Source organism: Myripristis murdjan, chromosome 12 (genome assembly GCF_902150065.1).
Source record: "Myripristis murdjan chromosome 12, fMyrMur1.1, whole genome shotgun sequence".
Lineage (NCBI taxonomy): Eukaryota > Metazoa > Chordata > Actinopteri > Holocentriformes > Holocentridae > Myripristis > Myripristis murdjan.
The window spans coordinates 15482945-15619863 of record NC_043991.1 but is presented as its reverse complement, the minus strand read 5'-3'; the positions used below and the strand labels follow the sequence as shown (position 1 = coordinate 15619863).

Here is a 136919-nt window from a genome sequence, read left to right as displayed (position 1 = left end):
GGCTCCTGGTGTTTGACCTCCCATGGGCAGCCGCATGCAGACTACCACAGGAAATGCCCCCTGCGGAGAAGGGACTGCCCTGTCCTAATGTGGGCTGTGACCTCTGACCTGTCATGTGACTTGATTGACAGCTGAGCAAGGCAAACAACAATGTTGGTTACTAGGGAGAACATCAGAGCTGTGCGACCATTTGACGTTAGCCAGTTCCTAATGTGAATTAATCAGTTTTCCTTAAAAGTGTACTTCTTGGCATGGTTGCCAAAGGGATTTTTTTTTTCATGGAAAAAAAAAAAACTCAAAATATGTCATACTGATGAGCAGAGATTATTTTCAGGGGCTTTTTATGGGCTTATTAAATGACTGGTGGGGGATGTAGAGGTGATATTTCATTTTGGCAAATTATGCAGTAATCCTTAATCCAGGAAGAATAGCTGATGCTCTGCAAAAGCTAATGGGGATCTTAATAAACTCAAACTCAAACTCATGCCCTGGGCGACTTTAGTGATGCCACACAATTTTGTAAGCCTAATTTACACTCAAGACTGCTAATATATGTACAAATGGAATGTGCTTATAGTTTTATTTTGATTTTGATACATCTTTACAATTAATTTTGTGACAAAGTGACACTTCTTGAAGAGATGCTGTGTGATACAGAGGAGTTTAAAAGGGAATTGTGGTTGTAGAGAACTGCCAGAATACCACATGATTATTTTACATTTCTGAGAAAATACTTTGCTGAGGCTATAAATTGTCTGTAGCTTGTACTGTTAGTTTACTCTACAATCAAAGCTCTGCATTTCAACATGATGGGATAGTTTATCTAATTAGATGTTGACAGTATTTCCCATTCATTTGAAACCGAGGGCTGCAAGTTTCTCAGCTCAGCTGCAAACCACTTTTTGAGGCACGACGGCACTTCACAAACCCCGTCTGTGGTGAACTAACCCCTGACAAGTTATTCCATCCTGTCCTTGTGATTACGAGCAGCCAACCTCAGCGGTGTCACAACTCGTCTCCTCCTCATACTTTTCAAAGTGGTTTTGGTGTGTCTTTCACACTTAATCCTGCACTTTGACTTAGCCCTGTGAAGTCTGCCTCGTGGTGTCACAAACACACTCCACTCTGATTTGGCTCTGCTGAATCAACACTGTGATTGGCCGGGCTGTGACGCAGATCCACCCCTCACGTTTGTTTTTTCAGCTGTGACAAAGCTAAATCTGCCATCAAACTGCCTGTTGGCTGATGCCCCTGAAAGATATGACAAAGTGAAGATATGACTAGCCAGGATGAGGCTCAGATGTTTCTATGGTGAGCACATGTGGGATACAATGCGGGCCACCCTTGATTCCTCTCTGGTATGTCCACAAGGAGACTCTGTAACAGTGAAGGTCTCCACTCTCTGCTGCTCTCAGTTTAAAAAAAAAAAAAAGGAATTCCAAACAAGATTGTGTCTGTCTGTGCCGCCTGCCTGTGAAAACAGATTAAAATCATACTGACCAGTGCAGCCAGGAATGTGTTGAACCTTGAGCCTTGAAGGGGGAAAATCCAACAGCTCATCACACCTAACACAAAAAAAAAAAAAAAAAAAAAAATTCAGGGAGCCTCCCACAACCGCTTTGCAATCAGACACTCTATGCCAGTGGTCTTCAAACTAGGGTTCAGAGCCCTTCAGGGTTCTCTGAGCATCTTCCAGGGGGTCCTCAGCAAAATGTAGAACACTTTAAATTCATTATAATTTAAAAGCTTGTGAAAAGCTCATGTCACAACCTTTTAAACACAAAAAACTGATCCAGCATCACTTTTTTTTTCTTTTTTTTTTTTTTTTCTAATTTTCAGGTATTTTTTTGCTATTTGCTTTTTCTTGTAAATCTAATTTTCAAACTGAATAATCAAAATTTTAAAATGACGTAGCAATCATTCTGCGATGTCTGAAACGCATCACTGTGATGCACCAAAAATGATTTTCCATAAAGATTTCCTTTTGCAGTAAAAAAGACAATTTTAACAATGAACATATGCACACAATATTAAAATATGACATGTAATAATTCAGTAATGATTTTATCTACTGTAGGTTACCATGCAAATGATTATTTATTAGCCTATATATGTGACTTTCATGTTGCTGTTACACCTTCTCACATAGGTGAGATCTATTCATCCACCAGTATGCACACCGTATAATCATTTTTAAGGGTAATTACAGTCAGTAACCTTTAGAAAAGACATGTGCTCAGAGCTAAGCCATGCCCCCCATGTTTGCAGTCATAATAAAGGCACTTTGGCGCAAACTGGTTTCTAAGTACATCCATGAAATATGAGACTGCCCTTTTCCCTTATCTTATCCTGTAACAGAGACTGACGAATGCCTGTGATGTTTGTCTATCTCTGTACTCATTACATCAAAACATTGACAAAAAAAGATGTGAGACTTTAGATGACCTACATTTGTCATTATATTTACAGTCTGAATATGTGGATTCATTCATTCAGTTGTCAGTGAGGTTTCTGACCTTGTAGCTCCGTGAAAACTAAATTTGTTGGAGGAATCAGTCATGTAGCATGGATAATTGTTGTACATCTGGTGTGGAGTGTTGTTATTTTGCTCCTCTGAAGGTCAGTGGGAGTATTTCCACAATGACCTCAAGAGCTGGATGGATAACATCAGGGTTGTTATTATTGCCAATAACCACAGACTAGTTTAGCCACGGCAAAGCTCCCTAACTAAGTCATGAGACTTTCCTTGTGTTTTCACTTCATTCAAGACTCACTGGACTGACCAGGGAGCACAAATAAGAGGGCACGGAGACCCTGGCACCAGTTGTTCCCCTCCTAGTCACAACAGTCTCAGAATAGTCCATTCACACTCGTCTCTTGCCGTGCAAAGCATACATGAATATACAAAAGTTGTTGTTTCATACCATTCCTGTTTTTCAATGGGGCACCAGCACACCCTTGCATTATGCCTTCTATGAATGGGGCGCCATATCTTTCTATTGAACTTGCCAAGAATAGAGGACTGGAGCTTCTGAATGGGAGATGGCACATGCATTAACACATGTCTGGAAGTAATGCTAAACACGTCTTTCTGTGCCATGCAACACAGACGGACATGTTAGCCCTGAATAGTTTGTGTCTTCAGAATGTGAGCAATCTGCGTTGGATGACATTTGTCGTGGGGCTTCGCTCAGCTGTTGGCCTCCCAATAAAGCCTATGACTAAGATTAAGATGGAGATTGACCCAAAGGCCTCCCAAATGTCAGCCAGGGCTGTGAAGTAACAGACTACATGTAATTGCAGTAATCTGCTTTTAAAAAATGCAATGTCCTGCATATGCACTATATACGCCTGTCATAATACAGCCACCTTTGAAAAAGAGTGATTACCACTTGCGTTACTCAAACCTGCATATAAAGATGGAAATCAAGGAGCATTTTGCGATTATGAGCAGACAGCCCCATTTTTTTTAACAACTTCAAATAGTGCTCAGTCTTTGCTGTAGAGTCTCTCCATGATTCAGCATGCAAGCTGGGGCAAATTATCAGTTTAAAGTTTAAAGGAATATCCCACGTTGTTTGAACAAGTTCACCTTTTAGCATTCTTTCCTTTTAAAGGAGTTCATGACCTGTCAACCAAAAAAAAAACAAAAAAACAAGGCGACTCAGACTGAGAGACTGCTGGTCGCCACTTCTCCTTTTTTATGAGTTTTGAAACCCTTATTTATCTAAGTTGTAAAATTTACCTTATTTTAACCTTAGTTTTGAAACCTTATTCTATGACTTAGATGAAACAAGACAATTTGGTGTCCTTTTCAGACAGCAGGCCTGTATTTTGTATGTTTGTATGCATCATTTGTGTATTATACCAAAGTGAAACATCACTGCAGTGCCATGTGCAGTGTAAAACATGAGGACACAGCACTTCCATAAATAATATTATTTAATCACTGAGCTGAGTAATGGCGTCCATAATCATACCTGTGGCCCCAGCAGTGATATGGGACACTTTGGAGCAGGGTTTCCCCCTTTCCCCTTTCACCACACACACACCAAACAGCTCTCACTTTCCTGCACGAGGAGGGACCTCATTCTGCTCTTATACAGCCTCAGTGGCCAAAACCACCCAAAACAATGCAAAGGCCACACACGGTCCATTAAAAGCCATGTATTTATTTACAGCAGTCATATTGGACTTGCTTTGAGGCAGTGATTGGTAGATGGGGGGAGGGAGCAACGGGGTAGAGTCACTCCCATCCCAAATGCAGACAGGGCAGAGGGACGGAGCCATTCACTCGCCCGCGATCCCGGAGCAAACGTGGGGGAAGACACACTGAGTAAAGAGAAAAGACAGGGAAAAAAACAGAGAGGACTGAACCCAAAAGATAAAGTTGTGCAAACCGAAAAAGAAAAGAAGAAGATCCGTGAGCCGGCTGGATTTCCAGAGGCATCGCTTCAAGTTGTACAGCCAGCAATAACGCGTAAGTCCGTGATCAAGACTGAAAAGACGCTCCTCTGAACTCATTACAGACTAAAATGATCCCTTTAGCAAATAAATGTTACAGATAGCAATGCTTTCTTTATAGAGACTTCTGTTGGAGAATCGTCTTGAAAGTGTGAAATGAAAGCTGAGAGTGTCCCCACACGCACATTTCTAGGTCGTGTAGCTGTGGCATTTTCTCTGCTGAAGGGGAAACTCGTGGCAGGAAAGCCGACCAGACTGATGCTTTGCCAGGCAATGCGGCTCATGGGACTCCAAAGAGCCCAGTACCATTTATTACAGCCTCATCAGCGAGTCTCCTCCCTTTTATTCTGTGATCTTTATTCTGTTTCAAAATAAAACAGCTTCCTAGTTTAATAACACAGCTCGATCTGGCTCATTGTATTCATTCATTTTGAGGCTAAAAAAAGATACAAACAGATGACAAGGGGCTCAAATTGGAGTTTTTCATTCACCTACTTTTCATTTTTCATACAAGCCCCGTCAAGAACATCACTCTCCAGGAGCTGATGCTGGTTTTAGTGAGTGTTACCTGTGCAATGGACAAATTGGTCATAATCTGTTCTGCTGCAAGAGGAAAGTGGTCTCAATGTTTTGTTTTGTTTTTTTTTCCTGTTCTCTGTTAATCCCTGAAAACCTGTCCCGAGTCCACCTGTATTCCAGCCTCTGTTGGTAAAAGAGAGAGAGAGAGTTGAGCTCCTTCTAATTTGAGTGAAGGTGTCTTTGTCTACTTCTACTGTAGGAACTGTCTCTGTTGCATAATTATGTTACCCAGCCATCACTGATTTCCTTTTCACCTGCGCTCTTAACTCTAGACAACTGTCACAATGCTCACTAGGTGGTCTGAGATATAATGAGTGAGTATGTATTGTAAATGTCAGTCTGTGGTGGAACATCACTGACCACTTTTAACTGTCCTATACCATGTGATTTTTTTTTTGTGGATTTAACTATATAGATGCATGTAATCACCACTTTTTGTACTTTTATAGCATCAGTTTGGATGCACTGTTGTATACTGTACAACTGGCACATTATGGCCAGCTCTGAACTTGTTGCAGCACAGCTACTGTGTGGTCTAGATCACCGGTCCACGCTACATTCTGTAATTAGAGTGAGCCATTTCTTTTTCATTTTCCATATTTTAAAGTCACACAGCTGAGGTTTTAGATGTTTAATGATGCTTAGGTCATCACCGAGTGAGTGACTTTAACATTAGAGATGGCAGTCGGTTACAGCCCGCCCGCCTTTGACTGCTGGCAATGGTTTGAGATTATGTGCCAATGCACGTGGTTCCTCAGGGTTTCTGTGTTTGGCCTATTAAAAAGCTGAAGCAAACTGGGCTTCACTCATTATGACCCTGGTGCACGCTCCTCTCCTCATTTTTGGCCACAAGAAAAGCAAAAAAGTACATGCGTTTTTCTCTCTTGGCAGGCTAGCAGCACAGTTGCTTCGGAAAAGTTCTCTAATGTTTTTTTTTTCTTCTTCTTCTTCTTCTTCCTTTGCCCAAATAGAACGGTAAACTTTCAAAGCATGGAAAAAAAATATTACCAGCCTCCTTTTGCCTGGTGCACACACTGGTGCAGTCGGCGATTCTTCCAACATCACATAAAGAAACAAGTTTAACTGCTAACCAATTCATAGAGACCACATCATCTGCCCTTCAAACTTTGGCTTTTCTGGGCTTTGATGGTATTGCTTTCGTCATTAGCTGAGGATGCCGGAGACTATTTATGTGACTCTCAGTTGCACGAGTTTCTGCGCACCTTCCCCACACATGCCATGGTGCAGAAATAAACACTTGCTCTTATGATCATGTGAGGGTAAATATTCTTGAATTAGACCCAGGCACTATCAGTGAGTGCTTGAAACCGAGCCCAGGCCCAGTGCGTTACCATGACAAGAGTGTGAAATCCACTAATTAAATGGCTGCCCCTGTGTCAGAGGTTAGACCAGATGATTCAGGCAGGCCAGGCTCAACATCTGGAATACAGTTTTGGTGCGGCAAGGCCCCACTGTGGATATCCTACAGTAGATAGCCATGATAACAAGGCTGTTTTATTTGCATCGTGTTCCCTCGCACCAAGGGTCACAGTTCTAAATAGAGCAAGTACATATAAGAGAGAATATTCACTTGTCTCAGCAGCATCTGTTTTTGACATATGGCAATCAAAACGTTTCTGCGCATTATGTCACTCCACAGTGTTCCTCAGTTCCTGTGTGAGGGCGGCCAACACGACTTTGAACAGGAGAGTGGCAGGAAGTGCTTTAATCAAACCAGCAAATGACATGATGTGTCGTGTTGCCTAAGGATTGCCAATAAAGCTGATTTAGTGTGAGGGAGCCTGTTGTAAGATATAGGCAAATTTTAACTAGGTCAAATTACGTTATAGGGTTTTCTGTTCCAGGGCTTTCTAAAAGGAGCCTTTTTGATTGAATTAAAAGCAGCCGTGTGTCCGAGTTTTTTCATAGGCTCAGTTCAGAGATGGCCTGTTTCATTGGTTCTGGAAAAGTCTCTCTCATAGTCTGCGCACAGCACGGAGGAAAAAGAAAGGCAGCTGCAAGTCTTTGTCATCTGACGTTTTCCATTGTCGCCTCTCTTCCTCCTCGTCTCTCCTCACTCACACCATATGTGCATTGTTAGTGTGCATGCATTTATGTACATCTGCTTGCAGAATCCCCTTTTCTAAACTTTCCATACCACCTGTGGCGAGTTAGTTGTTTTATGACTTGTCGAAAAGCAAAACAGGGGCTCAGGGCATGCCATGTCCACGTGAAATGTGACAATGTCCAGCAGCCTTCACTTGATGACCTTTCCCATGTGGCCTCCTGTTCCTGCTCTGAAACAACTGATTCAGCTTTCACAACCCTCCATATTTCTCTGAATGATACTTAACATTAGACCAACTCTCTCTCTCTTTCTCTCTCTCTCTCTGTGTTTCTCTTTGTCTCTCTCCCCCTTCCATGCTCCACTGTAGGGCAGTCATGCACACTGATTAGATTAGGCAGCGTTGGAGCTAATCACCCTTCTCTCTTCTCTCTCCTGCTATTCTGTGGAGCTGTGTACTTTCCTGGTCGCTCTTTTCACTCTGACACATTCTTCCTCCCTCCATCTTCTGTCCCCTGTGGCTCCCAGAGATGAGGCTCTACCGGGGGTACATCTGCCTCCAGGACTTTCCAGCCTGCTGTTTACTGGGAAGCCAGCAGGGTGGGGTCCTCACAATAACAAAAGACTTAGCCCCTCTACCCCCACACCCCACACACCCTTGTTCCTCCATCAATGGAGGGCTGTCTGTAAGGCTGTATAGGCCCCCCTCCCATCCTAGAAAGAGACATCGAAAGAACTGACTGACAGAGGGAGGTGAGGGGGCAGGACAAGGGAGGGTCCCTTCTGTCTGGTGAAACAAGCAAAGCTGCGCTGGGTTTTGTTCCTTTGTGGCAAACTGGGGGTCAGTCTCAGGGGAATGTTCGGCAGACGGACGGCGAGCTTTGCAGCTGGCCTTCAGCACGTTATCTAGTCTCGGAGTAACTTTATGATGTTCTGTAGTATTCAGTGTTCTCTCGCCTGCATTTCTCTTGCAACCCAACATTGCTTTTTCCAGTGCTCCTCTCTGCCAGCTGTTCATTCTCTTTGTGGTTTGGCGCTGTGGCAGATGTTAACTTCTCATGTTTAAATATTGATTAGTTGGAACTGGAGTGACCTGGCTGCATGCAGCTGTATGCTAATCCTGAAAGGTTATGGCGTGTCACAATAGTAAGCGCCTTGGGTAAAACAGCAATATCATGTACGGGTGTTGTAGGTTATTTCTTTGTGCGCTTTATGTAGGTCTTGAACAATATTAAAGGCTTAGGTTACACAAGATTGTGCTTTGTGTGTCTGTCGCAGCTGAAAGACATGATTAGTATGCTTCTTGTCGCTGTTGGTTTCCAAGTCCTGCTTGAAAGAGGAGGCACTGAGTGCAATTATGCAGATTGAGAGATTATGAATTGACCAACCTATCAACATAGGCTTAATGCTGTAGTGAGCATGCTCTTTATATGCAAAGGAGTCCTTGTGGGTAGCCACTTAAATGTCTGCAGAGTGAAATCATCCCGTTGGAGTACACTCAGCTGTTGTCATATACATTAAATGAGCAAGGATGAACAGTCTTTGTGCTTTTGACTCCCCTTTGCATCCGTGGGTTTGAAATTTGCCTCATAAAATGTAGATTTTGTGCACATGTGTTCAGTAACAGGGCAACTCCAAAATGTACAGCCTCAATCTTTTGCTGTATTCTTTTAACTTCCTCTAACTAAACTAAACTGTGATATTGCCATTTCATCTACACAGGATGAAATGCTAGTTGCAGTTTGTTTTCTGATATAATCATCCATTTACATAGTAATTCTTTTCCTGAATGGATCTTCAAAGGGGTAGTCCAGGCCCTTCAACCAGATGGGAGTTTCAACACGGATAAGGCTGCTCGGGTTACTGTAGTCAGACAAGTGTTTATGTGAGGTTGTTTCGTTTGGACTGCAGCACCATCAGCCCCATTAACAGATTTCTGTGCTACATGTAAACACTGTAACTCACTGTGGTGCCTGATAAGCCCTGTCCTGTAGCAGCAAAGCTCTCCAACTGTATCTGAGTCCTTGCACTGAGCTGTGACTTTTAGAGCTGGAGATGACTGAGAGCCTCCAGCTGGGTTGAGCCTGTGCTGCTCACAAAGAGAGGTCTGATCCCTCTGTTTGGGACCTGGTTTCACCAGCACCATGGAAACCCTATTTTAGTTTAGATTGGCAGGCTGTCACTGGTCATTATCACTACGCTGCACCCTGGTAGCCAGGGCACACCAGTAGGACCAACGGCCATAACGGTTGCTCTGTCTTTCTCAGCATCCTCCCCCCTGGCAGAGTACGTTTTACTAGCAGTGACTCATACAAACTACAAGGCTGTTCACTGAGGTGTTGTATTTCCTGTTCTCTAAGTTAATCTCCTTTAAGCTGTGTTGGTGAATTCAACTATAGGCCAGGAATAATCAGAGGTGTTACAGATGTTATACGTTTCTGGGTTAAATGCCTTGTGTTTTGCCATAATATGATACAAAGACTGTTGGGGACCTCAGGATTGTCATTTTGATTGGAAGGTTCCACCAATCTTCACTTTTCCTGGGAGCCAAAGGCCCTGGTCTCTGGGCAAAGGTCTGCCTAATGGTCTGTGCAGCTGTGAATTGATTTGTAGCATTAGGACTCTGGAGGGTAGATCCAGGTGAGTGTGTCCACTCCACTAGACTCAGTTGGGATAATGTTACTGCACCTGTGGGACCACACACACACGCGTCTATCTCATTTGCAAAGACGCCTCTTAGTTAGGTAGCAGTTTTAGGGAATAGAGCCAGTCAGGATGGTCTTATTGCAATAAGAAGTATAGGACAGTGGTTTTTGAAGTGAGGTCCTCAGCAAAATGAGAAACTTTAGTTTCACTTATACTTTAATTCACTAGAATTCAACCATCCAAAAAATGCATGACTGCTTATTTTAACATTATGTTTTAATCTCACCACTTTGAATAATTTTAGTTCAAGAGTGACATCAAAACTATTTATTATGTGACAAAAACAAAGTGCCTTTTCATATCAGCATCCCTGTGGGGTAGAATCACTCTAACTTGGGCATCTACAGGTGATTCAAAATCAACATTGGGTCCAGGACATGAAAAAGTTTGAAAACCCCTGGCATTTGGCAAAATTCCAGGGAAACATCAAGTATGTCATTCTCAGTCCCACAATGCCGCATGGCGAGCTGAGGACACTACTATTTTAACTGTCGCTTTAGTCCAAGGTGCAGTAACTTTGAAAGTAAAGTTTAGTAAATGTAAGTACATGAAACCAGTTCTTGGATATTTGTAAGCTCATCGAGAGGAGACTGACTCTCACATCAGTTAAAGCCCTTTACACGCCTCTTCACTGAATGTTAATGGGTTTTACTTGCTCATGCTGTAACTTCACCCGCATACCTGACGTATAAATATCTTTCTCTCTGTCTAATATCTTATTTCCATGTGTGTGTTAGTCACCTGCCTGGCTTCACCTGTTGCTCATGACACTAGATTAGGTTACCATGGACAGACCTAATCACACGCACACAAGAGTAAGACTTATTAAACCAATAGAAGACCATTTTTTACTAAAGTTTTCAGGATTAATTCTGGTCTCCGTCTTTCAATGAGATTATACATCGTGAAATAATCCACTCAAATGCTCCGGTCCTTACACCCCATGGATAAGAACTGAGCGTATTGAATTTAACAGGAATTTGCCAGTCCAGTTAACGCAGCCACTGGCTAGTCAACAGATCCCTCCTGTTTAATTCAGTTTCAGGTATGATCCGCACTGACATGGACTGACACAGTTTCAGATTCACCTCAAACTCAACTCCCTGACCTTCTCCCTCGAGCTCACTTCATAACCCCTCCTTTCTGTATTTGCTTTACTCTAATTCTGTTAGTAAGTCAAGTCATTCCTGTGCAACAATAATTCACTGCGGTCGTGGAGCTATCTGTGCCCGCCAAAGTGCTCACATTTTTTCATGAGAAACAGCACCGCTGATGTGTGTTCCAAGCAATATTTCTAATATCAGCATTTCCGTGTGGTTATCTCTCTCTCTCTGCACATTACAAAGCTGTGCTCACTTGCTTTTGGTTAGCTTTTGAAAAGAGAATGCAGGGAATGAGGCATTTCTTTGTTTGCTGTTGTCATTTGGGCTGCCCTCAGCAACCCTAAGTGGTATTTGCCGAGTTAAGGCAGTGAGGATTACACTGTCCTTTGCTGCATGGAGAAGGAGAAAAGGAGAGTAAACATGAGCATGAGAAAAGGGAATCATATAAAGAGGAGTAATAATAGTGGAGAGAGACGGAGAGCAGGCATGAGGGAAAAAGAGATTCAGAGGAAAAGAGAAAGGGGGGATGAAAAGGAACCGAGTAAAGCAGAAAATGAGAGAAAGACAGAGGGAGAGACAGAGAGAGAGAGAGGGTAATGCTTTGTTTCACAATTAACTGGAGCAGCCCAGGGTCAGACATCTGTGATCCATCTCCCAGGGGCAGGCGTCTGGAGCTGCCTTTGTACCCCCCCGTCCCCTTCCCTCCCTCGCTCTCTCTCAATCCCTGTCTGCTCCTGCATGCTCAGCCGCTCTCTTCCTCTGACAGCCCACCAGCTACTGCACCTCTTGTTTATAGCTGCCTGTGCCATCGTCTGCATCCATTCAGGCTTTCCATCCACTCCTCAAACAATTTACAAGTAGGGGAGAGTTGTAATTCTTCCTCCGAGTCAGGTGGTTTAGTCGCTCGTCCGCAGGTCATGTAAACACTATCTTATCCTCGGCTCTCTAGATGGTTAGGCACATTAAAGGAGCCATTATGGCCTTGTTACTCCAGAGCCATCAAATTCCTGTGGGGAAATGGTCTGTGCTACTGGGAGGGAACGAGCATCACCAAAGGCTTACAAGTGCAGGGGACGCGCAGAATGGAAGCGTTTCTGACATTTACACATGACGGCGGAGTTTAATGAACACAAGAGACTGTGCGGCACATGAGCAGTTTTGAAAAGCTGAGCGCTCACGTGAGGAACGCTTAGATCCATTATGTTTGTCATCATGTCTGGGGGAAGCTTGGCTCACATCCAATCCAGAGAAATTACCCACCTATCCACTGCCCTTTGTCATAACAGAGACCATAAGGATGCAATTGTAGCGGCTGTTAGGTATTACGAACCCATCTGAAATGACAAGAAAATAGTAGGAAAAAAATGAACGAGTTTACCAGACATTTTAGATACATAAAGCTGCAAAAATATCCGATTTTGTTTAATTAAACAACACTAACTAAAGGTTCTAATTAAAGACTGCAAAAAATAAATTTAAACAATAGCCATCAGTCTTTTAACTGTGAGTAATAACACGTTGAATATCCTCTGCATTTTCAAACATACCCAGTGAGCACCAACCAGAATTTCAATGTTGATTTCTAGTTGGCAACTGGGTGATATTCGGTCTGCGTGTCTTAAGACCTCTTTTCGCCCTCTGTTCAGCCAGCTAAAATGTGGTTATGACATCAACATGTCACAGAACACAAATCTGTTAAATAACAATTACATGATTTGTTTAGTTGTGGCTTAAAAAAAACAGGTGATATTGATCTGCAAAAGAGTCTACAAAAGAATTTGAATGCATTAAATGTTTCATATAAAACGTCGTGTATGAAATTCCAGCCTCCCGAACATGGTAATGGGAGCAGTTCTATACATTCATCTAAAAAAAGAGAGACTACTGTAGTACTATGATACTCGTTGAAAAACAGTACCTTTATGCCATATATGCACATATACATGTAAATTATTTTCCTGCCTCATCTTTTTAAGCCTGTGGTGTTTGCAGGAGACACATCCTTATCTCCACTGTCTTTGATATTGTGATATACATAGTACAAATGACAACATATAACCTAAAATGGGATCAGCACATAATAGTTAGAGCAGTAGCATGGTGGTTGAATGCTTATGGTTTATGTTAACAACTGAAAGATAGAAGTACTTCAAATCCCATGGTCTAAAAAAATGGTCTAAATGTGAATATTTAATCAATGTCTGCAAGTGCTTGATGAAAAAACTTTCACTTTTGAACCCATTTTTAACGTCTTTTCAACTGTGACCCTGGAAAGTTTTAACTGTAAATCGCTCTGAGAAACTCGCTCATGGTCTGTCTAACTCTCTCTATATTGTCTGCTGACATTTTAGGACATTTATATATTAATGCCAGGTTTATTTGCGGTGAATCAGTGACGTGATGATATTGGGTTGCCTTATTATCGGCCCAAACACACTGAAAAATATTTAAAAGTTCCACTCATCCCTCTCCATGTCGCTCTGTATTCTGTTTCTCATGTGTTTGCTACACAACACCGTTTTATTTTTGGTCAGTAATTACAATTACAAACCGGACCTGGCTGAATGATGCACTGTGGCCATATGCCATGCTTCACATTGAGCTATTACAGTAATCACTGCAAAGTGATGTCATCTCTGTGTGCTGTGTGCGGTCTGTGGTTCACAGGCAACACACACACACACACACGTGCACAAGAGGAAATTGGATAGAGCGTGGATAATCATTGCATTAGTACAGAGTGTGTAATCAGCGTACGCCTAAGGGAGTAAAACACACCTTGTGTTTTTACTTTACAGATGGTGTCCTTTCTTAATGGCTCAGCTTGTGCTGCAGTGTTAAATGTTTATCGTGAAAGTGGAAAGGGATGTGTGTTTGTGTCAGAGCGAATTATGGGCCAACTGAGCAGCTACAGTCGGACGTTAGTGGTATGATGTCATCAAAAAGGGACGTCTTCTTGCTGAATCTTATTTTCCATTTACAAACCAATGTTAAAAGTAAACCAGCAACAACAAATCTCTTTTACTAACAGATCTGATGAAAAGCATATTTTCTTACTCTATCAGGGTGGTTGTTTGCTTTCCCTCACTTAAACTGAAAGTTCTCAGTTTAAAGTTCACCACGTACTCCAGTTGTGCGAAACATTATGAGACTCATCTTTTCAGTTTCAGTGTTGTCTGGGTTTCCCCGCTCACAGCTTTTCTCTATCAGACGGATCCAGCTCGCGCCCAAACCCAAACGGAAGCTGCAGAGGCACCAGAAACCAAAAAGGTTTTTCCTCTTCTCTTTGAAGAGCTCCTGGCAAGGCTTTCAAAGCTCCTCTGTCTCAGCACTGGCTCCTAAAATAATGTGTGGTAAATGTAATACAGCTGCCCAGCTGAGTGGGAACAGGCCACGGTTATTATTCTCAACAACAATAATTAGTTGTATTGGTACTTTGTATGTTTCAGCATTTTAGTTTGGTTTGGTTTGGTTTGTTTATGTACACATACAAGACACTTTATACAAGATACACAATAAACCCAGGCAGCATATCACTGGAAGTAAGCACACAAATTACACACAAATTATATGTATCACACCAATAATTAAAAAAAAAAGTAATAGAAAAGTAAAAGAACCATAATATAGCATAGCACTTGACAACAGTGCAGGCCATAGATACCTGTCTTTCACACATGTAATGAATGAAGTGATGGTCATAAGACACCCACTATTAACCTATCATTAACAGATGGACAACACACACTAATGTGATATGGCTTATAGATCCATAAGACAAGAAAGATAAAAGAAAGTAATCTCAAAAAAAGAAAAAAAAAACAGTATTCATAAGGGCTTACAGTTTCTCTCTGTACATTTATGCCGATGTTTAGTATCTTTTACTTCCACTTTCATTTTGATTCATCCCTCTTTGTTGAAAAGGTTTACATGTGCATGAAAAAGTCCTACATGTATTAAAAATGGAGCTGCTGCTGAATGGTCCTGAGGATCAGACAGAACACACCAGCTACACAGAGTACAGTGACAAGGTCACCACTGGTCAAGTCTGTTTTATATAGAATAAATAGACACCAGCTGTAATGCTCACTTACTTTCAGCCTTAAGACATGGGCTTTCTTAACACAGCTTACACTGACAGTATGCATTGTGTTTCTATAAACTTAGAAACAGATGTTCCCTCAAGGTTAACAATGGTAAATCCAGTTTTTTTTTTTTACTGTCCGCTCGTCCTTTAGAAGCTTCGGTTTTATAGGTGACCTCTACGATGACAAGGGCACTCTTTCCCAGGTGCGAGAGCAAAAGGCTTAGGAGTGGCTGCACATTTCTGAGTCAGACTGTGGAGCACTTACCACTAACCCTCCTCATGAGAAATCTGTTTCTATGTGTAGGCTAGTACTTTCTGGAGCATCCACTATGTCACTTAATCTATCACCATTACTGTTAGATAGCACTGTAGTGGTGTGCCGTTGGAAGCATGCTGCATCGGAAGCTGGAGACCGGATGCTTCCCAGCACCTGAGTTGTGTGTGTTAGCTCCAGGGATGTGGATCGTGAGCCGGTCGCTCTCATGTGAATGCTTGTTTCTCAATTTCACAGGCTTCTCATTACAATCCAGAGAGAAAATAAATAAAGAGGGAGAGAAAAAGAGAAAAAGGGATTTGATGATGGAAGATAGGACATTTTCTGCAGAAGCTCCTCTCCTCACCTTCTAGTCCGCCCTCCGCTTTTTCATTTATGTGTGTGTATCCAAACCTTTTTTGTGCTCCTTTTGTTTTCATCCCTGTCTGATTAACATATCAGCCCTATGGGATGTTGATGGATCTCACAGTCATACGCTACTGAGCAACCATTTGTGATGTTCGTGTAATGAGTACGATAACCTTGGTCAGGTTAAACGGAATACACACCTTGCTACTTGACTCGCCCCGGTGCAGCTTGAGGCACAGTTGAAGCTGGATGGGAGGAGGAGGGTGGGGGGGGTCCATCGTTAACTGTGTAACTTTAGCTCTTATCCCATCCCCAAAGCCCTTAAATGTTATAAGAAAGACCTCTTTGTGGTTGGGTTGGCCACAGGGAACATGCCTACAAACGCCCCCCCGGTTCCCACATAATGCCTTGCCTCAGTCCCTGTGGAACAGTTTCATCAGCACGGCTCCAAACATCAGCATCCCACATTGCTTTAGCTAAAAAAAAAGGACAGTGCTTCATCAGGGTTGGCTCTCTGTGGGTGTATTCAGTGTTCCCAGATGAAATGCACTGAAGGATTTTGTCTTGGCAGTGTTTTAAAGGGGCAACTAGGTGACTAGATTTTAACACTTAAGGAAGACAGTCCAGACCATGGAAATTTGCTGAACTGCTGAGGTTCATCTGAGGGTTACAGCAGACGCCAGCCCTCCAGGCCTAAACACAAAACATCACTAATCAGACAGTGAGTGGAAGGCCATACCTAATTTTGTACCGACAAATTACAGTCATGTCATTCCCAAAGGACCTCACCCTTCTTATTACAGAACCTAATGGAACTTGAAAATGAAAATAACATATTGAGATTATTATCAACGACCCCACCTTGTCATTGGACTGACGTAGCAAAAACAACTGGGAGGAATGTACGGACGTGTGATGCATTCACTCGAGGAAAAAAAAATCTAATGCGATAATTATCTCAGGATTCTGTGAGACGTTTTAAAGGGGAAAAAGTCAGTCCTGTTTTTCTGAATTAACGAGATATTGTCTGACTGTGTCTTGAGTCATGGCATAGTAGCCGGAAAGCATTTAAGACGCGTAATCTGGTATTTGGGAAGCAGCCGTGAAATCCGGCTCTAAATCCACTTTATCTCTGCTGGGATTCTGAGACCAGTCAGAATTTGTAGCCTAAAAAAAGTCAGATTTGTGAGAAAGGCTAATTATCTCAGTAATTCAGAAAAACAGGGGAGATTTTGTTTTCAGAGGTGAATGCCTTACAATTCTTTGACTAAATCTTAATCAGCGGTCATCACATCTCTACATGCTCACACGCAGAGACACACACTAAATCACACTACATCCACTGCGAATATCAGATCCTCCAAACCCAATATGCAGCTTTAAATCCTATCTGCATGAACATTACACATAACTTCAAGATAAGGTTTTTAGTTACAGTGTCAGGGTGTTTATTATTGTAGCAGCATGATGGAAATGATCCTGGTGAAGCTGCTGCAGGACTGACAGATTTGACTAAAGCAGCTTTGCAAGCTACTGTTTAATAGCCATATCAGTGTGTGTTACGCTATGTTTATTATTCCAAAGCTTTTGTCTCAGACTGCTGCTTGTTTTCCGTTGCTCATAAAATTGACGCTAAGTTTCTATATTTCAAACAAAACAGGATTCCCCCCTTCTCTCAGAGTATCACTTTGCACAAGCGTACGTAACAGAAACAACCTCAGGGCTGTTTGTCTCTACCTGCACCTGCGGGTCAGCCTCATAATGATGTCAGTGTTGGGACGGTGGGTGTTTCGGGCACTCAGGCAGGTGTCATGAGATCCTAGCTGGTGCCTCAGTGAGAAGATCCCCTTTCGTCAGGCCTGAAAAAGCTTTATGTGCACTTGATGCCCTTCTAGTGATAAGTCAGAGGGGTTACTGCAGATAAACTGAGAGCATTGTCGGTCAAATGTTAACACAGGAGCAGCTGGATTCAGGTACTGATGATAATCTTGCCGTTCTCTCTTTCAGTGTCATTTCATCTTCCTGCATAGAACTGCATAGTGGTGTCAAATCAGATATACACACAGAAAAATTATGGTTATGAAATGGTTCTTGTAAGGTTCCATGAAAAACCTGTGAACATGTGAAGAACCACTTTATTTAGTGGATGGTTCCTTGTTTGAAAAACAAAAACAAAAACAAAAACAAAAAAAACAAGGAATCAATTGGCTCCAACAAGATGTATTTTGAAATAGGTTTTTTAGAGTTAAAGTTCTTTGAAAGCACTTTTGGGGACTTTTTTGAAGAATTATCTAAAGACTAAGGCCTGTATCTTTCTTTGTGCAATCAGAAGCGGTTCTCCTGTAGCACCACTATGAAGAATCTTCAGTTCCTGTCGGCACGTGAATTATTTTTTTGTTAAGAAATGAGAGTTAACTGCTATTGCTGTAAAGCTTTTCTCTTGTCTCTGCTTTGACAAACCATCGCCAGTTCATCAAAGAGATGTTTATGGCTCTTTTAGGCACCTTTGAATTATTTAAAGAAATGAACCGTGGTCTGAAAGGTTCATTGTGGAAGCAGAAAAGATTCTCCTTTGACATTGAACTGGAACCTTTTTGGTTGCATTTGGCACCTTTATTTTTCTGTGGTGTACCTTTTAAAGTTTTATGGTGAGCTACAAGTTACAGTCATCCATTCTGGTCCCTCTATTTTCTGGGAAATGGTTTGTGAGCTGTAATTGCCCAAAGGCAGCAGGAGGTTTTGCAGTCATTTTAACATTACGTCTATTGAACTTAAAGAATATTGGATTGGCCATTAACAGAGCTGAGTGCTTCTCTGTCAGTATCCACTAAAAGGCCTGAATATACCAGTGGAAAGGAAGCCGGGTCAGCCATTAGTTAATGGTCTACAGCCTGATGAAGCTGTCTCGAGAGTGAGAAGGGGGCAGAGTTTAAGTGTCCTTGATTTCCTGCACTGAAAGGAGGAAGCTGCCAAATTGGATGAGTATCAGTGGTCCTGTTTCATTTTCATTAGTTAATTCTAAAGGCATTGAGTGATATTGATTCGTTTCTTACTACAGTTGCTGTATTTTCATTATGATAACTACTAATGTTAGAAGAAGTAGTAGTAGTAGGAGGAGGAGGAGGAGGAGTATTGCTAGTGCTATTGTGCTATTACTTTTTGTGCTGTATTCAACAGTATGTGATAGCAAGTACCAAATTAATATTCATTCATTCAGTCATCACCTTTATTTATTAAGGGGTGGCCAATTGAGAGCAAGCTTTCTTTTTCAGTGGCACCCTGGCTTAAAACAGGCTTTCACACACACACACACACACACATGCACGCACGCACGCACGCACGCACACACACACACACACACACGTCAGGATGATGCCACATAAACCTCAAGTGATAAATAAGCAAGGTGATGCAGTCCTAGGCCATCAGAAGTCATCTTACAGGTCCTGCAAGCATTAAAAACTGCATATTTAAATGAATCCGTTTTTTTAGTTTTATCTGCATCTATTGACAAATCTGATTGTGGGGAATAAGTACTAGTACTCTGTAATCAGGTAACTTTTTAAGTAAAGCTGTGTAGATAAATAAAATGCAATCCTAATATATGACAAAGGTCCTGACTGGGACTTGAACTTGCCATGCACACATGGTATATGACTTTACCCATTATGTCACTAGGCCACCCCTGACACGTTTGCTTTAGTGAAATGAAATACAGCCTGCATGCCACATTTGGATTACATAATGCATGTACAGTGTATTATATTTTGCCAAACATTATGCAACATTGCCCCAGAGACTAAGCTCAAATGAGGGATGCAGACATTAATGTTTCCTTTTTTCTCTTTTCATACGCACGCTCTGTGAAACAGTTAAGAAATTTCCACAGGTGCCCCTCTCCAGCTCTCTCAAGTCTCAAGCTTAGTTGGAAAATCTCATCAGCTAAGAGAAATTTTGTAGTGGAGCCAACAGCGACTGTTGTTTAGTTATCCAGTGTGCTCTCTGGAGATGGTATGGTTCCATGATTTAGGTGTGTCATCCCTTCTGCTTTTCCAGATTGTCAAGACAGAGCTCTCTCTCACGTCACCCGACTGAAGGACTCTGCCACAAGATTCCACACAAGAGGTTGGTATTGTATTTTTTGTGTGCACTGTAGACCCACAGCATAGTGACTCATACAGAAAACCACAAGACACAAGCAGATGTTTCTTTTTTTCCCTTTTTGCATCATTTAATTGACATGTGCCTCCCATATAGCAAATGTAATCAGGAAACCTATGACTCTCTTAGCTTGAAAGGAGTCGTGCAGACAAACAATTCAAACAGGCACATGCTTTCCTGCTTTTCTTGTTATGGTGTTGGGTTCCTGGCACCTGTCTGTAACTAGTGGAAAGGCAGGCCTTTCCCATGGTTCTATTGTTCTGGGCAGGTGTTATCTGACAGGATTTTTTTTCAGCAGTTTGCACTAGTGCTACTGTATCAGTGCACTGTAACATGGGCCTGCGAAAGCAGAGTTAACTAAAGGTGAACGACGACAGCAACTACGCCAACCTCAACCCTTTTACCCTCCAGTTCACTTACTGTTTTTATTGTCTGTCACCCTGACACTGGGAAGTTCGCCTAGTTTATTTATCTGGACGCAGCAGGAAACGGGGGAGATATATTTTTCCAATATGGAGGAAAACAATGGAGTGAGAGATATTGAACCGGGACCACCTGTGAAGGTCATTTCAAAGAGGAAACCCCCTAAGATAATAAACAGAATAATAGCTGGTCACTTTGCTCCAAAAATAGGCAGACCTCATGTCAGGGGTTCCACTTCCTGTTATCTGGGTCTTGTTTTCGACCTAGCCTCCTGTGTCTGTATATTCTGCATCAGACACATCCATCTGTAGCGCCACTGAAATGTAATTTCTGACTCTAACCAAGTTCAAAATCACTCATATCTTATCATGAAACAGGCAGTTTGGATAAAAACATCAACCGACTATCATGATTTTTTTTTTTTTTTTTTTTTTTACTGCTTTCACTGAGGAGCTTTTGGGTCTTTGCTCTGAAAATAAGAGACATGAATATTTTTATGTATCTTGATCTGTCAGCTTTTTCACACAGATGATTTTCCATGTGTGTTAGTGTCAGGAGCTATTGTGTCCACAGTGTTTCGGTATAATGTCACACTGTGTGACTGTCAGACACTACAATGAGATCATGAGAGGTACACAATATGAAAAGAAATCTCTTTGTCTGCCAGTGAAAGCACTTACATCTCACTTGCTCCCCGAAACCAGTCCGACAATACCAACACACTTGTCCATTTCTCATTTTCCCACCGCCTCTTTCTGTCTCCACTTTCTCCTTTTTACTCCGCTTCTCCCCTCATTTGTCTCCATCTCTCGTCTCCGCACCTCCCACGCACGCTGCTAATGTGTTTTGCCAAGAGCAGAAAGAAGTTTGGATGATATCACTTGATACTTTTATTATCCGAAACTGGAGATTCCGGTGCCAACTTACAGCCCCCCCACACCTCAGGAGTGCTTACTTTTGATGTGAGCAGAGTATCAGGTTAACCTCGGAGTGGCTGGCTGGAGTGCCCACACCGCTCAGGGTCTGTCCCCGGGGGCGTTTGCGTAAAGCAGCCAGCGAGGTCTCAGTTTGCAGGGGAGCTTGTGTTATATTGTGCTATAGTGGGAACCTCAGTGGGAGCAACAGGTCAGAGCCGGAGGGAAGTTTGGATTAAACTGCACTCGTCCCCAAGCGCAAAACTCAGGCAAAACAATGCTCAGACCTCCAGAGAAAGCCCAAATACCATTCACTGAGCTCAGCTGAGTGAGACTGGCTTATTTCCTGAGTCCTGGCAGGCAAACAGAAGTATATCTTAGGCCAGTGAGGGGGGATTTGAGGTGGAAGGACTTTTCTCCTGCAACCTCCTGCATTTGAGGACCCTGTGGCTATTTGCGAGGCTAAGGCGGGGCTGGAAATGGTTAAGTATAATGGAGACTGTGTTAGGCCTGAGGGCCCCCAAATCTGCTGGTCTAACAGTGGGAAACAGAGGAGAAGTATTGGGGCTCCCTTGGCTCCCATTCCATTCCCATTCCTGACACAAGAGGTGTAAAGAATTTGGTTTCTTAAAGGACCATACCAGTGATTTTTTTTTTTTTTTTTAAAGCATAATTCAGTTTAAAATCTATATATTTCATGTTTCTGCTCACATTTTCCCAAAGTAAGCAGTTGTGTTTTAGAACCCTGATATCATTTTTCCTACCTTTTATTCAGCCATTTGCCTCCATTCATTCCACTGAGATATGAAAATGAACTTTCAAGGACTTCAAACTTTATGCACATCAGTTTTCCATCAATTAAATAAAGTCATCCAGTTTTCCCAAAAGCAGCAGCACTGTGGTGTTTTGATGACCTGAAATTGAGTGACACAGACCCCCCTCCAGAACATAATTCCCAGGGAAACATTTGCTTTACACAGCCAATTATCAGTTCTGTGGTGTATGAATGGCAACAACTTTGTAAGGTGGGTGTTTCAGCCAAAAATTCAAATTTGAAAATTTTGTTGTGATATAAAATGTGGAACAGTTGTAGTAAATGGGCCAAACATTCAAAATCACTGGCATGGTCCTCTAAAGTTTCATTTCCCTTTGTAGAATGTTTTCACTTTCTAACACGATGAAGCTCGTGAAAAGAGATCTGCAACATCAGGCTGGCCAGAAATCTGTAGTCACCAGTGTTCAGGCGGCAGATACTATTTGAACCAGGACTGGAAAATACAAGGAAATTAGCAACACCACTTTGGATATCCAAGTACTGTAGCGGTGTTTGGCTTTTCTTTAACTTTGCATGTTAAAAAGGGAAAATTTTCTGCTCAAGTGAAATACGATAGGAACCAAGAGACAGAGTGCCGAGTGGTTAGTTTTGGAGTTGTGATTTGCTTGGTCAGTTACTCTGGTTTTTCACAAATGCACGGTGAACAGCGGTGTGGTCATGTTTGTGCTGTTACCTTGCTGGTATTTCTTTATAAGAGCACCGTGCCGCTGGGGTGGATGTTATCTCCGTCTGTTTGTTTCTGTTCCTCAGCCTCTTAAATCCTCATGTCAAATAGCCCATTGCGTTACAGCACGGGCTGAGATCTAACTGCACCGAGATGCCCCACAGATGGAGTCAAACCAGGAGAAAGAAACTTCCTTTTGTGGTGAACAGCAGAGAGAGATCTTTTCACAAGATGGCTATCCAATGAAACCCTGCTGTCCTTATCCTGGTCGGCCACCCACTTTGAGCCCAGGCTGCAATATGTCAGGTGGTCTTTGTTTTCCATCACCCTCTTAACCTTCATGGCATGGGCTCAACATTCGGACAGTGCTGGATGGTCAATATCAATATCAGGGATTGGTGACCGCCTCTCCCTCCCCAGCCTCACAGCTGAAGTACGATCCAGTGTTTCCTACCGAAGTCTCTTCTTCACCATTGAGAGAGCGAGATGGGAAAGAAGAGCCTGACACACAGTGCCCTGAGATTGTATAAACAGATGTTTCCAGGGGAAAATAGTTGACCATTCACACAGAGATCAAATGGAGGTGTGTATACATGTGTGTACACATATGTGTGTCTGTTTTTGTGTGTGCAGGAACGCACAAATCCACTTGTGTATATCAGTATACTGTGTTTTTATTGTGTTTTATGTACGTATTTCTACTACGGAAAGACTCATGGGATAGGTGAAATTGTTTTCTTTTTTCCATACGCCGCCTGTTTCTTCATGACCCCACCGTCCTTCCCTTGCAGTTTGAGGTATTATTAGTCTTCAGAGCCCCCGTGGCAGACATGTTAGCTCCTCATCTCTCACAGGTGTATTCTCTATTGGCCGTGAGCACTGGGATTTGTTCAACACAGAGGCCTCAACACTGCTCTGCTTATTCTTCATGTTCCTTTTCCCTCCATCTCACTTTCCCACGCTCCTGTCTCTTTTCCAGCGGAAAGCTGTGGAGGGATTTCCTCACCTTCAACACATCCGTGTGTTTATGCTCCAGCAGCACTCCCCGCAAAGTTCATAAATTAGCAGATATGCTGCGTAAATGATATTCCCACACTAAGACATGGTGAACCGCAAGCATGGCTGACAAGAGCTTTAATGAACATAAATGATGTGGCATGACCTCTTTGGGGAAGTTTGTCATTCTCCTGACCTCCAAAGCTGCTATTACATTAATGGATAGATGTGACTATATACTTATATATATATATATATATATATGTGTGTGTGTGTGTGTGTGTGTGTGTGTGTGCATAAAATGTGAGGTTGTCAGGTAAGATATGAGCAAACCCAAGAGAAAAAAGCCGTTGAACATTATCCTCTGGAAGTACCCAGTGATTTTATATATTTACAGCTCTGGCATTTGCCTTTTGATGATTTTTACAGGCCATTCAGATAAAAATTCACATTACTGAAAGCATGAAAAGAGATGGCACAGGGTACAGCTGCAGACTGAGCTGCATATGGTGCTCAGCAGAATCACGTCTTTCCCCTGTGCATGTTTAACATCTGTCTCCATCTGCCTGTTGACGGGCTCATGCAGGCGTGGCCTTGAAAGGGCCAGATAGTCATAGCTGCTCCCTCTGGACTAAGATTCAAACTGAGCTCAGCCTTCTCTGATTACATGGACCAGCAAATGTATAGTACTGTAGCAAAGACTCCGCAAGATCCATTTATCATTGTAGATTTGCTTTCCGTGTAGATATTGGTTTTGAAATTGTTCCAGGTTACTGATATCTGTGTGTCAGTATGCGAGTCTCTGTAAAGAGAAATCTCAATAAGATCAAATGTATATGGTAGGTGTACACCATCTACAGGCATGTATATGCTATATGCCATGATATACTCTGCCGGTTTAGGCATACATTTGTTTGGCACCCTCCACAGTCCACATGGTAATCTGCATCTAATTGCTTTGCACAGTGAGCTGTCATTATTTCCCCAACTGGAAACTCCATAGGCGTTCGTGAGAGCCTTCTAGACCAATCTTTCCATCTGTCCATCCATCACCTCCATCTTTCCATATGTCTGTCCTCCGCTCCCATCACTTTCCACAGGGGCTTTTAAAAAGGGAGCCCTGGTTAGCCTCATGAGGCTGGCTGAATGGCGAAGTGACGTAACACGTGCAGGCACAGCGCTGATCTAAAACACATGTGGATTCGATAAAACCTTATTGAGATATCTGAAGCACGTCCGGGAATCATGTGTTGACACAAGCCAAAATAGACTATTTAGTTTCTGTAGTATGAAATCAGTTCCTTCCTGCCTTGGCCTCAACCGCTACATCAAACAATAGCGCTTTGGCACACCTGAATATTCTGGGGTCACAGGTGACAAAAGTGGAAAAAAAATCCCTCCTCTGGTGGCATTACTGTACAACTTTCCTTTACATTCTCAAGATGAATGCTCCAGGCCCATAAGGCTACTTCTTGACAGATAACAAATTATTTATATGTACCCTTTCACCTCTGTTGCACCGTGTCTGTCCAGTTTCATTTTCTAACTCTGGGTGGTGAGTCTGTATATGATGGCTCTTTGGTGTGGCCTGTGAAATGTTTCATGCCCAAATCTTGGCTATCTGCACTGTAAAGACCTTGTTCTGCGGTTTGAGAGAAGATTCCAGATGCAATATGGAAAATATCTCATCGTATTGTAACTGAACAGTGGAGTCTGCAACAAAGGGATGGAAAACAGACACAGTGTTTTCAAATGTGTCGAGGCCAACCTGTAAAATTTCCTCCCTCGGACCTTTGTTAAATTGATTAGACTTGATTGATTTTGCCCTCGCTCCTATCTGACAAGCACTTTACTTTCTTTACCTTCTCCCTGCTTTGCTCAGAGCCCATCCTCTCTCTTTAGATCTATACGATACTATTGATTGTAGTCCGACAAGGAAAGATGAATGGCCGGGCTCTTGCTGGGTGCTCTGCTGAATCTGTCTCAATGGAGCTTTAGCGTGTATGTCTGTGCATGTACATATGTGCATGCGTGCTGCTAAGTTTAGGGCAGCTGAGGATATTTCCGTGCCGTCTCCTGTGATCTCTCTGACTTTGATGTGAGGGCCTGTGCTGTGTGTGAGATCCCGAGGCATGCCAAGAGAAATCACCCGGAGCATCTTTTTGCTGCAGCCTCAGCAGCACCCCCAGCTTTCCATCATCCTCCCCAACCTGTAAGACGATACGTTGTCAGTGTCTGTCTGATCTGTATCTTTTTCTGTGCCGGCGCACCCAGCCTCCACTATGCACCAGACCTCCCCCACAAATCACAAGTCAGATCGCTGAAAACATAACACCAGCAAGTAAAAAATAGTTAACTGAGGGGGAATTTAGAGGCGGTGTTGTTTTGCTGAGAAATGCAATAAAAAAGCTTAGGTTTTTTTTTTGTGATAGTCTAGACATTATAGGGAGACATGTATGGCTTTTAAAATGGTCTATTAACCTTTCTCATCCAATTCGCAGCCATAGGTTGAGGACAACTTGCCAGAATTTATTGGATCTGGGTCAAAGGAGAGGTTTTATTAGGCCTGGGATATGAACAGCTGTGTTGTACAAACTACATCAAACTGTTCATAGAGCGAGCCTATCTCCCCGTGCAAGCCGATAAGAAAGGCGTCTTCCTCAGGCTCAGGCTTCCTCCAAGCTGGGTTCAAGTGTCTGGCCTATTGGCTTCTCTTCCTGTTTGAGCCGGCTTCTTTTTCCTTCTTCATATGGAACTAATTTGACTCCCCTGTGAGAGTGAACACAGAGTCAGACGACTGGTGGAGCTGACTATAGTGTTGGCTGAAAGCACACAGTGCTGCTGTAAGCAACCCTGGGATACTTTGCTCCCATCAGACAGAAAGGTAGTCGGTTACTAAACCATTCTCGTGCATCTAGGAAGCTGTCTAATCCCCTGGCCGGACGGTTAATCAGATGTCTGATGTTGACTAAGGCAATGTAACAGCGTCCGTTTTTGGCCCCTATTTTACCCATTAGTCACCAGGTCAGTCTGGTTTATGTGCATGTGACTCTGAGGTGGAGTTTTCGTGTTCCGAGTGAAAATGCAATTCTGGTTTAAAGCTAATGAGATTAGCTGATTGAGGGAGTGTAGAGAGAGAGAGAGAGCAATGAAAAGGTAAGCAGAGAGAGTGAGACAAACTGATTGAGCAAGTGTGTGTGAAAAAACAGTGGGAGACACGAGAGACAGGAAGAGAGGGAGAAATAGACCAGCGGACAGAGAGACAGAGAAAGAGAGAGCGAGAGAGAGAGACCCTCTGCAGATCGAGCTCTTGTTATTTTAACCCAGATTCGGCGCTGAAATATGGCCGCCATGTGGACCCTCTCAAGAAGTGTGGGCTCAATGTCAGCCGAACCAATCAGAGCAGACGTGCAGTCCAGGAGGAGGGCTAAGGGGGGGCGGGTCCACGAGCCTGAGTCTGACTGAGGCATTAAGTGCACGAGCGCAGGAGGAGAGTCAGAGCAAAGTGGCCCAATCTCCAAGAGAGTCGGACTAACCGCAGATGAATGGAGGCAGGTTGGAATACTTTCTTCTCGCTTTCATACAAACGAGAGAACATGGAGTAGCTGTGCATCACTTTCCCACCCGTCTGTTTAGGTGAGTCACTGAGTGAACCCTCATCGTGCTGCTCAGTTTCTTACTCATATGGACTGCCAGCTGGTTTCCTATCTACATTCACCACAGCAGTAATAGGATGTAAATATTATGTTCCCCTCATGAATCACAGCCTTGAGGGAACGTTACAGCTCCATGATGCAAAGTGTTTACACAGTCATGTTAGGAAAGTCTGGTACCTTTGTTGTGGAAAGACTGACTATGGAGTCCTTTGTTATTGGCGCCTATTGTTACTATAAAGGTCTACAATGCTCCTTGACTAATGCCAAGACTAATAACAAAACTGAACTCTAAAGCTGACACAGATTAAGAAAAAAAAAAAGTATTTCTCTCTTTTTTTGGTTCTTACTTGACTTTATTGATATTAATTCATTTTCCAAGCATCGTTGATTTCACATGATTGTCACTGACACTTCACAGGTGACACTTAACCAGACCGCTGCAGAGTTTCTGCATGGACTTTATCTTATCTTCTCATTCAGACACAACCGCACAGATTACAAATATAAGTACATAAGCACTCACTCAAAAAAAAAAAAATGCTGCTTTATATGATAAGATTGTTATTATCGCTGTTTTTGAAAATGTAATGATTACCCAGTATTGCTTTGCTGGAGACCTTTTTCACAGCAGCCATGTTTACCCTGCATGAAATTGCTGGGTAAATTTGGACGTAAATTGAGGTTCTGTTTATGTCAGTCTATTAGAGCCTTTCCAGTGAACCAGCATGCACAATAACAAGACCCTGGCTCTGTTAAACTTAAAGGAATACTCCAACATTTTGGGTAAAATACCCCTTTTTCAAACTTCCCCAGACTGAGACAAGATGTTCAATGCCATTTTTACCTCTGTACATCCAGAGGTTTGATTCCTATGGGTAGCATTTTGTGTTAGCTTTGGGATTTGAAAAAACAAAACAAAAACAAGAGTAGTTTTAGGAGAAGTTAGATGGTTGGAACTATAACCACTGAACACATTTATCCCTCCATCGATTAGAGTGAAGGTATAGGAAGATTTTTAATTTGAAGAAGTGTATTTAAAATCCAGACGCTACATTGTGTAAATAAGACAGCTTCAGAGATGCTGTGAGGTTTGTTTTTTCACTTTGACAGAGATAGGCTAATGACTCCCATAGACTTCAAGTCTTTATGCTAAGCTAACACAAAATGCTACCCACAGGAACCAAACCTCTGGACATACAGAAGTGAATATGGTATCGAACATGTTGTCTCAGTCTGGGGAGGTCGATAAAAGGATATTTTGCCCAAAAAGTTAAATGGAACAGAACTTTAATTCGTGTCAGTAGTCGTGTGTTTACTTGCTGTTTGATGTCAGAATGGCTGCTGAGAAAACAGGCCGTTGGCTTTCAGAGGGGTTAAAAAGGCGCAGGTTGGGGATCCAAAAAGCTGCAGCTTCCTGAGTTTTGTCGTCAGAAAATGGTTGGTGAAATAATGTGGATGCACCTGCTGGTGTCGTGCTCCCTCTTAGCCCTGATGGTTCAGCTCGGCCCGCACAGCGATCTTCACCTGATCCTTGTCTCCTGATGCTCCTACGGCGTGAGCGCCGGCCTCGTGTTGACCTCACAGCCGCTCCCCCAGCCTTCGCCTACAGCACAGCTCTTAACAAGCGCTCTCCATGGTGACGCTTACTCTAGCTGTGGTATTTCCATAGATATGTAGATTGTTTCCTGTCAGTGGCAGCGTGGAAAGGCGTTTCCTGCTGTTTTGTTGCTTTGATAAGGGAAAGGCTGAGTGGACACTTTAAACAGGGGGTGGTGGACCTAAAGGATTTTTCTTTTTTTTTTTTTTTTTCATTTGTGTTTGCATTTGCGTAAACAGCATGTTGGACGGTGTTGACTCTGAGACTCTTTGAGGCCTCGGGAATATAACAGACCACTGATCATGGGTTAGCCCTGACCTTCAGCCTCTCAGCAAAAAACACTGACCCTTTCCACTCAGTCCACCCAGGCCAGTGAGTAAACGTGACAGAGGGAGGTGAAGGTCCATCTGTGCAAATTCCCCATTCACTTTTCAATACAGTGTAGAATTTAGAGTTTATTATACCTTTAAATTACTTGTTCTCCACTAAATCCTGCTGTTCTGAAGCCAAACATCCTTCTTCCCCTTGAGAGAGGAGAGACACATCAGTACTCAAGACTTCACACATCTTATTCACTCAGGAAAATGAATTATAAATTAAAAATGAATTAAATGAAATGTTGTTATGCCTGTGGATGAGTGCTCTTACGGATACTCTGCAAATTATTCACTGTTATATTTGTCTGAGTCTGGTCTTTACCTAATTCTCTCGCAGACTATCCACACAATCCAGAATGATTTTTGTTTTGGGGTCAGTTTTTGTTGTTGTTATTGTTATTCTTGACTAGAAAGCACTTGAAAAAGCACAATGTTATTCCCCACAACATTTGAAGGTAATATCTGCTTGCTGAAGTAGTGACCGCTGAAGTGTGGAAAATCTTGGAGATGGTGAGGTAAATATTGGAGGTCTGGAGCAACAGTGCCATCAGCTAGCTTCACAGCACTTGGATGATGTTTGGAATATTTTTTCGGTGTCTTTTTTCCTTTTTGGAGCGCTAAAGAAGAAATTTCCATCCACTCCAGTTGTTTTGGAGAAGGCTGCTACTGAGCAGTACAAGTGAAATCTGAAGTTGCATTGACAGTACAAGCTGCAGCGCTGTTTCAGCTGACATTGTTGACCATTTTTTGGGTGTACTATTTCGTTAAGGCCTGGGTTACTGGCTCACACTCTGGGGTGCTTGCTTGCGCAGGTGTCAGGGAGTCGTGTGTGTGTGTGTGTGTGTTTGTGTATGTGTGTGTTGTGTGTTTGGTACAGGGAGGTTGGTGATGGGGGTTGGGAGGTGGGCACAAACTTTACCATGTATGTAATCTGAGCCTTAAATAATCCTTGGTCTTCCCCCTGGTTCTGAGAGAGCATAGTAGACGTCGTAACCCCCCACCCCTCCACCCCAGTCCCACACATATTTTTAGGCCGCCCCGCTCTGTTCAGTCTTGGGAAACTTCTGCTTGTGATAAAAACCCAAATCTGGTCTGGCAACAGTGAACAGGACTCTGTATGTGCAGAGGAATGTACAGCAAATAAAAGTAACAGACACGGAAGTGGATGTAGATTATTGTCCAGACCTGTCCTTGACATACCACCCCCGCATTAAGCACACACACACACAAACACACACACAAACACACTGCAATCAAGCTCCCCTGCCAGTGTAGGTCAGAGGTCAAGTGTCCAGGTCTTCAAAGCAGCTCACTCAACCCTGTATCTCCCCAGCTGGTTCAAATTGTGCTCTGCTCCAAAGTGTTTTCCAGCAATATTCCTGCCAGGGAAGAATTAGCCTTTGCAACTGGCCAACAAATGTTGGACCCTAACTCTTCTGAACACCCTTGTCTCATGCCCATGAGCCATTCCTCCTAAATCCTAAACAGGCGTTGTCACACATCACTTTCGTCAAACGACCTTTGGGATTCGGCTCCTCATCCGGTGGTCGATGGTCTGTAATTTCTCCAAAAGCTCTGTCAGTGAATGTGTATCTGTGTGTGTGTGTGTGTGTGTGTGTGTGTGTGTGTGTGTGTGTGTGTGTGTGTGTGTGTTCCCGCATCTGTTCCTGCATCTGTTCATGCTGAGGCAATGAGGACATTTGTGATTTGTAAAATTAATTTTGATCCAAATCCGCAGAGGCAGCTGTGTGTGCCGGCCCCTGTGATCTCACCCGTTTTACACAGTCCAAATATACAGTGCTACATCTCTGTCACGCACACACACACACGCGCACACACACACGCGCACACACTAAAACACACCACCCCACAGGAGATCACAGATATGGGTAATTTTCCCCGCTGGAAGAGAACAAAAAAAAAAGAGGGAGAGAGAGAACCCTTGTTATCTCAACAGGATGACAAGGATCAAAGTTTGTGTAATGCTCTTACTCATTCATTCACTACGTAGGGCTTACACACACACACACACATACACACAAACATACACATTCTGTCCCGCTTGCTGGGATGTGACCTCAGCGGGACAGCCGTATCCTCCAGCCCTCGCTGTGAGAGCGGACTAGGGGCCGAGTGATGGAAACCTTGCCGTGTGGGCGGCACACGTGTCAGCGGCGGCCCCAGCTCCCTCTGCTCCCTTGCCAGAGACTCCGGTCAGCGAATGACTAACTGACTCCCAGGAGGGAGCGGGGAAACCAGGGTAGGAAAAAAAAAAGATTCAGGGAAAAGAAACAACTGTCATCCTTGGCTCGGAGCCGTGTTTATAACATGAGCACACTAACCCATAAAGCACAGCCCTAATGCTCTCTGGCCTGTTAGCTTCTGTGTTAAAACGTCTGGCCTCCCCAAATCTGTTAATGTTTCTCACAGCTAAACTCCTTTTCTGCATTTTCCATCCCTTCAATTATGTCAAATGTGACAGTTTTATATGCACGCTCCATGATTGAAGAATATTAAATCAGGTTTACCATGAATCCCAGGTTCGTTCAGTCCCAAAAAAGACATAAAAAACAACCCCAGAGATGCAAAAGTGACCGAGACGCCAGAAAAGTTGCATCACAACTCTAATATCAGAGTGTAAACTTTGAATCTTTCAACCAGTCACCCCGTGCAACCCTTAGAAACCTAGGAGCTTTTTTTGAATGGTTTTATTTCACTCACTTAACCAAATTTCACTATTTCTTTCTGTTTTTCGTATTGTGTTTTGCTATTTTTATTTTTGGGTTGAATTTGTAGTAATTATCTTTATCAGGGTTACTTAAATTGTAAATATATTATATATACACAATTATAAATAGTGCTCTTGTAATTTTCCAGGAATATTTTGCTAGTTTTGGTATTTTATTATTGGTACTTTTTGTACTTTAACTAATTTCTTGCTGATTTTTCTGATCTCCTCACTAATTTGCCTCTTGCCTTTTCGCCATGTTTTTGAAAGAAATCAAGTCCATTTCCTCAGCTTTTAGGTTAAATAGCTTGTGACTGGCATTTGAACATGGCCATAAAAACTAAACATGGACTAAACATAACAGTTTACAGGTGGAAGAAAGTACAGAAGACAGAAGGGACATTTTCCAGAAGTGAGGGGGGGACGCTCCTGCCCCTCTATACCTGCTACGCCCCTGCTTTAGACAGTTTATTTCAAAATACTGGCTTTGAAAAACAACTATATGACAAGGGATCATAATGTGATTAAAAAGGTGGGAGAATGTACAGCTTGAATTGTCCTTTCATTCTTGGGAGTGTTCTCAGGATGCAGAGTGTGTTAGCAGAGAGATTTTGCTTGCTCCTCCGTTGGGACAGAAATTGAAATCTAAACCTCCAGTTCGGAGTTTACTGTCGCCCTTGTTGCTCAGGTAGTTGGAGTGCATGAAAATAGAAACCAGCCACACTACGCTTGTCTCACTGTCAGTCTTCTCGATGTTTCCTATCTCTGCTGTGGGTCCTGAAGGTTTTCAGAGAAGTGGCCACATGCTGAAATGGCCTAAATTCTCCAGATGTGTATTTGTTAGACTATGATCTCACTGTCTCGCCTGTTTACTGCAGTCTGTGGTTTCTATCAACAGGACAAGTACGTTTTATTAAGTTACCCAAGAGCGTTGCCTAATCCTCTGCTTACTTGAGTTACCTTTTGTGGGTAAAATGCATGTCTAATATAATACTTTCATATGAGGTGTAGTGAAATTTTTGCCAATGATTCTGATCAATATTATATTAGAGATGCAGTCAAACAGACCTAAAGGGGATATTAACTCTGGGCGTAGCTTGACATACAGTAAATCCAGTTAATCCTTTATTAATAAAGCTTGGTGGGATGTTGTCAAGGACCACAAAGGAACTAATAAAAAGTGATATTTTCATTTACCTCAGAGTGTGGGAGTGGTAGTGGCCTAAATGAAATATTTCTGCACTGACACTAACCTGTGGTTTTTCTTTTTAGTAGTGGGCATAATGACTAAACATCTGCGAAATGGTTTTTACTAGATGAGGCCCAAAGTTAAGTTTGATGCCAATAAGTGTGGTATTGGTGTCTGAAAAGTGCATAGAAATTGTGATATCTGTGACTATAGCTTAACTGTAACTGAATCTGCTATTTTTAGGCCACAGAGTAAAAGATACTGTGGTTATGGTGCCGCAGAACCGACTAAATATTAATTAAAGTGGTAATATTCAGGATCTTTATTTTTGTATTTTTAGTTTTCTGTTTATTTTTCATCAGTCAAAGTGTGTCCAGCCTTGGACACACTTTGGATTGTCTCTTGATGGAGTTTGGGTTTCTATAGGTGGCACTCTTGTCTTTGTCTGTTCAGTCACAGTAGCTTCAAAAAAAAAAAAAAAAAAAAAAAAAACAATGGGAAAACCACACACTTCTCTCTTTTAATGTTAAACTATTGGACTTATTCACTACCAACATGTTTCAGCTGTTGCCGACATTTGGGTGTAGGCCCTGAGAGTTCAATGCACCTCAGCTTAAGAAAACACATGCAAATTAAGAAAATAAATCTTCCATCAATTTGACTACATATGCAGTCCTTCACAGCATTTAGAAAACACACTGTCAACAACATAACACAAAGCACATTTTCAGGGGCTATAAACTAAATTTTATCGTCACTGTTTACAGTAACCAGAAGTGTTTCATCACTTTTAAGTGTCCTCTTGAAACTGTTCTGCTGTTGTCGTTTGGTGTAATTGCATGAGCGTGTTATATTGTGTTGTTTACTATATGTTTACTATATGTTGTGCATGTGTGAAATTGATAAGGCTTGCTTGTGTTTTGTCTATTTGTATGTGTTTTCTTAAATTTCGATGCACTAAGCTCTCAGGGTCACCGTAGTACACGAGTGGGGATCATAGGTTCAAACTGTCAAGACAGTTTTCAACACTCATTAGTGCTCCAACATGGAAAATACAACTGCAACATGCAACATGAAATCATTCAAGGCATCACCATGTCATTAAAAAATGTACAGAGACACTTATATAGCCTATCACTGTTTCCATGTCATTGTGTCCATAAGGATCCTGTCAGCAGTGCTCCTGCAGGGTAACAGAGCTGACTTTGTTATGAACTCATATCACTAAATTTATTTGCCGGTTCCTCGCTGCTGTGTCATTGACTCGGCTGTGCAGCGGTTGATGTCATGGAGGTTATCAGTGCTCCTGTGACGGCCGGACGGCCCTTGTGTTATCAACTGTTAGCTGACCCGGGGTCAGCTGAGTGGGCTGTCTGATGACAAGCCTCAGGCTTGTTTTTCTCCCTGTCTGCATCCGTTTCTCATCCCCCTGTTTCCCTATCTAGTTCAGCCCTCATCTCCACTGCACGCTACTCTCTCCCTGACAGTGCATGGAGACACACACACACACACACACACACACACACACACACACACACTGTAGATTAAAAAAATAAGCATTTTCTGTTTCTTTTCTAATTTTGACCTCAGATAAAAATGGCCCTCTTAGTTTTTGTATTCTTTTTTTTCAATGGACTAAATGGATAGACTTTTTTTCTTTAATTTTTCCCAACCCTCCAGCCTCACTCTACTACATAGATAGTTGCACACACACACAGGAGATGGCAGTGACCTGTCAGTCATATCATTCCACAGGAAGAGGGGAGCAGAGCAGCCTGAGAGCAAATCTTTGACTTAAACACACTCAAAGGAGAAGAGTCCCACTTCAAACGGACACGTCCCTACACAACTCATTAGACCATAAGATCTGAACCAGGAGTCCACCCTTCCTCCTCTTTCTGCTCCTCCTCCACTCTTTCTTTATTCTCTAAACATGGCCTCTGTAAATATGGGCGTCTTGACGCAACTCAGAGTCACAGTTGGTCATTCTGAAGAAGTGTTATGCAAAGGTGAAGAAATCTTATGACTCATGCAGGACAGCCAGTACTTTAATACTACAACAAGAATGATGATCAGCTGAGAGCTACTTCTATATATATAACTAAGACACTTATTCACATCATTGTTCTGTCTTTCTGTCTCCTCTCTCTCTTATTTTATCTCTTAGGTGTGCTTGATGTGACGCCAGCGGGCTGGCTCCGGGAACACTCCTTCAATACGATGTAGAGACCAAACCAGACACAACAAGAGTCAGAAAGACAGTGTGGAAGAAAGGGGTGACTTAAAGCGGCACTGGACGGAGCTGAGAGAGTCACAGAGGCCAGCAAAGGAACGGCTGCAGCAGCTGCACAAGAACAACACCAGCTGAAGATAAGAAGACAGAAGGAAAGAGAAAGGCACAGAGAGAGAGAAAGAAAGAGAAAGCGGGAAGCAGAAGACTGTGAATCATTGACCTGAACTCCATATACTCCACCCTCCTCCGGTTATTGTGGATCCTTCACTTGCTCTCACACTCCCACCGGAGAAGGATCACAGCTTCCCCTCTCTCTCTCTCCCAGCGATCCCAGGGGCCCCTGATCCACAATCCACCTTTGGACCACTGAACAGTATTGAAGATTCAAATCCTCAGACTGATTTAATCAATCTTTGATCTGAAGAAGGACCAGCAGACGCCGTCACTATGTGCCATGTCATTGTCACCTGCCGCTCCATGCTGTGGACTCTGCTGAGTATTGTGGCTGCTTTCGGCGAGCTCATTGCCTTCATGAGCACCGATTGGCTGGTGGGCTTCCCCCGCACACCTGATGCTGTCTTTGGCCCCCATGGGGCTACCACAGCCGGAGAGGCCTACAGGCCCACCTTGGGTATTTATGGTCGCTGTATAAAACTGCCACACCTGCGGCGTGGAATACTGTGCGGGCCGTATGCGGTACACTTTGGCGAGATTGCCAGCGGGTTCTGGCAGGCCACGTCTATCTTCCTGGCGGCGGGGATCCTGCTGCTGTGTGCTGTGGCTTTCATCTCAGTCTTCACCATGTGCTTCCAAAGCATCATGAAGAAGAGCATCTTCAATGTGTGTGGATTGCTGCAGGGCATCGCAGGTAAGGGGGCAGATGAATGCAACACAAAAAACACACACATGACATATTTTAGTTTGTTGCTGGTGTCACTGGGGGCAGGGGTGTAAATCACAAGTTTCCTCATGACAGAATATTATAACAATTCCTTATACAGCAATACAATATTTGCTGATATCACAAAGTCACCCACAATACAATTTTGGTTTGATTAAATTCAGGGGCCAGTCGACTCGATATCATATGATATCACAATCCGTTACATCACAGTGCCATGTTTGTGTTGTGGCATTGAGTCTTTTGTCTCATACTGGCATTGTTTGTTTATGGCATGTGATTTGTCAGTTGATCTGTCCTCTCTGGAATCCAAAATGTTTCCACACTTCTTATTTATTCCCGACAGGGGAGTAGATATCCTTATTGTCTTTCTCTTGGCTGCTGGCCGCGGCTGCTATTGTCTGCTTGATGCTGGCACTACTTGAGTGTTTGAGAAGGCAGCGTGCTTGGACGGAAATGGTGACACAGATGTGGGAATTTCAAAATAAAGCTGTATCTCAAAGATGATGAAGTGGATCATTGTTTTTATTTAGTATGGATTATATTGGATCGCTGATCATTAGAGTGATACATCAATCCAGACTGATGGTGTGCAAAAATAGAGGCCTGTGAGCGAGCAGTGAAGAGGACAGCAGTTTGTTTCCAGTCATTCCTCCAGCATCCAGCATCCATCAAGGTAACCTGAGAAATTAAACACTGGTGGCCACACAAATTCATAACCAGTGCCACAAGTCCCATTTCTGGAACTGTGTGTTCGCCTCATGGAGACTTGAGTGAACTTTTACCCAAATGGTCGGAGGTTTCAAAGACGTGGTAACTTGTCTTCGCCCTCAACACTGTCACTCTAGGCAACTGCAACCCAAATATTTATTTTCTTCCAGGTCAACTGGAGCTTTCTTGACAGCTGATTTGCCATAAATCTGGTCGTGTGTGTATGTGTGCGTGGGGGGGGATGGGGCATCTGACTCTGCCTCTGTCTATGGTTGTGTATCTGACGCCAAATCTCGGGCCACTTTGACTGGTTGTGGTGAATTATGCAAGGGAGGAGGCCATGAGATCATACTCACAAGATCTTTTTTTTTTTTTCTTCATGTAGTTCTCCTCTCCTCTCTGCTCCATGTTGATTATGGTTGTCCTCCCCACAGTTGTTTATTTGGTCCTGGCCCAAACAAAAAAGGTGGGCGTGTGGTGAAGAACATGCCAGCTGTAACTGCAGCTCTGTGCAGGCCAGCTGACCCGAATCAAGACTCCACTGCATTCAGCTAATGTCTGGTCAGTGGGAGGCTTTCTTTTGTAAATAACTTTGTGTTTCATCACTGTAATGTCAGAAGGGTTTCAAAAAGAAACACAACGGTTAACTCATTGTTTCTTTTTATTATTCAGATGAGCTCCATGCACCTTTTGTTTAGGACTTTACTGTCTACCTTCTGTGCCATTTTCTGTCTTCTGTTTCTCATTTTTCTCAGGTTTCCTGTGTACAAGGCTACAAGTTTGAGGTTTTATGATGTTTTAGTCATGCAGAGGAGTTTGTATAAAGTCAAAGAAAGATTCTCTCAGAAGTGAATACAGAGCCAACCCCCCTCTGGTAAAAGCCAGCAGCACCAAATGCTGACAACAGTTGTGTGAGTTGGACGGACGAGTGTTGTTGTGTAAGGTGCTTGCTGTGCCTTGGATGTTACATGTCCATAAATTTGATCTATGCAGGCTTTGCAGCTGCATCGTAAATCCCCTAGCAAACACATTCAGTGTCATATAATGTCTTAATAATGTCCAAATATACTGTTGTGACATGTGTGGTTTCACTCATAATTTAAAATAAAAGTGTCTGATAAGGTAGATGAGTTTCCAGATTTAGGATGCCGTGACTGGTGTCTTTAGGCCGAATCTCAGTTTACACACACAAGCAGTTGGTTTTTAACTAACATGCCAACAAGCTATTTTTGCAAAATAATCCATGTTAATGGCATCATGTAACTAGCCACTAGTGTTTGCTAATGTGCAAATTAGGCGTGTTAACCACAAAACAGTGATGGTTAGCAGCCCAGACAGTGATTTGCCATAACAAGTTGACATAAAATCTCTGTATCAGTGCTGAAATTATCAGGTCCCAGCTAAAATCTGTACAAAAATAAACAGTGTCCACTGAATGTCCAATGTCCACTGCCAGCTAAACGGCTGGTTGGCACATTCCTGCCAGCTAATCTGTGTTGAGCATGACAACGCGGGTCGTTCTGTCAAAAGTAGGGGTCAGGTTCCCTCAACCTATTAGACTGAATGAATAGAGAAAAACTGTGACAAGTGAATAGGGTTGTGCGATATTGACAAAAAATAATATCTCGATATTTTTGGGGATTTTGCCCATAATAACTAACGGTATTTTGTATCCCTCAAAAATGTGTAAAAAAAAAAAAATCAAGAATTCAATTCGAGAATGTGTTTGTAAAAGTCTTCTATTGCACTAACTTGCTTAATAGTATATTAGGTGTTGTTAATAATATTAATTTAAATATTAAAAAAAAAACAAAAAAAAAACAAGTTGTTTTAAACCATCTCTTGACCACTTGAATTGGCACCAGATCCTCTGCAATGTAACTGGTGACAGCGTTTGTTATTTCTTGCCAGCTGTCAAACTTTGCTGGGTATGTTTTTGTTTTGCTGGCACCTTAGCTGGTCACTCGTGGTCGACCGCTGACTCCTGAAGCTTTTCAGATTCTTCATATTCTGTGTGCTGGTTAATTTATTTGTCAGGACTCGGGACACCCAGCGTGAAACCAGGACAATCCCTGACAATTCGGGATGTCTGGTCACCTGACTTAAATGGCTAATGTACCATGGCAAATAACACATTAAAATGTCCCTCACTGTGACCATCCTAGTATGTTGATTTGAATGGGAATGGCCTTTCTACTCCATTCAAGTACTGTAGTTACATCACCCAGCGGCCGTCTATTGATCTTCCACACAATGCAGTGGGACTTTGAGACACATGGCCAAGGTAATTGGAAAAGTGGGGAAAATGTGCCTCTGAGTCTCTCCATTGTAGAAAGGATGAGGATGTGGAAGAGGAAGAGGAAAGGGGGCGAGAGGAGCTTCAGATAGCTGAGGAGGCGGGAGTGTTTCCTTCATCCTACCCTGCCTCGACTTAAAGGCCGCTATCCCCTTTACTCATTTCGACCACGGGAAGCGATAAGGCCCGACTTCGGCCGCCTCTCTGACATCTAAAAGTGTGTCAGTGTTGATTTTTGGAGTTTGTTCTTTCCTACGTCAGTGTCTCTGAACTTGTCTGGGAAAGTGGTGGAACAACTTGCCATCTTTCCATTAGGGCTGTGAATGATATCACTCTCACTGATACCAGCAGCCCCCCCTCCACCACCACCACCACCACCACCACCGCCACCACGTTGCCTTTCTACCGATCACTATTTCCACTATGTGTGCCGACCCTCCGGTAATGAGAAAACTGGAGCCAGACGGCAGATGTTTGGGGAAGTGATTGACCTCAGATGGGAAGACTGTGATGCTGCTGCCAGAGATGGTCACGTCATTGCACTGTAGTGGTCCCCTAACCCCATTAACCTAATCCTCACATACACTGATGTCACTTATACATTCTGCTCTTAAATTCTGTCATCCACACACACTCTCCCTTCTCAGTTACCCTTAGACTGAAGTTCAACAGCCAGGTTTAGCTTTAGATGTTTGATTTCGGTTCTGCGCTCTTTCAGTGCTGAAGGTAAACTCATTCGTTCCACCTTACGTAATTGAATGGCTTAAACAGACTAAAGGCAGTCTGCTGATCAGGGTCACCCTCTGGTAAACTTTGCGTCCTGCAAGACTGCAGGCACACGTCTGGACGTCGTGTGCACCGACTACCTGTAAGCGAATTCCATGCACGTTTACTGGAATGGCTTTCCCTCGCCCGTCATCTCTCGTGTCTCAGCTTAGCCGAAAGGGATTACAGACAGGACGGCAGACAAGCTTGGCAGTAAAACTGTCTCAAATTCTTCTGCGTTCAGTGTCATATGCTTTTACTACCCACCATAAACTCCCCTGTAGCAGCACAGCACGGATTACCTCAGTCAACCATGAGTCACTGACCTTGTCACTGGTTTGATCACTGAAAATCTGACTAAATCCCAGGCAGGGCGTCAAGGAAACGAAACTGTATGGTACAGGAATAGAAATGGGGTGACTGGGTTAGATTTCTGCTTGTTACGCAAATCAGGAAAGCAGAACTGCTGGCTGTGATGTACAGAATTTAACAGCTTTTTTGGACTTTGTTGTTTACAAAGGGCGTGTGGCTGTTTTAAAGAGTTCAATAATGACCTCAGCAGAAATCGTTTTTACACTGAACGTGCAACATTCAACAAAACTATGCTTTGTTTTAAACCACAGCTTTTACATGTCACCATAAATGTGACGTGTGGCAATAGTTTCAAGTTGCGGATCACGCCTCAGATCAGTAAAAAAAAAAAAACAAAATCTTCTAATTTTAGCTTTATGGCATAGTCACTACATATATCAGCCATGGATGATATATTTTTTATTTATTTATTTATTATCAGGACAATAGTGGCTACCCAAAAATGCCATAATTTTGCATGTAACAAAGGATGTCAGTGTCAAATGATGATAACAAATGTCTTTGGCATAACTCTCCCTGTTGTAAAATATTTCTGTGTTGCCACAGAAAGGACAAAAACACAATTACCCATCATCCCTTTGGTTAATTGTGCCCCCACATCACGTGGTGTTGCCAAGAGGGGAGCGCCTCACTTGATTGAATTAGTGAAGAAATGTTCATGGTTGTTTTTATGTCTGCGTGGCAGATTGACTTCATCAGTTAGACTAAAAAGACAGTGTGTGTTTTTTGACGCAAATTGTGTCAGTCAGGTTTTAGCACAACAGCATGCTTTTTTTCACATGACCATACTATGGGTGTGTTTGTTCTGTACATAAGAATAAAGCACAGCACGTGCATCTCCTGTCTGTATTTTCACTGCAACTCTGCATCACAATTTAGGGAATTAATATTTTTTAAAAACTGACAGTGGTGATGAAATTTTTTTATCACTATAGTAGCAAAATTTTGCAAAATAATCCGTGGCTCACATTGCATCAACCACGGAGGGTGAACCGAATGGATAAAGAATCAACTAAGAGCAGTCACACCTCTAGTTTTACGAATTTAGTGAGGTTGCTAAGATCTTCACCAAGAAGGCTGGTACTTTACTGGCTTTCATGCTGCATTTGACATTTAGTGTCATCAGCTTGGATTTAAATGGACATGCGCTGTAATGTTTTACAGCACCAGGAAGTTTTGCTTTATGTTACACATCAGTAAGAGGGCGCTGTTCTTTTAGTGCATACAGAGCTCAAGAGTTTGTCACAGTGGCAGAATGGTTAAAAGTCTGATGGAAAAAATCACTTCCGGCATGTTTATTCTCTGCGGTAAAGCCAAAGGGAAAACCTGTGACTGGCGAAGCATTGTTCTTGCAGCGGGAAGCAATAAGGTTTATGGGAAATGTGGCTTTAATTCTAAGAAACACTGTGCTTACAATTCCACTGGCTTGAGATAGCTGGCTACCAACATCTTGACCGTGGCCTCATTGTTTTAATGGCAAGTAAACCAAACTGTCACAATTAATCTGACACCACGGGAAGTGAAAGAATGGAAGGTGGGTGGAGGAAGCGGGGCTCAACCTTCACAACACAGAGAGGGAAAATGATCCTCTTTCACATGCACATCTTTGCCTCGAATCTCTTCATGCGGATCTCTTCATGGAGTCTGACCCAGTCCACTCTTTCCCCGGAGCTTCTTGGAGACTTCTTGGAACAGAGGATATGGCAGGAGAGGTCTGAGGCGGCAGGGACTTGTGGTAGGGCAACAGAAGGTGGAGGCATACCCCTCCGAATGCTTCAGCGGTGGAGAGCTGATAGGTTGGAGGTTAAGGGGACAAGAGCTAGTGCACAGGGAATTGTGAGGCTGGAAGGGTGGAGTGCAGTGGGAAATTAGGTTAGAAGGTCTAGTGTGTAGGGGGGATTTGTGTTGAGTGCTCTGGGAAAGTGTGTGTGTGTGTGTGTGTGTGTGTGTGTGTGTGTGTGTGTGTGTGTTGGGGGGGGGGGGTCGTCGTAGAAGGGGCGGGGTGCTGAATTAAAACCATACCTTCAATCCATCACTGGAGCTGGTCTGGACGTCAGGGCCATGCAGCAACATGTGGAAAGAATTTATGACCTAGTTTTCATTTCCTTGTTTAATACGATATTGGGTGCTTTAAGAGGGAGAGAAAGGGAGGAGAAAGAAAGGAAGGAGAGCAAGAGGAGAGAGAGAGAGAGGAGCGAATGGGTGGGGAGTGGGGGGGCAGCCTCAGCACCACACTTGATTTTTCATCTCCTTATGAAGCAAATGAGCCAGGACATGATGGAAGGTCTGGTAAAGATGTGGCGATATCGAAACCTCTCTATTTCGTCTTCTTTCTCTCTTTTACCTTTTATTTATCTGTAATTATATCTTTTTGGCTGTTTCCTCTTGAGATTGGCTCCACGCCTCCTGGCGAGCTGAGTGATCCACTCCCCCGACAGAGGGGAGACTGGAAATAGAGTGAGAGGGAAATAATACTGGACCGGATTTTAGTCTGGGTCAGTGGGACGGTAAACAGCTCTTTGCAATCTGTGTCAAGATGTCCAGGGAAAGGCTTTGCAAACAGTGGTAATGAATGTGAGTGAGCCTGAAATTTATATCATAGCTCATAATTTAAGAATTATTTCACAGGCTGCTGCTCGTAAATGATACTGCAGGTTTTATCTCTGAGAGGAAGAGTGTGGAGGTGTTGAAGTCGAGTCAGCGTGGGGCTGGAAGTGGGTCACAGAGGAGGTGACCCTGTCCTTCAGCAGAGACACAGGATGCTGGAGGGTCAGTCAGTGGCTGAGGGAAACATCTCCAGCTACCTTTTCCTGTTGTTCTGCCTGCTCCGTAGTCCACTGACCCGTCTGCCATGGACTTGGGCTTAGACTTGTTTGTTAAGATTCAAGTTTGGGTCTGTTTTTCCTGCCCTGGGAGTTACCATACTAAAAGTGTTAGTGTTATGATTGTCTTCAGTCACGTTTCAAACGACAGTCAGGAAATCATTTTTGCCTAGTGTAACATTTTTTTGTACTAAGGGGATGCTTAGAATGCCAATGTGGTACTTTGACAGGAAATGTTTTTGCACCAGAGAATAGTGGTGTTCACAAAGATAATTTGCCCCAGTCATGATTTCCCTCAAACTTCACTAAAAGGGATACTTCACCCATAATAAATAATTTTTGTAACAAGTGGGCCTGCTTACCATGTCCTGCAAAGTAATGCCTCATTTTAAACTTATACTCCCAAAATGTGAACAATCTCTGATCCACTGGCAAAAATTGGTCTGTTATTGGGACCGAGATGTTTTGAGCTGAGCCCTGGTGCAGGTGAGCAACTGGGGCGCCCCAGGTCCATTATTTTAACATGTGCACACAAATGCATACATTTCAGTGGATGAGTGGCTTGGATGGACACGCTTGTGCATGCACACTTCATGACCACCGCGCATGGGAGGATTTGCAGAAGTGGTCTTTGCAGCGAGATTTGAACAAAAACATATTTTTGGGAAGTATTGAGCATACGCCTCCATACCTTGGATTATAAAGCATGAGGAGTGTGAGCTTTTTAAACAACCTTTTGATAGCGTTTTGCTGTTCTAAAATTGTAAAATTGTGGACCTAATTTTTTCCCCATTGTACTGGGGATTTTGGAATATAAGTTTACCATAAAGGCTTCTGGGTAAAACTTTCATCTTCAGCGACTGAAAGCAGCACAGTTTGAGCACTTGATAGAAAAATTATGCATTATGGGTGAAGCATTCCTTAAAGGAATATGAATTACACTTCTTGCCACATCTTGTGGCTTTTTATACAGTTTGCCATTGTATTAAAGCACCCTGTTTGTTTGCTTGCAGGTCTGTTTCTGATCCTGGGGCTGATGCTGTACCCAGCTGGCTGGGGTTCAGACAAGGTACAGCTGTACTGTGGACCCGATGCAGCTCCATACCGGGCCGGGCTGTGCTCCATGGGCTGGGCCTTCTACACTGCCATGGGTGGCACCGTGCTCACCTTCATCTGTGCAATCTTCTCCGCGCAGGCTGAGATCGCCACATCCAGTGACAAAGTCCAGGAGGAGATCGAGGAAGGCAAGAGCCTGATCTGCCTCCTCTGAGGCTCAATCACTTTTGTCAAGTGTGGAAAAGAAAAGAAGGAGGAGAGAGAGACAGAGGGGCCAAGAAAGACCAACTGCTGCTCTCCTGTCCTCTCCCTTGGGGCCAACCAGTGAATAGGAGGCTCCTGCATTGTTTACCACTAAGACTGACTCTCTTTGACTATGTATTGTGTTGATGTGGGAGAAATCTACAAGTGCCAAGCTTTTTCTCAGTGTGTGCGTGTGTGTACTTTGTCTTTCTGCCACTAGAGGTGCTGTTTCTGTGTTATTGTATTCATGTTAATCATGTGGATGCCCAGTGAGGCTTTGTCTGTTGCCACATGTTTTGTAAATAAGTGTGTGTATATATACTGTACATAATAATGATCAGAGAATGAAGGTCAGCTTCATCCAGGCTGGACTGATGATGTCACTCTTGCCTTAAAACACTGGTGTATTGTTTTTTTTATCACCAGACCACGACCAGCAAACCTGGATTTAGTTTTCTACCTGTTTTCCAGGTGTGAGTAATAGCTCTACAAGGGAACCACTAATCAGTAAAAATAAACTACTCACAGAAATGACCTTAGCTCAGAGTGGCTGTCCTTTAAAGCTTACAGAATGTACTGTCATTTGAATGACTAATGTGTTTGCTGACCCTTGAAATGTATTGATGGAAAACACCTCACCGATGATGCTTCACATGGACTGCATGAAATCAAAGAGAGAGTCTGTGGTGTGTGTTTTTATGTGTGAGATATGTATTTTCCTCCATTTTTGCAAAATACTGAAAAAAAAAAAAATCAGTTCAGCTTCATTTTAACCGAAACTTTAAAATGATCGGCTCTCTGTCTGGTCCTCGTTCAGCAGACATCCTGTAATCTGTGCACAAAGACATGGACTGAGTGATGAGGACACGCATATGAAGTATTGTTATTATTATTATTATTATTGTAATTGTTGTTAGTGTCTGGTTTCAGGGAGGGTCCTTGTTCTTGAGGCTCTAGTCAGAACTGGAGTCTGTTCAGTCATAGATAGTGTCCTATCTATCCCAATTTGTTTCTGCCAAATCAATAAAGAGAAGGAGAAAGAAAAACGAGAATGCTGCCTGGTTTCAGTTCTTATCCAGCGGGGAAGGGGAGGAGGAGACATGAACATACACAGTAGCAAGTGGAGGATGGCGTTTGGTATTGGGACCTCGGTTTGGCCTGCGAGGTGGGGGCGGCTAAGTTTTCCAGGCAGATCAGTTTTTCCACTAATGCAGAACTGAACTCTGTGTGTGTGGATACCTCAGAAAGCAAATTAGAACCATATTTTAAAATTGATAATCCTACAATTCACATCTCTTTTATTTGTTCACTCCCCCCGCACACACACACACCATTTTATTTTCAACTTCTCTCCGTAAAGGCGTGTGTGTCTGTGTGTGTGTGTGTGTGAGTGTGAGCACACCATAATGAGTCACTCCCTACATGTACCTCCCTCCATGCGGACCACAGCGAAGCTTCTGGCACAATGCTCTCTTCTTCCACCAGCGCACACAAACCAATCACAACAACTGATGACTACCAGATTAGACACAGACAAATCTTACAAGCTGAGAAGTGCTGCAGCAGACATCCAGGGGCTCTCAATTTTGTTTTTCTTTCACAGAAAAGGTGAGAACGAGTGACAACAAGAAAAAGATTTTTAGTTTTTGCCTCATTTCTGTATCTGTCCACACTGAGCTGAGAGGTGGTATCCCTTTAAGGCTGGGTTCCACATGGTGATAAGATGACAGTAAGTACAAACCCCCTAATGACTTGAACACAAGTCGACCTCTGAACTCAGGGTGCTGCTCCTCACTGGCATTGTGCAGAGTTGAAGGGGGGCACGTCCACTGGGCGGTTTATTTATGGAGACAGAGGGTAATTAAGTCCCGTCCACGCCGGGAGGGAAGCAGTTCATCCCTCTTCATTGACTTTGCATCACGTGAAGGTGACTTCTTGGCTTGCGACAGTTATCATATCAAACCTACCAATCAGATTGCTTCACTCTGGATAGGACTTGGATTCAGCATCAGCTGTTGAGCGTTTTGATGGTATACTGTATATGTGCATGTTTGGTTCAAACTGAGGACGTGAATAGCAAAATATAAGATCATTTTTTGATTCAAATGACTGTGTATTGCTAGAGCTAGTCACCCCATGGTTTTTTGTTCTGCAGTGTTTAGTGTGTTCTGAGAGCTGAAACATGTATTCAAACACTGCATCTGCATAGCAAAAAATAACCTTTGCATAACTACTACTAAAGGAACCAATGGAAAAAAGCAGCTTATAACTCCCCCTTATTCAAATGAACCATTCCACAGCTCTTAAAATAACAGTGTGTATGAGAAGTGTTGGTAACAGTCGGAAATAGCTTAATTTCAGGTATTATTTACAGAACTAAGTCACATAGAATTATAAATCTTATGCTTTTTTGTCACAACAAACCTTTGGCGTGCCGCTAGACATCTGATCTGCCAATCATAACCAAGATAATAATGGCTTATGAGGAGCTATCGTTACTAATATTCGTCGAACTGGAGATTTATTAGCTTAAGTGAAATGTTATTATTCTATCTGCCAGGGGAGTTGAACTGACCACAGCTGCAGGCAAGAGGTTAGAGGAGCAGACTTGTGACTGGAAGGTCCCCGGTCTTAATGCCAGGCCTGCTGGAAAATGATGTGGGTGAGAAAAGAGAAGAAGCAACACTCACCTCCCTCTGAGACTACCTAACTGCCATACTGAAGTACCTTTTAGCAAGGCACTGATTAATTTATAGTCACATCTGAACCATTTTCCTTAAAGTTAAAATAATTTTTGCAACGTGGAATCTGAAAATCAACAGGCTGTCCGAGTCCAAGGATCTGTTCAGTTTTACTACCATTGAGAAATTCCTCTAAAATTAGGTCATTTCTCGCCTGCTCTGACTCAGCCAGTTCCTTCATAGCTTGATTTCTTCATTTGAAGATGATTGTAATTTTGAGTTCAGAAGTCAGCCTGTGTTCAGTCATTTTACCTGGAAAAGGCATTTGGCTCATACCCACAAAAACTTCAGCGGGTGTCATTCTTTTTCTTTACCAAACGTCATTGAAAATCCAGTTTCAGTCTTCCAAGACACACAAATGTATTTTTCAACATCGTATCTGCTGAGTAGGCAGTTTGGAGCCAGAGCCATCAGCTGACACATCACTAATTGTTGCTGAGGCTGAGGATTAAGTCTGAACAGTTCCATGCATGTGTGTGCCGGGTCACTTGATTTCAACAATTACATATATCCTTTTCCTGTACACACTCATTTTTTCTAAAATCCCATTTTGCACAAGCAATCTCCCTAAATGGCGCAATAGACAGTTACATCAAATCCTGTCTACTGGAAAATGATACAACTTAATTCATGTAGTGACAGTTATGAAGAGACAAACTGACACTTATGGAAAGATCATGAAAGACAACAAATAAGAAGGAACTGACCGGAGCTGTGCCACAATTTGCTTTCACACACTGCCAAAAAAATATGAAAGGGTTTTGAAAACAAAAACACCTCCCTGAGTCTGTGCCCCTTCCTGCTGGCAGTGGATTTGGTCCGCAACCAGTTTCCTTCTCTTGTAAGGGTGTTGCTTTGCTTTATTTTCTTGTAAGTTTGTTTGTGCCAAGACTAAGCTGCACTTGACCTACAACAGCCCTACATCTGATTGTGCATGTTGAACTACCTCTGCAAACACTCCATGTCTGCCTAGTTGCAAGAGAAAGTGCTACTTAACACTGCTGCTGCTCAATTAGGCCTTTAGACTGTTGTTTCAACCACTATCAAAAGCTTTCTGTGGCACTGTACTGCAACAAAAGAACATTAGCTGAGGATGGTTTAATCAAATATGAAATGTCTGTACGCTTGATCCATTGCAGCATGAGTGATTGCTCAATGCTACATTGTCATAGGTTAAGTTTTTCCTGAATTATATCACAGTAACATAGTAGTCTTATGATTGCAATGGCTATTTTAAAAGCAAAAGGTAAACATATAGTATATTCCAGCTACAAAAAACACATGCGGGGTGGGCTACATATGCAGTTATAGTCAAAGAAATGATTGATTACACAAAAATGTTCAGGTCCTGTGATTGATGATTCTGACCTTCATTAAGAAAGAGAGTATCAGGCGTCTGCACGCCCAACTTCAAGAGGGATTCCAGTGATGCCTCACCTTACTGTGAATATCCCTGCTCTGTTTCCAGCAGCCGGTTGATAATGTTAGTCTGGATTATATCAGGAAACTCACACACAAGTCACCTTTCACAGATCTGCCATTATGACCAGTCCGGCAAAAACTTATTCAAAAAGCAACGACAATTAATGAATAATCTCTGAAAGGGAAAGATCTTGTCCAGTCAGCAGTGTGATTCATTTCCGTGGCATTACTTTGATTCCTTTGGTTCATTCAGTGAAGTTGTTTATCTCAGCTGGAACTGTTTCTAAAGTAATACCAGTCTTTTTACATAATTAAGTTCAAGGCCGAGACCTGGTCAATTCAATTCAGTGCAGTTTTCTTTGCATAGAATCAAATCATAACAAGAGTTACCTTCAGGGGACTTACAGGGACCAAACAAGCAGTCAATATCTCTTAAGATGTGGTCATTTTCTCTCTGGATTTATGTATTCAGTTTTTAAATTCTCTGTATACTCTCCACTGGCACCCGCTGGTCACAAAACTCATAACCTTGATGTTGGCGTACAAAGGAGCTGAAACCCTTTTAACTCAAGTGCACCTCTTGACCTGCACTGTTACAACCAGATGCCTGGCTCTCCTTTCCCTGTGACGACTTTTCCATCACTCCATCGGCTCTCATGTGGCTTTGCGATGATGAAATGACCCTCACACACCGGCCATCTTCTGTTTAACAGGAAAAGTCTTTTCACAGGGTTCCTACACCTTTTCTTAAATCAAATCCAAGCACTTTTCAAGCTGCATTTTCAAGTTTCTCTAACACCTTATGCCTGTGATGTATACTCACAATGATTATTCACTTCCTAATCAGATTAAATAAGATGTTAAACAACCAAAACTATGTTTAGTGAAAGCATTCGACAGGAAAACACAACAAAGTTTCAAGTTTCAGAGTGTGACCTTCCTCCTGATTGCTCCTGCCGTCGATCTCATTAAAAATGACCCTTTTAGTCTGTCTTATTTCGTTTAAATGGTGATTCCTTCTAGCATGTTCTAAGGAAACCAAAATTTTATGTGTTGTCGGTTCTTAGTAACTCTGAGCCTTGCACAACTGATGATGGGTTCATTAAAATGTTCACAAACTAATACTTTAAGCTTGTTCTCCCACTGATTTGACATCATTCTAAATATGAGGACTGGCTGATTACTTGAATGGAAATGTTGGAAAGTGAACGATGAGTAAATATGATCTGGCATACTTTGATTACTGCTGCCCTCCTCTGGCTTTCAGCTGCTGGTGCAGGATTGCTGGACAGTGAACGTATCTGTCATTCAACACAAAAAATACACTAATTTCTGTTGTTAATCAGGTAACAAAACGGGAAAAAGAAATATATGGAAATCCTGAGATTATCTAATTATACATGGATTTTTAACATAACACACATAAGTACCAATATGAGCATAACTTCATATGTCAAGAAAAAAGCATATACTACTTAAGGAAGAAGACTTTTATTAAGTGTTAATACAATAAATATACAAAACTCTAACCACTCAGCATGCGACTGAAGGAGAAACCAGAGTGCATCTTAAAAGTACACTGACAGCCAGAGCAATACCTGACCAGCTGTACATTTTACAAAATATACAAACATCCCTTAATGTCTTTTAAATAATTTCAGAAATGCTCATTGTCAGAGATGAGTATGAAAAAAAATTGAATGTCATTCTCAGTGTTACTACCACATACCACGTTACTGATTACAAAGCACAGCTTAAAGCCACAGTCCATCTACAACACAGTTCACATTGCATTGCAGTCTACTGCCTTTCTCATATTTAACATGTTTTTTTTTTTTTTTTTTGGGAGGGAGGGGGGCAAGTCAAAGTAGCAGACAATTTTAGTAGGTACCATTCATCAGGAATCACTTTCAAACAGCAGCAGGACAAGTCTTAAACCTAAAAACTTGCATAAACACACACGCACACACACACGCACGCACGCACGGTAAGGTACTACTTGGTCTAAATCAAGTCAGTATAAAATCAAGAAAGGCAAGTGAGCAAAGAGCACAACACAGGTATCTTGCAGAAAGCCTCAATGGAAGAGTTCAATTAGTCAAAAGGATCCCAGACCCACAGCCAAACTCTGCCCTGCACACACATTAAGACTGGTAAATAGATGAAAAGGCCCAATCCCCTCTATTTACACTCACAAAAGACACATGCGTACGCAGGCTTATCTGGCTCGAACATGAAACCAACACACGGTGTGATTATGCACTCTCATACTCTCACACTCTTTGCAGCTCACGTTGAAGAGCCACAACATACAAGTCACATATTCAAAAAGACACATTCAAAGAAATTACAGCAGGTAGAATGCATTTCAAGATTTGGATGACTTAAGACAGACCGATTTACACAAACAATCCAGTCTCCACAAGTGAAGCACTGGTTTGTGGTCTCGTTCAAGTTCGGTGACAGCCAATCCCTCAAACGGCCAGTTTACGAATAAACAAGCAATTACCAGCAGTCGGCAAGTCCGTATTACTGACCATTGTTGTAATCCTAGAAGTCATTTTCTGTTGCAAGGGCATATGTTTTCAAAACAGAAGCTAGTCTTTTTCTAATTTTCACCAAGAGAGCTTGTGTTGTGTTTTTCCTTGTCATGCAAGTGAAGAGTATATCCTGAGTAAAACTGAGGTAAATCTCCATTACCCAAGACAGGCTGGAGACAACTTGCACTTTCTCTTCAAAAATTAGAAACAGCACAAACATGCAACTGTATTTAATAGTGGACCTTAGGGCTGAACACTTAATCGATATGTTGTAATATATATCGAAATTGCAATTTGGCCGAGTGCAATATCCAAATCGCAGGAGCTGACCATTGTTGTAAATAAAATATTACGATGCTACAGAGATGCTCTGGCCTACAAATTGTATTTTCAAGATGTAAGGCCACAGCAAAAATCATTTTAATAGCTTTTTAATTAGAAATAAAAATTATAACGCCAAGTTATCATTCCTACTAAAACTGTGAATCATATCGCAATTAGATTATCTGTAAAATGAATGGCAATATGGATTTCTTTTTTATCGTTTAGCCCTAGTGGACAATCAGTGATGTAGGGCAGGGGTTTTCAAAGTCAGACTGTGGGCCTCCCCTCAGCCCCCTCACCCAGTAGCACTCCATTCCTGGATATCTATGGGATCACGTAGCAACCATTTGGTCCCACAGACATCAAACAATTGAACTAAGAAAGCCAAATATTGCTGTTCAACATTACTGCACACAGATACATAAAAAGAGATGACCCTCAGTTCGTAAAATTACACAGCACTTTCAACTCTCTTTAAACGAATAAAAAGATATTTAGTCCTGTACGGCAAGGTTCCTTGTGATAATTAATAAACTGTTTGGTGTGCTCCTGGGAGGCCTGCCTCCCACTTTGACAACCGCTGATAGAGGAGAAATTCTTTACATGATGCAAAGATCGGCCATGTATGAAAACTTTGCTGGGCTATCACAAAGGCGCCTGTATGTATTCCGCATCTTCACTTATGTGCAGGAGACCATTGTAAATGACTGTCTTAATACGCACCAACTGCAGTGTGCATACAGAAAAATGTAATGTCTAGATTAAGGTGCAACTTGGCATTATTTCACAATGAAGGACATGTAGATCTTTAAAGGCAAAACACTTCAAGCAACAAATACTTGAAAGCTAACTTGAGGAAGTAAGACTACACACCTGGTGAAACCCAAATCTGAGTAAAGAAGAAGAGAAAGAAGAAAAAAAGAACATAAAAGAACACAAAGGAAGGCCCTGTACTAGAATGCACAGCATTCATCTGTGACAACACCAAACAGCTCCACCAGGGGGCAGCATCAGGAGGAGTCTTATTCTCATTTAACAAGCTCCTCTACAAGATGAAGTTAAGATAACAGTAAAGGTGAGAATGCTGTTAAATGTACATAAATCGACAACTATAAGATGATATACCGGTAGGCATCACTAACAAGGTGACTTCCCATTGTGCAATAATTAAGCCTAATTCTTAACAAAAAAGTAGTGATTACATTAATAAAATCAAACAACAAACACTGATACACAGAGGAGGAAATGTTGATGGTTACTACACGAGTACAGTGAGAATGCCTAAAACGGTCTGGGAAAAGCCCAGGCCGTTTCGGACTTGGTTCAGCTACATGGAATACGTTTCTGTCTTGTCTGCCCAGGACAGACAGGCTTCACGCTGATATAGACATTCATAAAGGCACACAGACACAAACAGATACACACACACAGAAAACAAAGTCGAGCACGCTGGTAGGAGTGCAGTGTAGGTGAGGGGTCCGAGAGTCAGTCACGAGCGCGTAATGTTTCTGGGATGGGTGGAGAAGTGCAGAGGCCACTGGGTACGAGAGTAAGAGAGAGCCAAGGCCCTGTCTGAATGCTCCCAACTTTCACCCTCTCAGTCCGACTGAGATTATAAATCACTTGTGACTGGGTGGGCAGAAGCAAGGTGCCAACTATAGTGCTTTCACAAAAACCTCTTACATCTTTTCAGAAGGCTGGGATTTCTTTCTGTGTTTCAAACAGGGCAGCTGGCTCATTGGAAGCTGGGTGTCGCACTGTGAGCAGAGCAGGGGCAGTGGACCGTACGGAGAGATGGGTGGGCTCTCTGAGCCAATCAGATCTGTTCTTTGAAGGTTCTTTGGGCAGCAGTGGAGGCTGCATTAGCAGCCGCCGTCTGGACTGTTTTGTTGGACATGACGCCTGTGGCGAACTCCTGCTGGGCCTTCTCAAAGCTGGCACCAGTGGTGCGATACATCCCGTGGACCTGAAGGAGATGGAAAAGAGAGATTAAGGATGGGTGAGAAGAAAGAAGGGCAATAGGGCAAAGAGATAAATAAAGATTAACCAGACTTATGTGGGAGCACTTTTGAATTTCTTCTAATTTTTTTGAATGCAGCTCACCTTTTTGAACATAATGAGTGACAGGACAGCCAGTGAGGTAAAGAGAGCAGCAATGAGGATCATTATAATGCCAACTGGGATGTTATGATTCAGGCCAGTCAAAGCTGAGATCCATCCACTAAGGACAACAAAGTCAGTAAGATCACACTGTGAAATAACACACATAAGTTGATTACAAATATCCAAATATTCCAATACTATATCTTTATGAGCAGATAGCTCATCTCAGCTCACACAATACTGGCTGGATATTATCAGTATTTTAAGCAATATCTGAAAGAAGACAAATATGACAGATTTTTTTGACCGCAAAATAAATTGGTACAAATGACCTCCTTGTTTTCCTGCCATTGGAATTCCTTATAGTTACATTTTAAACTTTGACACTTTTTTACTGCAGGTTTAAAGGACATTTATGGAAATCCTAGTCCCAAAACAAGCCTTAAGATTTAACCAGAGTAAGTAATCGATTTATCGCCCAGCCCTATGACACACTAAGTCATACGGACACTGCTATGTCCAAAAATGTTTGTTTGTATATGCTGTAGCTGAGAAATTCTGGTCACGCTGTCTCACCTGGCCCCCCAACCAGTGATGCCAATGGACTGGAGAACATAAATGCCGAACTGACAGATGTACACGAAGAAGAAAACAAAAAACCTGAACGAGCTGTCACTCCTGCAGGAAGAGAGAAACAAGAGGGCAAGATTACCACAAAGGTTATACACAACTGTTTGTAAGCCCAAGGTAAATATCTGTGTCTGTGTCTGTATGTGTGTGTGTTTGTTTACCTGAATGCTCCATAAAGCGGCCTGTACCAACAGACAAAAGAGCAGGGTGTGAAGAGCATGAACCACAGCATGGACAAACCAAAGTCCACCCCTCGTGATGCATCCACACAGAACCAGGCCAGGCAGCCAAACATGTTGGCAATCAGCGTCCCGGAGTGAACTGAGGGGGATTCAGCAGAAAGAGGAGTGGAGGTTTAGTGAAAGTGGGGCAGCGTGGTACCCTTGGCAGGTCACTGTGCAAGTCATGCAGCATGGAAAGTAGGCTCGAGGCTGGCTGTTTGTAAAGGATCCCGGCCAGTGCGTCAGTGTCCAGTGTCTTGCCAAGTCAGATTAATGAAGTTTAGAGTGGAAGAAGAGGAAACATTGCCACTTAATATTTCAACAAGCATTGCTGCGTAGGAGGAGCAGGAACAGAAACACACTCACACAATTTAATAATTTAGCATAACCACTCTTCCTTGGGGGTTATAATAATAAATGCATGGTTATAAGCACTGTACAGACACATCTAACAGTAACAGAGGGTTTGTATAGCTGAGAGGCCACAATTTTACACCACAGAGTGAAATATGACATTACCCTGCTGGCCCACATACCAGAGCTGAGGGAGAATTGCTGGCAGGACAGTTGCATGAGTTTAAATGTGCTCAAAAACCTTCTCTACATGAGGTTGCAAATTATGTGATGTTGGCTTGATGTAAAAAAATGGTTTACAAAAAAAAAAAAAAAAAATCGCACCATGATCAGTGGACAGAGGAGGGAATGAGAGAGGGAAAGATGTCATCTTGTAGTATGTGGGTCTAACCCAACCTTGTAGCCAATCATCTGACCAAGTCACATTATTGGAGCACATGTCCTCACCATGTGCCCTTGTCATGTGGCTGCAGAAATTCCACTGAAAATCCATTCATTCACTGAACTTCAGACATGTATTGCAATTTTTAACACTATTAAAACTGAGCTGTTGAGGTTGAGGAGGGAGGCACGACAGCCACTCTCCTGTTCATAAAGGAGTTTGTAGATAAAACAAATTCTGTTCTTCTTTGAGGCAATCATCCATAAAACAAACTACATATTCACATGAGTGAGATGCTTGAGGGTAGAGCTTAGACAAATGAACAAGAGCGAGAAGGATGATTTGGACTAACTGTGGGCAAGCGCATATGGTATTTACTTTTCACTAAGTGTAATATGGATCTGTATATGACTGTTATGAACAAACTTTACCAATTATCATAATATAAAAATAATATAATAAAGAAATTCACAATGTGCTGTAATAGAGCAACATTTGCACTGCTGGTTTAAATATTTATTGTTTTATTATAACCCAGTCAGGAAAACAGAGCTAGCACAAGGCGATACAATGTAATAGTATAATTATCAAAATAACAATAAAATAACTGACCAAAAAACTGAATAAACCAGCAGTAAGGCAGACCTTACTCAGTGAAGGTCTGCCTACATGCAGACACAAGCCTGAATGATACTTAACACTGATCTCAGCAAGATCAGGTTCTGAATCTGAGTACATACTGGGCCTCTGACAATCAAAGTAATTTGTACTGTGAGGAGGTTGACAGTTAAGTTTATATAACGTTCACATTTTGTCACTGGACTTTGAACATTCAAAACAGCTTAATCTGTAGATCTGACTGACTGACTGTACAGGCAAACGCTCAGATGGGGCCGGGCCATTTGTGCCATTAACTATAATCGAAAGCGTAATCGCTTGGTTGTTACAAAAAACACGATCTTTTGTTTCATATGTCAAGCCCTAAACCTAACCATAAAATTAACCCAAACCAAGACACTGAACATCTATAAGTTTTTCTTCTTCTCACACAGCTGTATTCAGTATTACTTGACACACATTACAATGACACATACAGGAAGCTGAGTACCAACATTAGACTATCCAAATGGGGTGTGACCAAATTTTGTAACTCTTCTACATTTTTTATTATTTCAACAATTTCTCCAGTAATTTTTCTGAATATTGCAACAACTGTGGGAGCAGGAAATCCTGTGGTGTAAATTCACTGTTACGTGTTGCAACATTAAGAAAGTGCAAAACAGAAGGAAAAAGGGCAATTTTTGGCAGTTTGCAAAATATGGTTTAGACTTCATTGAGGGTTAATTCACTGCCCCAGGACAAACACTGAGTCATGACAAACAGACTTCAATATTAACGGTCAGTCTGAAAGAAGCACTCACGCATCCAGAGGTAATACATGATCTTCACTGTCTTCTGAAACTCGACTGGGATGTCCACTGTGATGTCGTGGTAGAAACACGGGCCCACGGGGAAGTTCTCTGGGAGTGGAGGCCAGTTGTTTTTCCTGCCTGAGAAGAAAACACATCGTGCTTGTGAATAAATAAAACTAGGGCTGGCCATATGGCCGAAAAACATAAAATCTCAATTTCTCTCAAACTTCTCACATTTCAAACAATGAAATTTTTTATTGTATTTCACTAAAAAAAACACACAAACAAACAAACAAACAAACACACAAACATATAAACAGAAAGGCCAAGAGATAATTCAAATAAAGACTTTCGTTCATAAAATAACAAACAATGAATGACCTTGTATCAACTGGTCTGTCAATGTGGGCAATAACATTTGTTCAACTACAGCAATCGCAAGTCTCTCATTACTGTGCTTTTTTCCTCCACATATAAATATATATATATATATATATATATATATATATATATACATACATTAACACATTAGTAAGCTATTTCCTTACTTTTGCATTTTGGTGAAATGATTAAGAGTGAATTCAGTAACTTTGAATTACCAATCAAACAGTGTGTATGTTCAAGGCTTTTATTGTGGAATGTCAAAGGAAGAGGCCATTTTTTGCATTGGCGACAATATGTTTTTTGGGAGCTGTTTTAACCACGGCAGCTATTTTAACAAAATTAACTAATATGTTTTGGAAGCATCATCTTTTTCTTATTCACTGTAGAAATAAAGGCAACAACTACATTATGGCAGGGGAGTTCCCAGAAGGTGAGGGTAGCAGGTCAGTGTAACAGCAGAATTAGGTTCAGCAGGCTAAGAGACTTACAATACCAAAAATGTTAACTCTGAGGCAAAAGAAGTAGACTCAGGAAAAAAGATAAATGAAATTACAAAAAATGTTTATGTTGACATCAATGTCTCATAAAATTCAATTTAAGACTAATGACTCAAGGCCTATTATTTATAAAACTAAATGTAAAGACATTTTAAGACACTCTAGTAACAATACCACTGTGGATACTGGACACTTCATTTTGAGAGTAACTATCTGTAGCTGTTGTGTGTATGCCGCTGACCTCCTGAGGCACTGAGTGACTGCATTTCCCTCTCTCGACGGTCCAGCTCTGCAGCCTTCTTCTCCAGCTCCTCCTGTCTCCTCAGCAGCTCAGTGGCTGCTCGCGTCTGCTCCTACACACACACACACACACACACACACAGAAAAAGACTTTCATCTCTGTGATAAACGTACAGAAGTGTGTGAGGTGTGTCCAACCATTTGGTCAGCTGCTTTGTCGCCTCACTGGTTGACTCTCTCTCTACATGAGTGTGAATAGTAATTCTCAGTTTCCACTTCTGAGATAAATTTAATTCTCTATGGAGTAGCACCAGCCAAGCGAGGGAAATCACAACAGCTATTTAGAGCCAGCAGCTGTCCAAAAAGCCTGCATATAGACAAAATATGCCATTGCAAGTTATTTCCCTCAAACTCTCTGTCCCTCCTCCACACTAGAAATGGCCCTCCAGAGAGTTGCTGTCCACATGCAACCAGCAATCATGTTAATTAATAATTTTCTGTCTCCAGTAGCTGTCAGATTCTCTGCTGGTGGTGCTGGACTCGCATACACACACAGAAAACAAGAACTGCAGCAGAGAGCGGTCTTCTGGCTTTCCACGTGTCTTATGTGGAGAAGTTTAGTCAACAGTACCTGCGTCTGAGACTGCGAGTAGGCTGGAGGCTCCTCTGTGGGTTTCATAATGGCCGGCTGTGTGTTGATGGTGGGTCCCGCCGTCCTGGGCACCACACCCGGTAGTGTCTACGCAGAGCACATACACACTTAGAATAACCTCAAACATTTGGAAATATTAGGAACAACAGTAACAATAATCACAATGCTCTGGAGCCAAAGACAATTTAATGCACAACTGCAGATTAAACAAAGCTTGAACAGGTTTGCACTCTTAGAGCTAACAAAGCTTTACAGGATGTTCTATTTGATCAAAGACCATGTTTATTTGAGGTGAGATTTTTCTGCCACCACACAACTAAATGAGTTTTTAGGTAAAATGCAGCACAATTACACGCTGGAATCTGAAACTGAATAAAAAAAACCCAGCTTGAATATACAGAAGCCTTGAAAGGAAAGAGGAAAACAGACCGAAATATTTGAGTTTTGCCATTTTTTTGAATATATGTTTTGACTTACGAACGAGTGAAAAATATTTTTTTTGGACAATAAATGGGCTTGCACACAAACACAGGCAGCATATTAAACTGCATCGGTGCTGCAAGGAGCCTTTGGCAGCTGAATCAAGCAGCAGTCTACATCCCAGCTGGTGTGGTGGTGTGGCTGCCTGAGGACGATCAGGTCCTTGGTTTGTACGCAGTCTGCAACTGATTCTCTATGGTTTTCAGCCACAGGAGTAATGTACCACTGCTCTGTGATAAATGGCCACAACGTAATATGCATTTTTTGATTCAGAAAAAACATCATTAGTTCGTCAATTCCACACTTTTTACTCACTGAGCTAACTTTTGTTGGGTCTTCCACAAATGTAAATTGTTTTGATGATCTGTGCTTTGGTGATGTGAGTGTCAACAGCTACTTTTCTGCTCTATAAAAATGTCTGGGCAGTGCAGTGTTTGTGGGAAATCATCACCTACAAGGATAATTCTTATTATTTTTCCTGTTTTTGCCATCAAACAATCTCAAGGCTCACATAACAATTACAAATACAAATTCAAATTTAATTGTCTGGTGGCACAAATTTTCACCAAATACATTTGGTTATAAGGGTAATTTGCCAAATCACACATTTCTTAGGTCCTGCACAGCTACTAACAAACTGCATTCAAAAAATTAGGAGCCAGAGCTCAACAATAAACTGCAGTTTGTCATTTGTGTGTTTTGAGAGAAAGGCACACTTTTTCATCTTTTTTGGGCTGGCCCCTCAGTATAATTATTAAACTCAGTTACTTGCTCATTTTACATGTGCCATCTGTGATGCAGGATCAATGAATGCTGGGACTTTAATGCCATGCCCAGAGACTCTTTCCATTTAACTCAGTTTTTCATTAACCATACTCTCTTCTCTCTTCTTCTCTATTCTCATTGCTATCGTGTCGTGCAAGTCATGCAGACACAGCAAAACTTCGTACAGGCTGCAGTTCAATCAAAATAGTGATGCATTGTAGCCAAATCAATCCTCTGAATTGGAAGATTAATCTATTTGAAGTTTGAGTTCTCTTCCTCTGGAGTAAATGTGATTATCAGAGACAACACTCACTGGTTTGGCATCTGTGAAGGGATTGTACTCCTCCAATGCTGGAGGAACAGTGTGTGTTACTTGTGTCACTGATGGATCCTGTAAACAGAGATGAAAAAAGTCAATAGTAAAAAAAAAAAAAAAAAAAAAGACTAATATCTGTAGCATGACTTTCTAGGGTGAAGATCATGATAAGAACAGCACAATCTTGGTATGTCTATCTTCTGCATATAGTACTTCTTCCAACGGCATAAGCAGTAAATTCACTCACACAGAAAAATGGCCAGTAGGAAGGAAACGAATTCCTCCTTTATTCTGCCAGCTCAGAGACAGAGGGGAGGATCTAGAAATCTTTACATGGGCTGGCAAAAGGGTTTTGGCAGGGTAGATCAGGAAACCTTAATGTAAATGAGTTTACATGATTTAAATTGGAGGTCCAATAATAATAACAGCTGGCTCAAGCTCCTCACAAGAAATCCCCTCAATGAAACAGACACACTCCTCAGAGAAACTCTCTACCGAAAGATCAAATTGCAATGAATCCAAGAGTTGCTGCTGTTCCCTTTAGTAACAGAATCACTAAGGGTTTCTCAAAGAATGCTGTGCACTTATATAATTTGCATTATGATACATACTAATCCAAACATGCTATGTACCCTGCAAAACTACCTCCAACTGACAAATCTCTTCCAAATCAATCCTTTTTGATTAATGTTATCTATACATTATTATATAGCAGCTGTGGTGGCATGGCCTTTTTTTTTTTTTAAGGTGACAGCTGCCACCCGTGCCACCCACTAGATCCAACATTGAGCTTGGGGCCCAACAACACTCTTTATACAAAAAGCAACAAGCCTATAATTCAACATTGGCAAAGACAGGATGATTCCAATAATTTTCATGGCGAGGAGTCTATGAATAGCCAGGTCTGTGAGTTTCAGAGAGATGGTGACTGCCTCCGGCTGCTAGAACAAAAGACAGAAATAAGAAGGCAGTCTTTGTACTCTGCTGGTATGCTGTGCTAAGGATAAAAGCTTTTCCATCCCTGAACCACATTCTTGATATGCATTGTTGTCAAGGCAAGCACATTTAAACAACCTTGTTCAGGCTAGTGAACGCACAGCAAGTTTCACCGCCTGGTGCACACAGAATACAAATTAGGGATGCACAGATCGATTTGCCTGAGATCGGAACCGGATGATTTTACCCCAAATCGGCTCAGACTGGAACCGGCAGATCTGACCAGAGTCGACTGTATTATCTTGCGCCGATATCAGGCGCAAGATTTGCCAGATGGTTACATTTGTTGAAGCTCAACAGTTAAAAAATGTGCAGGTTGGGATCCATTTGAATTCAAACAATGTTTCAACAGCTTTACATTTTTGCCTATTAATTAGAAAATGACAAATTGGATCGACTGCATATCTACAGCAGCTACAACCAATGTTTTCCATACCGGTCACTGACTACAACTGAGTATCTCTTCTCTTACTGTTAATGTTAGTAATCACTGGCTGTCCCCTTTGCTCACTGATGTGCGAGACCCGCGAAAAATACATAAACTGCTTTAAGGAGAAATTTATTTACATTTTAATGGCAATGTGAAATAGATATAAGAGAAGAAATTATGACTTGTTTAACTTCCTAACTCTATAGTACATAATTAACACTACAAATGGCAAGATTTTTTTTTTATTGCGGCAAATATTTAAATAAAATATGACAATTTATTTCCTAATCATTTTAATTTTTTTATGCCAGGTACACTATCGACGACAATAACAAAGTAACAAAAACAGTGCTCGGTTTACACTTTCCTTCAACATGGTTACAATTGTTTTTCGGAATGGCTCCTGGATGGTGGTGAAAAAAAGCTAGTGTGGAGCCCTGTCATCACCTTGCTCAAAAAAAAAAATTGTGCAGAAAAGAAAATTGGTATCAGCGGGTCAGGCTTGAAGAAAAATCGTCATCGGCCAAGAAAAATACAATCAGTGCATCCCTAACACAAACTGAAAAATAACATGACAGCAAAAAATTCAGACAGCGAATGTGCCCACATGACACTGGGAGGTTATATTTCAGCAGTGACTGGCAGTAACACTGGAGTGCAGCTCTGTTTACTTATGGCATGTACCTAACTACAGGCTACATTACATTGTGTAACAGAACAAATTTTAATTTTCAAATGTGTAACGTTCACTATTTCCTACCTTTCTGTGTAAGCAACGTTAATGCAAAATGCAGGCATTCATTAGCGTTAACGTTTTGTAGGAGTAAGCTTACCATCATCAGTTTAAGTCACAGACTAGTTCCGTTTAAGATCCTAATTAGGATTAATATCCAATCTGTGTATTCCAGGCGAGCTATCTCAGTCCAGTTCCAGTTTAGAGTTTGTGCCGTCTCCCTGACTGAAAATTCTGGGAGTATCTCTTTCTCTAGAGCGAACACAAGGGCTGCTTCTTGTCACCAGACCAGGGTCATAAATATTTCAGCGTATGTTGTGTTTAATCTTTAATGCTGCCCTATTGTACAGGCAAAAACAAAATATTCCTACTCATTACGTGCAAGATTGTGAACCTCAAATCTAGAGATACGATGTTAGAAATCATATGGTCAATAATTCTTGTCCACCACCTGTTGCATGTTTATGTGAAAAACAAGCAAAACAAATTTCAGCATATTTCTTGGCATATGGCCATGCACAATGCTGTGCAAAAGTCAGAGTGGGCCCTTTTATTCATTCAATTACCTGTCTAATACCTGTCACTCAGTACAGATTACTTCTTGGTGTCAAACAATAAAGCAGGAAACATATCCAGCAGAAAATTATACAAAAGCATCCAACACTAACAATAACATCAAAGTGGTTCTTCTAATCTTAAAAACAACAAGTTAGCCTACATCTGTTTCCTCCCAACAAAAAGTGTTCCCCAAAGTGCCGCTGGCATTGTGTACCAAACTTTTCCATCAAAGGCAACACCAACATTCACACAAAAACGTGCCCCAACATATCTTAACTGCCTTGCTAAGGTGTGTTTTCTAAGATGCATCTAAAATTTTTAAAGGAGATATCTCTGGTGAGATTACACGTAAGATATTAAAATTTTTCATCTTTGATAGATAAGGGGGGATTCGAAATTTGAAAAAAAATTGAAAAAATCCACAAGCATTTGTGTTGATCCTTGTGGGTGGACAATTCATTGCTTTGCATCTGAGAGGATGTGTATCTCTCAAAAAGCCACAAGAGAGAAGAAAACTGAGATGAAAATTTGCACCAGGACACAAAGTATAAAATCTGAGATCTCTGCAAGTAACAGAAGGCAGTATGTACACCAGCTGGAGCAGTGAAACAGTCTGTGAGGCACGTATAAAATAATCAGCCTGGTGGAGGATCAATGCAAGTTTGGGGATGTTTAGCACACTTAGAGTTGGTGATTTGATTTTGACTAAAGGCATCATGAATACTAATACATAAAAGAAATCTTTATGAATCAAACAATAACCTTTAGAAAGTGCTTGATTGGTTTCTAGAGCAGGATAATGAACCCAAACACACTGCTAAGAAGATCAAGACATACTTATTGAACAAAGAAGCTGCGGGGGCTCTTAGAGCCCCTGTGTCCACAGCTCAACAACACTGAATGTGTTTGGGATTTACTTAGATTGTTAAATGCAGAGACTGCAACCAACTTCTCACACTAGATTTTAGGGGAGGTCACAAAGAGCATGAAAAAAGCCACCCAATTATAAGTTCTAATCTTTTGAGAATTGAGTAACATTCATCATTCTTGACCACATCATAACAAGGTGGGGTGCCTTCCCCTTTGGAACTACATAGTCTGCCTTTACAAAAGGTTGGTCTCTGCCTTTTGAATTCCTATTCTTTATCCATAAATCGATTATCTCACTACCTGGCTGTATCATATCCAAGATCTCAACATTTTGCTTCCTGTACTGTTTTTGAAGGTGACGTCGCGGTGCACAACACACTGCAGGATGGAAACCAGCTGGAGTCAGTGCTTTCTACTGTCTCTGGCTGCGCTCCCTCATACTGATTTTTGTCTGCTACTGAAACTAGAGAATGTACGCTGCTTCCTATCAACTCAAGCTATGGCAGCCTCATTTCTGTAATTAGCCCACATCCTGAGAAATAGGCCGAAACAGAATAAACTGTCTGATGCATGACTGGGAGTGATGAAATGTAGAGGGAAAAGTAGCCAGCAGGGATCCTAGCACCACCTGTCGCCATGACAGCACCATATGATTTCATGAACTATTTAAGATAGCTCGGAGATGGGCGTGAAGCTCCATTAGGCCTTGGGCAAAAGTATAAGCCAACAAACAGAAAATTGCCAGGACAGCAGGGCAGAGCTAATCATACTGCAGAATGTTAACACAGCTCCTTGAATAATTAACTTTTCATGCGGTTTATGCAGTCACATCACTCATTTGCATTTACACAGATGACGAAAGATGCTGGCATGGAATGATAAAATATTGCCATAACAATTAAATAAATGTTTTACCACAGCATGTATATACGGTATGTGCACTGCAGTGTGCTAATTCATTATTAGCAGGAGGTAAGAACATTGATGGAACACCTGCACAAGTTTCTGATCAAAGCCTCTCTCAGAAAAAGGTTTGTTTTCTTTGTGACTGGTTTCTTATCCTTGTGGCAGCATAAGCCTTCCACATACTAGGGCGTTCTCTAGCCTATTTCAGCCTAATTATACTTACAATTAGCTCCACGCTGCTAATATGCTCAGTGTATCTGTGTGTGTGAGTCAGAGAATAATATTAAACATCTTTCTCAATAAAAAGGGCAGACACTCCCGGGCTACAGAAGAAGACCAGCAGATGCATGTTGTCCATCAAGTGTGATACTGACTGCCAACAGATACAGGCCTAAGTAAAGCCAAAGTATGCATGATGAAAGCAGCAAAGTTTCACATATCCCCAAAAATGTGGAACATGACTTCATTTGTTTTCTTTGAGACTAGGTGCATAGGGTGTGATGATGGCAACATGTGCGTTTTATCTGGTGAAACTGCTGAGTGTTTCCATGATATCAGTAGCCTTGTATAAAAGCAGAGGCTGACGTGTTCCTGTTAGGTTTTAACTAGGGCTGAACGAGATATCGTTATCATATCATTATCTAGATAAGGACATGAGTTATATCAGTATCTCAGAAACAAATTATATGGGATAGGGTTAGGGTTAGACAGTGATTAGTCTGCTATGATCATTAAAATACTTTGTGAAGTAACTGCATTTTCTACAACCATCTGGTATTACTATGCTGTTTTTTTTTTTTTTTTTTTTTTTAAAGAACGCCTAATTTCCATTGCTACTACACTTAAATTTTCAAATAGGTGTAAACCCATAGTCATTGTATCGCTATCGAGATATTTCGCATAAATATCGAGGTATGAAATGTTGTCCATATCGTGCAGCCCTTGTTTTAACAACAAAATCAAAATAACTATCCCTTGAGGAATTCCCTCTGGATTTTGTTTTTCACTCATTACCACCTAGGACAGCTGACATAAAGTTCACCACGTTCATTAAATGTAAGTTTGACACTTGCACGGAGTAAATCTATTGTATCTACCTGTTGTGTGTATAAATGGTACAGTATTTAACCAAGGCAGAAAAATCAACACAACACACAAACAGCAGGCTAACGTTTCTGCCTCGGGCTATTCCATTAAGGTTTATTATTTTTAAGACGTCAAGCTTGTCCTTTCTATAAATAACGTTGGATTAGAAGGTGTAACAACATCAAATTGAGAAACAACAGGCAAAGATGCCGTCCCCTCCAGCCTTGTAACATCACCACTCAAGCTAGCACAAACATCCACAACACTGTTGGTACATTCAATTTGCGCTAGCGTTACATGTCATGTGTCACTCCAGTCCGGAGATGACCAGGAGGAACAACAAGTGACAGTCACAAGCCTTGAATGACAATGTGTTAGCCAGCTGTTAGTACTAAACTACAAGTAGCCAGAGACCGAGCTGACTAACACGGCTCAGCTAGCCAGCCTCGGTGGGTTAACAGCGGTTAGAGCAGCAGCTGACGCTAAGGAGCTAGCTACCTGGAAAGGATTGCTGAAGTCCGGGTCCGCGAACGGGTTGCTGTCGAAATCTGACATTCTGGGTCGGGAGTTGTTTCGTCTCTGTTTGAAAACTTACAGGAATCACCAAATGTATGGCTACTTCAACACAACGACTTGTTTTTGTAGCAGAGGTGAGGAGTGGTACAGTCGGAGGTGAAGTCGAGTGTGGACTCTGCCTGTGTACAAAGATGTTATATGTCAACAGACATATCACTAGCGGCGAGTCGACCGGAGATCAACGGAACGCCAGACTTCTTCTTCCTCTTTTCCTTCTTCTTTGAGGGTTTCCGGCAGCTGGCATGCTTATTGTTGCACTACTGCCATCTTCTGGTGTTACATATCTTATATAAAAATTAAGATTATTCCGAATAGTACTTGTTTTCCCTGTTGCATCCTTCTTATTGATCCCATTCTCTTCAGAATTTCAAACTAAATAAAGAGGCCTGTGTGCAAATATATGCATAGTTTTGCCTCAACCGTCGAAGTAGGCCTATGCGTGCTGGATTATTATATATTTCTTATACCTCACAGATCTTATGAATGCATTTGAGGAAGATTTGCGAAACATAAGGACAAGGAGTGGAAAATATGTAGAAGTGATGCAGGATGGATAAACGATCTCTAATCAGGATGATATATGAGGCAAACAGCTCTTGATATATAGAAGATCAGCTATATAAACTACACATTATAATTTTGTATTTCTCTTATTCCATTTCAAGAAAAATCTCATACCACTTAGTTACCACTCAGTATACATCATACTGCATAAAATGAATTTGTGTCATACCATCAGCCATAAAAGCCAGATCATTTTTATTTCACAAATGAAAAGGTGGGTGACGTGTGCCAAGATTTGGATTCATCTACCCTCTACAATATTCTTAATATGTGAATGCCTATTTGCCAGGTCTTATTTCTGACAGTTATTGCCCAGTCTCTAAGGTTTTTAGAAAGTAATGTAAGCCACCTCCAAGAAAGACACCCTCTATTTTAGCTGTCTCTCACTCTTAAATTTTGTGAGATGAAATATTTTATTCACCATAAGTTTAGGCCTACAGGATATCGTGAACATTTCCTTTAAAGGTGTAATATTGAATTTTGAATATGCTCAGTTTCTTTTTCCTGTATTTATTGCTGCAATTTCTGGGATTAGAATAGAATAGAATAAAACATACTTTATTCATCACACAGGGAAATTCAGGTATCCAGCAGCTCAAAAAACACAAACATATAACATATAATAATAAATAGATAAATATATATATAAAAAAATACATAGTTAGGATTGATGCACATATTTAGATTTCATTCACATTATGCACATACTTTGGTGCAACTTATACGTAATGCACATACTCTGCAATTTGTAAGACATATTTGTATATTTAGTTTAGTTTTTTTTTTTTTTTTACATTTTTTCTTGCTACTTCTCATAATTTCATTTTGTGAATTTGAGCAACTGCAACTGACCCAATTTCCCCTCGGGTATCGATAAAGTATTTCTGATTCTGATAAACAGATGCAATAAACTTACTTATAAACTTACTTTTATTTTTATTTCTTTTTCAAGACTTTCTGGCCAGTTTCCTGCTCTCTGAAAACGGTTTGTGGTACCGTCGCAGTTACCTTGGCAACAACAGGGACCAGGCGCCCCGTCATAGATCTAGAATTAGTAAACTAGAAACCAGACGAGCGCCGCGGTGCTGACTTAAACAATCCGCTCTACTCCTTCTAGATCTATGTCTCGCCTGTCTCTGTGGCCCTGTCATGTGACACCAAGTTGTCCAACTCACACTTCCGCTACTGCGTGTAAAAAAAAAAAAGTTGGTTGAAATCTCGGGGAAGTTTTGCTTGGTAGTCATTTTTTTTACAGAATTAGTTACATTAATACTTTTTGAAGTTGTTTTTTTCAAAGCCGGGAGAGGGTCAGAGGCAAGCGGGTACCGTATAAGTTTGTTTATCGTGCATTTGTGAATTTTTTGAGCATGTCGACGAACACCTTGTACAATGACCAAGGAGGAGCGGAGGCTGCCGTGGAAGTGGGACAGGAGAGCACACCGACCTCCTCCGGCACCGCGGCTGGCTTCGGACTCTTCAGCACCGACTTTAAAAAGTAAGACACAACATATTCTGGTATCTGTGTTGTAGTTTTGACCTGTGTGCTGTCGTTTACCTCACCTTACTTGAGCTGGCTTGACACAGGAGAGGCCAGCAACCCCATGCAGCATCCACCATGCAGTGATGGCGAATTGCTACGTTAGCTATGTTTTTCTGCTTGTTTTTTAGGTACTGTTAGCTGTCAATATGTCAGTGTTTGAGGCTTCTTTGGGTGCTGACTTGGGGCAAATTGGATACATAGTTACTGTTTTGTTTTATATAAACCTTATGTAACAATAAACAGTAGTTTCCTCCTTTGAGGTCAAGGCTGGCTATCTTTACCACGCACACGAAGACTAACGTGGAGTCAGCTGCAGGACATAATGTTATAAACAGACATATAAATCTATCAATACACTTTTCATCAGTGGTGGAAAGAGTACTACAGAAAGCAGTGGTACTTTGCATGACATTTTACTTAAGTAGACGTACTGCTGTAGAAATCTACTGAAGTAAAAGCAAAAAAGTAGCTCGTTTAAAATGTACTTGGAGTTACTTTTTCAAAACAACTACTTTGTAAGGTGTGATCTCTTCCATGCAGTTATAAAAGGATGAGAGTGCAATGTTCAAAGGAGATTGATTTAAAGGTGCATTCTGCAAAACTGAAGTGAGTAGCCTGTAGACTCCACTGACAAATGTGGAGTAAGCACACAATGTGATGGTTGAGTCTGCATGGTTTTATTCCACATTTTTGCCAGTTGAGTCTAAATCTGCATTTTTTTCATTGTGCACCTTTTATTTGAAACGTGTAAATGGTAAAAAAGCATTCATCGTGAAGTTTTCCACAAGCTGTCATTGATAATTTTTCTCTGTATGATATGATTTAAAATGTAGTGAAGTACAATACTGAGTACTTAAGTAAAAGTAAAATTACTGACTTCAAAGTAAATGTAATTAGTTACTTTCACCTCCTCTTTTCATCATGTATAATGAATTATTTTGAAGCCTCTAACTTAATCTAAGCAATCACAATTTTACAGGGTTAATCTCCCAGATAAAGCAGATAAAGCTACTAGCAATAATCAGTTCTTTATGCTAATTTAGGGTTGGGACTATATGTTTATCTCTTGATTCGATACTTTCACCATATTTGGGTGTCGAAACTATTGTGATTCTACAAGTATTGTGATTCATAATTATGATTTATTGTCATTTCTGCTTTTCAAATTATAACGATTCCAGAATAAAATTTATTTAAAAAATTTAAACATTGTACAGGCTATTTCACAGAAAGTAGGCAGAGCAGAAAGACTTGCCTAAAGGGAGTCATACTCTCTTTCATGTTTTTGTGTAATATTTGTACATAGAAGAGAAGCTTCTTCAGGGTGGCCTTTACAAGAGCATATGCATGGCTAGAGAGGGCCAAATGATTACAGTGTATAACAAGTGAGCATCTTACTATCCCTAACAGATATTAATACTAAGAGAGAGAAAATTCCACCTGGCAGACACTTGCTTCCTTCATATATGACAGACCTCCATAATCCAGTACAGCTCGGAAGTTTGCTATGTGATTTAAGAGAGTGATGTCACTGATTAATTTACCCATCAGGCAGGTCTATACCATTGTTTCTTACTGTGCTTTCAATGTGTGATTACAATGTTTTGAGTTCAAACATGAGAATCAGTGTCACAATGCCTTCATCCTGGCAGTAGTTAAAAGTCCCAAAAGTTGTTTACCTTATTTGTATTCAATGGAACTTCAATTAAAATAGCTTTGTGCAGTTTTATTTTTTCAGTATCCCAGTTACAGTCGATCTAGGTAACAGTAAACAAGTAAAATCATCTACCTAAAATTAAGAATTGGCATTTGGTGATATTTTGACCCAAGCTATTGACACAGTTATTGAATAAAAGTGGGCCCATTACCAACCTTGTTGCATGCAGTTACATCCATTTCACCAACATAAGGTGACTCCATCAAACTGTGTATGCCAAAATTTAATTTCAGGTTGCAGATGGATTGGGCAAACCAGTTGTTCACCCAGGTTTAGTCAGAGTTATCAAATGGTCCTTTGAGAATGCAATGGAGAGTCCTGCAAAATACTACTTGCTGTTGTTGCTGGTGTCACAGGGGTTTGTCATTCACACAGAACGCTCTCCACAGGCTGTATCTTCCTAACAATCCCATAGCAACCACTGACAATATATAGCTGATCTGACAGGACTTAGGGCCGTAGTTTGTTCCAGCTTGTAAGATGATGAGGTGATTCCATAAGGCTGGACTAAGTCTGATAGCTCCTGCCACCCAGTCCCAGGCATTAGGGGCTGCCATATGATTTCACGTTAACTTGTTACCAGTGTTGAGGCATGTTGTTCACCTTTACTACCGAAATTGGAGATGGGATGGGTATGAGATATCGAGTGTATCATTCCTAACACTTAACCAACCTAATCAACAAAGGCAATGATTACTAGCCAGTCATGGGCGCAGAGTAGGGTGGGCATGCAGGCATAGCAAGTCAGTTTAGTCTCTCCCCTGTTTGATCATCATATCCAAATTACTAATGATTATCAAAAGTCTCTTGTGTGTGAATAAAAGAACATTAGTGTCACAACATTGATATTGAAGTATTTGGTTAAATATACCATGGTATTTGATTTTGCCCACATCACTTAGCACTGTTTCTTAGCAGCTGTGAGCATGCTGAAGTACTCAAAAATCAATTTTAATAGAAGAAGAATGAATGGATAATTAAAAACTTATAATAATTAGTTGTGGTGCAGTTAGAGGTTTATGTCAACCTAGAGATTTTCGAGGAAAATTTTATGGCTTCATGTACCAAAACAAGAGAAAGTGCTGCAAAAATAAAAAGAGATTCAACAACAATATGAGTATCATCATAACACATGGAATTCATTTTCACTCAAAGTGTTATGACCATGTGAAGCTATAAAGCAGGTTTCTTAGATCCCCAGCCCAGTCATTCTCCATGCCTTACTCCAGTTATGTCCAGGTGTGCATAGATTTCATCAAAACAAAAAGATTTCAAAGTTTACACATTTGATTTATTAAGGTTTTTCAAGACATCAGGCCTTTTGAACATAGCACTAGGACATGAGCAGATTTATTATGTGAATTCCTGATTTCCCACCTTCTCTGCACTCTTTTGTGATCTTTGCGTGTTTTTCTGTTTTCTATTTCCTTGGTGTCCAAGGCACTCGGCGTTTTCCTGGTCATCGAGAAAAAAGAAATGTTTGTGATATCACATATGAATACAATCTTCTGCATCATGTTAAGTTTGTCACTGTGGTGTTTAACCAAAAGCTACACATTAAACACCTGAAAAAAGGCCTATCAACTTGTTTTAACACCCAGGTCATCTGGTTCTTTGGTTTTTAATACCAGAAATATGCCACTAGAGGGCAGCCAATTACCTCTGTATTTATCCCTTGTATACAAGTGTCATGCAAGTATCACTGTAACTCAAAGTGTTTTCACACCTCAGCTGCTCTCTGAATGTGTATTAAAATTGCACAAACCTTGTTATGTACTAGTTGGTAATGTTTTCATATTTGGTCTGCCGTCACTTAGTGTGTGGACTTTATCTGTTCATTTAAATAGTAAAGTTGGTGCCCCACTTGTTCCTGGGCTGTCATAAACTTGAGAGGATCTACTGCAATATCCTGTTTTGTTTTCAGCATTCTTTTCACTGGCCTTTCCTAAAATTTCAGATGCATTTTTCTCATGGATAACTAGTGAATTTCTTTATTTTTTTGCAAGTTGTGTAAATGTTTAGTGTGCTTAAGTGAGCCTCTAAGCTGCTTCCCATGACAGTTTAGTGAGTCAGGCAAGGCTTACCCATATTGTTGGCTACTTCTAGGCCAAACTGGAAGACTAGGAGGCAAATACCAGGGCATGAATGATGCTTCTGTCTCATGCAAGTCACAATATCCAGGCCTCTGTTCTTTCCTGGCTTAGTCCATAATATTGGCATGGCTCATTGTTAGTCCTCCTTAAGTGAGAGCCCATGCCTTCATTCACTTTCACCAACAAGTCCTCAAGTATTTTAAACAAATGCAATTATTTCAGAGTATCTGAGAATGGCTGATTTTGTATGTTTTGCACATATCTTGCATATAACACTGGCCTGGCTTCTTTTTATACTTCTACTATCATGTGGAATAACAAGCCCAATCTTGTTCCCACAGCCAGTTCTGCTAAAATGAAGTTAGCCGTATTCTGTCATTTGATATGGTCAAATGGTTGTCATATGACAAGGGCAAAGCCACATTCCTGTAATCTATTCTGTAGTCTTATAGGCTACCTCCTGCTGTTTGAGCGCTATATGCCAGGCCTTACTGAGGCATAGAAACATGTGACTGTAACTCGTAATTTATTATCTGTGACCCAAGAGATATTTCATTGTAGCTGAGTGGTAGCTAGACTTTTACGGACTTGTTCCATGAATGGGAACACAGAATTAAAGATAGCAGTACTATGATTTTGACCTTCAGCTTAATTTTTTTTTTATTAGGTTTATGTTGGCTGGTCCATTCACACCCTGCGCGTGGAAACCTGGCTAAGAGGTTTTCAGATGCCTCGTAGTAAAACCTGGCATATTTCAACCAAAAGCATTAGGAGATATTTAATCTAAAATCAGTCCTCAAAGAACCATGTAATGTCATTTAGAATAAAGATGAGATAGAGATGATCCAAATGGAGGGAATGGTAATGTTTGAGTTTATCAAAGGCAGTGGTAGAACATCACCATCTGGTTACAATAGTTGTTTTCAGTTTCACAAACAGTGGGCCTTCCTTGAGAAAGCATTGGCATCCTGTGATATAACACAGTCACCCCATCCCGGCCCTTTTTTTCCCTTTGATTTAATTTTTTAAGCCACTGGCAGGACTTAAATTCAGCTGATGAGTGGTCATGTGCAGGCCTTGTATGATCTTACCAGAGGATTTTCGAATGAAACTAATGAAAGTTAGAAAGCAGGCAGTAATTCTGTAAACTTACTTCTTTAAATCTTGTGTGTTTCAACAGTTAATGCTGTCCATGATCTCAAATACCTCCTAAATATATATATATATATATATATATATATATATATATATATATATATATATATATATGTATATATATATATAAATTACACACCCACACCCACACATATGTATGTATGTGTGTGTGTGTGTGTGTGTGTGTGTGTGTGTGTGTGTGTGTGTGTGTGTGTATTTACACACATAATGAAATTGAAATGAAAACTTACTTACTTTTTTTAAAAATGTATTTATTTATTTTATCATGAATCATGACTATAAATTCTCCTGCTGCAGATTAGCCAGAACATATATCAAACCATGCATTGTGTTTGTGGAACATGAGTACATCCCATCCATGAAAATCCTTTTTCAATATGTGCTTCATCCTATTTTCAACATTGTAGCTGGCTGCTTACCATAACTGCACACTCTGGTCCTAAAAACTTTCCATTCCATCCAAGATTGATCAGCAGATTCAAATATTCTGACAAGAACTTGCATATTTTCCAGCGTGCCACTTGGCATTCTTGATCAAACCAGTGTTGGAAAGGCTATGTTTATTTTTGGCTCAGTTATTTGAGATTACCGAGAAGCTTCACTCGAGCAATTCCCTTTTTAATTAAACACACATTTGCAACATTTTTTTTAATTTTACACTGATTTCAACACTTTTGAAAGATTTGATCCTGTAAACATGTTGTGCCCAGACATCTGCTGCCTGAAGCTGCTTGATTTCACCAAAGTGCAAATACTGACTCTAGAAAGGCATCTGTCTGTCAGCTTTATCACCTTGCACAAGGATGGTTAGATGAGGGGCTGGGAGAGTAATGTAACATTATTATTTTTTTCAATTAATACTTTACTCAGCCTAATAAAAGATTAATTGAAGATGAATTACTAATGCATGGTATAGCTATTTTAAGAATTTTTAAAAAACGTGTTCCTCAATTCATTGTCGAACCATAGGCATTTTTTTCTTTTATTCTCTCACGGTGCTTGAATTTTTTACACTATGCTATGGAGACTTACAGTGTTGGCGCCTTATAACTTTAAAATGTCATGTCAGACATTTGGTTTACCATAGTTACCAGTTGATTTCTTTTTTTTTTTTTTTTTTTAATATAAAATGTCCTTTTAGAATTTGATCAGTGAGCTCTTCTGGTCTTGAATCAGTCCTGTGCAATGACAGTTTGCAATGAACTTTGCTTGAGCTGATGTGTTATTCTCACACTGGCCTATGGGTGCTGCACTACCTAAATCCACTCTGTCTTCTCTTTTGCATTCCAAAATATTTTGACAGTTTTGGCAGTATTATTTCCTGGACGTGATAAATCTTTTCCTCAGACAAATCTGTGCCAGTGACAAATCCAGCCAAGAGTTTGATTTCACTATTTACCAATGAAAAACACTCAAGACCAAATACTGTCTAAACTAAAGCCATGAAGCAAAACAGTCCAAATCTGATTCAAGAAAATATATAAGTAGAGTAGAAACCCACTGGCTGATAGGTGATAGCTGATAAGTCCAAGTGCCAACTGTCCGATTAACATTTCTCAGCCAACACGTCAAGGCACTTCACACTTTACTCTCAACTTCAGGCATCGTTTTTGCTTGCCAAGACAATCTTCACCCAACAACATCAGAGCATTCTGTATGCATTCTGTATTCACACTTTGCCTTACTGTAAACCCTTGTAATGTCTCTTCAATTTATTAAAAATGGCAGTACCAAAGTATATGACAGTATTTATCACCAACATTACCAGTATCAGCTAATATAAAGCATGGAATTATATATCGTAGATTTTCTGTTATTAGCGAATGGAGAGAGGTTTTGTTCACAAACACTCTAAACGTTATCCTCTGACCTCTGTCTATATTGACATTCTTTAGAAGCTGAGATCCTGTGTGTGTGTGTGTGTGTGTGTGTGTGTGTGTGTGTGTGTGTTTTTAGCTGACCAGCAGGCATCCACATGGAGGCGCTAATCTGGTACTGTTCACCTGTCAGTCATCCCCGATTGGAATCTAAACGTAAACAGTGTGTGAAAGGTGCGTGAACACTGGATGCCACAGGAGATGAGCAGTGCACATTTTCAGGATGATGTGATCCGACCCATGTGATCAAATCTCAAAAATCGCATTGAAATCACAACAATAACTCAGTGTAATGAGTAACCGTATTCATAGAATCAAAAGTGTTTTGTTTTCACTCAGAACAAGACCACATCAAATGAGATAGATACATGTGTGTTCCACTTGTAATAAATATTGATCAGGAAACTGCCATGGGTAAATAATATTATAATCAATCTTGGCATTGATGCAGATAGTTTACTTTGGGATGTGTGGAGAAAGAGAGAGAGATGCAGTTGCGGTGCCTTTCACATTGCTTTGCAGTGGCTGAAATATTCCTGATTCAGTGATTTATTAATTTATTTATTTTTCATTAATTCATGAAAGCCGCATTGTAACCTGTGCAAAATTCATAAGTTGATGTTGGAAGGTAAGCTATATTAGTTTAACTTAAAAACTAATATAAACTGGCCTGTCATTATCCAGCATAATTTTGTTAGGTTGAAGTCATAATATGAGATTAGGTTTTCTGTCCTGTCATATGAAGGACAGACAAACCTTGTTTCCAAAAATATCCCCTTTGGAGCTTAGTAAAAAAAAAAAAAAAAAAAAAAAACTTTCAAGTCATCATTTCAGTTAGGGCTAAATTCTTCATTGCGCAATTACAAACTTACTTTTAATCATTATCCAAAACTGACACATTTAAGGTGACCTCTTTATCGCTGTACGTGAAACAGTTTCTGGATTTATCAAACTCAGCGGGCTCGCGTCAGTCATCTGCTCCAAAGCAAATTATTGGAGGGCAAACCTGACCTAAAATCATCCTGGCTTAGACACTTATTTAAGGATGTTATGTCTGACATTTAGTTTTTTACTGTTACGGATGATGAAGCCTGGGAGGGCCCAGCCCGCTGACCTTATCAGCTAAAGTTGGCAGCTGTGTGCTCTTGGTAGCGTGGGGTTCAAGTGTATCATTGTACTGTGGAGGTGATGAAAAGTTGTTCAGTGTTTACCTATGGGTGTAGATAAGGCCTTCCCCCTAGAGGGAAGTGACCACAGCCACACAGAGCCAGAGCTGCATACACAGCTACTAGGCAGGTGAGAGAGAGCCTAGTTTCTAGGAGAAAAATGGAAGTGTACCACAGAAAAGTGGACACAGAAAAGACTAGGGCTACAACATGTAGTGTCAGCGTCGACAACAGCAGAAGGACAGCGGTCTTGCCTCAGTAAGCAGGGACTAACCTCATGCACAAGGATGACTAGCCATTAGTGAGTGGACGGGGCATCTTGTGACTTTTATCGCCTAAGAGAAGAGGAAGGGAGTAGTGAATGACAGACGCAAAGCCAGTGGAGCCTGTGCTTTTTCTTCCTCCGTCCCTAGCTCTAGCAGCTCTGAACCTGGACAAAAAAAGAGAAGTTGAGAGCACCAGAAGACAAAACAACTGTAAATAAAGCCAAGAGAGGAGCGCACACAGCCTGAAGGAAAGCAGTTAGTGCAAATCTGTTTGGGACATACAGACTGTAGAGTTTGTTGATGTGGACTCTATTCTTTGAAAACTAAAACTGGCTGGTGAGTGGAGCTGAGGTGTTGAGACTGAGCCTTGAGTTTGGGCAGTTCTGGAGGAAAGCTAGCATGGATGGGGGTTTCTCATCTTTGCGTTTGGAAGCGGTGGGAGCAGTGAGGACAGCGCTGGTGTCTGCTGAGAACCTACAGCTCACTCTGAAGACTGAGCTCAGTCAGGAAGAACAGGCCCTTACACACACCAGCGCCAACAGTGGCCCCGAGGAGACACACCGCACCGGGTACTGTAGCATGCTGACGTGACAGCACTAGGCTGACTCTAGTGGAGAGATAAACTGTGTGTTTTGCTGCTCTCAGCTTATGGTTCTGAGTTTTAGGTTAGGATTAAACTCTATTTTTAAACCACTTGTGTGTCCTTTATTTTATTGTCAAACCTTTCATATTGCCTCTATTGCAATTGTTTAAAACATGGCCATATTTAAATATGGTGTAAACTTTAAATGACATTTCTCTTCTTTAAATGTGTGATGTGCTGCCATCTTTCCATGGGTTCATTAGGTACATGCTTAATGAATATTTCCATCATTGTTGCAGATTATTTTACATGAATTATGATTATTGTGAATCCCAACTTAACCATTCTCTTTTACTCACTTAGTCTCATAGTTTTAAGTCTCTTACCTTTTTTAATTTCCATAAAAGGTAGATAATCTGCATTGGCTGATCGAATATACAACTCCATTCTTTTCGTAAATTTCATTTTCCGTCTTGACATTGCCTTCCTCGCTATGTAGCCCTCAGTGCAGAATAAATGACCTGCTGTGTAGCTTTACAATGAGGCTGTATATTGTGGTTAGGCCGACGTATCAGCCTTTCCGCATCATGTGAGCGCAGGCTAATTTTAGTGGAAATTCTTGTGATGCTACTGTTGTGGTAGCTTAGGTAATTTCCTTGCTGTTTAGTTGAACTCAGTGTCTTTTCACAGTTTGTGTCTTGTTGGCTGCTGTATAATCTCTGATTGTTGATGTGAGCTGCATGGTCCGCTGTAGCTTGCACAAGACATAGTACTATTGTTCATGGTAGACACAAAGTCCATAACAGCACCTGTGGTCAAGCTCTAATCCTTATAACTGACCAGGAGAAGTCGGCTCCACAACACTATACTTCTTTAATAACGACCTTAAAGACCAACAGTGGCATATTTTCTGTCCTCAGGAATGAAGACCTCAAAGAGATGCTGGAGAGCAGCAAGGAATCACTCAAACTGGAGGCCATGAAGAGGATTGTTGGGGTGAGGAGATGTGACACTCCACATACAGGACAAATTATGCAATGTGCAGAAATGTTAAATGTTTTCTAAAATAATTTTCCTTGCTCACACATGTGCACTTAGCATTGATGATATTGATTTTTTTTCTTTTTTTTTTCTTTTTTTTATTTAACAGCTGATTGCCAAGGGGAAAAATGCATCTGAGTTGTTTCCTGCTGTTGTGAAGAATGTTGCGAGCAAGAACATCGAGGTATGACATTATCATGAAATTATAATCATTGTTATTGGTGAGCACTGCAGTCACTATTGTTTGCAATTTCCTGCTGTTCAACACTGATTGTGCATGTATAAGTCATAGTTGTGATTATGACTGATGAAAGAAGAACAAGTTAATGGGTTTTGATTCATGTAATTCTTCACCAATAAGAAAGTGACACTACAAGAATGTTACAGAGGGAACCTCTCTATATAGAACATAATAGGCTAGTGTATATTGGTCCAGTTTTTTTTTTTTTTTTTTTTGAAAGGGCTTCTTTTGACTTAGTTTGATGTGATTTTATTTTCTACTTATTTGTTAAATTTTCTTTGGATTCATTTTAGTTTTGATCTGGTTTTGATTTTGTTTTAAATTGCCTTTATTTGTTTCTCATCAGGGAACACAATTGAAATAAGTATCTTCAGTTTGACGCGCTGTCCCCTTAGATTTTGTTTTATGCAATATTATTTCCCACTAATCACTTGGTAGAAGCATGACTAGTTTTACCACCATAAGTCCTGAACGGGCACCGCTGCGTAAAGATACGATGCAGCGGGCCTACATAATGTTTAATTCCACAAAATAATTTAAAGTGTGAACAGCAGCCTTGATGGACTCGCTCACGGACTGTTCCAGTGAATGACCCCACACTAAGCAACAGCTCAAATGGGGTTCCCATACCCAAAGCCCGTGAATATTGATTAGCAGCAGAAGAATAATCAGGTAGCGTGAGGGGCAGCTTGTGAGCGGGGCGCCTGAAGCCGGGTGCTGTGTGCAAGGCATGCAGCAGAAGCAGCTCATGGCAGGGTAGGGGAGCAGGTGGGTGGATGTAATTGGCAGAAGAGGGCCTGCAGTCACGTCTCTTCTCTCCCACCTCACACACACCAGCTGCTAAGGTAGTGTGAGGTCTTGGTCTGTCTTTTCTCTCGCTCTCTCTCTTCTTCTGTCTTACCCCCTTTCTTCACCTATATTTTGCTAAAAATGGCCTCCCTTTCTCCCGTTTCCCACCCTCTTCCCGTCTCTTCTCGTCACTATCCCTCAAAGGTGCAAGCCTCTGCTAGCTGGCATCGATCCCCTCTAATTAGAAAACAGCACAGGAGCATGCGGTTTATTGACAGTGTTGTGTGATTTAATATCACCTTGCTTTATTTTCTTTAGCCACCGCTGCACCTCATTTTAACACCATGTTGATGCGTGTGTGCCTGTGTTGCACCTTTGTGCACCTTAGAGTACGCATAGTGCATTCATAAGTTTAAGCGGAGAGCCATACAGGGCTTACTTCAAGCACTTGTTCACAGGGAAGGAGGGTGAAATTAAAATCCTTTATTTCAAGTTGGGATTATCTAAGGCTGGAGACACACAGACAAGTTGTGATGGTCTTCCGTAGGGTGTGATTGGATAAAATTTGGCCTTGTTTTACTCCCTTTTTCAAAATTTTTTTGTGCATGCTTTTGATTTTTTGTGTATGTATATGTATCAATAACAGAGAAAAGACGAATATTTGTGGAATATTTGAAAGAGGAATATTTGTGATGCAATGTTGAGCGTGCTCCACTGGCACAAACCTCGGTCCTCCACTTAACCCCTCAAGATGGAATCAGTAGTGTAGCTTTATGGTCATAGAGTCCAAATCCTTGAGGGCAGATGGGTTGTGTCCCCTTTTATAGTGAGTAATGCCATTAATTCCACCAGTAATGACCAGAACGATGATTGAGAACTGTGGCGCTCTGCTTCAGGTCAATACTTGCCGCACTAGAAAGCATGGTGGTGATTAGTTGATGAAGCTCTCAGCAATTTTGCCTAAAATTTCACCTTATCCCTGACCTTAAGCTTAAGTCAATCCTTTAAACGAAATTATAGATATTTCCTTAACTAAACTCTCCTCTTTCATATCTACTTTTCCCCCAGTTCCATTATTTATGATTTCACAATCTTATAGACAGAAATCACTTCTCTCTGCTTACTTGTCCTTCTCTCTCTCTGAGTAACTGAAGTGAATCAGCAGAGGAGCAACCTTTGGCCCCCAGTGTAGCTTGTCTGTCAGAAGCAGGACAAATATTAGCTCAGGCTTTCCTGTGAGAAAAGAGGAGAAGTGGGAGCCAAAGGCACAGGAGGGAGGCAAATAGCTCAATGGCAATTTCTGAAAGCCTCAAAAATACCTAACCTCATTCTCTGCCTGAAACAACACCGGGTTCGGTCTGCAACCGGTGATATCCGACAGGAAAACTTTCAATACCAGCTTTGTCTCCACCCCTTTAAAAAACAAACTCAAATTTCCATGTGAATTATCCAGCCGAAGAAAGGCTCTCCCTGTTGTGTCATACATTACGGTTAACTTTGGTCCATATACAGTTTCTCTTTGATTGTTTCTTGTCTGTAAATGAAGCAGCATATTCTGCCACATAGGCCTGCATTATATTTTGGTACACAGCTGTTTTCCTAGATCTTTGTTTTTCCCTATGAGCTGTACTAATTCTGCTTTCTAGATGTTTAAATTGATTGCTGTTTGGTTTGATTGTCTTTGCAGCTTAAGAAGCTTGTATACGTGTACCTGGTGAGGTATGCGGAGGAGCAGCAGGACCTGGCATTACTGTCCATTAGCACCTTCCAGAGGGCACTCAAGGTACTTTTATTCTCTGCCTTTTTCTCTGATGTTACGAACACTGTTTGAGATATGGATGTATATGGGGATGAGATAACATTAAAGCTCTCTATCTCTCTCTCTCTGTGTGCATACATGAGCACTCTTTGCATGAACAAATGCATTATCATGCCCTGTCCTCTAACTCATACCTCCAGAGACTGCTCTCTTTTCTTTCTGTCTCTTGCATGGGTCAGATGTAGGCAGTCTGGTTGCTATTGTTAAAGCTGACACTAACAAGGACTTTGCTGTAATATTATGTATGATATTGTTGTATTTTGTATGTTATATCCAGTAGGATAGTACTGTATTACTGAGTATAAGTATTGTTCTAACCTCTGTCCTAGCAAATGCTCTGAAACTCCTACTGATTAATATATAAAACATTTGTCCACATTAGGGGTACAGTACACACAATAAGCACAATAAATTGCCAATACAGTATATCACAATACTTCCTCTTGTGAGACATTATCGATACACCAGTGCCAAATGTCCACATTTGAGTTTTCGTCACAGATGCACATTTGAGTTCCTATGAGACATATTTGTTCCCTGCATTTAGGTATTTTAACTGGAACTGTTCTGTCATGTTCATGCTGCATTTGCTGTGTAGATTAATACACTGAAAAATTTGATTGGTTCTTGCTTCCTGCTGCCTTCTTTTCCAGGGTATTTCTTCTTCTTCAGTTACAGATATCATGATGTATCATAGCTGATTATATCACGTATCGCTGAATTGCCTGTATCATGATTCCTTCGTTATCGTAGGTAGCATATTATGATGGTGTTACATCTTGAGTTACCCAGTGATTCCCACCCGTAGCCCACATGCCATTTGCTGTGTTAATATGACATGCGGGGGGCTCATCTCTTTCTGACAGGACCCAAACCAGCTTATCCGAGCCAGTGCACTGAGGGTTTTGTCCAGTATCCGTGTCCCCATAATTGTCCCCATAATGATGTTGGCCATCAAAGAGGCTGCAACTGACCTGTCCCCCTATGTCAGGAAGACTTCTGCTCATGCTATCCAGAAGCTCTACAGGTACAGTAATGTGCTATGCTGCCGTATCTGTCTTTGGCAGATATGCTATGATAGGATGTGACACCTGCATTAGATATCACTTGGTAAAGTTTGTACCTCATGGCTACATTGTTCGGTTAGACTGACCTCACCTCATGCTGTTTTTCTGTACTGTACTGGGGGAAGAGCAAACGTTAGCCAGTGCAGGTAGCTGATATAGACCTTTAGCTGATGTAGACCTGCAGTTATGTCGTTGCTAGCAGTTCTGTTTTCTTAGACTGGCAGGGGCACAGGGAAAAGAGAGATGAATATGATATTCATAAGATATCACCTATTTAATAGATGTGACTGCGACCCATACAAATCCTGAAGCTGATACATTCAGTTACAAGTTTGATATAACAGTTAACAGTTCATGGATTTAGACTGAAACAACACTTATAGACTATGTGAGTCACTGGACATCTATTTATTCTGAGCACACAGAATTGACGCTGTTAAATTTGTAAGTCCAGAATGATTTCATTTTATGTGAGTAACTGCCATTCCTACGTGTGATAACTTTGTCTCAACGTTTACTCTTTTGTCTTCAGCCTGGATCCGGAGCAGAAGGAACAGCTGATTGAGGTGATTGAGAAACTGCTGAAAGACAAAAGCACTGTAAGTACAAACAGGCTAGTAAACTGGCTTTTCTGAGTTAGTCCCATCTGTGAGCGTTATGGCCACTGGAGGGCGCCCCAGTCAAGCAAGTCTCTCTGAGCTCTCCCTCCCTCAGCTCATTCAGCAATGCCATGGTTTGTTAACACCCACTTAAACCCACACATCTTCAGATGCTCCTTGTTAAGTGTCCATTTGGAAAGCATTTTCGCACTGATGCTAGTGTCAGCTTAATTTTCTCAAAGGCCAACTTCTTCTCTCTCTCTCTCTCTCTCTCTTTTTTTTTTTTTTTTTTTTAAATCTAAATCGCCCATAAATTAGTTGGATTCTTAAATTCTGTGTTTAAGCCAGCCACAAATACAATACAGGCTACCCATTAGAATAGTCAATAGACACCACATTAATTTGAGGAGGTCACAGAGAATACCATAAAAGGTGTTTAAATGCCAATTTCACATGTGTAGACTCTGGCTATAGAATACAGAGTACATTGTGTTCATATATACCAGTCATGCACAGTTTGTTGTAATTATGTATTCATAGTGTATACCTATCATTATACAAACAAAACAAAGCAGCTTAGGCCAAGGGGGATGGAAAGCCCAGTACCAGATGCATAGCATATTTAGCCCTAGACTCTAACGAAGACAGATGACTTCGCTCCGTTGAAGCCCACATTCTGAGGCTGGGGACAGAGAGAGAGGGCATTATCATCACACAGACCTACAAGCACTATCAGTTGGTGATAAATGGTGAAAAATCTGAACATAGTGGATAGTTAATAGCTATCAAGCAATGCATTTTTATGGTGCCGGGGTTATGCGATCTAGAAGACCTGCAACAATGGATCCCTTTTACCATATATACCAGTGCTAATGCTGTGGAATGATATCAAAATTATAACTACAGCTTGTGCAAGTTAATAATACTGTTGAGATACAGTGGAGCTCTATTTGTGTGAGTCACACAGTGGAGGTTGATTGGTGGAATTAAATATTTGGAATGGGTTAGAAATCCTATTTAATTTCCCCTACTTGTCTTTCAAAATAGTTCTGCATGCGTTCAGATTCTGAAAAACTAGCACGGGCCAGTAAATTTTATTTGTTTTGTGAAAAAGAATTCAATTTTGAGCTAATGTAATACATTAATTGTCTCTTTTGTTCGTTATGACCGGACTGGCATCTTTCAGAAGGTTTTTGATAAACCTGACTCTTCTGTGACAGGCTGCCATACCCGTTCCCGTGTTGCTTTTTCTTTCCAGGCTTAATCAGTGAATTCTACAAGGTAATTGCTGTGCAGTTGGTGTCAGTATATTAAGATGCGGACAAAGGAAACATTTGGTCACTGTTCCAGTCTGTGGCATTGTCCAGGCCTCCCGACATTTACCTTTACAGATGTGCCCATTTGGTTAAATGGCTGTGACACAAGGAGGCCTGCTTATAGGCAGGATGGTTTAAAGAGAAGATGGGAAGGGCTGATGACAGAGACAACATAGGAGTTTGTGCAGCTGTTTTACCGTGATGGATCTATTATCCAGCCATTACAAGATAAATGATCGATCCCTCCCATCCTCCCCCCCTGCACCCTCTGCAAAATTGAAATGAGAACAGAAAGGAGGGGCAGGGGGCGGGGGTACTATGATTAGGGGCTAGGTGAGATGCCCATTAATTTAAGAGAAAAAGGAGGGAGGAGAAAGAGAGCAGGAGAGGAGTGAACGAAGGGAGGCTAGGCCGACCCCACACCGGGCCATCAATCAAAAAGGCGCACGTTGTCTCTGGCGTGATGACCCAGCACTCTCTGCCTCTCTGGCACCCTAATTAGAATTCATAGCAAAATAGATGCAAGGAAACGGTTTGGGCCCTTCATAATTTTATAGGAAATTTATTGTTATTAGAAGAACCATTTGCTTAGTGTGATTTTTCCATTACCGGCTTGTCACGCAGGGTAGATAATATGGTCGTGGAGGGGGAGGAGGTGTATGAACTCCATAGATTGGGGTGTCAGTTTTGTTGATGGTGCATGTAGTTTACCTTGGAGCTGTGTCTAATGGGGGAAGTTGGTAGAGAATGCACAAAGACAGGCAGCAGGATCTACATGCACAGAAACAGTACCGGCTGTAGTAGCTAGAGACGGGAAAAGGCCATAGAAAAATGGCACATACACACCAGAAATACACACCATCAGCTATACATTGTAGTGGACGACTTGACATACATTTACATTTTTCTACAATAGAATATGTTTGCAAAGATATTGATATGAAAACTCGTCGATGCATTGAACATATGTTTGCTCTGACACCACTTTATGCATAATGATTAAAAATGACTTAAATGAAACTTAAAAATGACTGTTTGGCCAACAACACCAGAACCTGCAGAGTGGAGGCTCTGTAGTTCAAATGCTTTTAGCGAGTCTGATTGGATGGATTTCAGTATTCCTAAAGTGAGGGAACCAATCAGGACCAAGTCGTGATATGTCAGGACTGAGTCTGATACACAGAACTTGAATGGAGTAGAATGGCTGTTGAACTGTTTGCTGTGGTCATTTATCTGGTTCAGAATGAAATGGTATTTGTGGTTAGTTTCTACAGTGGCAACACGTATACTCACTTTAACACTGAAAATATGTTGTTTTGATAGTTACCACCAAGTGAAATACAGAAGTAAGCTCGGTGCAACAGCCACAGTGCTTTGAAGTGGCGACGATGCACATAAAAATGGCAGCCCCGACCATCCTGCTATGCTGATTTGAAAAGGAAGTCCAGTTCAGGTTCTGTGTTTAACAGTTTCTTCATTAAACATCCTGTATGAGCAAAAGATTTTTTTTTTTTATCCCTATGATAGGGTGCCATTAAATCCATAAATTTGTACTGTTTCTTTTTCAAGGAAACACTATGCAATAATATAATAATATAATTTTTTTCCCCTTTTTTCAGAAACATGTTGAAATCAGCCAGAGCCACAGCTTTAGAGAAGTGTCATATTAATATTGACTTACCATTACATGTATCTCATCACTGCAATGGTAGCCTATAGATGGACGCAGAAATATGAAACAATACACAAGCATGGTGCACATCCAGGCCACATAAATTGAGATTGTCAGGAAATGAAATTTAAATGTATCTTAGGTTGTATTAGCTGTCATGATGTTAGCCATGTCTACATACAGATATCTGTATATTAAATATTTAACCGTGTTGACAAATGCATATTTAGATATCTTGGCTGTCTGTAGTCTGAAAAAAGTCAGTATGCTAATAGATTTATGAGAGCATGGTGGCATCAAGTTATCTCTACCCCGCAAGGACGCCAATCACCCTGTGTGCATGCATAGTATTTAAATGCGGTGTCATTAGTTGCATGTACATATGACTTCTATTGAGATAATTTGATAACTATAACTTCATGCATCAGTGTGAATCTGGCAAAGTGTACTTATTTGATCATCTGGCAATTTATTTCCCATCATCAATATTAGTTCCTCAAGCTCTGTGAATGTCAGAAAGGCTAATAATCACTTGGGTTGAAGGTCCATAATTCTACAGACAGCAGCTATGCACACACACAGTACACAGACACACACTTGTGCAAGTGCGCATGCACACACAATCAATGCAGGCTCATGGCAGTGCTGATGGGTAAACGCACCGGGTTCTCACAGGGGCCACCAGGGGCCCGTCTGCTTTAATTGGGGAGACCAGATTCTGCTCCCTTTCCTTCTTTTTCACCCTCTGTTCCCCCTCGCCTCCCCACGTTAATGCTGTTTGCATATTAATACACCACCATGTCACTCAATCAGTCAGTCAGTGAGCCAGCAGGCAGCTGGGAGGGAACATGCAACAGCCAAATGAGTTTTTTTTTCTCTCCTACCAATAAAACGCAGTTGATTGCTAGCTCTCCCAGCCGCTGCTTCCTCTTCCTCTTCTCTCTTGTCTCATGAATAGAACATAAAATGTGTTTTTCATCTGAGAAATGCATCAATTAGGGGAAAAATAAGATAAGACTGTGCCCGATGTCTCTTATTGATGGCTGTCTTTCACAAGCTGTGTAAAACTAGTTAGTTCAAACTTTTAAAGAGTGCAATGATTTACCATATGCCTAAGCCTGGACTATTTATAGCCTGAATCTCGTTTATTGCAAACAAAGTTGTAAACTGGCATTATTGCCTTAATTTACTTCATCAAGGGCAATTACAGTGTCTTCTTTTTCAGATCAGGGTCGTGCCCTCTAATGTGTGCTCTGTTGCTCTGGAGAGATGGAGTGTGTAAAAGATACAGTGTTGGTTCATTTTGTCTCCATCAGTTAATCTTGCAATAAGGCATTGATTGACACAGACATACACACTTAAGAGAAATCATAAAGATTGACTTTGCATGATACATTCTTCTTTTTTGCACTTGTACTTTTTTGTACTTTCTTGTAGCTGGTGGCGGGCAGCGTGGTGATGGCCTTTGAGGAAGTGTGTCCAGATCGTATAGATCTGATCCATAAGAACTACCGAAAGCTGTGCAACCTGCTGGTGGATGTGGAGGAGTGGGGCCAGGTGGTCATCATCTCCATGTTGACCCGCTACGCCCGGACACAGTTCACCAGCCCCTGGAAGGAGGTGAGACATTCATTACTGAGGTTCCTCACCAAAAGCATGTCACATGTCACATATCTTTGTGACAAGACATATTTGATGCATTTGTTGCATTTAATCCATTTCTATCTATTCAAATAAACCAAGCTCAAACCTAGAAGCTGCTTGAAACATTAAATCACTTCCTGTCGGCCAGAGATGAAGACCTACCTGACACCACATGTATGCAACAACAAATGTAAACGCTTTCATGGCCTGGGTATTACTTGAATCCCTTGGCAATGGAGAGTAATAAAAACTGACATTTATTTATGTGAAAATTATTAAGGCTTAATACGTTAAAATGTTTTCAATTGGATTTTCCACATTCAAACCCTTAAAATGTTCCAAGTATGTTTTATGTTGTGTTTGAGTCCTAAGTAGGGTTTCGGAGGTCTTTATGTTTTTTCCTTAGTGCAATAATGTCACTTTTTATTGAGAAGTTTCCCTGGTTGCACATATGTATGTTGCTGTTTTTCCACCTCATCATTTCATTTCTCAAGTAATTTTTGTGTGGGTCATATTAGGCTTGAACTGTAGTGCAGTTTGCAATAAAATAATTAAAGTCTTTCTTTTAATATGAAGAAAGCTATAATCGTGTTGCATGTTACCATTTTAAATAACTAGAGGTATTAAAATAATATGATGTAGTGCATGGGTACAATGTGTTTAATGTGTAGTGTGCAAAACCCTGAAAGAGTTTGAGACTCTTTAGCTATTGAACCTAGTTTCTTTAAACTTGACACCTTCTCAGATATCAGGAAAATAAGCCTCATGTTTAGATTGATGGTCAGCTCCTTAACACAGAGGATCATATAATTATCTCATTAGACCTCTCTCTCCATAGGGATCCATTTTTACTGTCAGTTTTTTGTGTGTAGAGGGTAGTAATGCGTCTTCGGCTTGCATGTTTGAAATTAGCTGTTAAAAATACAGCATTGAAAGGATAAAAAGAAAAAAACATTTTTAATAAAATTATAATCAAACACACACACACAAACAAGGCACCTTAGATACTGCATTTGGAAATGCTCCATTTGGCGCATTTTAAAATGCCAAATGGAGCACAGGAAGCTGAGGAAAAACATGAAAGTACCCAAAACTGAAGTTGGGAGGTGTTCCTCGACAACAACGATATGATAAACATTGTGGTATGTGTCAGTTATTGACAGAGAGATGTTAGTTATTCAGTGCATTCGGTTTGGATAAGATATTGTTTGTGTCTCAGGGAGCCACTTTTGACGAGAACAACGAAAAGGCGTTCTATGACTCCGAAGAAGAGAAGAAAGACCAGGTGGAGGCCAAGCCCTACGTTATGGACCCCGACCACAGACTGCTGCTCAGGAACACCAAGCCTCTACTTCAGAGCAGAAACACGGCTGTGAGTTGGCCTGACACTTAAAACACCCACGTATACAATTATCCTCAGGACCTGCACTCTACATGCATGAAGAAAGTGCATTTTAGAGAATAGAATCAACACACAACTCAAATGAAGCTCAAGGAAAAAAATGTGGCAGTGTGGGCAAGTGAAGTATGTGAATTTGTTTGCGTGCTGCTCTTAAACCTTTTGAGAGAGATATAAGCAGCCTTGATCAAGGTGTCTGAGTGTGGGCTCTGCTCACGTCTCACCGCTGTCTCAGAAATCAAGGCTGCATGAAGACTGATGCTGCTACTGCCCTGTGCAGACACACACTCACACTCACACTTGTAGTATGTGCCGATAATGCATTCCACGATACACTTTCGTACACACACATGGTTACATGACAAAAAAAAAAGAGTACACACACATACCTGCTGTAGTGCACCCCCAATACTTGGGAAATAAATAAATAAAAAGAACGGAGTGAGTGCAGATCTCCATCACCCAGGAGTCTCAAGGTCTCTGTCGCTGTGTAGCAGCAGGAGGAAAAATGCTCCCAAATGAAAGTGTTGATTAAAATGTGACATGTAGTGTCTTTACCACAGAAAACTCAGTGACATCCTCCATCTTCATAGATGCCTGAACCATTTCATTCTGACTGCAGCTATGGACATATGTCCTCTTGCTTTCTAAAACGGCATTGAAAAATTACCTTTGGTGTCATGAGTGCCTTTGTAGAGTCCTAAGAAGTACATGACAAAGAGGGTATGCTTTTACAGTACAGCAGGGGCAATAATAATTATGATAATATTTTTTAAATAAATAGTGGTAAAGAAAGAAGAACAGCAGAGTTTGCAAAGTGCTTTACAAAATGTTTCACAAGAAGGCCTAAGAGGAAAGTGGCTTATAGAATTAAAACGTAACATACAACACGAGATTCAAAAGTAGAAAATTCATTACAAAGCTTGTCTACAACGGTTTGTTTCAAACCTAAACTGTACTCAGATATTAGAATGATTTTTTAAAAATGAAGCTGATGGTAAAGTTGAAAGTGTTGTTTTCCTACCGTTTGCAGGTGGTGATGTCTGTAGCTCAGCTCTACTGGCATCTGGCCCCTAAACATGAAGTCAGTGTTGTCACAAAGTCACTGGTTCGACTACTAAGAAGCCACAGGTACAGCACATCTGTGACTATCATGACTTAATTGATGATTATACTTGTGTTTTGATTAATTTACAGTATTTTTGTGTCCATTTTGGTACTGGCAATATTTCAATGTAAAGGTTTTGTCTTTCACAGGGAGGTGCAGTACATAGTGCTTCAGAATATCGCCACAATGTCCATTCAGAGGAAGGTAAGACTCCACCTCCAGACAGGTTTTGGCCTAAATTATATGGAAGATGTTGACTTATATAGATATGAACTGTTTTATGACACCGTGATTTATTTCCAACCAGGGAATGTTTGAACCTTATATGAAGAGTTTCTATGTGAGATCCACAGATGCCACACATATCAAAACACTGAAGGTAACAGACGGTTTCTTTTGCATATAACAAAATACTCTAGCTAAATTGTCATACATGAAGATCCTATGATCTATTTTTTTTTTTTTTTTTTTTTCAGCTTGAGATCTTGACCAACCTGGCCAATGAAGCCAACATCTCAACCATCCTGAGGGAATTTCAGGTATGTTTCTGTTTCTCAATGATTTCATTCTATTATTTTTCAATAGGTAGCTCCAATTCACAGCAAAGAGGTAGCATCCATCTAGATACTCCATACTGTAGGTGCCACAGCTCATGAAGACCTTTAAACACTTCTTTCCAATTTCTACTCATTGCCTTTGTCCTTAACGTGGCGTCACCTTTTTTTCAGACCTATGTAAAGAGTCAGGACAAGGCTTTTGCGGCAGCCACCATTCAGGCCATCGGCAGGTGTGCCACCAACATCTCTGAGGTGACAGACACCTGTCTCAATGGCCTGGTGCTGCTGCTCTCCAACAGAGATGGTAAAATGGGATTTGTTGGTTAATTTGTTTTCTATTCAGTTTCGAAAGGATCCATTCATTGTGAAGAATTTCTGATTACACTGCCTGTCTAGGAGTGGGACAATAAATCGATAATGCAATATATTGTGATACTTCCTCTTGTGATACATTATCGATACACTTGTGCTAAATATCCATATTTGAGTTTTCAACTTCATTTGCACGTGAGTTTCCAGGAGGCATATTTGTTCCCTGCCCTTAGGTATTATAACTGAAACTGTTCTGCCATGTTCATGGTGCAGTGGCTGTGCAGATTAAAACACCGAAAAACACAAGTGAATCATGTAGAAAATGATTTTCCCTTTTCCCAGGTATTTTCTTCAGTTACAGATGTATTACAGATGATTATCTATAGTATATATCAATGGTATATATGTATTGTGGGTAAAATATCACGGAAAAAAGTATCGCCAGTTACCCAATGATTCCCACTTCTCCTGATATTGCATTGTAATAACAACATTAAAAATAATAATAATAATGGTGCTTTAAGGAGTAATTGTTGTAATAACTAGTTGTTGCCTTTCTCCACAGAGACTGTGGTGGCTGAAAGTGTTGTAGTAATCAAGAAGTTGCTCCAGATGCAGCCCACCCAGCACTGTGAGATCATCAAACACATGGCCAAACTCTTCGACAACATCACAGTATGATTCATCAATATGTTTATCATACATCAATTTGGGTTTGATCAACATGGATAGAAATCAGGGCCAGTGCTAAATTAACTGGCTAAAACGTTAATACAACATGTATGTGATAGTATTCCACATAACTGCTGATTTTTCTCTCTGACTTTCAACCAAACTGTCAGGTTTCCATGGCCCGAGCCAGCATCCTGTGGCTGATAGGGGAGTACTGTGAGAGGGTGCCAAAGATCGCGCCTGATGTGCTCCGTAAGATGGCCAAGAGTTTCACAGCAGAGGAGGACATTGTCAAGCTGCAGACGGTCAACCTGGCAGCCAAACTCTACCTGACCAACTCCAAGCAGGTACAAACTAAGACAGATACTAAGGCCTGCAACAAGATAGATTTGCCATATTGGGCTGAACATGGGCCTAATGCGGGGCCAGATTAGTACTACGCATTTTTGACACAGTCTCATTACCATTTACATGGTGAGCATTAGGAAAGTGATAATCAGATTCTTGTTTCCTAAATATAAGCCTATAAATCATTTTTTGAGGTTTCTCAGTTCAGCCATAATACTAATTTACCTAGCAGTAATTGAAGACTCCTACATCTCCGAGCTAAATGCCATGTTTTAGTTATCCAGCTGTGGATGAGAAGGCCTTAATGTAATGGTGCATCTCCTAGCTCTGCTGGGTGTCTGCAGGTCCATTCAGTTAGATGGGGATGATTTTGGCTACTGAGTCGGGTTTATGAGCCCAGTCCCTAAAACGAGCACATCATTACACCTCTCGCTCCCACTAATGCGTCAGGGCTGGCTGCAGAAAGAGAGGTAGGGAGATGTAGATAATGCAGTCGAGGAATAGTGCCATAATGCTATGTAATAATTCTTGCTTTTATGCCTCACTAAATAATATATGTTTGTGTAAGTGCTCCCTCTCACTGTCTTTGTCCCTAACTAAGCAAGGCAGAGGAGACGGTGATAGACAGACCTAAAAAAGCCTAAGGTCTAAGGAAAACATTTGTGTATATAATGGTCGCGATTGTGAAGTAAGGGCAGTCATATTGCCTCTCTGCTTAGTACAGCGCTTGTATTTGTAATTTGTGGCTCAGCTCAGCTTTTAATTGATTCACCGAATTTTCTCAGCATTTGCTAATGCCAGCTTCCCAAAGAACCTCCATAAGCTCCACAGGCCTCATTTCTCCCCAAAACCTCTAATTTAACTTGCACATCTTCTCACTTTTCTTTCCTGTGTGTCCCTCAGACCAAGCTGTTGACTCAGTACATCCTGAATCTCGGCAAATACGACCAGAACTACGATATCAGAGACCGAACACGCTTTATAAGACAGCTGATTGTGCCCAATGAGAAGAGCGGCGCCCTCAGCAAGTATGCCCGACGTATCCTACTGGCCCCCAAACCAGCCCCAGTCCTTGAGTCTGCTTTCAAAGGTACTTCATACATCTGTAATATCACTCTCTCTTGGCTTGTTTCACCACATATTAAATCCTATAAATAACTTGGAATTTAAAGATTGAATATATACTCCTCTGCCGTGTCTGTTTGTTAATCCAGCTTAAGAAATCCTCTGAATTCATATTAACTGGACCGTTTCCCATCTAGTGGTGTTACGTTCAGTCGTATGCAAAGTTGATTCAGGCAATAGTGGTTTTATTATTCTGGTGTGTCTGTCTCTCTGAAGGGCAGTGAGGTCAGACCCCTTTACCTAGGACTAATGAGATGGGTAAATTACTGAGCTAATGCTAACCTTTTTTCAGACGCCGAGAAGGAAAAAAAATCTCTCTCATTTAGCTGTCTCCCCTCTCTCTCTCACTCTCCCCCTTCCCTGACAAAGGGGACAGAAACCGCCTCCTAAAACATTAAAATTCTGAAGCAGTTTGCACCTACTGGATGTTTATGGAACACGTTAACCAACCCTGTCATTCTTAATATTCACAATTTCAGTCCTTTTTTTCCCTTTTTTCTTAGAAAAGCACAGTTTTTAGACCATACCTCCCGAGGCACAGACTGATTACCTTCCTGTATTGACCACTAGGGAAGGAGAAGCTCTGTGTGTGTGGGCACAAGAACACTCACACACATGCACGCACACATTAACACGCACACATTAACACGCACACACACACACACACACACACACACACACACACACACACATTATTACTTGCATGTGTTTGAGAGGGGGAGGAGGATACCTGGACCTTCTGTGTTTAAACAGTGGCATTTACCTACTGGTTCCTTCTTTACAAATGAACTGGGGTGACCTTGAGCCCCCTTTTCCCCCGTAATTTTTCCTCCACTCATTATGATTGCTTTATTTTCATTCCTTTATGTTTTTATCACTTTGCTATTACTGCAGCCCCTCCTTTTTCTACCACTCTCATCTTACTCAACCGAGTGTTTTTTCTTTGATTTTCTCACGCTTTCTCTTTCTCCACTTTCAGATCGAGATCGTTTTCAGCTAGGCACCCTCTCCCACAGTCTCAATATTAAAGCCACTGGATACCTGGAGCTTTCAGACTGGCCAGCTGTTGCCCCCGACCAATCTGTGAGGAACGTGGAGGTCATTGAGCCGGTAGGGAGCCTACCTTCCTTGCTTCTCACTTATTCAGTAGCTGTGGTTCATACGTGCCGTATCGACTCTCAAAACTGTTATTTTACTGTGAGTTATAAAAGTCTCTCCCCCCAACTTGTCTCTGCATTCACTCTGACAGAACGGAGAGTTATGATAGCTACAACTTGTCATTGTGTTGATGTTGTAGTGGTGGGTGGCATTGGAACATCTTCACTTCGTAATATGACAGTATGGTCAAAATAAAGAATATGTAAACCCGTCCTCTGACAGTCAAGGCTTCTGATTTCTCTGTCTTCTGGTTGTGGTCTTGCAGTCAGAGCTATTAATAGCAGCCCTCACATCACAATGCTGTTTCTTCCTGTTGTTTACAATAGAAAGAAATCTACTCTTACATGTTACTCGCTGCACCAAGAAATTATATTTTTAGTACTAAAAGTGACAAGTGCTACAAGTTGAAAATATTTTAAAAATTTAGTAAAAGACTTATTTAATGGTTCAGTGTCAATATCAGGTCCACTTGTTCAGCACTACCAACCTAATAAGGTGCTGGCTTATCAGGTTACCATCAGCTTTTCTCATTGTTGTCCTCCTAAGGGATGGTGATGTCACTAGGGTTGGAACAATAAATTGATAATGCAATATAATTGTGATACTTCCTCTTGTGAGGCATTATTGATACACTTGTGCTGAGTATCGATATTTGAATGTTTGTTCCCTGCCTTTAGGTATTTGAACTGGAACTGTTCTGTCATGTTCATGTTGCAGTTGCTGTGCAGATTAAAACACTGAAAAACATAATAGATTCCTACTTATTGGGAAATTACATTGCCTTTTCCAGGGTATTTTTTCTTCTTCAGTTACAGATATCATGATGCATCAAAACCGATTATCTTACAATATATTACAGAATTGCCTGCATTGTCATGCCATCATTATTTTGGGTAAAATGTCATGGTAGTTTTGTATCACAAGCACCCAGTGATTCCCACCCCTATAGGTGTCACCCAGCATGCTGTAGAAGTACAGTTCAGCAGTGACTGAAAATCATGTGGTGTTAGAGGAGAACGTGGCATCTGGCTGGTTGCATATTTGAACCAAATTTACCATTTGTGGGGAAAATTTTGGTGTGGAATAGCAAAGGCTATTTTTCACTGTAGTCAAAGCAACATTAAACAAGGAGTCGGTCCTCCACAAAGCAACTTAAATGTGCAACGGCTGTAAGATTTTTAATGTAACAGAGATGCAGGACAATTCCCCTATAAGGAGCCAGGCGAATCGATGCCTCATTGATGGCACTGGTGAGCAATGAGTCCTGCATTATTTGATAATCTTCCATGAAGTCTGATCTCCCACCAACACTCTTACCTGGTGTTTTGAAAAGCCATGGTATTCAGCTTCCATTGTTTTCATTTTCCAACCACTGCATGAACAGCTCAGCCTGGTGAATTAGGTCATTCTTATTGTGTGCGATGCTATAATTTGTTGTTTTGTTTGTAAAATTAATATATTAGGAACTAATGGACCGAAACCAAACCAGGAACTGAACTACTAATAATTACAGTACAACCAGGGTGTGATTATTTGACTTTATTGTCATTTTCTTTGTGTAAAACTACGCCAGCTTTGCTCTATATTTGGAAAACTCGATGAGTGCTTGATGATGCCCAGATGATTGAAAAGCTATTTTCTATTTAATTGAAATTATATTTATATATTTACATTTTATTATGAATTACATGCAGTATATATTATGATTAAATGCTATGTTAATATAATTTGTGACATATAATTGATATCATTGCACTAAAATCTAATCATTACAATCAATAATTATATTTTTTTCATCAAATAAAAAGCACACGTAGCTCTGTAAGGAAAAACATCACTCATCGCTCGCTTACTTAGACACTGAAAAATCTGGCTTTCATGGTTTATATTTTTGTTTGTTTCCTTGTTTCCATTTTTTCCCCAGCACGGATAGATGGTTAAATACCTTGTGGCATGGCGTATATCAAAAACTATGATGACATTTGAGAGGGAAATGACAAAGATTGGTTGGAGAATTTGACATGCTTACCTTTATTCCAGTCATGTCAGAAGAGAAACCTCTGAGCCTCATTACAAGTGTCACACTTTATTTTTGTGAAATTAAAAGCGAGGGAAAGTATTGATTGATTTTTTTCATCAGGACCAAGTCAAGTTTTATCATGATGTCAATGTAAACTCTTTCCACTTCTAAATGTACAGTTAACAGAAAATAGCCGTATCTTGTAACTTCTTTGATATTTTTGACAGCAAAGGCAGAAGTGTTAAATAATTATAATGTCAGAAAATACTGCATGCATCAAAGAGATTATACTGTGGCTCTTGACTGTGACACACCTCACTAAATTAATGAGAGTGAAATAATGTCTTGCTGGACATACTGTTAATGACCAGATGCTTTACTGTTGTGTGAGTAATTAGATCTTCAAGTATGACTAATGCAGTCACATTGTTTCTATCATTAAATACGTACCAATAAAACAATTTAAAGGAGTTATAAAAGAAAAGAGTGCCTTTTGAAAGAGGTATTAGTAGTATTAGTAATACTCTTTGCCTAACTGTCCGCTATCGCCGCTGTTCAGGTGAAGGAGTGGGCACCATCAGTCGGAAAGGCCAAGCCACCCAAGCAGGATGACAAGTTCTACTCTGACTCTGGCGAGGATGACCATGAGGAAGAGGAGGGAGAGGAAGGATCTGAAAGCAGCAGTAGTGAAGACAGCAGCAGCAGCAGCAGCGACAGCAGCAGCAGTGAAGGTCTGAGTTTTTGTGTTTGTATATGGGTCGGTTGATTGTCCACAGCTGACATTGAGTATTTCATGTTATGGAAACACTTTACTTTGATAGTCCTCACTACAATCAGCCAGTTGACTGTCATGATTTGTCTCATCGTGTATTCAGCTAAACACCACAGGACAATAATATGCTTGTCAACAGACTTCATCAGCTCTGTATCTTTGTAGAGAAACACATTGCCTAATATGAAATTTGTATCATGAGTTCATTAGCTTACTGTCCTATAGCACAGCACAGCTGATGCTGTTACGGCTGACAACTTTGGCCAGTATATGGGCAAGACCAGAAAAACTGTCATCTCATCTCACTGCGAGGTCATGTCTAGATGGTAACCTTAGGTTTGCAAAACTCTTGCACATTCTGGCACATGCACGCTTAATTGAGCACAGTAGCGCTTCACTCTGACCTAACCGTAACCCTAAACCTGTGAGACTTTTGCAAATCTGGGGCTACCATGTAGCCAGGACCTCGATGTGACTCAGACAAGCAATCACCTCATGGAGACGTTGCCACCTCGATGCCAGTCAGAGCTTATGTTCATGCACGTTCACTACTGCCATGCACACTTGTTTCTCCTTGACCCAAAACCTCCGCCCAGCCTATCATAGTTACTACTAAGTAATTTAATGTACCCTAGCATTCAGAGTAGCTCCTGTACTTCAGCTTAGTTTGCTGTAGCTATGGAATGGCAGAGAAGGGAGTCAGCTTTTCTCCCATAACATCAACATAGGAGCCACGCACACAAGCTTGCATGACAATGAGAAGGACTTGGAGGAGGTAACAGTTTCTGGTGGATGTTGTATAAATTGTTTTAGTTTGAATTTTCAATAAAAGTCCACCCAGTTATTTTAATTGCTTAAACCTTGTTGTGTTAGAGCTGCTTGAAAAAATCAAGCTGACAGTCTGTTGGAGCAGTACTTGTTGACCGTCAGTTGAGACAGTGATGAATTTCCATTGCATTACTGAGAGTCAGCAGCGGACTCTCAAAATTAAGTGGCACAAAGTGTTTGTAAATCATCAGATCAAACATGGACTGTGTTTGGCTTTTCAGAGTCAGGCAGTGAGGATGAGAGTGATGAGAAGAGCAGTGAAGAGTCAGACAAGAGCTCCAGTGAATCAGAATCAGAACAAAAAAAGAAGAAAAAGACCAAGAAGGCGCCACAGAAGAAGGCCAAGCCAACTACTGTTGACAGGTACAGTGAACGCCCCACCCCCCTACCCTGAGTCGTGGAGTCAGAAAGCATAATTTTATCTTCCCTCTGAATTCACTGTGTCTACATGTCACCTGTTTTTCTTTCTCTCAAGAAGGCTTTGCTAATTAGACAGGTGTGTGTTTGTTGGAGGCTCTGTAGCCACAGTCGGCGAACGTGATCAGTGCTTTGCTACATCAATAATCTCAACCTCCATCTGTTCACCTCTCTAGCCATTTTTATGTTCTATGTGACAAGTCTCCCCTAGACATGATGCTTCCCTCTGTTCAGTTGTCTGTCTTTTTTTTCTGTCCCCACACATCTTTTGATGCCTTTACCTTCTGCCAACACTCAACTATTCTCCAACCTGCAAAGCTGCAGTGTGTGTCATGGTTCATGTTCCTCCGTTTGTGTTCACCGCATGAGCTGAGCACAGTATTTGCGGCTAAAAAACAAAACAAAACAAACAAAAAAAAAGTCCATCTCCGATCACCACCAATATTGAGATACATGGAGCTGCGGGTGTGGAGAATCACCGCAGTTTTAGATCAGCAGTTTTAGATGGAGCTGAAAATGGGTCTGAGGCAGACAAATTATTTACAACAGGCCCAGATCCTTACCCTAATTGTAGGTTTCCAATGAATGAAGCCTTAGCCTGACGCTCTAATGATTCCTCTTGTCCTTATCCAGAGTAAAAAAAAAAAAAAAAAAAAACAATCAACAGGACCACTCGATAAAGTTGAGCTGTTTACTTAAACACAGAAACAATTGGTACAGAACACTTATCAATTACCAGAGGTATTAACCCATCCAAACTCAAGCGACGAACGTTAATAAAAGGAAAGGGGTCAAAAAACTGTGGCTGCACTCTCTGCTTGCTAGACTGACTCACTGAGTATTAAAGAACAGCTAACGGTGTGCAGTTCGTAAGAAGCAATGATCATATTCACCTATTCCCAAATATTACAAATGTAATATAAATCCGCTTTTATGCATTTCAAATTATCTACAGATATCTAAGTGCAATCAATCAAAGAACGTATTGCATTATTGCAAATATGAGCTGTAAATACATCTACCTGTATATACTGCAAATATTGTTTTCGATACAAAATCATATAAATTATTGTTGTTTTACATATGAATCTAAATTATTGCATGCCAGTGAGTGAAACATCAGTACCCTGCATTTTGGCTCCTGCACCGTTTAACCTGAGTAAACCCATGCCTAAACTCAACCATCTTTAATCAGTTTTAAAAAGCGCTGATCTAAAACTGTGATTTGGCTAGAACTGTACACTGTAAGTGTGGGGGCCCCAGTGCCTCCAGATCGATACTGTTACCCATCAAATTTCAGCTACTCGTTACCTACTATGTTATCTTGCTAATAAACAAACAAACAAACAGACATTGGTGATGGAACAACATTGCCTCTAACCCATACCCCTTTATTGCACTGTACATATACATGCTCAGCTATCTGACCCCACACACACACACAAACACACACACACGCACAGACTGGCAGAGCTGTTAGAATATCGTTAGTGTGAGTTCCATTAACAAGCTAATCAAGGGGAATTTTCCTCCAGTAGCGTAACCCACATTTACATGGCTAATGGATAATGACTTTTGATTGGTCATTTAGCAGCCTGGTGTTACCAATGAATGAGATTTGAGTCATTACTACTGAATATGCTCACGCACACTCTCTTACACACTGGCAAATTTAGTTTCTTATACACTCTACTTCATTTGCTCATGAACACACAAACTCACACAGAATGTACCTGATTTTGCTGTGTGACAGGCCGCCGGCTGACCCTGTTCCCTCCATTAGAGAGTATAATTAGAGCAACTCACCCCAGTGCTCTCTCACTCTCTCTCTCTCTCTCTCTCTCACACACACACACACACACACACACACACACACACAGTAATTAGAGCAGCTCACCCCAGTGCTTCCACAACAAACACAGCATAATGCCCTCATTATGGCCCAGTCATTTCAGGCAGGGCCTAATCAGGCCCACAGTGATTTATATCGCTTTTTCCTGTTCGCAGCAAATGAAATCTGTAGGCCAAATTAATACTGGCTTTTCATCATCGCCCAAGTTAAAAAGCCAGTTACCGTCACAATTCTCCTCATTAATTTAACAGCTGAAAATCCCAGGCAGGCGGAGTAAACACTCATTATAGGGACAAATTGAAGAGAGACAGAGCAAGTGAAAGGGAGAGGAGAGAGATGGAAAAAATCTTTTGAGTGAATGCAACGTTGAATTAACTTCACAAACAAAAACATATTGATCTTTGTTGTTCTGGCTGGGGCAAGTTCAAGTTTTCAGTTTGTGGAGCAAAGAAAAAAAAATAGATATTTCTAAGTTTGCTTTGACTGTGGTTCCCAGTCTCTTTGTTCAAACTATATTTACTTGAATACTGTGCATGTTTGTGTTTATGATACAATAAAAGCAGGAGGTGTTAGATTAAGAGCACACACTGTCCTTAATCAGGGTTCAAGTTTCACTTGAAGTGGTGATCGAGCAGCATAAATGAGCAGTGTTGTGGTTGTCCGATGTAAATTCCAGTGCTTGTTCTGATCCCTTGTCTTGTGTCCCTGTTTGTTTCAGTGACTCTGATGAAAATGGTAATGGTCCTGTCGCCCGAACCAGCAGCTCATCAGCAGAGAGCTCTTCTGAGTCAGAGTCAGAGTCTGAAGACGATTCTGATTCAGATTCACAGCAGAGGAACAGAGGCAGCAAGTCCAAACCCAAGGTGATGTCAGCGTTTAGTCAGTGGTGGTAAACTGGGTGAAGCTGGTTGAGTAGATTTTAGTAGCTGTTAGATATGGCCAAAAACAAATACTTTATCTTTGACAAAATACCTTGATAGTGATACTGTGATGATACTGTAGAGATGAGTATTGGTGGTTTTATATGATTTTCCCACACACAAATTTTTTGATAAACAGTCCTTAGTAATGTGGATATGATGACCAAGCAGGTGAAGGCAAACAGAACAGAACAGCTACCAGTCTGATGAGCTCAGAAAAATAAATTACATCCCTTTATTTTAGTGCTTTAAAACCTGGAAATCACACTTCACAATCCCGTAGGATATCTAATCTCATATCACAATTAGGGCTGTCCCAAATGCTTTGAAGCTCCATCCAATGTCATGATATTTGAATGGCAAAATTAGTATTTTAATATTTGTATATATACACATTCATTTTTCATTTTTAACCCCACCTCTCATCTCATCTATTGCAAAACTACACAACAGATCTTCCTTAGCGTCCTGGATGGTGGCTAGCACCTGCACACCATGGTGTTTCCGGTTTAACAGCATCATAATGGGCAGGTGGCAGGTTTAGTGTGTCCTGTATATGTAATAATTGTATGTAATATAATAATATGTAATAATTACTGCTAAAGCTTTGAAGCCCAAGAAAAGGTAGTCAGGATAGCCCTAATCACAATGTTGATATAAAATCGATGTGTCAGTATTATTATTGTGAAGCTGAGGAGTGTAATGTGTATAAAATACAGACACTACTGGCAGAATCATTATGCATTGTGTAGCTTCACTTCTAATGTAATATATTCTTGCTAGTATACGTATATTATCCCATACTGTGACTACATGCCAAAGGTTAAAAAACACCGTGCCTTCTCTTTATGTAAAATAAAAATAATAGTCATATTTTGCTCACCGAACAAGCACTTAAGCCTTACTCTAGACTGATGTCAAAAATGAACTGATTAATTTTTTTGTCAGTATTCTTTTCCCCCTAATATTCCCAAATTGAGTAAGTGCCATTAACCCTATATCATTTGGTTTTAGATATTCTGTTGTGACTGATGAGGATAATCTTTTTCTCTGCCAGTTTGATGTAATATGCCCGGCTTTGTCAGAGGCAGCTGAGAGCTCCAAGAGACTGGAGCGCTCTAACGCTAAAACAGGATTTATATTGAGCTTCGCAACTGTCAGCAGCACAGTGCATACATATAGTGTGTCATTAATAATGTCACCAAAATGTTGATTTGGAACAGGGATTAAGCATTTAACAGTAAACCCACATCAAACCTGTTTAACCATTCAGAGTGAGGCATTCACCCAGGACGTCTTACCACAGGTTAATGTCAGCTGAGGAGATAGATCACATTTAAAGATGATGTTAAGCTTGTTTTATGTCTGTAAAACATGATATCACTGCAGACTAGATAGGGCAGAAACTCTACTGCCATTGGTCCTCCTCTGTTCGTTTCTGTTAAGTATTAACACCATGTACTCCCTATGAGTTGTTCCCCAGTACACGTGCTTAGAGCTTAGAAATCAAATTTTATACTGTGGGATATGATTTGGTTTGCCTGTTTTCAGTTTCTTCTTTCCTCTTCAAATCTCAGTCGCTTTCACTCACCCCTATTTCAACCATCACCATCTCTTTTACTCACCTGTTCTTCGCATCACACTGTTTTCACCCTCCCTTCCCCTTTCTGCACTATGAAATTCTCATTTCATACACTTTGTCATTTGGGCATGGCCCATGAATTATGCATCTTTCTGTCTTTCTCTCTCTCTCTCTCTCTCTCTCTCTCTCTCTCTCTCTCTCTCTCTCTCTCCCTCTTCCTGCCTCTCTTTCTTGCTCTCCCACACCTCCATTTACTAACAAGGTTTCCGTCTCTATTACCACCACCAAGCGTCAATCAGAGAAGATCTGATAAGATACGGCCTCTAACTTCATTGTTTGTTTTCACTCTCATTCCTCTTCTGCCTCTCCTATCCTGTTTTTTCCCTCCCTGTTTGCTCAGCTTGGAGTAAGCAGAGTGGAATTTTATGGTTCTTTATGTGACGTGAATGAAGCCTTGGTTGGTTAGGAGGGTGTGGAGAAAGGGGCGATAGAAGTGCTCGTAGGTTTAAATGCGTTTTTATTGGGCCTGTTGTGGTGTTGGCAAGAGACGTGTGTCAGAATTCCCACAAGTCAACACCTGACAAGCTCGCCTTAGTTGCAGGAGGTGGTGTGTATCGGTTGTGACATGTCACTGTGCATGACTGGTCAATGCAAATTCCAGAGATGTTGCAGATGCATGTGGAGCATCTATTTTTGGGATGGATGTGTCATGTCTTGAGAGACATTGTCAGTGAAAGTGAAACATTTTACCCACCAAATAACATACTCATGTAATTTCAATACTCTGTTTCAGTTGTCAGGTTTCTCTCTTGTCCCCTTCTCTCTTACTCTCTCTTCTCATGTTAGTTGCCCGCTCCTTTTATGTTGCTGATTGTCATGTTGCTGTTTTTGTTTTTCAGGTGGAAGTGAAGGCCAAGAAGGAAGTATCTCTGCTGGATCTAGATGACTGTGAGTGTGGCTGCTCTTTACTATCGTAAATTACTTGTTTGATACAACTGAGTATCAGTATTTAATAACTTTTGCAATTTTGTAATAATTGTAGCCCTTTACATCAGAGTGGGTCATGTATGCACTTCATTTTTTTTCATATGATGTTTTGGCATCTGGATTAGGGATGGGTATCACTGGGTAAATCGCAATAGGATACTATCACAATAGTTTACCCATGATAACAATGTTATCATGATGAAAGCAATACGTGATGTATTTTAAGATAATCAGATTTGATACATCACAATATTTGTAACTAAAGAAGTAAAAATACCCTGGAAAAGACAAAATAATTTTCCTGCATTTAAATTTCCAAAGGCAGGAACAAATATGCCTCATAGGAACTTAAGTTGAAAACTCAAATATCGACACTCGGCACAAGTGTATTGAAAATGTCTCACAAGAGGAAATATCACAATTATATTGCATTATCAATTTGTTGTTCCACCCCTAATCTGATTTTTTGTACACTATATTATGTGCATTATGCCAATTCTGTTTTACTCAATTGGAATCAGAAAGGGAATTTTGAATTTAATTATTTTGAGTCACTTTTTCACCTGATTTATCACATAATATGTGGTATATTTATTAGTCTACCCAGGTGCTAGGAAGCAGGTTGTATTTTAAGCTCAGTTTATACATTTTCAAGCAGTTCTATATAAGATTGTAAAGCATTGAATCACAAATCGTATCTTGACCCATATATCGTGACGTGTAATCTATTGTGACATCCTTGCCAATATCCAGGCCTGGCTTCTGCATTGATTAATTCATTTATCAGTCAAAGGATGGGGAGCCTGCTTTTAGCCAGGATCAGGGTTCCCACGGGTCATGGAATTTCTGGAAAGCGATTGGTTTTTGAAAAGTCTATTCCAAACAGGGAATGTGAGGGAATGTAATACATTTCTGGGACAATATTTGCCAGCCTCAATTTAAGAAAACAGGAAGTAGTTAGTTACCAAATGTAAACTAAAGACCTCTGGAGGTGAAGTGCATTTAAGATTTTAGCCAAGGAGGAAAAAACACAAAAACATTAACATTGTTGTCATTGAGAGACACAGAAAAGACAATTTTACATCTGACATTGGGAACCATGTAGGTTAATAAGCTTTAAGTGCTTGTTCTCCGCTTTGTGTGTCCTTTGCACCATTCAGTTTCTCCCGCACCCTTGAAGGCACCAAAGTCTTCCATCCTCTCTCCCAGCTTGCTGTCTGACCTGGAAGGCCTTTCTCTCTCCACCGTCTCTTCCACCATGCAGGTTAGTGTGTGTGTGTCTGCATCAGAGACACACAGGATGACATTTCCTCCTTCAGTGTGTGTTGAGAGTCTATTGTTCTCCTCTGTCTGCCTCTGACAGAACAGCAGAGCAGCATATGAGATGGTGAAATGAGCCTCTCTCCCCAGTGGAACATTTCTGCTCCAGGGGGGTAGCTATTGACCTTTTCTACCTCCTTATATTTATAACCAGCCGGGATGGGACAACTGCTCCCCTTGTTTCCTGTATCTTTTATGGTGCCTCTTTCTCACCCTCACTGTCTTTTTCTCTTTCACACCCTTGAAATCTCTGTCTCTGTGCCTCATCTATACGTCCACCCCCTGTGTGATCTCTCTCTCTCTCTCTCTCTCTCTCTCTCTCTCTCTCTCTCTCTCTCTCTCTCTCTCTCTCTCTCTCTCTCTCTCTCTCGCTATTTCTTCTCCCTCCTCTTCTCTGTCACTTTCCATCTCTCTCTGTCAGATGTTTTGTCCCTTGTGTCTCTGTAGTGTGTATATCTGATGGTTGACCTTTCCTAGTGTGACGGCTCCTTTCTCTCCTCAGTATGTGTGAGTGGGTCTGTATGTCTGTGTATTTTGTCTTGTCTCCCCCCTGGGAGGAAAATGTCCAGACCATTCTTCCTGCTGTTGCTGTGTCTATTTTCTGTCTCAAAGCCAGGTCTTTAGTAACTCTGCTATTTTAGAGATACAAAATCGAAAAATGATATGAATCTCTTGCATCTTATGAATCTTTTTGCAGAGTACTTGAACATGATTTATTGTATGCTTCCTTATTGGTGCTATCATCGGTTGCCTTAGCATGCTTGCTGTGCTCGCAGAGTGGCAGTGATGGTGCATTGCAACAATACTTTCTTAACTGTAAAATCAAACCTTGCACATCTGATAAAACAATTGTATGAGTGGCAATTGTTTGATTTTTTTTTTTCTCCTGCCAATATCAGGGAAGCAAGCACTTGGAGTTTGCAACAAGGCAAGTTTGCGCATTTACCAGACTGTTAATGTTTTCCTGGGGAAAACTTTTCCAAGCGTTAAATGGAGCCTCTGGAGTCTCAGTTCTCTAATACAAAACAACTAAAATTCAACATTGTTAGCTTGAGAATACAAATTATGTTATTTGCAGATAGAAGTGTTTCAGGCATGCTCAGCAGCGCGCTCACAGTGCACTTAAGGTTGATTTCATCGATATTCTAAATGATGCTAAATACTTCATACTGGTAGAAAACTTTAATTTGTATATGAAGTGTGTATGTCAACAGTTTATTTACTGTCCTGTTCCTCTGAATATGTACTCACTGCACAAGCCTTGAGTTTGCTCTTCACCAGCTGTCTGAGCAGCCTCTCTGCTGTCCCTGCGCTGCTGTTGTGCTTTGCTTTGTGAGTAGTAGCTCTATGTTCTGGCTCTGCCCATCAGTCCTGCCTGCCTGTCTGTCAGTCAGTATGATTGACAGATGCTCTCCGGCCGGTGTTTATGCAGTGTGGGCCTTGTTAGTCGGTCTCTCCTCCTCAGGTGAAGGCCAGGGAGTAATAGAGAATAGAAATGCAGATTAGAACAGGGAACTTTTTGCACATCAACATCTGATTTAGAGTCAATTCTATGCATAAATACACGATGGGCATCGGGATTCATAGACAAGGGTAAATAACCTCACACCTTTATTCACACATGCACCCCTCCCCTCAGTTTCTGAGACATGCAGGCACACGCTCGCATATAAGAACAGCAGACTTTGCACGCACGCACACACACACACACACACACACACACACACACACACACACACATACACACACACACACACATTGGCCCCAGTGTCATTTCTATTTCTCAGCAATCCGCCCACAGAGGCAGTGAGTCTGTCTCAGCTGAGCGCTCGGGCCCTTTTAGAGAATTACTGCATGGTTATCAAAGGCATTTAGATTAACCCTGGTCACTGTCTTTGACCCCCCTCCTCTTTTCTCTCCTCCTCCTCTTCTCTCTCCTCTCCCCAGCTTCTGCATGCTACCGCTCTCTCTAATAACATTTTGACATTAGGATCTCTCACAAATGCCTCTTAAATCCCCACCCCCACCCCACCCAAACCCCTTCCGACCGCTGTCCGTGTGCACGGTGGGGTGGCTGAGGCTGATAACTTTTCATTCATAATTAGCAGTCAGCGAATAGGGCTGCGTTGGGGGGAAATTGAACTGTCAGCGGCAGGGCGCAGGGCGTTTGACCCCATCACGCCCAGAGGGGGCCATCATAATTTGTTCATTTGGTGCCCATCAGGCGGGCGCCAGCTCACCCCCTCCTCCCTCTTCTCCCTCCTCACCCCTCTGACCTCCCCCGTAGTGGGTGCTCTAGGTTCACGTCTAATTATGAATCAGCAGAAGGACTCTCAGCGCCACGAATATAGCAGCCCCTGCCCTCCAAACCTCCTGCTGCCACTCAAACTGGGGAGATTGCCTCTTAAATAGGAATAAATGCCCACACGGAAATAGCTAGTCAGTGTGATAGCCTATGCAGTCGATCTAAGCTGTGTGGGAGCATGGGAAATGTTTGTGTTTTGTGTATTAACACAGCTGTTGCAGCATATATTTTTTTTGTAATAATTTCTTTTTGTAACATTATATGAGAACTGGTTTGTGAGGGTGTATGTATTTATGTATGTGCGCATGTAAAGATCAAATCGCCAGAATCCTTAATATTCTCTTCTCGTAAAACTTCCCGACGCCTTTTGTCAATCCCCTTTGTCTCTTTCCAAGGTGACGAGAGGTCATGCTGGTGATCCCCCATGTCCTGATTGTTGTGTTTCTGATTGCTGTTTCTGTGTCTGGAAATGTCAGCTTGTTTCCTCTGTAGATGGGATTGTGTCTGAATAATCACAGAGCAGATATTCTTGGTGTTTTTGTGTTTGTGTGTGTGTGTGTGTGTGTGTGTGTGTGTGTGTGTGTGTGTGTGTGTGTGTATTGCAACAAATGAGACTTGGTATGGCATGTGTTTCACGAAGCCACCTAGCGACTTGATCATTTATCCTATCTAGACGCTTAAGCTTCGTGGGCAAATTAAATTCTTAATTGCAGATTTGATGTCATTTTTTGTCTGTGTTCACAAATAATTGAAAATATAAGGAACTGTTTTCCTAATTTTCTACACTGTATTGGGTCTTCAAATTCAGGACATCCACCAAAATAATTGTTGTTAACTTGTGTGATAGAAAGCATTTGAGCTCGGTTTTTTCATAAATCCAATGATTTGCTTTTGCCAATGAATAGATGGATAGTGCTGACACATATTTACAACAGAAACTGAAGAGTTTGTGTCTGATTCTTGTTGAAAATTGAGCTTTTGCAAACCTTTTCTTTGTTATACCTCAAGCAGAAAAGCATGGTATTAGAATCTCTTAAAACCAGCTTCTATATGCCACACAGTAGACTTCTATTTACATTATCTTCATTCAAACAAGATACAAGTATTGCAAAAGTATGCTCAAATGGCCTTTTTTCTGCTGGCTTGGTAGCCACTCGATACTACTACTTTCTATTCAATAAACTATTAGGCATAGTTAGTGGATAGTGTACTGTGCACCATGGTGACTTGGTGGTGAAGTGAAGCCATACTGTCTGCCATTCACGAGAGAATGGTGCATGTAGTTCTTTTGGAGAACACGTTTTAGCCCATTGATCTCTTTAACATAAATAACACTCATTACATCGAAAAATGTATTTGTCAATGTAATGAGTTGTTGTTGGTAATGTGTTAGCAACCCCCCACAGGTGTTTGATTTTACCGCTTTCATGGGAGCTCAAATTCCTCCCATGTAACACAAACCCTGGGAAAAACAGTGACATCTTGAGGCTGGCTGTGTAAGAATTTAGGTTAGATAAGAGTTTGCTAGGATCAGCTAACACAAGCCCTAAAACATGCCTGTGTAAGCTAACATTAATATTTTTAGCGTTAGAATCAGCACTGCTACATCTGAAAAAAAAAAAAAAATAGGAGTAGAAAGAGATTATGTAGCACATCAATGTCTCATATTTGACAAAGTTAAGAGTATTAGTTGTATTCAAGTTAGACTTTTAATACCCAAACATGGGCTTCTTGTTGTATAATTAAATTGCAGCGTATAACACAGATCTATTTCCTCATGAACTACCTGCACTGGTATTGCACAGCCTGTGTCCTATACAGACTGTGGCTATTATGTACCTCACATTTTTGTCTTTGTTGTCACAAGTGAAGCTGAATACAAAGAGGACAGCAATACAAAGCATTTCTTGATTGATTCACAGCCGTACTTATATTTCTCTGCACTTTAGCATTATTCAAATATTATTGAAAGTGTTTGGTCAGTGCGTGAATTGAACCACGTTCAGATGTTCATCCCTAGTTTCACATTGTTTTATATTATGTTCCAGACTAACACAAAGGATCTGCTGGCAGTATTGCCTGTTAACATTATGTAGGAAGCTAGATGAAGGGCACTGTTGTTACTGAACATTAGTGGTCCGTTATTGCTAATATTGTTTAATGGAAAATTTCAAAATTAATCACTTTCGAATACCTAATTTAGAGACAAATTGGCATAAATTAACCAATCTCTGTATGCACTGGAGAGACTGTTGTTGGATTAAAGTATTTTAAGATGGCTGTAGCAACATTTATTTAATTCAATTTGCAGTCAAGGTCTTTCTGATGCCCCTCAATTAATTGTCATCTCCTGAGTGAAGGGAACAATTAGGTCTTAAAGTCAAACACATGTCTCTTACCTCAATCCCCCCAACCGTTTTACAGCATAATGAAATCATGTCCCTGAAGTTCGAGGCAGACAATGTCTGAAAAACAGAAATGGATTTTCAATACATGCCCATACATCTCTGTACTCCCCACACCCCTTTCTTTTAAATTGGCCTTCTTATGCACACGGCACAAGGCTGCCCGGCTATGGTTAGCCCTTTTGAATATGTCAGCGGGATTTTCAGGTCATTTGCCAGAGAGGATGCTGGGAGCGTGGCGTCCGGGCTCTGAAGGTGACTGGCGTCTGTGTCATCCATCACAGGAGCTTCCTTTAAGTTGATACATAATAGAGCCTCTCAATCAACTTCCTCCCTCATTGTCACCTCCCTCCTTCCTGTCCAGGACGGAGAATGGGAGCCAAGCCCAAGAAAAAAAGAGGCCGACAAGGAAGTCAAGGTTACATCCCTCTCCTTCTGTTATTTACACTTTAGGTCTTATGGACCTGTGCTGCTGAACAGGATGACAACAGACAGAGGGGGGAGGGCGCGTATATGGGCACTTGTATCAGGTTTTTACTGTCCACTGTGTCAAATTGGTGATAATAAGCAGTTTGAAGCCTTGTTCTGTCTTTTTTGCCCCTCCTCTCCCTCCTGCTTGCTCGGGGCGAGGCGACAGACAGGACCTTGAGGCAGGATGTGTCTGTCAGGGAGGTAAATCTCTGCTGTGAAGGGGTAGCAAACATTACGGCCAGCTTTATCGACATCGACTGCTCTGACACATCCAAAAGTGGCCCAATAAATTTGCAGCCTGGCGGTGGCGTGACGGGCGAGTGTGAGGGCACAGCAGTGTTACAGCATGGCAACAAATGTTTGTTTGACCCCCCCTCACGGGTGCATGGGAGGTCTGGGCACAAGAAAAAACTGCCAGCCTGCCACGGGGATGAGATGATTGCGTTGTTGTAGCTGTTACTGTCTTGTTATAATGGACACAGTTCATTCTGTACGTGATGCTACTGATGTTTTTCATGTTTGAGTGACATGGAAACCTCATGGTGGGTGAAATAGTTTCACTTTTTATGATAGATTTTGTTTAAGGTCATTATCTCTTATCAATTAAGCCATCCAGGCTGTCACATTCTTTTGAAATTACAATAGTGTGGTTGATATCTGCTGAACAGTTGGTCTCTGGAGAGAACTACACTGAGTATCATGTCAAAGTGATTCCCCGTACATTTCCGGTGACAGGTCAGATGATGTCTCACACATTTGTCACCCAAGTTGGGGCACACTTGGCATTATGTCCTGCCCTGTGACCGGCTTCAATCAAACACCGAATAATGCCTGATTGTACCTGGATGCTTGCATATTAATTCTCACTTAGCCGACCTAGTTCATGTCTCACTTATAATTTTAGACATTTATTTACTGGATCTGTTTTTATGTCACTGCTTGTTGTCGGTTTCTTTACTTTTTTTTGTTTTGTGATGCTGTATGATATTTCTCACACCTTTGCCCTCTGGTTTCTGTCAATCTTTCTGCTCATATGGGAAAAAATAGATAGGTGGGTTGTAATGTGTGACATTTTTTTCAAGGTGTGAAATAGTTACTTTTGCAAGCCTTTCATACACATTTACACCATGAAGGATATGCATCTGTCTGAGCATTAGCCATGTGTAGGTATAGACAGATATTGTGTCCTGAGATTCCTAGAGCAGTGGTTCTCAATCTGGGGTCCAGGGATTCCTCGGGGGTCCTTCAGGAAGTTCCAGGAGATCCCTAGATAAATGGGGAATATTTTAATTTCGCTATTATTTCACTGACTAGAAGTTAGCCCAATGAGAGAATGTGTAAGGATGACTATTCTGTTCAGGTTTCACACTCCTCACTGTCAATCTGTCAATCTACAGTACAGTCAGTTATGGGAATAACTAAATCCTATTATTTGCAAATCCCCGAGACTAGATTTTATAAATTTTGGGGTCTTTGACACCAAAAACGTTGAGATCTACTTCACCAGAGTGTGGTGGAAATCCTGAAGTTTAGACGGGGCTGTCACTTAGGCCTGTCTTTACTCTTCACTTTTAATCAGGAGTAATAAACTATGGAAATGTGTCACACTTGTTCACAGATTTTTATTGCTTTTAAAAGGATGACAGACAAAGATACAGTCTGTGTTATATTTTACGTGAATATTCTTATTTATATTATTCTTATTATATAAAATGACAACACATCTATTTTTTTGTGATGTTTTTAGTCGGCCCACCCTTCCTACAGGTCCGTTTTAACAAGAGCTGACCATTGCTACTGTCAGGTGGAAACTGACAGCAAGTGTGAACACTGTTCATCCAAGTAGATGCTAATGTTTTGGTGAAAAGCAAATACTTAAACCCTCAAATTCTCCACCACCTTTTTGTGTCCCTTGTCCAAGCTGAGGTAATACAATTTCCTGTCCCTGAAAAGGTAAAAGCCCCTTTAAATAAGGTTCTGAATGGCAGGTTTGGCCCTTGCACGCTCTTGTGTTTTCATTCATTAGGGGTTGTTTTTATTCAGCCTTCTTTGACTACACATCCAGCCCATTTTCATCTAACTGGGCTGATTGAGAACATTTCTAAAAAGGGGCCCCTATTTACACCACAGAGTTAATGAAAGAAGGGAGGGGCGCCTAAGTTATCAGCCAACCCTCTGAGCCACTCCACTCAAAAGTGGTGCATCCTGGCCATTGACTGGATATGGTGAATTGCATGAATATAGGTGATGTTGATTTGGGGGAGACCAGAGATTCTCGAATTGTCTGTCTTCTCCTATATACTCGTGTGGACGCATTAGCGCTGTAATTTATAAGCCTGTCCCTGGATATTGTGTTGATGTGGAGAGCTGTGCACATTCTTCTGGGCATTACTCTGCATGTATTATTTTTCTCAGTCTTTCTCCTCTACTTCTGCTATCATGCTTTTGTATCCAGCAGTGGCTTTGTTATTTAGGGATCGATCTTGTACATACTGCAGTTTATTTCTCTGATAAACTAGCTTTGATACGTGATGATTCATTTCTTTGTACTGATACGATTTGAAAGGACCATGCCATTGATTTTGAATGTTTGGCCCACTGACTACAATTTGCCCACATTTTACATTGCAGCAAACCATTTTTCTAATCATGCACGGGTGCTAAAGATTTCACACTTATAATCAAAATCCTTCGATTTTCAAATGTGAATATTTGGCTGAAACAGCCACCTTTTAATGTCCTGCGTCTGTGGCTAACAATGTCATCATCAGTCATAAACCATAAAACTGATAATTGGCTGAGTAAAGCAAACGTTTCTGGTGGAGGGACTGTTTCACTCCGCCCAATTTCAAGCCATCAAACACAGCAGCGCTTCTGCTTTTAGGAAGACTAATGTGGATGACTCTATTACTGTGACCGACTACTGCTATGAAGAAAGTTGGACGTTTTGAAAGTTCAGTTTCATATCGTAGTGGAAATAATGGAAACCAATGCCTTGATGGAAGTGAGAAAAGTTATATCAGAGGAAAAAATTAGCAGGAACATACAGCATGTACATTTTGTAGATGTTACACTAAGTTTGCAAAATCACTGGTAAATGGTCCCTTAACAATCTACAAAATCAAATTTATAAGACGTTTTTTGACTGTTATTTCACAAACCTTTCTCTCTCTCTCTCGCTCTCTCTCTCTCTCTCTCTCTGTTGTGTTCCTCTAGGTGAACATCCCAACATTCGGTCCTGTGAAGAGCCATGAGCTGCTTCACCACATGACGGGGAAGGGTCTGTCGGCTCGGTACCATTTCCCCCGGCAGCCCTGTTTGTACCAGCCCAATATGGTGGCTGTTCAGGTCACACTGACCAACGGCTCTGACCACAGCCTGGAGGAGATCCACATAGGAGACAGGAGCCCTGCCAGCCTTAACCTCCACTGCTTCAACACCATCGGTGAGTAGGGCGACCAACACATGCCAAAAACAGTCAATTCTGTGCTCATCAAGAAACCTACAGTGTAAAAGGACTACACCACATTTTTAAGAGATTTTGGTCAGCTGTGCCATTAAATGACAAAAATATAGAGACCAGAATCATCCTGTACTCCTGGTAGATCAAGTGATATGAATTATGTTGAGTGATAGTTGGCCACTTGTGGTATCTCAAAAGAGAGAAAATGAAAACTGGAGCCAGTTCTAAAGCTAAATAGTGCATAACTTTAAATCATAATCATAGTATCATTCAAAGGAGGAAAAACCTTTTCTTAATCTAAAACTGGTTTTCATTTGGTTGGTGGTGTTTTATATTCTGTTGCATAAACAAAATGTCAGTCTGCAGGATTTGCAGCACCCATTACAAATCAGCAGTGCAAAAACTCTCCAGGTAACTTCACTTACTTCCAGTGTAAATGAAAGAAATTACACTCAAAGTCTTGTAGGAAGAGAAGTCCTCTGACAATGAAAGTGGATAATTTTTTTTTTTCTTAAGCAAACCTTTATGTTTATTTTTTCCAGTTCCTTCAACTAGTCTGTCAGGTTTACATGTTTATCATTAAAATTAATTAACCATCCAACCTTACAGCTGCTTCAAGATCTCTTTGTCTCACTTTTATAGTAATGCATGTAATAATGCCGTTGGCTGTGGTCTTTGCAGTATGTATAAGTCAGTTTTCTGGCCCCAGCACAACCGGCATTCGGCGACGTAACACTCGGCCTTTGTCATCTCTAGTTCTTTGATGTCGCTTTGGTGGCCCAGCTTCAGATGTTGTGCCAGGTAGCTCCCATCTATAGGTGTGACAGCTTTCTGGACGTTTTGCCGCTATCTCGTGATTGTTTTTCTCAACAGACGTTAAATGATCATTACGATATCAGAAGTCTCTAAGCCTGTTTGCTATCAGGCCAACAAATGACACTCTCCTATTCCCCCAAGCCTAAAAGAGCCAATATTACTTCAGCTAATCCCAGTTCATGTGTATTGATCAGGACAAACAAACATACACTATCTCCATATCTCTTCTCGCCCATTTCTATGATCTCTACATTCAGTATACCCCTGCGTTCACTGCTCCCCAAAGGTTTCTTTTCTTTCTTTCGCTCATGCACACACATAGGCGCACACACACACACACACACACACACACACACACAGAAATACTGGTGTGCGCTGGAGCACGTTAAAACCGTCAATTGCAGGGGATTGATTGGGCATTGAAGGAACTCAAGCAGCCAAACAGTGGGTAATTTGGATCGATTGAGCTTGGCTACTGTGATGGGGTGGCTGGAGTTGGTTTGGATAGACTGCAGAGGATGAATACAGACAATAGTTTATCTAGCAATATTCTGTGTATGTCCTGTAATGGATTATACACAACTAGCCGTCTATAGTTTTTGCAAAGTATAACACAGCACCTCTACATAGTGCATTATTTCTTCACAACTGCTCATTTTTAATTGAATTAGTTTGCGGTATGCGTGATGTTAATTGAGCTTTTCTGAGATACATTAATTATGATTTGTGACTTACTCAAATTTGACTTCCATCAAGGTAGTCTTGAAACCTTTTCAGCAGCTTTCTTGCGATATCCTCGACGTCTCCCTATGAAGTTGACCCATGCTAGCTGACATGATGTCTTCTGTCGTATACCAAAAAAATTAATATTCACACCAAACTACTTTGTGAATCTCATCCTGTTTAAGTTATTCAATAATCAGTTGTTTTTTACATTAATGAATTACATTGCCACACTACAGAAGTAAAGAATTTAATTTAGTATGCATACATCACATAATGATTTATCTCTCTATCAATAATTTAATTTTGAGGACAAACGATTCCAGGAATCTAATTACATTTCTCTTTTGAGGCAACTTGCTGTTATAGCTATTACACAAATCAGTAGGCCGCACCTAGTGGATCATTTACAGTTTTTCCCAATTTGAGAACAAATATTACAATACCGCCTGAAGGTTTTAACTGCACACCATGTGGTACTTACCTTTTACCTGTATAAAAAGCAACCTTACACTGCATGAGTTTTTAAATAATGTTTTATGTAAAAGTTAAGATTGAGAGAGAAAAAAGTGAAGGAGAAAAGGGATGGTGAAAAAAAAATGGTGAAACTACAAAAGAAGAGGGCACATTAGAGAAGTTGTGAAGGCTGGATTGGAAGTGAGTCCATGATGCCCTTGTTTTCGGAGGGTTTCCTCTGGAGCCCTCGGTGTTCTTTTCTGTGTCTGTGGAAAGAGTTATACAGTAAAATAGCCTTGTTCCATGGAGAGAGGAAAGCACAGGCTGACTGGGGAAGCGTGGAGGATGTTTCTGTCTATCTGTCTTCTTCTCTAGCTCATGCCTACCTCCCCCTTCTCCTCGATTCAACTGTCTTCTTCTTCCTTCTCCAGCATTTTGGCTACACTTAACTCGCTTTCCATCTCACATACTCATTTCTCCCAGTCTGTCTCTCTCACCCCATCTCTCTTGATGCTGACACTCTCTTTGACAAGCCTGTTGTTTTGGAAATATGCTAGTCCTTCATGTTTTTTTTCCTTGGGTGGAGGTGTGGGGAATGAGACTGAAGGATAGATTTCTCACACACGGTGGCCTTGCTTTGTGAAGTAGAAAACACAAGTGGTGTGGATGCCTGTCTGTTCCACTCTGTTGCCCCCCTCCTCCTCTCTCCCTTTGCTACATCCCTCTCCACTCTGCGCTCTCTGCCCTTGTCACTCACTCTTCCTTTTCTCTTCTCCTCTTTTCCTCCCCTCTTTTCCATTCTCAGAGCGGCTGGAGCCAGAGGCCTCGGTGACTGTTTCCATGGGTATTGACTTCAGCGACTCGACACAAGCAGCCAACTTCCAGTTGTGGTAAGACAACCTGACACCCACTCATATGTTGTCAGGCTTCAACAGCCAGCTTGTTTTTCCCCTCAGATCTTCGGCTGTACATCTTTTTTTCTTACCTCTTTATCCCGTTGTTTGTTCTGCTCCTATACTTCGCCTTCAGATTCATCACCATCTCTCTGTTTCTCTCTCTCAAGTCCATTTTCTTCTTTCCTTACCTTTTCTCAGTCCTCATCTTTTTTACCTCTCCTCTTCCTAGCTTATCTGTGCCAGTGCTCCCAGGTGAGACATCAGCCACGATTGATCGTGGTTCACTGGGATAACAATTATTTCTCCAGTAATCAGCCGAGCCCAAATCAACTTGCTGAATGCCATTGGCACCACTGCTCAACCCATCAATAACCTTATCAGAAAATCTGTTTTGGATGGGGGAATCAATCCGGCCCAAAATGCCAATCACCAAGTGCAGTTTTCAGAGCAGAAACATTTAATATACAAAAACAAACACACACAAGTGCACGTGCACACCCCGCATACACCACACATACACCTCATTCCTGCAGATGAAGAGAGCTTTGACGAACATCGTTTGAATCATGTAGAGGCTGCACAAGTTTAAAAGATCAATTTAGAAAACTTAAACTATTGCAAGGAAAGGACATTGTTTGAGTTGATTAAATCTTAAACTTGTAATATATTAAAACACCATAGATTTTTCAAAACTTAGAATCTGTGCACACAGTTGCTGGAATAGGAAATTTAAACACTGGTGCACAATAAATAGAATATACTCATAATGTCACTGTGCATGCATTTCTTCATAATGCCCATTTTATTTGACCAATCTGTTAAGATCTTCTGTGGTTTTACTAGTCGATGTCCTATGTCATCTGCTTTGCTCCTTTTTTCACACTACTAATATGTTTGTTTATTTTGATTTAAGACATCGTTCCATCTCCACATAATTGAGTTCCTCTGTAAAGCACAAAAATGCTATGCTTGCAAAATGCTAAATGCTAAAAACACAAAAGTTCAATTATATTTGGAAACTTTAAAAACTCATGTGGACACAGTAGAAAATGTTTGTGTTTTGGGTTGAGTTAATCTGTGATTCCCAATCTGGGACAATCTGACACAAGAGAAAGAAAAAACATGTTTAATATGCAAAATTATCATGATTGTTTTCATATTTTACTCTCTCTGTTTTCTTGTGGAATACTGTTTAAAACCTGTTCACCACTCTGCATGTGCAGCCTGGGACAGGAGGTCACCGGGAGGCATCGGTCTGGTTGAAGTTGTTACAAGCAAAATAGATTGAGAGCCACTGGTTTAGACACTCAGAAAATGGGCTTCACCTCATGCTGTTTTCATTTTTCAGCACAAAGGATGATCAGTTCAGTGTGTCCATCCAGCCTGCCGTAGGAGAGCTGTTAATGCCCTCTTCCATGACAGAGCAGGACTTCTGCAAAGAGCAAGGTGAGCCCACTGCACAACTGTTGGCTCGATGTTGGCAAAATAGAAAGTAGTTCTAGTTGGAAGATATATATTTGTGTGTGTGTGTATTCCCATTATCCCCAACTTTCTCTGACTGAAACCTTGAATAGTTGTAAAATAACAGAAACATCATGCACATGGAAGTATAACTGGCACAGTGTTTCTTATTATGTCAAAAACTCTAGACATCCTGAACAAGTGGGGGATTGGTAATGTATTGTTTTGGTCATTTCTCACAGAATATATTTCTGGACATTTAAAAAACACTTGCCATTGCATTTCTGTTGTGTCTAAATGTTTAGACTCTATTAAATAATTAAACGCACATCCAACAAAATGCTGTCTATCGGGAAATAAACTCATAGACATGAAATAATAGTAATGTGGGACTTATTCACTGTCATTAAATGTTTTAGACTGCCAGAAACACACTTGGTTTCAAATAAATATCGTATCAGAAGTTGGTATATACTATAAGGCATTTTATGTTTTATGATGTATACAAATACAACCCCCCATACACACACATGCACACCCTTCCACCTGTAGAGGCACATAAAAGTGGCAGCCTTTGAGAGCACAGTCTTATCCGAGTTGTCAGTCTGCTCTAAGTGCCTGCTAAATGCCGCTTCTGCCTTAATTAATCTTCATTCCCTGTATTTTGAGCTCTACTGAATACACCTTGCCATCACACAAAAACGGACTGAATAGAGCAGAGCAGCTTGGTTTGCAAGACCTACCCTTTTCTCTCTAGCAAATTGCTGCTTTATACCAGTATACTGAAGTTAATGAGTTCTTTCAATTAACAGGTTTTCACTATATTTGCTTTAAGACCTTTTTTGTGCTTATTTATCTCTATTCTTTCCTCCTCATCCTTCTTTACTTCACTAAATGCACATGGACTGCCCCCTCGCTTTAAATTGAATATGTTTTTCATCTCCATTTGCATCACTGATGGAGGCACCCTTTTTCCTGTTCAGTTGTCCTCATTCACTCCCTTCTGAGTGCATGCACGTCTTGTTGTGCCTTTACATTAAATCCTGATCCTGTAGTTTTGGATAACCCTGATTTTCCAGCTTTTACTACAGCCTCTTTCTTGGTTATTCAGTAAAGGTTAAATCTCAGTTGCAATGGTAGGGAAGGAATACAGTTACAAGAGAGATTTATAGCTACAGTACCCAGCGAGAGCTGCTTATGCCACTTCTGGATGCTCTGTGATCCTCTATTAGCAAGGGATTGAATCCCAGCTTTTTCTGCCGTGTCTCCGCTTCTCTAGCTGCCCAAGGTATTTTAGGAAATGTACAGGGTTTGAGCTAAACATATACAATTGAATTTAGCACAAGTGTCTTTGTACAGTAAACATGTAAACATTTTGCATTCAGGTAAATTGCTTGGCATGAATGAAACCTCAGCAACCATCACCTTGGCAGCAGAAAACAGCTCCAGCCAGTCCCTCAGTAAGCAGGTCCTGTCTGTGGCCAACGTTGGAGTGGTTTCCTCCAGTGAAAACAACATCCACAGGTGAAATGTCCACAAACACACTAACGTCACTCATCCTACAAATATTATCCAATATTTTGAATTTTATTTATTTATTTATTTGCTTGCTTGCTTACTTACTGCATGCAGTGGACCTCGTTTTTCAAGTAACCAAGTAAACACCCAATGACATACAAATGTGTATACACATTTGTATGTCGTTGGGTGTTTTTTTTTTTTTTTTTTTTTTAATATCTCAAGACAAAACGTAAACATGATTTTCTTGGAGAACGAAGAGTTGATATGCAGTGTTTTCTTTATTTTCTTTTATATGTTTTGCATTGCAGTCTTAACAAACCATACATTTTGAACTAATTAATGTACCAGATACATACTACTACTTACTAGGCGACATTGCACTGAGATGGGAGGTGTTTTTTGTGAGACCATTGTCACACACATACATCACTACTGTGTAAATCATTACTCTCTCATCTTCTGCCAGCCATAGATTTCAAGACTTTTAAAATCCTCACTTACTGTGAAAATGGGGAGCACTTCATGCCCAATGACAGGTCTTAATAAGGAGAGGATGGATTGCACATCTGGATCTTACAAGGATCCCTGTTGCAGCTTTCAAACATGCATATTTCAGTTATCAATAGAAAAAGGAAAATAGACAAGGAGTTAAAAAAATCTTAATTAGCTGCAGTAATTAGACAGTGGATTTCAACCAGCCAGTAGACATTTATACTGAAACCAGCTTCAGTAGCATTAAATTTGTTTGGAACTTTTGTTTTAATTTCTTGGATGAGTTTTCACCACATAACTGAATCCTTATTGAACCCCAATCAAGTGTGGTAGTAGTGGGATTCAGTGTGTATAAAGTTTAACGTTGTTCATTGAAACACAGCTTCCTTAAATAGTTATCGTTTCATTAAACATGTCATCCAACTTGCAGATATGCCAGAAATCTTTTAATTTCCTCGATCGTTCGCTGATTTGCAATTTAGGTGATGCCCATTTTAAGTTTTGTCTGAATACAAATATAGATATGAAACAAGTTTGCAAATTTAACAGTGTCACACCCCTAGTGCTTCCTGAATTGTAATGTATTTTGTGCACTGACAAGGCACAGTAGAGGGTAAAGCGTTTTATGTAGTCGAATGGGGAAAATGTCAATGTCACAGTGGGCTACAGAGTACAGTTGTTATACCACTCATTACTTTGTTTTGCATTTCTGTTTTAGTGAAGCCATTCAGTCATTGCCTGTTGCCAGGCTGTTATCATCTCCTTCAAGAATCCAATTACAGGAATGTTTAAAATACCGACTGGATCAGAAGACAGAATATTTAGTCCTTTTCTCTGTGACAACTCACAGGCCTGACTGCCCGAAATACTGAGTAAGCACAGACTCAGCCTAATCTCGAATTCCATCTGAGATGACCGGATAGGACTTCAGATTAGGTTAAAGCTTGTGTAGTATGAATCAGTGTTCACGTTCGGCTTTGGGCCACAGAAGAGCAGGACTCAGCCTCACAGGGCTCATCATCAAGACAGCTTTAACAAATATTTGTTGATTCTGCAACCAGAAACTTAAAATCATTTGCATTTGAATGTAGAATTATGTGGCTGGGCAGATTGCTGTGGGATTACACTTAAAGGACCATACCATTGCTTTTGAATGTTTTATGCCAGTTTACTACAATTAATGCACATTTTACATTGAAACAAACGTATGAAATATAAAAACATATCCACCTTATTTTGGAATACGGAAGTAAATATTCAGTTGCTGCTAACCCGCTTCACTATCTTATTTGAAGATGTTTCCGGTGCATTTCTAAAAATCAGGTTGTTGTTTTTAGCTACTGCAATGAAAAGTCCATTAGCTAGCCAATGAGTGGAAATGCCTGACCAGAAATTGCACACAAAAAAAAAAACATAAACTGGCTGCGTGTATTTCCATTGAAAATACTCAAAATCCATCCATTTTCCAAATTTAGAATTTCTGGTGGAAACCGCCACCTTATAATGTTCTGCTCCTGTGGTTAACAAAGTTGTCACCAGTCAGAAACCACAGGATTGATAATTTGCTGTGTGAAATGTTTCCCCGGGGATATTTTCCCTGGCAGAGGGACCATTTAACTCCACCCAATTTCAAGTCATCAAATCACAAAAGTGCTGCTGCTTTTAGGAAAACTAATGAGGACAACTTTATTACGGTGATGGAAAACTGGTGTGAAGAAAGTTTGAAGTGTCTGAAAGTTTATTTTCAAGTAGTAGTTCAATGAATGGAAACCAATGGCTGGAGAATAGGTAGGAAAAATGCTAAAATACGACTGCTTGCTTTGGGAAAACTTTAGCAGAGACATGAAGCGTATACATTGTAGATATTATGCTGAACATGCAAAATCACTGGTATGGTTCTTTAGAGTGCAACCCAAACATTTGATACCTGTGCAGGCAGAAGCAGGAAGGTACAGACATTACCTCGCAAGTGGAAGATTGATGAACGCAGAGCAAGATCTCAGTTTGGCTACAGATGAAAATGCGAGTGATGTACAGGCTGGTGGATAAACAAGTTAATTTTGTACGTGTGAGCGTCTGTTTTTACCGATTCTGCGGAGTGTGGAGGTGGGTGCCCTTGCATACACGTGGCCATTGTTGGCGCGATTTATGTGGAGTTTTTCTTAAACTGTGTGCATGTGCATGTATCAGAGAGTGGAGGCGGCTGTGTGTCCCCGCCAGCCTCAGACAGACATGCCAGGGGAATGCCCTGAGAAGCCTGGCTGTGTAATTGGTGTACACAGAGTGTGCTAATGAGCTTCCTCCTCTGTCACGCACACCCGAACACCTGATAGATAATTACACCTCCCTCTCTCCCTCTGTTTCCTGCTCTGTCTCTCTTTCACTTCATCCCCACACACCCCCCCATCTGTCTCTCCTTCACTTCCTCTTCGTTGTTCACTCCATCCCTCTGCGACGTGCTCTGTCCTCTTGTCTTCTCCCTCTCTGTCTTTTTGTCTCTTCGTCTTCTGTCGCCTTTTGTTGCCTTGTCTCATCTTCTTTGAACGGCCCCCAGTGTTGATGATAATTGCTTTATAGATCTGGTCTGGGATAGAACTGCCATTAATGGACATAAGTGAATGAGGGAAAGATGAAATATTTTGAAGTAGGTGAAGTTGGTTATATAAATGAGGAATGGTGAGGGAGAGTGAAAAAGTAAGAGGGAAACACAAGCACAAGGGCACAGAGAGCTGAAAGAGTGAGTGGAAATCAATGTTAGCTGGTGGGAGAGGCCTGGGTCCAATAAGCCCATACTTCATTTGGAATAACCAATAGCACAAATGACTCCATGCTATCAATCTCTCTCTCACCTCTGTGATGGCAAAAGAGGAAGCCAGTCTCCCAGCGTTGTCCTTTGGTCTCCGGTCTTAACAGTGAAGACACTTTCCTTCACACTGTTTGCTGGCATCCTTTGCAAACTCTTGGAAATGAGGGAATTGGTCGCTGACAAAATCCTCCATTCTTGTCTCCTCAGTCTTAAGTGGCAGATCTGAAATCCTTGTCTTGTGAAGTGGACAAGTAGATGCGAAGACATCAAGGAAGGACGCTGTGTTAATTTGTTTGCTAATTTGCGCTTTCTTGACGGACCACCTCAAGTTCGTCCTTTTTATGTCTTTAATTTGCCAGCGAGAACAAGTACAAGTTCTAGATATTGTAATATCATTAATTAATTAACTGATATAATCATTGTTTTGTCACAATCGCTCTTTCGTCTTGCCATCTCTGCGGCTGCTGCGGCGCTTCGATTTTGTTGTCCAGTGGTTTTCCAGCTCGCCTCTTTGAAACCAGCGTCCTCAGGAGACTTCTTTTCACACTCCACAGCTTTTGCAGACTGCTGTGTCCAATCTCGCGAAACATACCTCTTGCCTTCAGTACTTTATTCCATAACTTGAAAATGAATGCAAAAATTAATGTTTCCGTTATATGCGTTTAATCAAACGTCATCCCCACTTTGGGAAAATAAAGCTAACTCGTGCAGGCTTTGTGTATTGACGCGGCACATACTTTAAACACAATCACATACACGCAGACCAGAGTGATCGATTTGATCGGATGCACCCACTGAGAGCTTATTGTGGAGGTCATTCAGCATTAAATGTGATGTGCGGGGTGACCTCCATCCTGGCCCTCTCTGTTTTTTCCTCTGATCTCTCCAGGGAAAGGGTTTTCTAATCTCGGTAAGACCACACAAAGAATCCTCTCGTGAAGGCATAACATTTTGGGTTTGATGAAAAAATAACAGACTGAAATGGATTTGCATAATACAGTTTGAAACACATATTGCACTGGATATACTTGGCATTGAATACAGGCTTTTAATGTGATTGTGAAGGATATTTTAGATTACAGGATTGGAGTTACCATCTTCTCACGTTAACACAGGTATAACAAAGCAACAGCCTGTCTCTTTCCTCTGTGTGTCTGCTCTTCCCTCGTTGATCAGCAGGGTGCAGCACTGCTTTTTCCAAACCGTGCTCTGGAGAGAGTGGAGGGGGATGCCACTGAAACACAGAAATTGATTGCTGGAAAGGAGGATGGCAATAAATCAAGCAGGAAAGCAAATGTAGAAAACGCTGTTCTTGTTTATGTCTAAACAGGCGGAATAGAATAAATGTGCTCTATTTTTCAGTCGGTTTGAAAGCAAATTTGATCGAATTTTGCATGCATTGCCAATCCCTCTGGTTAGAGCCTAATTTTCAAAAAACTGAGCCCCTTGATTTATAAGCTATGCTTTCTCTTTACTTTATACTTTGATATAATTTGATTATGTTTCTCTAAACACTGAATTTTCCCCTCTTTAGTGAAGTTGAATACTTGTTCCTATTTGAAATTGAATTGACTATCCTCTAAAAAATGAATGTTATAAACCTGACTTATTAAACCTCTGGCCTCTCCCTTTTAGAATGGTTTAGCATACATATTGACCCGTGATCTGTCTTTAGTTGGTGCAAAGTGTGTCACATAGTAACACAGTAGAAATGTGGGTCATTAATGAGAACAGTAAAGATGACAACATGCAGGAGCGTTTACACCTGTGTCTTTGTTGACTCAGTCACAGCACATTTGCCTTAGCACATTGTGTCCTCGCTGAGTTGAAAGGCCCCAGAAATACCGTCCTCTCCTCTGCCCACATTGTCCCTTTTCGTCTTCTTCACCCTCTGCAGGCTGTGTTTGTCCTCTCCCTACCTTTTTTGTCGGACTGCCCCTCTGCCCTCCCAGCGTAGCGGTGGTTTTGTGTCCGTATGGCAGTGCTCTGGAGAAGTGCGGAGGGTCCCTGGTTCTAATAGGGGCTAATAGCTCTGGCCATCTGCCTGGTCTGAATCTGCTCGCTTGTGTTGGGCTCTGGTCTGGCCTCACTGACCACCCAGCTGAAGGACACTCCTCCACTTGTCCACCTGGCCCAGAATCAGGATGGAACAATAGCATCCAAACTGCGACCGCCACATGTTTGGCCTAAGCTTTTCCAGCGCCAAGGTTAGGAGACAGTCAAGGCGCTTTTGATGAAAACATTGTTTTAAAGTGTAAAATACTCCCGTTTCCAGAGAATCAGTGATGAGGTGCAGCTAAAACCATTTAACCTCGAAGTGTAATGTACATTTATCCTGCTCTGGTCAAATATTTACTCTAAATGCAGGCGTGTGTGTGTGTGTGTGTGTGTGTGTGTGTCCTGTATTCTTGGCGACTAAGTCCTGTATTCTTGGTTGTTGAGCTGAAGCCTCGGTGGCCTGTGTATTCTCTGTGTGTGAGGGTGATTGTAAAGGTGAAGCCCACTTTGTGTTTGCAGTGGTGGGGTGTAGGGGAGGCAGATGGCACACACAGGCTCTCTGCACTGAGGAGAATCACAGATAATTGGAGAGTGATGCTTAGCCGCAGCCCTGCCGATCGATGCCAATCCGCCTGCTCTAAGTCCAGGGGTTATGCTTTGCTTTTCTTTCCATACATTGCAATTAATCCAGTGTTTAGCCCAGTGTGTGAAGAGTGCAGGGGAATACCAATGACCCGTTTAAGGCCCGCTAGTCCTTAAACTTCATATTCTCGTCCTTAAAAACGCCCCTCTTTTGTGTTAGACTATAGGTGTAAATCTGATATAGATTTGATCCCTGCACCCAAACATGCACACACACAAACTGGAACATTAAGGGAATTCAGAGCAAATATGCTTGCTATGCTATGAAATGCTATCAAAACATACAAGGCTGTACAGCAGCACACGTCTCCTGAGACAGAATGAAAGCAGCCTCAGGGTAGTGTTAACTGGCTGAGTAAATGATAGATTTATATCCTAAATCCATTAGCAAAGCCACAGGGACCACATAGACACCTCAGGCTGCTGACAGCGGGGGCGAGAGAGAGAGAAGGGGTGAGGAAACCGGACAGCCAAGCACCCGTGTTTGATACATGTTTGAATATGGCCCAGAGCAATTGACTGTCTGCATGAAAATAAGAATGAAAAAGCCATAATTATTTTCTACAAATAGGTTTCATGTGCCCATGCTTTTTTTGTTTTGTATTTGTTGTTGTTGTTTTTTGTTTGTTTGTTTGTTTAAGGCTGTAATGAAATGAAGCAAACACCAAACAAATACTGAATTTCCACCAGTAGTAATTTGGATTAATATGCAATTGCTGAATTATTAAGGGAAGTGAGAGCATAGCAAAGGGGAAGTGTGTTTGAGAGGACTTAGAGGAAGCAGAGATTACTGCTGTTTTTACAATGGATTGTGTTTCCTGCTGAAGTGGCTAATATTTTAATTAAGCCCGAGGAGGACTCTCTCTTCTCTCCCTGAGAGCTCCCTGATAAACTCCCTCTCCTCTGTTGATGGTAATTTAGCAGCTCCCCAGAGACACACCCAGACAGACTGGGTTTGTGAGCCTCTGTGGTTCAGTGTGCATGCGTTTTCCCCTTAGTGTCCCTTTGCCTGTCCTTAATGTGTGTGTGCTAATTGGTGGATGTGCTCGTCACTCCCATCGCGCAGCGTAGCAGGGCTCGTTGACAGCGCCTGTCCACAGGCCGGCCTGCGGGGGCTCTTCACGGGCTTTAGTCAGGCCTAAGTGGGGTTCTTTGTGGGCTGTTTGTCAGGCCTAAGCAGGGTGCCATGGGGGGTCTTTGTTCTGGGGATGTAGTGCTAAATGGAGGCAGATGGCTGGGAGTTTGCCACGTGAGGCTCGGAGATGCAGAGGACCAGAGGGGTGCAGGAGAGGGGGCCCAGCTCAGCTCTGTCACCCTAAAAGAGGGTCACGCTGGGTCAAAGCCCCTGTCTGCCTCTTGTTATCACTCTCAATGGGGACCATGTGCGCCCAGATTTGCCCCCCAGTCTGTAGGGACGGTATCCAAGGAAACGATGAACTGAGAATTCTCCCAGTGCCCCAGGAGGAGCGGGTGGGACGGGTCGTTCCCCCACGCAGGTCCCTTGGCTCCCACACACTAATAGACATACACACTCCATAAAAACAGGCTAAGTTAGGTTTGATTGACATAAAGGGCGTGTCTCACCCCTAATGGCTTTTTAGTCAGCGGGGATAACAGACTGTCTGTCTGTAGCTGTATTCTGTGTTTTTCCAGTCACATCATTCTCCTTTTCTGTCTCACACACACTCACTAATATTGGGTAATTACAAGGTGTGTGGTGTTAGCAAATTTTGTAATTTTAGGATTCATGGGTCAGGGCAGGGGGATGATGCGAGTTAAATGTTAAGGCTTGGCACACATGTTCATAATACATTTTTATTTTTAATGTACTTGCAACTTCATATATCAACTGTCCATTGACATAGAAGTCAGGCACTGTCTGTTCTCCTAAGGTTTTGATGTAAATTATGGCCCACTGAATTAGAGAAGCTGAATGGAAATGGGAGATGGAAAAGTTTTTTTTAATCAATAAAAAATTAAGCAGTAAATAGTGATGGGAACACATTTGAATACATAATCATTTAGGCTTGGCACAATCAGCCATGCGAATGATTCATTGAGTAACAGTTTGAAAAGTGGCTTTGCATGCTCATTAATGATGACAGTAACACATCTGTCCGACATGACCTTTCAGAAATACCACACGCTCGTGCTGTATCTCAGTGTAAACTTGCTTACATTGCACAAGTGTGTCTTTGTTGATGTTTCGAGGCAACACAACATATGGTCAACTGACTGACACCTAAGAGCAGTAACAACTTGAGCAATCAGTTTCATAGGGTCTCTTTAAAATTTCTCCCACAGACATCCAAGAAGCTTGTTTGTTCATGCCAACCCAGCTGATCCCTGTTATTTTCAGTGACATCTCAAAAGTCACTAGAAATTCACCTGACAGTTTTATGGAAAAATAGCTGTTGTTAGGTCACAGCTATTAAATGGTGCCGGCTTGATGTGTTTACTGGTCTCTGTATTTTTGCATGTCATTTTAAAGCTTTCTCTCCTACAGCGCTGGTCTCATTGGCAGTTCATGGCGTTCACACATGTGCTGTTATTTGCCTCCAGGTTTGCGGGGCGGACGGTCAGCAGCGGAGCCCTTGTGTTGGTGACCGCAGAGTCGAGGGAGTCCTCCACCGCCCTGCTTACCATCAACACAGACAAGAGCATCATGGCCTCCATGTTGCTGCGAGACCTCAAACAAGCCCTGGCCCAGGCGTAGAGTGCCCACTAACCCCCTTGCAAGCCATCTAGCACACAACACTGCACTACAACATACAGAAAGGGGGAACACCACTCAGTTAAAGAATTTGCAGATTTTATTCCTGTGATCTAAGGATAATCCGGACAGTATTTGTAATAATTTTAGACCTCCACCTAAAAGCTACAACCTGTTGAATGGGGGTTTAAACTTGTGTCGTCATCATTGGTAAAGGCTATGGCTGCTACACAAAACCAGTTGGAGATTTTGGATATACTAAGAACTGAGGACATTTATTTATTCATTCACTGTGGAACAGCTTTGCACTTTATACCATACTTTATAACATCACACCTTTGACGCTTATTTTTATGGTCTGTGGCTTCAAAAAGGATAGGATTGTCCTGTGTCATAGGAATAACATCAAATTCTTGAATGGCGTGGTGTTTCCCCTTTAAACACACACACACACACACACAAATGTCATACATTTTACAAAATGTGAACGTGCCTTCAGTGTGTTTAACGATCGCGTTCTCTTCATGCCACCCCCCGGGCTCAACACCTACAGTTAAACATGTCACAATAATGTTCAGAAATCTGGCCAGTCGTGAGTAGTCGACATGTTAAAGGATCATACCAGTGATTTTGCATGTTTAGTGTAAAATCTACAAAATGTATAGACTTCACGTTTCTGTTCATCTTTTCCCAAAGCAAGCAGTCGTATTTTAGACCTCCGCTGTAATTTTTTCTACCCTTTATCCAGCTATTTGTTTCCATTCATTCCACTATGATATGAAAATGAACTTTCAGAGACTTCAAACTTTCTTCACACCAGCATTCTCTCACTGTAGTAAAGTCATCCACATTTGTTTTTCCTAAAAGCAGCAGCACTGTTGTGTTTTGACGACTTGAAATTGGGTGTAGTGAAACAGGCCCTCCGCTGGGAAATACTCCCCGGGGAAACATTGTAATGTAAAATGGGAAAATTGTAGTAAATGCACCAAACATTCAAAATCACTGGCATGGTCCTTTAAAACATGTATTTAATACGCACTAATGGTAGTGCACGAATTTTGAGAGAGAGAGGCCAGTGCACCAATAACACACACATTTCCACAGACGGATTCCTCTGCCACTTTGTTCAAGTTGAGGTACAACACTAAAAGAAATGGAGCATCGATGTGTCATTGTATTCCTTTGGCACCTGTGCCCACGCCAACTGAACCTGTACCCACATTGACTGAAGCTGTTCTTCAGTGCCAAGAAGAGGAACGTTAAAGACTTTTCTCAGCCCTTTAGAGCGGTCCACATACTGCCATCGGGTTAGGAGCCGTAGGGACTCGGTAATGCCAAACGTTACTGTCACCTTCCCTCATGTCGTTTCACATTATTGCTTTTACTGTTGTTTTTCCTTTATTTTTCATTCCATAGGCTATACTGTCCCAAAGTCACATTTGTAAAGTGCCTTTTAAAGTGGATCAAATGTTATTTAGAATGCCAAACATATAGACTTCAGTCAACCAGATCTTTTATCTATCGCTTTTGCTGAAAAAAAATAAAAACTGATGATCAAAACAACAAACTGATGTTTCATTCATTTTTCCCCCTTGTTTAATTGCAACTTCTTACTTCCACAGGTCTACGTTTTGACTTATTTGGAAGTAATTTTCAACTGAAACACAAAATCATTGATAGTGTGCTCTGTTTATCTCTGCCCTGGCACACGCCGTGCACTCATGACATCATGATTTTGATGAATCTGTCTCTCACCTGCTGTCATACGTCCGTCCCTCTCTTTCTCCCATGTTTCCCCATCACCCGCCATAAATCTTAAAAAACAAGAATCAATCATTCCTAAATGATTTTGGACAAGAGTCACTGGAGAAACGGTGTGAAGAGCATTTAACAGCAGGATCTGGCAAAGTGGTGATATGATTGTCTTCTGGCTCAGTGCAGAGTTTAAGTTATGCGATAAACACAAGACGCCAAGTTAAGATGCTGAGTAAAGTGTGTCGTAGCTCAACAGATTTACTATATTTAATAGATAACTGCACCGAGCCAACAGGCTGCAGTGAATGCTGTGAATCTGTAGGCACTTTTTGTCAGAAATGCGATTGAAGTGTGCCGTCGGTCCTACTGTTGAATAAGGACAGTTCCCGCAAACTAGTGACTGTATGACAGCGCTCGACTGTCGCTTATTGCTGAGAAAAGTTGTGTAGATGTAAGTGATGTATTTTAACATTGAGTAGGCTGGTGGTGTAGTGTGCTTTGCGTCTGGCTGTCTTTTCCGGCTCATAAATAGCGTCTCTCTGAGGGCTGTGGTGAACACCTGTTAGCTCATCTGTCACAGGAGCTCCACTCGCATCCATCACCTCTCCCTCTGTACTCATTCCCTCAGCCAGCTGTTCCCATTACACACACACACGCACTATGTCAGGCCTGCCAGATACACTCACACACACACATGCACAGACCTCACTTTTCTCAACACCTTGCAGATCCACAGCTTTGTAGCACCAGAGAAGATTTCCAAACACATTTGCATAACTTACTTCTCAGAGAGGAGTTGTACACACACACACACACACACACACACACACACACACACACATCTGGCACCTACAGAAATTAGTTTCATTATGAGGCAGGCTGTTAAGGCGTATTCCTGCCATAGCTCCAGAACACGCACATACTCACATACACTGTTTAAACATCACTTCGCTTTTCATCAACAGAATATATCTCAAGCTTTTCTTCCGCCAGTGACATTTTTATGTCACATTTAGAAAGTAAAATGATGTGATGCTGACTTTGCTAGAGTCCTCCGAAACTCCCCTGAGATATATCTTCCAGAACATCAGCGGGCAAGAAAGCGAGTAGAGACTGAAGAAAGACTAGCTTTATCATTGTATGGTCTTATATTTTGCATATACTCTTGACTTTATCCGTTCAGTAATATTCAGCACTGTTTGTTCATGTAACAGCACAGCTATGTGTAATTCTGAATAAATAACGGTCAAAGTCTTCAATTATATTAAAGCCAAACACATAGAGCAAGGCAAGAGTAAAAACAAGCATAGGGTGCAAGCTCTAGTTGTTTTCTATTTTTAAGGCTTAAAGATGTACAGGCAAAATTGCAGAAGGTCAGTTGAAAAGAGGACCATTCAGACTTGGCTGGCAAATAAATAAGCACATAATGTACCCGCGAGTCAGACTGCTCACGAGAACAGAGTAGACCATCCTCACAGATCTCACAGCAAAATGTAAAATGACCACGTTTCTTGACAACGGATTACGTGGTGGTGCCACGGAATCGGTTATCATGACGTTCCTGCACCACAGAATCAATGCCGATGCAAAGTCAGTTAGGGAAAATTGTGTGACACCACCTTGCCAAAGTGTGCGTATAAACATCAAGTTAACATTACTGAGCAAATGCACACATGATTTTGGTTAAGTTTAGGCACCAGCACTACTTGGTTAAGGTTGGGAAAAGTTCATGGTCGATGTTAGTAAACTAAGGTAAACAACAAATGAATTTGAATGCAGGCTGATTGAGCCATCCACCACCCCAAATTAATGCAGATTTTTTCACTAACACCTCTACTATTAGAAATGTCTAAGTGCCTCAGTTGCCTAAGGTGAATGCCAATCTGGTCACAGCATCCAGAGTTCAGGTTTGAGACCTTTGTTGCATGTCAACCCCCTTTACTTAGACTTTTCTGTCTCTCGACTGTGACCTAGCCAGTAAAGGAAAATTGCCATTAAATAATCTTTAAAAAAAAGTTCTATGTGTCTCAAAAAATTCAGAATCCTATAATCTTGTAAAGTGCTTGTAGAGTAAATCTACAAGAACTTTGCAAAATTCAGTTTTCATGATAATTTTATTTGCTGAATCTTTTTCATGATCCTTCCATGATCCTTTTGAGTTTGCAGCTGATTATAAGACTGTTGTTTATTTTCCAAAATACATGGGATTCTCTGAAAAGTTATATTCTTCCTTTATGTGTAAAATCAACCATCAAAAATGTTTTGATAGTGTATGTTTTTTTATCCAGCAACAGACATACATAATTGTTTCAAAAGATGGTAGCAAAAGGAGTACGATATGTCCTGTAAATGTTGTTAAAGGAAAATGAAAATACAGTATGCACATGCAAAAAAGAAGTTTAGGTGAGGTGCAGGACAGAGGAATATCAAATATTGGAGAAAAAAGTAGAATCCAAACAGAACAGGAGCTCCCACTGAAATATGTAATCAAACCAAACCAATGTTTCAGCCACTCAGGCTTTCATCAGGGTGTACAAGACATGCACAGGTGCACCCATATGTGCACATATTACCTGAAATCAGGTGGTACATTCTTAAAGTGACATGTTCAGAAACAATACATGTTGTCCAGTGAAAACCATGCATCTCCAGAATGAGGGAAAACACTCTTGATTTTACCTCAACAACTGTGCTTATTTCAGTCCATCTCATTAGTTTGGATCATTCATGAGTTCTGTTCCTGTTGTTTCTGCGCCGGGGGAACCTGAACTCACAACCTGAGGGAAATAGCTGGAGGCCTCATCAGGTTACAAGAGAGGGGAATAGAACATGATCCTTATGAGAGACTCTCAAGTTTATACAGGTAAGGAGCATCATGAAGAGAAGCATCCAATACATGCTTGTATTCTTAGACCACATTTAATTTGATATCATAACCACAAGACAAATGGTGAAAGAAGAGATCTGGCCTTTGAAAATATTCAACCTTGAGTTTTAATCATATTGCCATCGTAAAGCCATTTAGTTACTTATTCAAACATGAGTGTTAAAGTACTTTAGGACTTGCTTTTAAAAATAACTGAGTATTCAAAAGAACATTTTAATATCAACATGTTGCTGTATTGTTTTCATGATGCATTCACAGAACCTGGTAACTCTCTGAAACCACCTAATGAAGGCACTGATTTGTTGTAGAACCACTTTAATGCACAAAAAATACTTAACCACCACCTGGTTAGTCACCTGCGCTTTCCTAACAAAAAATGGAACGGATGTGTTTTACTTTGAAAGCTTGCCTGTGCTTGCCTGTGCTTGTTTCACAGAGCTGGATGACGGATTTTTGCTTTTACATCAAACCCAGTTGAGAGCGGGTGCTTACATTGTGGCCGATCACATTTTGGAAAAGAAAAAAACAGCTGACTTCAAGGCTATGCTTAAAAGTAACGAGTAATGACATTCATAGAAATGTGGTGGAGTCAAAAGTATAATACTGGTCCTTAAAATATAGTGGAGTAAAAGTCTTTAAACTCCAAAAAAACAAATTTTTTTTTTTTTTTTTTTAAAAACCACAGATACTCAAGTAAATGTACTTTGTTAATGTTCACCACTGGGGATGTTTCATATTTTTGCTTGTTTCATCTACTGGAAGTTTGAAGAATGACAGATTGTGTTGAACGGCTGTTGCTGCTCAAAGCACCGCTCTAACTTTCAAAATACAGTGCAGTTAGAAACAAATACAACTGCTGACTGCTGCACTGAATTAAATCTATAAACTGAAATATCGGCTGCTTCACTGCAAAATAATTGCCTGTTAAGGGTTCATCAATGTCGAAGCCTAAAAACCTTATGCATACCCTCAGCGCTTAAACATTGCTAAAAAATTAATAAAAAAAAAAAAAAAAGACAAAAAAGAGCACATGAAATAAAGAACACTATGTCTGAAGGAGAAAATCTTTTTTAGTACAAGACAGACTTGGAAGTTCTGTCAAATCAAACATAAAACAAGGAACTAAGTTACCATTTAATAATCTGAATCTTTAACAATCTGATGAAGTGTACTTGTGTTTTTTTTTTTTTTTTCCAGTAATAAAAACAGCTCAGCTGATGCACGAGAGCCTGCGTATGGCTTCACATACAGTTTAATCACTGTTGTTGAGGCGCTGCATGGTCTGACTGAAATGATATTATTTTAACGTAAACATTGTAATTCCAATTAGCGCAGGCTTAGTAAGCTGCTTTTTTCTTCATTTATTACCACTATCAAATCACCTCATCCACTTCAGCAAACCTGCAATGACAGAAAAGATGAACAATTTGTTTCATTTGGCATTAATCCTGCATGCGGCAGTTTGAACGTGTGTAAGATCCAGTTTGAGTTTTATAGACATTCAGAAAAATCAGTTTGGCCATTCCTTAATTCTTTAAAGCATGTTTAGGATATTCGGATTGGGGGTGGAGATTAGAGTTAGGACTATGTTTTTAAGATGAGGTTTGGGTTAGTACAGTTTTGGATTAGGTTTTACAATATAGGTCAAGGGTTAAGATTAGAATTGATATTACGGTAAAGGTTCAAATCAGACATGTAATGTAATTTAGATTTAGGGGTTAGGGAATGAACTAGGTCCTCATAAGGATAGCAGTACAAGGATGTGTGTGTGTGTGTGTGTGTGTGTGTGTGTGTGTGTGTGTGTGATCCATCTCCCAGGTTGGCACCTGCTATAATGGGCTCTAGGGGAGGGAATGAAAGAACAGGGGGCTGCCTCTCTCCCCTTCACCTCTTCCTCAATGTGGCTCTGCAGTGACAGCTTGATTTTGCTCTCTCTCTCTCTCTCTCTCTCTCTCTCTCTCTCTCTCTCTCTCTCTCTCTCTCTCTCTCTCTCTCTCGGCAGCAGCACAGTGACATGATGGGCCTGTTAAGTTGGTCTTATCTTGGTCTCTGTTTGGAGGAGAGTAGAGAAGAGAGGGATGGCCTAGAGGGAGGGAGGTGTGTGTGTGCGTGTGTGTGTGTGTGTGTGTGGAGGAAGGGGGTGATGAAGGGGGGGTGTAGATGAAAGGAAAGCAGAGGATCCCAGCTAAGGAAACGCCTGTCTGACCTTACCACTGAGAGCAACTTCTCATTAGCCAGCATGTCTCTGACCATTCCCTTGTTCATCTAACAGGTAGCTGCAGACATACAGGCATATTCAGCACATGCAACACACACACACACACACACACACACACACACACACATACAAGCAGCAGTGTTATTTTACAACCTAAAAATGTGTGTGCGTGCTATGCTGTACAGAGAAATTAGACATGGTTCAAAAGAGGCAGATCTTTCCAGTTTTGAGTCTGTTGTTTCAATGCAGATTCCCTCCTTTATTAGCCCACTAATGACCAGGGACTATGTTTAGCATGTTAACCCTTTGAAACCCAAGCAAACTGGCTCCTCCTTCTCTCAAAAACATGGGGAAAAAGCAATGAGTGACTTAGCAATAAATGATCTGAAAATTTGAAAATGTACAAGAAAATGACGTGGAAATTAGATTCAATAAAAGAAGGAGAGAGAGAGAGAGAGAGAGAGAGAGAGAGGGAGAGAGAGAGAGAAAATTACTCTAGCATTATCGGGAAACTAGTGGGACATTTCCAGAAAACTGTATTCATTATCATTATTATTCTTTCAAGTTATGTTACATGACATTTTTTCTTTTCTTTCTTTTTTCTGGATATTTTTCAGGTCATTTTCTTGATTTTTTTAAAAAAATATTATTTTTTATTTATTTTACAAATTTCTTGCAAATTTTTCTTGTCAAGTTGCTCATTGCTGTTTTTCTAGTGTTTTTCAAAGAAATCAAGTAAATCTGCTCAGGTTTAAGAGTTAATGAATAGCCCCACAGTTTTTTTTTTTTTTTTTTTTTTTTTCTGTTAGAGGTGGAAACACAAAATTTGCTGTGGACACTGTCAAGATGTGTGGCTACACTGTGTAGCCACACATGACAAAAATCTAAATTTCTAATTTCACACATTTATCTTGCTTCAATTGGTAGACAAAGTCGGCTTTCTTTTAAAAGCGCAAAAAAAAAAAAAATCACAAGTTTACCATTCATTTGACATGTTAAATATCAGATTTACACTGGATCAAAACACATATTATTGAACATGAAGTTGGTCACATCGGGTTAATCAGTTTAGCATTTCTCACAAAAAAGTGGAAAACCAGGTTCCTGTGATTACATGTTAAAAAAAATTAATGTTCACTTATGAATTCATTATATAAAAAAAGATTTCCCAATTAATAGACAATATAGGATACTGCCAATGTTACCCCAAAAAGTAATCAAGTAAAGTCACTGTCAACAAATTGTAATTACAATACTTTAGTAATTACTCTCTCTAAAAAGTAATTAGATTGCTAATTACTTTTGCATTACCTTCTAAAATCCAATCAGCCCTTATCAGAGGGAGGAGACACAAAGTCATAAGTTACCAGCAGTAATGAGGAATTTACATATGGACTGGACATTGTTTATTGTTTATATTGTTTATTACAGTTACATTAGAAACATTTAGAGCTGTGGTTAAAATGCTGCAGAGGAGGTTGTTAAGAGATATTGTTGTATCTTATTTCCTTTAGAGCCATTATTCTGTGCACCGTTATATAATCAGACTGTGCAGATGTGCTGGGAGGAGAAACATTACCTTGCACAGGTAAGAGCCACCTCAGGCTCACACCAAAACAAAGCACCTGATGAATTCTGGGCAAGTATCCCTCGTGTTAGTACCTGAATCCTCTGTTTTCTTGTAGAAGAAAACGCTGGAGCTCATGCTGTGTCTTCAGCAGCGAAACCAGCTTCTGTCCCATCAGATGGCCGAGGACATGACCGACACTTTAAGAGCTGAAATGGAAATGTGGACAGTAACAGGTTAACTCTTCTTTTTTCTCTTTCATAACATTATTTTTTTAATTAAAGTTTGATGACACAAGCTTGATCATATCCTAACTTCTCTTTGCTTCAACATTTCAACCACAGTGGAATAGTTTTACACACACACACACACACACACACACACACACACACACACACACACACACAGACTGGCCATGCTGCTCTCAGTGATGGTGACTGATGTCCTTGTGATTACACTGTGGAGACAGACAGTGGGGACAGTATTATTCACACAGCTCTTGCTTTCTGCCACCATCTTTGCAGAGCTCTTTCTTTCTTTCTTCTGCACTCTCACTCATTTCTGCCGCCAGAGCGAAGCAGCTAGATAACCAAC

General features: G+C 41.1%; 3 protein-coding genes across 4 annotated transcripts; 2 read left to right on the top strand and 1 right to left on the bottom strand.

The window, feature by feature from the left end:
• Nucleotides 1-4255: 4255 nt before the first annotated feature.
• Nucleotides 4256-45603, top strand: lhfpl2a (LHFPL tetraspan subfamily member 2a). 2 transcript variants are annotated; one of them, XM_030065565.1, is made up of 4 exons: nt 4256-4480; nt 19683-19751; nt 35334-36267; nt 44280-45603. In XM_030065565.1, the coding sequence occupies exons 3-4, from the start codon at nt 35847-35849 to the stop codon at nt 44534-44536; spliced, it is 678 nt and encodes a 225-aa protein (XP_029921425.1). In that variant the 5' UTR covers nt 4256-4480; nt 19683-19751; nt 35334-35846; the 3' UTR covers nt 44537-45603. The 2 variants fall into 2 exon arrangements, with proteins under 2 accessions (XP_029921425.1, XP_029921426.1); XM_030065566.1 differs by lacking the exons at nt 4256-4480; nt 19683-19751 and adding an exon at nt 27135-27255.
• A 4605-nt stretch (nt 45604-50208) lies between these two features.
• LOC115368994 (secretory carrier-associated membrane protein 1) lies at nt 50209-66381 on the bottom strand. Its single transcript, XM_030065478.1, has 9 exons — nt 66106-66381; nt 60026-60103; nt 58447-58554; nt 57817-57928; nt 56704-56832; nt 54487-54646; nt 54272-54373; nt 53696-53813; nt 50209-53558 (listed from the first exon to the last, which is right to left on the bottom strand). Exons 1-9 carry the CDS (start codon nt 66160-66162, stop codon nt 53409-53411), a joined length of 1014 nt encoding a protein of 337 aa, XP_029921338.1. The 5' UTR covers nt 66163-66381; the 3' UTR covers nt 50209-53408.
• A 1561-nt stretch (nt 66382-67942) lies between these two features.
• Nucleotides 67943-129465, top strand: ap3b1a (adaptor related protein complex 3 subunit beta 1a). The gene is made up of 27 exons (XM_030065720.1): nt 67943-68242; nt 78086-78161; nt 78316-78390; nt 80924-81019; nt 81922-82082; nt 82655-82721; nt 87147-87329; nt 88573-88725; nt 89786-89883; nt 90010-90064; nt 90168-90239; nt 90337-90399; nt 90589-90721; nt 91295-91404; nt 91572-91748; nt 92653-92839; nt 93854-93984; nt 96612-96783; nt 97874-98015; nt 100640-100784; nt 103323-103371; nt 104571-104674; nt 113128-113356; nt 116175-116259; nt 117614-117711; nt 119112-119250; nt 127748-129465. Exons 1-27 carry the CDS (start codon nt 68115-68117, stop codon nt 127899-127901), a joined length of 3282 nt encoding a protein of 1093 aa, XP_029921580.1. The 5' UTR covers nt 67943-68114; the 3' UTR covers nt 127902-129465.
• Nucleotides 129466-136919: the final 7454 nt, after the last annotated feature.

Excerpts from the sequence above, each read along its gene's own strand:
- lhfpl2a (XM_030065565.1), top strand. The coding sequence starts at position 35,847 with ATGTGCCATGTCATTGTCACCTGCCGCTCCATGCTGTGGACTCTGCTG. Across the intron at positions 36,268-44,279 it reads ATTGCTGCAGGGCATCGCAG|GTCTGTTTCTGATCCTGGGG; the intron begins GTAAGGGGGCAG and ends GTTTGCTTGCAG.
- LOC115368994 (XM_030065478.1), bottom strand. The coding sequence starts at position 66,162 with ATGTCAGATTTCGACAGCAACCCGTTCGCGGACCCGGACTTCAGCAAT. Across the intron at positions 56,833-57,816 it reads GTCACTCAGTGCCTCAGGAG|GCAGGAAAAACAACTGGCCT; the intron begins GTCAGCGGCATA and ends TTTTCTTCTCAG. Across the intron at positions 54,374-54,486 it reads CCGCTTTATGGAGCATTCAG|GAGTGACAGCTCGTTCAGGT; the intron begins GTAAACAAACAC and ends CTCTTCCTGCAG.
- ap3b1a (XM_030065720.1), top strand. The coding sequence starts at position 68,115 with ATGTCGACGAACACCTTGTACAATGACCAAGGAGGAGCGGAGGCTGCC. Across the intron at positions 82,083-82,654 it reads GCTATCCAGAAGCTCTACAG|CCTGGATCCGGAGCAGAAGG; the intron begins GTACAGTAATGT and ends TTTTGTCTTCAG. Across the intron at positions 117,712-119,111 it reads GGACTTCTGCAAAGAGCAAG|GTAAATTGCTTGGCATGAAT; the intron begins GTGAGCCCACTG and ends TTTTGCATTCAG.